The 144,179-nt window shown below is 42.4% G+C and overlaps 2 protein-coding genes and 1 long non-coding RNA gene across 5 annotated transcripts; 2 read left to right on the forward strand and 1 right to left on the reverse strand.

Moving 5' to 3' along the window:
- Positions 1-17,400: 17,400 nt before the first annotated feature.
- Positions 17,401-57,515, forward strand: tnfaip8l3 (tumor necrosis factor, alpha-induced protein 8-like 3). Of its 2 annotated transcripts, XM_076993707.1 has the most exons (3): positions 17,548-20,355; positions 24,707-24,810; positions 55,635-57,515. In XM_076993707.1, exons 2-3 carry the CDS (start codon positions 24,783-24,785, stop codon positions 56,195-56,197), a joined length of 591 nt encoding a protein of 196 aa, XP_076849822.1. In that variant the 5' UTR covers positions 17,548-20,355; positions 24,707-24,782; the 3' UTR covers positions 56,198-57,515. The 2 variants fall into 2 exon arrangements, with proteins under 2 accessions (XP_076849821.1, XP_076849822.1); XM_076993706.1 differs by lacking the exon at positions 24,707-24,810 and having other exon boundaries at positions 17,401-20,355; positions 55,635-57,509.
- Positions 57,516-61,002: 3,487 nt separating this feature from the next.
- On the reverse strand, positions 61,003-71,528 carry acadl (acyl-CoA dehydrogenase long chain). 2 transcript variants are annotated; one of them, XM_076993709.1, is made up of 11 exons: positions 71,370-71,528; positions 67,932-68,102; positions 67,605-67,742; positions 65,900-66,064; positions 65,450-65,516; positions 65,025-65,189; positions 63,250-63,351; positions 62,989-63,102; positions 62,540-62,667; positions 61,877-61,963; positions 61,003-61,386 (listed from the first exon to the last, which is right to left on the reverse strand). In XM_076993709.1, the coding sequence occupies exons 1-11, from the start codon at positions 71,456-71,458 to the stop codon at positions 61,293-61,295; spliced, it is 1,320 nt and encodes a 439-aa protein (XP_076849824.1). In that variant the 5' UTR covers positions 71,459-71,528; the 3' UTR covers positions 61,003-61,292. The 2 variants fall into 2 exon arrangements, with proteins under 2 accessions (XP_076849824.1, XP_076849825.1); XM_076993710.1 differs by lacking the exon at positions 61,003-61,386 and adding an exon at positions 62,246-62,273.
- LOC143498544 (uncharacterized) lies at positions 68,299-78,848 on the forward strand. The gene is made up of 3 exons (XR_013125963.1): positions 68,299-68,812; positions 69,887-69,960; positions 78,659-78,848. It is a non-coding gene; the product is annotated as an uncharacterized LOC143498544 (long non-coding RNA).
- The last annotated feature ends 65,331 nt before the right edge of the window (positions 78,849-144,179 follow it).

The raw sequence follows: 144,179 nt of genomic DNA on the forward strand, positions 1-144,179 counted from the left end.
TTTGTAGATCGCCGACAGAAACTGTGGTCGGAGGCAAATCGGCAATCACTCGGAGCTCGCTCAGTCGTGTAGTGTGAACTGCTGAAAGACGCTCGCCGAGCCGTCGCCGAGTGGTCGCCAACTCATCGCAGACGACTGGCAGATATCTAGCATGTTTAATATCTAGCCCAGTCGGTGACTGAGAGTCAGCAGCAGCGTCTAGCTACAGCCAATGGGAATCGCGGCACCGCTGAAGATATCTCTGAAGAATGTAAAAAACTTTCAAGAATGCTTTCAAAACAGTAACCCAGCAAACACATAAAATCCTCACCTTTCTTACAACTTTACTACAACGCTGTGTTTAAGTTATTGTGACAGCACTGGAGAAATAGTGCAATTGATTATATCTATGTTCACTGCAACGGAGAGATGAAATAATTCTGGCAACTTGGGACTATGGAGTGTTTAAACGGTAAAAAAATCATAATAACGAAAATGTGGAGTACATGTACATTGTTTTTTTTCTTCTACGTGGTATAGGTCTTCATGGGTTCGAATCCCACTTCTGAGATCCTTTTGGGGCAGTCAAGGTCCTGTGGTAGGGAACTGGTCTTGTGACTGGAGGGTCGTGGGTTCAATTCTCAGGCCTGAGGCCATGACTGAGGTGCCCTTGAGCAAGGCACCTAACCTCAACTGCTCCCCGGGCGCCGGGCTAGGGCTGCCAACCGCTCTGGGCATGTGTGTGCCACTGCCCCCTAGTAATCACTAGTGTGTGTTTGTGTGTGTGTTCTAATTGCACAGATGGGTAAATGCGGAGGACAAATTTCGATTGCGGTGAAAAATCACAATTGACAAATATGGCACAATTCACATTAGTGTCCTGTTCCGTGTCCGCTGTCCCTGTCACTTGCCGTACCCTGTTTTGTCCTAGTCAGTTCCCTTGTCCTGTTTACCCTTGTGCGCCCCAGAGTGGCATGCGTAGAGGGGGGGTACTGTCATGTAGGGCTACGCATCCTTCTCTAACTGTCCTTTCGGGTTCCTGCTCCTCGTGTCTGTGTTGTTCCTTGTTCGTTGATCCCGCCACCCAGACTGTTGCATGCCCAGAGTGAAGTATGGTTTGTGCTGCCATATCATGGCATTCCCTTGGCCCAATACTTGTGCTAGATGGGCGCGTCACTGCCAAGGATTACCAAACCATTCTGGAGGACCATGTGCATCCAATGGTTCACACATTGTATCCTGAAGGTGGTGCTGTTTATCAGGATGACAATGCACCATTACACACAGCAAGACTAGTGAAAGATTAGTTTGATGAACATGAAAGTGGACGTTGAACATCTCCCATGGCCTGCACAGTCACCAGATCTAAATATTATTGAGCCACTTTGGAGTGTTTTGGAGGAGCGAGTCAGAAAATGTTTTCCTCCACCAGCATCACAAAGTGACCTGGCCACTATCCTGCTAGAAGAATGGCTTAAAATCACTATGACCACCAGTGTTGCGAATAATGCCGTTAAAAATAAAGCTGTTAGGTAACGGCGTCATTTTGTCAGTAACGGGATAATATAATTAATTACTTTTCCTGTTGTTACAACGCCGTTGACGTTACTGGTCATTAAAAGCGGTGCGTTACTATATATTAATATACTAACAGTAATGTGAGCGGACGGCTGCTCAGGCTAGTGAGAAATAACAGATCTCGATAGGTCACAGTTCTCTGTGTGACACCTGTTTAACTTAACAAGTCAGTAAGCGATTGGCTGAGGTGGCATTATGGTAGCCAGTCAGAGCCAGTGTTTTTACACGCGTGCCGAAGCACACCAGTGACACACCAAACGGAGAAGAACCAGAAATGGCGAGTCAGGAGCAGGTCGAAGAAAAATGAGCATTTTCACAACATTATTTAAGAAAATACTTGAAGTTCCTGAATGTCTACCAGACTGGGTATTTGATTTAGTTAATTAATAATAGAGGTTTTATTGTTAAGTTTACTTCTGTTGTGAACAAACCAGTTGTCTCAGGTTGAGAGAATTTAATTTAATTTGATAGATGTAAATGCACTTTATATAGTGTTACTTTTATTTATTTATTTATTTATTTACAAAGATTTGGGATTTTAAAGGATTTTATCCTGCACTGGTCTGTTGATGTGCAATAAATTTCAAAAGTTAAACACCTTTCTGATCTACTCATTTCAACTGACTGAAAATTGCTTTTTCAAAAAATCCTTATTCATTGGCATATAACTTGTTTTTTTATTGTAATGCAAATAGTTACTTTCCCTGGTAACGAGTTACTTTTGTTATAGAGTAATTCAGTTACTAACTCAGTTACTTTTTTGAACAAGTAGTGAGTAACTATAATTACCTTTTTAAAGTAACATTCCTAACACTGATGACCACTGTGCAGGATTTGTATATGTCATTCCCAAGACAAACTACAGCTGTTTTGGCCCCAAAAAGAGGCCCTACACCATACTAATAAATGATTGTGGTCTAAAACCAGGTGTTACAGTTTCATTGTCAAACCCCTGTAGATGTTGCCATATGGGAAAGGCTTTTCATCTAATATTTGTGTGTAGAGTTTGAATGCAAAAATAGTTTGGTTTTGTCAAGAGTTTGACAAATTTTGGTGTGTGTTAAATGTGTTAAGTTTTGACAAAAGGAGACATACTTTCAGAAATTGGGTCTTAATATCTGCAAAAAACTGTAATTCCAAACAATATTGACTACTTATTTCATACGGTCATAAAATATTGTAATGACCATGATAGTTCCTGGGCAGTGTTGTGGCAACTTCATAATGTGTGCAGCTAGAACTAAGGTGTTCAACATTTCCCTACAACCCTGCCTGCGTCATCATCTTTCTCAACACAGAGCACAACACACTCATTCTCCATCACAAGAGATAGACCAGATCCGTCCAGGTTTGTTTCCACCGATGGGGGAGCATGACAGGGGTGGATGTGATGCTCCCCTGCTGGTTGGTCAGAGAAGACATTGGCTGTGATGTCAATGAGTTCTTGTAGCCAGACCCAAATACAAGACAAGATGGGCCTTAATTTTGTATGTTGAAGTTATAAGACTTGTTTTGGCTTTTGTAACTGTGTACTACATCTATAAGGGAGTACTTTTACACACTGAACAGGTCCTAGTATTTTCTGTTTGTTCCATCAGTCTGTATTAAAGGCTGTTCATGTGATATTTATACAGATGAAATACAAATTTGATTAAATGTTTGCTTTTTCCAAAAGTGTGAGACATGTTGCATGTGTGTGGTGAGAGAAAAGATGCTTCTTTCAGATCTCACCCCTTTGTCTCTTGGAGATTATTTATCGTCTGCTGTCTATCAACCCCTGCTCTGGCAACCATCAGAATCCCTGAGAAGTGTTGATGGTTGCCCGCCTTTGCATGCCCAGCACCTCTGTCCTTTGTTTGTATATCCTTTGAAGTCTTAACCCTAAGGTGACGACTATCAACTACCCAACCCAATGTAGATTGCCCAAGTGCCCTCACCTTCATCCCACAGTAACCCCTCCTTAAACTTCTCTTCCTCCTCACCATCATCCCCCATTTACCTACCTTAAACTCCTCATCTTCCTTCTCCTTCCTCCTCCCACATTCAACAATGTATATAAGGTTTTCCACCTTATGTTACATGCTCTGTGTGTCAATAAACTTGTCAACACTGAAGCCGTCCAGTATCCTGACTCCTGAATCTGATTCCTGAAGGCCGAATTTCTAACAGTGGCCTTGGCTGCTGTGTGTTAATTTTGACAAAATAATACATAGTTTCAGAAATTGGGTCGCAACTGCAAAAAACTGTAATACTGACTTTGTATTGGCATGGCCGTGGGTGTTGAGCTGATACAAAAATATCAGGTACTGTAGTCTTAGTGGGGTTTTTGAATTGTCCGTACTGGATTGTCAATGTCGGTAACATTACTGGGTACATGTTCCATCTGGCATGGTATGGTACAGCACATCATGGAGTGCTACAGTATAGTATAATATAGTACTGTATAGTATGGTAAGGTATGCTATTGTTATGTTATGGTATGGTACAGAAGGGTATGATAGGGTATGTATGGTATAAAAAATATCCAGTCTACATTGGAAACTTAGTGCTAATGAGTTCCTGGAGCATGATATCACAAACTGGACATGGCAACAGGTTTTTTGAATAAAGTGATGGGCAAGCTTACTCATACACAAACAGATCATTTGTCTTAAAAGTCGAGAGTAAAAAAGGATGTGTTTCTCTTCATTCCACTCATTGCTTTCATCCTTTCAAAGTTAATTATCCTTGTCCATATTTTTCATGAGTTTCATGTGAAAATTCATGAATTTGTTCTCAATTTGTGTCTTGTTCCATTCCATCAGGTACTGTGGTGTGTGATAGCGAAAGAGAGAAGATCCTTCATTCTTTACTTTATGAACTGCAGCCAATGATGAGATCAGACTACACAGCTCCTAAAAATTCCCTCTGATGCTTGAAAGGCCTCACAGAGCGTCAGCTACACTGTGCTAACATTAGCTCGGCGTAGTTCCTTTAACAACAGGACAGACAAGCCACTAGTATAGCATACGTCTCTGCCAGATTCAAGGATGTACAGTTTCTAGATTTATCTGGTAAGCTGCTCATCCTGTGACTTGAGAAACCTAAAAAATACATCCTGTCATTTTATTCTTACAGACAGGCAATATCTGGATAGCTGGGTTTGAAACGATGTGCAAAATCATTAGTGCCAGAGACAAACTAAACAGAGCACAGCAAGAGCAGAGAATGTTATACTGTGAAACACAACAAATACAGTACACAACACTTGCAGGTAGAGAGATAAGTACATTATTCATCCCAGAAAACTAAAAACTAAACAGATTTTTTTGTTACTGCTAGTAGAAACACTGCATGTGCACAACAGAGCAAGTCTGGGCCCTCCGGTTGTGTTTCTGTTGTGCAGTCCTGGATTAATAGGCAACCACTGAGCTATGTGGGTGTGACGCACCAGGATGTGGTCAATTCTGCCACAGAACCACAGACTTGTATGCCTCCTTAACATTTACATGCAGGATCACAGAGCCACAGACTCGTATGCCTCCATAACATTTACGGTACAAGCAGGATCACAGAACCACAGACTCCTATGCCTCCTTAACATTTACAGGCAACATGTGCAGCATCCTGTTTTCTAGTGTTATATTCCACTTGTGATTATCTAACCATCAGTGGCGGACTTAGCAATTTGGGGGCTCAAGGCGAATTTAGCTAGGGGGCCCATCAACATTAATATGCGAGAAATAAGTTAAGCCAGGTTCACACTACACGATTTTCGGATGGTTTTTCAGTCGCCGACTGTTTTTGTAGATTGCCGACAGAAACTGTGGTCGGAAGCAAATCGGGGATCACTCAGCGCTCGCTCAGTCGTGTAGTGTGAACTGCTGAAAGACGCTCGCCGAGCCGTCGCCGAGTGGTCGCCAACTCATCGCAGACGCTCGGCAGATATCTAGCATGTTTAATATGTAGCCCAGTCGGCGACTGTGAGTCAACAGTAGCGTCTAGCTTCATACAACTTTACTACAACACTGTGTTTAAGTTATTGTGACAGCACTGGAGAAATAGTGCGATTGACTATATCTATGTTCACTGCAACTGAGAAATGAAATAATTCTGGCAACTTGGGACTATGGAGTGTTTACACGGTAAAAATAATAATAATAATAATAACAACGAAAATGGGGAGTACATGTACATTGTTTTTTTTCTTCTACGTGGTGTTGCTGGTTCTCGCGAGAGTTTCGTTTTCGTGTTCTCGTGTTTTTGGATGGCAGCAAGATGAGTCGGCGATTCCCCAGTCGTTTAATTCGTGAGCCCGCATCGCCGATCAGTCATGTAGTGTGAAAGCCACAACAGCTGAAAGACTCGCGATTACAGCACAACCAGTCGTGTAGTGCGAACGGCACAAAAACCTGACGACTGAAAAGTCGTGTAGTGTGAACCTGGCTTTAGCTAGACAAGAGGGCCCTACAGTGGGAGGGGCCCAAGGCAATTGCCTAGCAACGCCTCTATGCAAAGACCGCCTCTGCTAACCATGTTATGTGTTCAAGCATATTGTGGTGCCCAGCCACAACAACAGTTTCTGAAAACACCTGGGGTATGAAATACTGTTATTTAACAGCCAGGAGTTCAACATACCGGAGCTTTTACATTTAACCTTGTGACCTAACCTTGCTAACCCATGTTTTAAGACCTACGTGCTCCAGTGTGACCATCTATTACTCACATGATCCAAGGTGAAAGCCGCCCTTTCTCTTAAGCAGTGCTGCCCTCATAGTCACGTCTCATTATGTCGTGTAAGAGGGAGTAATGTTTGGGGGGGTTCTGACTGAGTTCATATTCTCTTTATAACTGCTTGGCTCTTTGTGCTACTCTCTCTTTACCAAGACGACAGCAATTAACTTCCATTAACAGATGGTAATTAAGGAATGATTTCTTATTTAAGCACCCTCACACTCTCTTTTACACAAGGGCACAATTAAAGATATTCATGCACATGCACACGTACACACACACATGTACACACATACAGTACACACTCGTATACACACATACTCACCTGCACTCCAACTGAACCTTAGATTGTTTGCCTTTTTATTTTACATATCTCTGTGGCAGACATGATATGATGTTTGAATGTACACAACTGCTCTAATTATAAGGTATGTTAGGAGTTAGGACATGATACGCTTTGTGACAACATGTGTTGTGAAAAGCGCTATACAAATAAACTTTGATTGATTGATTGATTGATACGATCTGATTTGACTGCATGTCTTATGCTGTTCTGTTCCCCATGCAAATTCATATTCAGAAGCAACCATGACATGGGGCTACAGGCTGAGTGTGGGGGCAGAGGCCAGGCCTCCATGGCTCCAGCGGGACCACAGGGTACAATCACAGAGGCAAACTGAGAGACACAGTGCTGACCAGAGATTGGACTCGCTCACTGAATGCAGGGAACTCTAATGGAAGAGAACATTATTGTCATGACAGTAGTATTCAGGACACAGGAGTATTCAGCACACAGATCTCAAGCACCATAATGATGTGATAATGTAATACTCAGCATCTGATCTTTGAAAATTAAAAGGCTTTGGCATTGTAAGAATCTGGTTGAATAAATGAATAAAGCATTACTTTATAAAAACAAAAAAATTGTATACACATTAACTGAAGATATATTACAATACAGGATCTGAATAAATTCAGAATACATCAGTTACATTTTGATATTAAGAATTCAAAAGGTATTATTGTGATATATGCTTTAGATTAAGGTTGGGCCTTTGATTAAGGAAGAGTTGCTTTTTGACATAATTTTACATTTATCACTGAAATTTCTGTTTTTTTTTATTAATTAATTAATTTTTAATTTATGTATTTATTTATAGGTAAACCTATATAGCACCTTTCTCAAACTCAACTATACTTTACTGTCAGCACTCAGCATTTAGATTCAATCAACACAGACACACCAGTGGAAATGCCAGCCAGTCCTGTGCAGTGTACTCACAGCTTGAAACCACAGCCTGATGGGAGACTGTGTCAGCCGTAGGAGAGGACTACACCCAGGACAGAGCATCAACCATCACTGGGCATGCACATTCACACATACTCACTCCAGGACAAAAGTGAAAATGATTTCAACATAAGAACATTAAAAATTTTTCCTGCAAGTACAAGCTGAATTCAGTATAAGGTCAAGCTAGTAACCAAAAAGACATTTATTTCTGTGGTCATCTTTAGCATGAGTGTCAGTCAATTGGAAGGCACTTTAACACACTTAGTAAATAAACAAGTGCGATTCAACCAATGTGACTGTCTTAGCTGTATTAACATGGCAGATTGACTCATTAAAAGACAACGAACAGAGGTGATCATGCAAGTTCATGACCATCTGTAGATTGAGATGTGATAGATGACCGCACACAAATGTGCATTCACACCCATATACATGCACAAACACACTCATATACACATATTCACCCTCTGGATGTGCAAAGCCATCTGCTGCCATACTGACCTGCTGTGTCCTATTAGAGAGCCAGACAGACACAAACATGAACACAAATAGACAAATGACAAGAAAGAAAGAAAGAAAGAAAGATTTTTGGTGACTTTATCTGTCATTGTTAACAGATTAATAACTCCTCTCAAGGACTGGGAGATTATTTTTGTCAGCTATAGCACCAACACTGATATTCTTAAATGATCTTAGATTTAGTTTTATGTTTTTACTAGGGGTGGGCATAGATTAATTTTTTTTAATCTAGATTAATCTCACTGAAATCTTGAAATTAATCTAGATTAATCTCACTGAAATCTTGAAATTAATCTAGATTAATCTGTATTAAAATGGCTCATATGCGTGCTACCCAAGTAATGACTAAAAGTCAGTTTGAGATAGGGTTTCTTAATACAGAGGTTGCATTAGACCAGGGGCTCATCTCCTGTTTCCAAAATGCATCAATGACTGCTTGAGAAAGCTGTTCTACTTTGATACTTGAAGAAAAAAAACATGCTCAATAAAATGTAGGCTACTTGTGTTCAATGGTTTATTCAGTTAAACATGAATTTGTAAGCCTACATACTGTACAAATCCGTGTATCATTCGTTCATTTGATATTCAACTGAAAATCAAAATCGGAAAATCAAAAAACTATTCATTATTTTGTTTTTCGTTTTGAAAATGAAAACAAAAAAACAAACCAGGCTTGTATTCTTCAGTTTTTTATTTGATGATCCAAACAAAAATAGCTAAATTAAAAATCGGATTCGGAGCCGAACTTGATTTAGATTTTTTAACTTGACCCATTTGTGTGCCCCGGAAGTTACTGATATGTTTATTCTTCGTGGGCTTCGTTTGTGCGGGAGTGCACTGCAGTGTTACTTGTTCTACTCTGATTGTAGCCTAGACATTGGAACATGGTCTATATTGGTATAGACAACATGACCGGACTGGAACCACATACTAGTTTAATTAAATATTTATTTGAAGGTGGTCAGACGCATGCAGAGATTTCGTGCACGTTGCAGCAAATGGGTATCCAGTGATGATAGTGGTCCGGTGTTAATATTTGTCGTGTTTTGTAGTGCTCGTTTACTTTAGTCTCTGCCGTGTTTTCTGTGCCTTGTATTACTTCAGCATTCATTTATATAAACGTGTTTTCCTTTCATAATCGCTGTGGTCCTTTATATTCCTTCGTGAGTGTTTCTGTGAAGTGCGTTCTCGGTATGCCTCTTAAGTCGCGCACTCTCTGTGTGGGCGCGGTTCACTTAGAGGTAGGGTGACCAGACGTCCTCTTTTTCCCGGACATGTCCTACTTTTGAGACCTAAAAAATGTCCGGGGGGGGGGGGGATTTCAAAATCGTCCGGGATTTTGTTCGACTGCCTCAAACAGAATACATGTACAGTGCAAAAGTGTTTACAAGCGAAAGCACGTGTGTCCGCCGGTTCTACGGCGATGAAACGAAAGTGTACGTTTACGGAGGAGTTAAAGAGAAAAAACGTTCGACACACACACCATCCACCTAAATCATTCACCGATACACCGATGACCCCCACCCAGCACAAAAGGTGTCCTCCTTTTCAGAAACCCAACTCTGGTCACCCTACTTAGAGGAGACTAGCTCCGTTAAAGTATGTGCCAGCCCTTTATCGCGATTGTGTCCAACCCACCACGTTACACAGATATTGGTATATTATTTATTTCAGTAATTCCATTCAAAAGGTGAAACTTGTATATTATACTCATTCGTTGCATGCAGACTGATATATTTAAGAAAATTTGAATATTGTGAAAAGGTTCAATATTGAAGACAATATTAAATAGCTAATGAACTAAAACTGGTCTCTCAGTCTAGTTCTGTATGCTACACAGTCATGGGGAAGAAAAACAAGTAGTTATATATTAAGTGCATCCTAAACAACAACCTACAACTCTTACATGGGTATTTACAGGTGCTGTTCATAAAATAAGAATATTATGAAAAGCTATTGAAATAATTAGATAAAAACTCACCACCACTATTAGGTAAGGGGTAGAAATACCCATATCTGAGTTGTAGGTTGCTGGTCATCATGGGCTTAATGTAATACAACTTGTTTGGTGCTGTTCTGATGGACCGTTTAAAAGCTATTGAAATTAGAAGATAAAAACTCACCACCACTATTAGGTAAGAGGTGGAAATACCCATATCTGACTTATAGGTTGTTGCTTAGGATTGCACTTAATAAGAGCTTGTTTTATGATCTTATGATGCACCGTTTAAAAGCTATTGACATAATTAGACAAAAACTGACCACCACAAATTGGTGCAAGGTAGAAATACCCATATAAATGTGCCATATTTTGTCAATTGTGATTTTTTTTCACCGCGATCGAAATTTGTCCTCCACTTTTTACCCATCTGTGCAGTTAGAACACACACACACATACACACACACTAGTGATTACTAGGGGGCTGTGGTGCTCTCGTGCCCAGAGCAGTGGGCAGCCCGGCGCCCGGGGAGCAGTTGGGGTTAGGTCAGGGGCGCAGATGGCACTGGGGACATGTCCCCTCCAGATTTATATTGACCCCATCCGAAATCTAGCATCTACAATATATATATATTGTACAGCTTGGTCCCCCTCACTTCAGAATTTCCATCTGCGCCCCTGGGTTAGGTGCCTTGCTCAAGGGCACCTCAGTCATGGCCTCAAGCCTGGGAATCAAACCCACGACCCTCCGGTCACAAGACCAGTTCCCTACAATCAGGCCATGACTGTCCATTGTATTACAAGTTGTTTTAGACAAAGTGCATCCTAAATAACAACTATATAAAAGTTGCAGATTGTTATTTAGGATGCACTTTGTGTAAAACAACTTGTTTGGTGGTCTTATGATGGACCATTGAAAAGATATTGAAATTATTGAATAAAAAAATATTCTGGGGCCTTTACTACCGCCACTTGCGTCCGTGTTAACCGTGTTAATGTAAATTGTAGACGGTGCCTTAGACGTTGTAGCGGTCACAATAGTACATTTTAAATAAAATGTTTGTCTACAACTTAAAATATGTATATTCCTGGCGTAAACAAAGTTGTAGGTATTTATTTTGTTTGCCAGAAATGAGAATTTGCACATTTTGGCACTTATTATTGAAGAAAGAATTCCGAATATGCGAACGTGAAACCAACTTTACCACAGTCAAACGAAGACCACGAAGAATAAACAACTTCCGGGGCACACAAATGGGTCGAGTTAAAAAATCAAGTTCGGCTCCAAATCCGATTTTTTATTTAGTTATTTTTGTTTGGATCATCAAATAAAAAACTGAAAAATACAAGCCTGGTTTGTTTTTTGTTTTTATATTCAAAACGAAAAGCAAAATAATTAATAGTTTTTTGATTTTCCGATTTTGATTTTCAGTTGAATATCAAATGAACGAATGATACACAGATTTGTACATTAAAAGGGGTTGATAACATGTTTATTCAGCTAAACATGATATTTGAAATGTAAGCCAACATTTAGTACATTTAACCTCACGAACGTAATTTGTAAGGGACTTTTTCAAAAGCCGGTTTTGGTCCTCTGCAGTTTTAATGGTTAAAAAGAAATATTTAAATAGCGACGAATCTAGCGCTAGGACCATGCAGAAAACGACCGCTCCGAGCTCCGCTCCGGTAACATTTTACGTTCTTAAAAATGAATTTTCCATGAAGCAAACCTGGCGACTTTGTGGCTGCATCCATGTAAACACACGTACAATTTGTAATTCACAGGTTTGAAAACTCGTTTTCGCCCCTACTGTGCAATTTGGTTAGGAATACAGCCGAGCTAAACTATCAAGTTGAAAGTCTTCATAGTTTGCTTACCCATTTTGACCCAGTTCCCAACCCAACTTTAAGAATAGATTAACAGCGATAATTTTTATATCGCCCGATAAGAGTATCAAATTAACGAACGCCATTAACGGCCCACCACTAGTTTTTACTTAATTGACTGTGCACCAGCATTTCTCTTAATCTCTTTTTATATCTATTTTATTTTCATTTATTCAGCAACTCTAAACAATTTTTTTCTGTTTTTGTATTTTCTTATCTGTGAAGCAATTTGAGTGAATGGTCCTTGTGACATTTGGGGTGGCGCGAAGGACGAGACACAGGATCCTTGGCTGCGACAGATGTCACTTTTATTATCACAGGGATATTGCGCAATAGCGCACGAGGAACACGTAACAGTCACACAACGTGTAAACTTAGACAACGACGAGCACAAGACACTGCGCGAACGCACATTAAATAGACAGACCACATCAACCCCACGTGATGACGAGACAAGCCACAGGTGAGACAGATAATTACAAGACACACTCGCACCCACGGAGATACACTGACACAGACTAATAAACGCAGACAACGTTAACACATGCCCCAAAGGAAGGGTTCGGGGACAGTAACGTGACAGACGCCCCCACCAAGGGCACTATCCGTCCCGGGGTGCCAACAGGACCGAGTACCCCGAACCCACGTCGATGGGCGGATCCGAAGCGCCCGGTCCTGCGTCTGGGAGATGACCGCCCTCGGTGGAGAGTCCGCCACGAACAGCCTAGAACACCCTCCCTGGGAAGACGGGGGAAAACACGTTAGACACATTTAACGGGACGGACACAAACACACAAACAGGAACACTTACACACAGAGGAACAAACAGGAAAAAGGGGTTCGGTACACATATGGGCAGACTCACGAACACTGGGACAGACACACATGACACAGGCGCCAGGCTGCGCGCCAGAAGGAGGGCGATCAGGGGAGAGAGAGCGGGAGCCGCGGGAGCTGCAGGCGCTGCGGTGGGCGGTGCTCCTCCTGCCCTTGCTGCAAACCCTCCACCGGGCGCAGCGCGGCTGGCGGACACGCCAGGTGCAGCGCGGTTGGCTGACGCGCCATGTGCAGCATGGCTGGTCCCACCCCTCGGTGGGCCGTACGGGAATCCCTCTTCGCCCGGGGATCTCCCTCCGGACCTGGCAGTGGGAGTGGCTTCCTCTGCTTCCATCTCCTCCTCACTGCCACGGCTTCAGCTCATGGGCTGCCCCGAGCTGCCACCCCGGGAACAGTCCCGCTCTCTGGACACCTCCTCCTCTTCACCGTCCCGACGGACGGAGGAGCCCTCTTCCTCGGGGTATGCGGACCACTCCGACGGAGGGTACTCCTCCTCATCGTACTCCTCCCCGCCTTCCTCCACAGTGGTAAAGGGACCTACGGGCGGAGGGATGTAGTCCTCTTCCTCGGACTCCTCCTCCTCTTCCCCGTAGTCCACCGTGGAGGCGTTGTATAACGACGGAGGGTAGGCCTCCTCTTCTCCCTCTTCTCCCTCACCGTAGTATACGGTGGGGGTGGAACAAACTGAGGGAGCCTGGTCTTTCTCTTCCTCCTCGCCCTCTGATTCCTCCCCCTCGAACTCGCTCTCAGGGGTCTTCTCCGTGGAGCAGAGTTCGAGGGAGCCTACCCTCAGGGGCGAGAGGTCTCTGGTGGGAGAGGGGTGACGCTCCTTCCAAAACCGCACGGAAATAGTCCGCCAACTCCTCAGTCTTGGCTTCCCGAGCCCGAAGCAGCATAACTGCACATAACGGGTCCTGTATGGAATCAGATTTGTGCCAAAATTATCAAACAAAACTTCTTAAATAGCAAACAAAATCAAGAACTCACGAGAGAAATAATGTTACTGAAGTGATAAAAATGTCAGCTCAAAAGCAAAATTCATTATCAAAAGTGTAAATGACCACTGGTTTAAAGTATTGCAGAAATAATTGTTTTGCAAATATTATGTGCCTGTTACGTTTCTGACGGGCAGGCATGACGCAATTGCAGATATCAGGGGTTTTAATGAATAGAGTAACAGACACTACACGCAATAAAGGCAGAAGGAGCTAGGCTAGACGAAGGGGAGAGGACAACAACTACACGGGTTAGCAAACTATAGAAAACAATAATGCTGAAACCAGAACAGACCGAGAACTATATAAACATATATAATGGGAAGTGCAAAGCGAGGGGAGAGATGACGCTGGGATAACACAATAGCATAGACTACCAAGTAAACAGACAATGATATAGAAACTACAAGAGACACCCAAGACGAGGAACATACACAAAGTATACATAAGCACTGAACAGGAGGAGGGGGAACAAGATCAACATGCGAAGACTAGAACCTAACAGAGAGGGTTACAAGGCAAAGGCATAAACAGAAAAAGCACAGCCGAGGAACAACGAGGAACTCACATACAGGGAATGACCGACAACGGAGAACAACACTAGGGGGTTTTTATACACAGAGACAAGACGGTGAAACAAGACTCAGGTGTGCAAGACTAACGACGAGGGCGTGACAGACAGACGGAGGGACGAATGGGAGCGGGAGCTAGGCGGGACCAGGGAGGAGGGAGGGGCTGGACGTGACATAACCCCCCCTCAAGGCGTGCAACTCCGGGGCACGCCAACCAGGGAGGGCCGGACAGACGCTGGGGACAGGGACACCACGACACAGAGGGAGACGAGCGGGTAAGACCGGGGCTGGGACAACAGACATGGGGCAGGACGGATACAACAGCCCGGACTCAGGACGTACGGGAGGACCAGGGCAAGGAACGGGCGGTGATGTGGGAACGGGGCCAGACGGGATAGAACGGGGAGCTGGCACAGGGGGCGGAGCTAAGGGGCTGGACAAAAACTGGGTCAAGGGAACAGGACTGGACACTCGGGAAGGTTGGGACACAGAGGCAAACAGACGGAGGACGACGGAGACAGGGACGGGAACAAAATGGGTGACGATTTGGGGAACAGAGACAGGAACAGGGACATGGAGGACACCACCAAGGACGGACACAGGGACGGGCACGCGGACGTGGACAGACACGCACATAGGAACGGGGACCAACAGGAAGCCAGGGAGGGGACAGGGCAAAAAAGGGAACACAGGTGAGTGTAAAACAGGGTTAACAGGAGGGTCAGCGTCCGGACAGTTCAGCAAGTAACCAGCTCCAGGCCCACAGGCGGGCGAGGCAGTCTCTGTGGGGGCTGGCGTGGGCTGAGGAGGGTACTGGGGATCCGGCGGAGTGCCCAGGGGAGCCGAGGAAGGGTCCAGGGGTACCGGCAGGTCCGGCTGAGGAACAGCGGAGGCCGGGGAGGCCGGCGGAGGGGACGCAGGGACCGGTCGACAGGCAGCGGGAACAGGCGGGGCCCGCTGACGGGCAGCGGGAGCAGGCGGGGCCCGCTGACGGGCAGCGGGAGCAGGCGGGGTCCGCTGGCGGGGAGCGGGAACAGGCGGGGCCCGCTGGCGGGGAGCGGGAACGGGCGACCGACGTCATCGGAGGGCGGCGTCGCCGTGAAGTCGTCCTCGGAGGGCAAGGTCGCCGGACCGACGTCATCGGCGGGCGTGTCCACCGGGCCGACGTCATCGGAGGGCGTGTCCACCGGGCCGACGTCATCGGAGGGCGTGACCACCGAGCCGACGTCATCGGGGGGCGTGACCACCGAGCTGACGTCATCGGGGGGCGTGTTCCCCGGAGCAATGTCATCGGGAGGCGGGGCCGCTGCACTGATGTAGCCACTACACCCCCCCAAAAAATTCTTGGGGAGCCGGGCCGCCGTGTAGACATCATCCGAGGGCGCGATCACCGGAATGCCGTCATCGGGGGGAGTGGTTGTGGCGTGGATGTCATCGGGGGGTGTGGTCTTCTTGGGTCTGTTACCGATCCACAAGTCAGCGGTTATTCCTCGTTGAGGCTGAGGAGTAGACTCGTAAACACCCCCACCAAACCTTTCACACAGCGAACGACGAAACCCTGCCACAGTCCAGGCGTCCGTCGCCCGGTGTTTTAGAATAATGTCAGCCCACTCCCGGGCTCTTCCCCTCAACAGAGACCGCAAAAACATCACTAGTATGGTCTCAGGTGGTTTAGGAACGATGAGGTGTCGCAGGTACGCTTCACTCTGAAGAAGGAAGAGTCTGACCAATCCGTTCTCGCCGTCGTATTCCTCGGGGCAAGGACATAGAGAAGGCAGTGCCACAGGCTTACCCTCAGCGTCCTTAGCCAGTAAGGCTTGGATAGAGTCCAGTTGCTCTGTGAAGGCGTCCCTATCAAACGGTTGGATAGGAACAACCAATGTCTTAGCACTCTGCTGCGTCACATCTTTAAGGTCGGTCATTCTGTTACGTTTCTGACGGGCAGGCATGACGCAATTGCAGATATCAGGGGTTTTAATGAATAGAGTAACAGACACTACACGCAATAAAGGCAGAAGGAGCTAGGCTAGACGAAGGGGAGAGGACAACAACTACACGGGTTAGCAAACTATAGAAAACAATAATGCTGAAACCAGAACAGACCGAGAACTATATAAACATATATAATGGGAAGTGCAAAGCGAGGGGAGAGATGACGCTGGGATAACACAATAGCATAGACTACCAAGTAAACAGACAATGATATAGAAACTACAAGAGACACCCAAGACGAGGAACATACACAAAGTATACATAAGCACTGAACAGGAGGAGGGGGAACAAGATCAACATGCGAAGACTAGAACCTAACAGAGAGGGTTACAAGGCAAAGGCATAAACAGAAAAAGCACAGCCGAGGAACAACGAGGAACTCACATACAGGGAATGACCGACAACGGAGAACAACACTAGGGGGTTTTTATACACAGAGACAAGACGGTGAAACAAGACTCAGGTGTGCAAGACTAACGACGAGGGCGTGACAGACAGACGGAGGGACGAATGGGAGCGGGAGCTAGGCGGGACCAGGGAGGAGGGAGGGGCTGGACGTGACAGTGCCCTTGCTTGCGATTCTCTTTGCTTGTTTCTCACTGACCAGATGTTTGCTCTCGTTGTCACGTTTGCGCTGCTAGCTGTCTCCTTTGCGCTGCCTGACTTTTTGTTTGCGATTCTGACACAAAGATCTCGCGTGGGCAGGGTTTTCTAGGGGTGCGTTCTCATTGGCTAATGGGAAACTCGGTGACCCAGAAGAAGTTGTTTAGCACAGCAGGCCTGAAAACTCCTGTACGGACATATGAGGACAACTCACAAAATATTTATTAGTGTGTAAGTATTGATCTGTGTTCGTTGTATCTGCTGTACCAGACATATTGTTTTGTTAAGTTTGAATTATATGTAAGATATGCTCTGTGTTCGCTTTAAAATAATGACCTAACTAGACATCTATCATGATTGCTAGCTAGCTAATTATCATGATTGCTATCTATCTATCTATCTATCTATCTATCTATCTATCTATCTATCTATCTATCTATCTATCGTGATTGCTAGTCTATCTATAACGATTCCTTGCTTGCTTACAAGTTAGCTATTTATCATGATTGCTTGCTAGCTGGCGCACTGTTATTGACCAAGTGAACGAGTGAATAGACACGCTTGCACACAGACGTGTCATCTCTGGGTAGATATGCAAATGCATGCAACAACAGTTTTTGTTGTTCTCTCTGTAGAGCAGTTGTGACATCTGAGGAGGGCCTGAGCCAAGATGCAGTCCCAGGTAGGTCAATTATGGTCTGTTTTAAAGGATTAGGATAAATCCATTACATCTGTTTTGGCATACAATGAGAAACTTGGCTTATCTTTGGCTTATGTATTTCTACATACTACTTATACACGTACTTTTAGATCCCAGTGCCATTCTTAATTATGTCAGTTTACCTTAACTATGACTATGTTGTTATAAAAAACAGAGAAGAGTATATATGAGAGAATGCCAGTCCTTTTTGTATTATTCATTTTATTGGATTTTAACAGGAGTATTCTACATTAAATTGGAACAGGCATAGTAAATGTATTAAATACTGCACAATAAAATTATCAACAGTGCAGTATGTTGTAGGAAAATATTTTATAACTATGAAACCAACATTTAGTAATAACCATTTAATAACCATTTAGAGAGGTTAACAGTCTTTTTAGATTCTATAAAAGCCTCCACCACATTTGATTGCTGTTGCTATGTTTTCTTTAAATTCACAGTATTGCACAAAGTGTGCAGTAGGAAATGTGATTGTGTGTGTAAATGCACTAACAAGTGGATAACAAATTGTGTGGCTTGGCATGCGTTCTATGCAAGTGTGATCAAAGTGCACTACAATCTTAAAGTTCTCTCTTTCTGAAAGTAGTAGGTGCCTGTGTCACTGCCCAGTTAGCCACTGCAGCACTTGTGGTACAGAAAGTGGATCTTCATCTTCAATGGTTCCATCTAGACAAATAAAAAACGAGAATGTCATAATAGCTGAGCAGAAATACGAAATTAATTTAAGACCTGGTTTTGGGCCTGCCAAATTCCAAGATACTGTGCACTCATTTAAAATGATTAAATTGGCATAAATAAAAAAATCACTTGACACCAGGTACTAGCAGAAGCTGGTCCTAAACTAGATTTTTTAAAGCAGGATAGTAATGTAAGTTCTCTCATCTAATACTGAAATAAGATTGATGCCTTCTACCCATCATTGGGCAGAAGGCAAAATACACCCTGGAATGGCCGCCAATCCATTACAGGGCGGACAGTCACACAGACATATTCACACACTCACAACTAGGGGCAATTTCATTCTCCAATTCACCTGAACATACCATGTTTGGACTGTGGGAGGAAACCCACACAGAGAGCACATACACGCTCCACACAGAAAGACCTGGATCACCCCAGCCAGGAATGCAATACGAGTATAATCATTCTTTAAAGACATTGTAATTAAATGGATCAAATGATGTACAGTGGAATATCATACATACAACAGATTGTATATGGTTTTGAACATGTTTAATTACCTCAAAACATGATGAATGTATTTTAACTATAACAGTGGATAGATAGATAGATAGATTTTTTTGTGACTTACTGCTGCCGTAAGTATTGTGGCCAATACTGCTGCCGCTTTATCTGCATAAAAATTATGTGTCTCACGCTACACCTCATTTAGGGGGGACCTCAAGGGTGGGCCAAAGATGTGACATGGACACTGCCCCCCCCTGCTCCCCCGTAGAACTGCCACTGATGATGCTACGATCAGATGTTAGCTTTACAGATACTGTACTCACACTCACAACTCTTAATTCAGAAAACGCCATTGTATGCTTTACTGTGTCGGAATCCTTGGGTAAGTCTTAACAAAACTGTACGAGTTCGCTTCATCTGTGTTCTTTCTTAGATACTCTAGAACAATGCAGGCAGGAATCTCTATAATAGACTAAAACTCAGCAATCTCTAGAACAGACTTTCTAAACCCTGACTAATATGTGTATATGCTTCTTAGCAACCTTTTCTAAAAGGTTAAACACTGAGGATTTAAATTAGTCAATAATTCTATGGGCTACTTGTGTTCACTTTATTATGTAAAGGAGATTATTGAATATGTCAACAAAGTGCACTTTTGGCCATACTGTGTCTTTCCTAGTATGTAGCATGTAGAGTGTAGTATTCAGAGGTGTCTAGCAGTATGCAGTATGTTTGTGAACTCACTCTAATTATCCAAAAAGAAAGAACTGGCCCTTTGACTGGAGCCATGATAGCCAGCAAGGAGAGGAGCTTTGGCCTAGGATAGTGTTAGAGGACTGGCAAACTGGTGACATGGTCAAAGAAGAGGAAGGACGACAAGCACACTGCTGGCTTGGTAGAGACACACACACATACACACACACACACACACAAACATACACACACACACAAGTGCGCTCACACACACAAACACACGCACACCCACACATACTGTTAGGTTAGTGGAAAGACACACACATGCATGCACTCCCATGGTTTGTTAGAAATACAAGAGGTTTTCCTCTCCCTGTGTTTTCATAAGCATGAGGAACTCTGAGCCAGAAAGGGAGCCAGAAAGAGAGAGAGAGAGAGAGAGAGAGAGAGAAGAAAGAGCAGGAGGGGGGATAGGGAGGGGAATAGAGAGGCAGAGAGAGGGAATGAAAAGAGAGAGAGAGAGTCAGCAAAGACGACAAGAGACCGGCAGCCTGACTGAGAAGAGAAGAAAGAGAGAGAGTGTGTGAGAGCAAGAGAGAGAGAGAGGGAGAGAGCGACTTAGCAAATAGCTAACGCTCTCGATGTCAGCTTCATTCTACCCACGGACAACTGCTGTGCTCCAGCCAGAGAGGAGAGTTTTCACACGAGAAAGACAAGAAGAGCCACGACTCTGTTGAGAAGAGAAGAGAAGAGAAGAGAAGAGAAGAGAAGAGAAGAGAAGAGAGGTTCGTGAGCAATGGATTCGGATTCTGGGGAGCTAAGTGAAGGAGAGCTTTCACCAGGTAAGAGAAGGAATTTTGTTTCTTTCCTTCTTTCCTTTCTCAATTATTTTCTTCTCCATATATCCAAATCCTGCTTATACAGTGTTTTGTGTGGACTCTCTACCCTCGTTATCACATTCTGCTCGCCATCCACCCGCTCCCTCTATACATGTAATGTAACCCTGCGTTGGTTTGGGGTGTAGGAAAGGGGGCTTTGGAGGGGTTGGGGGGAATAACACTTCAGCCTCTGCCTGCACTTGGTCACTTTAAAAAAACAAACACACTCATACACACGCATACATGGCACTGGCTTCTCTGCAGGATAGAATGCCTGTATACTTTCCACATCTAAACCCCTCTGTGAGAGAGAGAAAAAGAAGAGAGAGAGGGAGAGAAGAAGGAAGCAGGCTGAGAGAGAGAGAGGAAGAGAGAGACTGAAAGAGAGAGGGACAGAGACAGTGACAGAGAAGAAGAGAGAGTATGATAGAAGCACATGCACTTTTAATCATCCCTCCTATCTACTCCTAACCAGTTGCATATTTGAAATATTACTACTTAAATAGAACAACTTAAATAGAAAAGAGCCCCAAGGAATTTACTCTAAAATATATATTTGATATATAAAATAATTTGCATTTTCCACATTTTTCTGGTTATGCTTTTCTAGTATACAAGTTCTTTCATTTTGCTCATGCAGAAAATCTGTAAATCTGTGTTCATATATGTGTAAGTGGATTGTGACAAGAGACAAAGGGACTGCATCTGAAATAGTGGTAGTGACAGAAGGAGAAACACCTTCACTCTGGTACAAGTACACAAGTATAGCGGCCATATAGAAGTGTTAATACACACACACATTTGGAGGCACAGGGAGGATACGTGAAGTCCACACAGGCAGCAGAGCCATGTCACAGCAGCTGGGAGGCGGAGCCACTAACCCTGCACTAACCCCTCCCCCTTCCTGAGCCACATGGACCAGTGACTGTAAGAAGAAATTTAGCCTCCTTCATGTGGAGACATTAACATTGACAAAAATAGCTTTTAAAAACACATGCACATACACAAGACTGTTTTACTGCCAATATTTAAATACTTTAAAACGGTTTTAGAATAAGCGACTTCAGCTTGTTTGTTTGCACTCCCAGTCACTGAACGGAAACGACACCTGAAAGAACATGATCAATTATGTCTAAACAATTTTCAACCAGTTTAAAAGTGGTCAGAGTGGAAGCCAGATGCTACTGCATCTGTACTACACTCTAAACCAATACACACACACACACCAGTACACACAACATACATTACAGACACACCCTAACACACTCTCTTTTGCCCCCCCCCCCCCCCCCCCCCACACACACACACACACACACACACACATGTCATGATAAGTTACCATAAGTCGGCCCAAAGTGGCAGCAGGGAGGGCTGAAGGCGAAGCATGTGTGTGTAGTTGTGGTGTGTGTGTAGTTCCATCAGATCAAGAGAACATTCCAGTTAAACGCCTTTGAAGTGAGTGGTTCTGCCCTCTGGTGAAGAATGATAAATATCACTCAAACACATCACTCACTGACACACACACACACACAAAAAAAAACATGAATCTTCTTCCTCCTTTATATGTCTCCAAGGTCCTCAGTTGTGTTGTTTCCCTTTAAAGAAATCATGTGGACTCACGCCACCTTGACCCTTTAAAGAGTCATAACTGTGTAGCCTGTGGTTTTAAACAGAGATTGTGTTTCTACAAGCTCAGAGCTGGCAAGAGAGCTCACCAGTATCTCTCTGGCTGTCTGACACACCTGGGACACACTGTATCAAATTTTGTACTTCATAGAACTGCCCTCTGAGACACACACGCACATGCGAGGACATACACACACCCACACATGCTCTTCCCTCCAGGGGCGCGAGTGGCGTGCTGAAGGTGAGCGACCATGGCAGATCTCACGCTGCTCTCATTAGCTCCACTGCTCTGCATTTGGCTTCCAGAGAGAGAGAGGGGGGGGGGGGGATGGAGACAGAGAGGAAGGGAGATAGAGGGAGGGAGAGAGAGAGGGAGAGAGGGAGGGAGTGTGAGGGAGAGAGAGAGTCTTACTCTTTGCCAGGACTCTTGACTGGAAACGACAAGTCAGGAGTAATGGAGTGAGGTACTTTTCTCCCTCTTACAGTCTTGGGAGTGTATGTGTGTGTGTGGGGGGGGGGGGGGGGGGGGGTGCAATAATGTTTAGGTGAGACTGTTCATTTCCTAAACATCAAGAACAAACTAAATGATGGGATTGTTTTTGCTGAGTGATGGAAAGATTTTTGAGCCACGCTTTAGAAAGTGGCAGAAAACAGCAGTCATAGAAACTTATTTTTCCTGGACTGCTCTCTCAATCTGTCTCTCTAAGTTTTGAGGTGTAACCACAGTCATTTCCCTCTCTCCTTAGGGCAGTGGGAGTTAATATAAGTTATACTATGCTACATCTCCAGACTGCCATGTCTGCAGTATTTGAAATACAGTTTGATTGTGTCACTGGTGTAAATGTGGCATTCACAATATCATAGTAATAAATAGGACATGATTAAGTTTATCCTGAGAGAATGCTATTTACAGTTCTGTTTGTTATTTGAAATAATTTACCATCTAACGTACAGGGAGAATTATGATTACCTCTAGTTTCTTATGTACACTAACCCAAACATGCATATTGTCAGCTGAGCTTACTTATGGGACACACAAAGCAGGTGGCCAATGAATATGTTATTATTAGAGATCCAGACCAGCTGAGCTTCAGCAGACACACACACCCACAATTTTCTCAATTATACGTTTCCACTTTGAATCCAGAATTGATATGCTGTCAGTTCGTCGAGTTCTGTATATGGGATTTTTAACTATGAAAGTATCCATTTAGTGCTGTGTTTGAATCACTGAGTCACTACTGAGACAGAAGGCAGCCAGTAACATATACAAACACATAGAGAGAGAGAGAGAGAGAGAGAGAGAGTAGTTATGGAAGAGTTGGCAGATATCTCAGAACTAAAGCCTGGAGAGGAAGACTCAGGCACCCACACTGAGATGCTGGATATGTTCTCTTCCTCCTTCTTTGTGTGTGAGGGCCTGGGGGGTGTGCTTGTGAAGTGTAATGGTACGAGCAGTCATATAATGTGTGTGTTTAGGTGTGTGTTGGTTTGTGTTGATGTACAACATGCAGATAACACCTCGATTTGCAGTGGGGTTATAGGTACACAGGAGAGAGACACAGGAGCGAGACAAAGGAGCAAGACACAGGAGCAAGACATAGGAGCAAGACACAAGAGGGAGACGCAAGAACAAGGAGTGAGAAGCAGGAGTGAGACACAGGAGTGAGATGCAGGAGTGTGACGCAGGAGCGAGACACCATTCACACTATCTAAGCCAAATGCAGAATCAGACAGCAAAATGCATAACAATAATCACAGTCAGATCACTGTTCACTACACCAGCAAATCCAAGCACTTTGGCTGCCTTTGGCAGGGACCAAAGCACACTCTTTGCTCAGTACAACACACTATGTGCTCAGAGTACAGCACACTACATGCTCAGAGTACAGCACACTAATCACCAGCAAAATGTAAAAATCGCACATGTAAACCCCCAGGGACCATAAACCCCCAGGAATCTTGGACTAAACCCCATTTTTGTGTTTCCCCTAGTTTAACACAATCAATTAATCTCAGCAGCTCACTATCAAGTCCTTCATGTGCTGGTGTGTGGAGCAATGGGGGGAAAACAGAGTCAGGCACAGAGCCCCGGGACTGACCATCAGATCTTGCAGTCAGGGATCAGACATCTTACATGAGGCTCATACAGTGCAGAACAGCATCCAGGACCAAAAGGTTTGATCCAGTGATGATATGCCATGCTGGAACAACTGCTTTAAATAATATAATTTCCTTTATAAATATCAAAATGGCTTTAAAGAAACACAGATACAAAGAGCATGCTCCCCAGTGGTGTATGATCTGCTTGCTCAACACATGTAGGACCCGTGAGTGGTTTCCATCCTTGAGACCCACAATATTGCTCCTCAGAGGACCCAACATAATCCTACAGCCATTCTTCTCTCTGAGAAGAAAAACTTGAGTAATCACACCTGTATTCTTTGCCTTCGACTTTGAATTCCTTTTATTTCCAAACTGTAAAGGCAAAGTTGACACAGGTAATAATAAAAGTCAGTCACAGTCCCTCTTTTACAGAAGATGGACTCTGACCTTACACTAGATCACTATATCACACCAATGCCACCCTCTCTCTCTCCTTCTGTCTATGTCTGTCTCTCTTTCTTTCCGTCTGTCTGTCTGTCTGTCTCTCTCTCTCTCTCTCTCTCTCTCTATCTGTGTCCTATAGATTCAGTTGGAAAAAGTGAGATGTGCAGTGGTGTTATGCCAGACTGGAGTAAGGGGTCTTTCTCAGCTCACCGCGGATGACTGAAACTGAATCCCTATTATTAGGTATTATTAGTTTCGCTCAGAAATAAAGTATGTTTGATGCAGCACTAGAGACCTGGATCCAAACACATATAGTGGAACTTCATAAAGTAACTATCCTAATTCACATCTATATTCTCACTGGAACAGAAGTGGCCATTAGCGCAACACAAGGCTCAATTGTTTGGGTTCAAAGTCATATTTTTTTAATGTGTTTAGTATATGGGCTGTGATTACAGACAGAGGGGGGGGGGGGGGGGGGGGGGGGTGGAGGCCAAGGCATGAACAGCTAGAGACCAGGAAACTATGTGCCACCCATTCTGTCCATGTATGTGTATGTGTTACAATGGCTTTATGACTAACAGCGGCTAGTGCCCCTGCTATGTGTCTGTCTCTCTCTTTCTTTCTCTATCTGTCTCTCTTTCTTCCTCTCTTTTATGCCTCCCTCCATCTATTTACCAGTAGAAATAAAGCAGAGTTTTTCCCCATCTCTCCCTGGCCTGTCAGAGGTCAGATTGAGCAATGTTGTTTAGCATGTTGTTTGATCTGCGCCATCAGCGTAGACATGTGGGCACCTGCAGTGAGTTGTAAGATGAGTGAGATGGTGAGATGTGCACAATGGTTGTTACAGTAGGAGTGCTCAAACCGTGTGAAGGTGGGGTCCTGTGGACGGTCCCATGCCGCCCAGAACCCCTGCTCTCCATCCCCCTGCACCCGCTCTCCCTGCTCCCACTCCCCCTACTTCTACTCCCACTCCCTCTGCTCCTCGTCCCCCTAATCCCACTCCCCCTGCTCCCACTCCCTCTGCTCCTACTTCCCCTGCTCCTACTCCCACTCCCCCTGCTCCCACTCCCCCTGCTCCCACTCCCTCTGCTCCTCATCCCCCTAATCCCACTCCCCCTGCTCCCACTCTTCCTCCTCATCCTCCTCCTCCTTCTCCCACGTCTCTCTTCAGGGGCTAAAGAAGAATCTCTACTTTAATTTATGGGCCATAAATAATGTTTTGGAGACTGGTATGGAGAACACAAGCACTTTATGATGCCAAAATATGCATCATATTTCAATAAATATTTCAATATTTTGAAATTTATATATATATATATATATATATATATATATATATATATATATATATATATAATATATATATACATATATATATATATATATATATATATATATAATTATTTATTAAATAATTATAAATTATTATATATTAAATAATTATATTATTTAATTATTATTATATTGTATTGTCATGCCATTTGTAAAAATACACTAAGTAAATTGATTCAATATTTGATTCATTACTGTAACGCTTGGGTGTGGGAAGCAGACACCAAGACGATTACGGTGAACGATGAACATTTATTAACAAAGACACGAGTAAGCTCGGTGCGGAGCGCAAGCAGCACAGTCACACTCACACTGACACCTGGCTTTAGACAAAGACGAGCACTAGACACCGCGCGAACGCACAATAAATAGGTGAGTTACACAGACCCACGTGACCTCGAGACAAGGCACAGGTGTAACAAACGAACACGCTCACAAACAACCCACACCCACGGAAGTACATACATGGACATAACGACACGCAGACGACGTAACGGCACGCCCACAGGGAAGGGTCCGGAGCTGTCACCGTGACAGAACCCTCCGCCAGGGGCTCGCTACTCCCGGAGCGTCCCGCGCAGCTGGAATGCCCCGAACCAACACAAACGGGCAGGTCCGGAACCGCCGGGATCACGAGCCTCCGAGAGCAGTCGCCCCCGACGGCGGGAACCGCCGCGACCAGCTCTAGTACACCCTCCCTGGGAAGACAGGGGAGAAAACATTAAACAATGGCACGTTCACAAACACGCACACTGGAACATGAAACACAAGAGGCACAAATGGGAAAAGGAAATTAGGGAGATACAAGGGGATAGACAAAAACATAGGAACACAGACACTCATTCCCGGAGCCAGGCTTCCCGCCTGAGGCAACGCCGGTAGCGGCGCGAAGGCTCCGGGGGCTGGAGACGCTGCAGGTGGCGGTACTCCTCCCGCCTGTTCCGCCCGCTCACCGCCAGGTGCCGCACGGCTGTCAGACGCGCTGGGTGAAGCGCGACTGGTCGACTGCTTGGAGGCAGTCCCTCTGGCGGACGCGCGAGGCGTAGTGCGACTGTCCGACCGCTTGGGGACCCTCCTTTGGTCGGACGCGCGGGGTGCAGCGCAACTGGTCGACCGCCTGGGGGCAGCACACCTGGTGGACGCGCGAGGTGCAGCGCGATTTGTAGCCCGCTTGGAGGCAGCGCGACCGGCGGGTCTCACGGCGACCTTCCTCCCGGGTCCGTGACTCCCTCCTCCGGGAGAGCCGGAGGGGCTTGCTGCCCGATAGGCCTGCCGGCGCTCCCTCTCCGGGAACCCCCCGTAGGAAGCCCCTCCGTTGCCAGGCCAGCCCCCTCTGGCACCGGTATCGGGGGTGGTGTCCATTTCCGGCTCCTCCTCCTCGGCCACGCTCCAGTCCATGGACCGAGCGGGGGTCTCGCATCTGGAGTGGTCCATGGGCTCCTCCCCGCAGGAATCCCCACTCACGGACGTGAGCGAACTGGCAGATCCGCTCCCTCCTCCTTTGTATACCGTCAGGAGCGAACTCACCGACCGAAGACTCTCCCCCTCACTCTCCTCGCTCTGCTCGTCGGTTCCCAACGGGGCTGGGTGCAGCGCCGAAGGGGGACTGACGTCCTCCCTCTCCTCGCCGTAGTCTGACGGTGGAGGACTGACGTCTTCCTCCCCGTAGTAGACCGTGCTTTTTGAGCACACTGACGGGGAATACTCCTCCTCCTCGTAGTCTGTCCCCTCCGCCTCGCCTTCAGACGGTGGGAGACTGCCCCCCTCCTCCCCGTAATACACAGTGCTCCTAGAGCAAACTGAGGGGGGATACTCTTCCTCCTCCGAGCCGTCTTCCTCGGACTCGTCCTCGGGAGGATTGGCACGTACCATCCCCGCCTGGACGACCAGCGGGTCCTCCATGCCCTCTCTGGTTTTTGCCCTGGGTGGCGGCTCTAGGGACGCGGTCGGGTGCTGGTCCTCCCATATACGCACCGCGGACTGATGGAGCTGTTCGGCCATCTCTGCGTCTTCCGTACTCCGAGCGGCGCAGAGTATGTAAGCGCAGATGGGGCTCTGCATCATCTCCTGCTCGGAGACAGGGGCTTCGGGATGTCGGACTGTAGAAGAGCCGTGGTGACGTCGGCTCCTTCTCCTACCTTTAGGCGCCCTGGTGGCGTATCCAGGCATTCCTTCTTTTATAAGGCTCGTCTTTCTGTAACGCTTGGGTGTGGGAAGCAGACACCAAGACGATTACGGTGAACGATGAACATTTATTAACAAAGACACGAGTAAGCTCGGTGCGGAGCGCAAGCAGCACAGTCACACTCACACTGACACCTGGCTTTAGACAAAGACGAGCACTAGACACCGCGCGAACGCACAATAAATAGGTGAGTTACACAGACCCACGTGACCTCGAGACAAGGCACAGGTGTAACAAACGAACACGCTCACAAACAACCCACACCCACGGAAGTACATACATGGACATAACGACACGCAGACGACGTAACGGCACGCCCACAGGGAAGGGTCCGGAGCTGTCACCGTGACAATTACCTTCTTTTAAGCATTTTACAGATTTTTGTTGTCTCCAAGTCACCATTGTCTTATTAAGGAATAATTAGTGCTCTGGATATTAATACAGTTCATCACCCATCCACCCAGACTGGCAGTCCAGCTGTGAGGGTGAAAGCCGGTCAGGGCTTGACCCCGGCTCTTTGACCAACAGTCCTTACTGTGAGTGAGGTTCTTGACTCTGTGCCCCAATTCAGAGTCAAGTGCTTATCATCAAAATCTTTTAGAACTCATATAGTGACATCCATCTCTCCATACACAAACATACACAGAGCAGACATGTCCTTGGTTAGATATGAGCCACTATCAGAATATAAAGGAGAAGGGAATCACAGATCTCCTGTCACAGGTCTCTAGACCTGTTCCTCTGAGAGAGGGGGCAATGCTGTCTATGTGCACCTGTTCATCCCTATCTTACTGAACACACCATTTTGAAGGCAGTTGGGTTTCCTGTCCTGCTTCTTTGATCCACAAAGACCCCAAAGAATCATGAGTGCCCTCAGAACCCCAGACAATCTTAAGCACTCCCAGAAAGCCTGTAGTTTAGCCAGAGAGACACATTAAACTAATGCTACAGCAAGTTCTGACACTGCATCAGGGACATCTAGAAAACACTCTCACAGTTCACCAGAGCTGAGTGTGACAGGAAAAACAAAAGGAGACATTTGAACCGATAGACACACAGCCAATGAACTAAGTTGATATAACAGCACATGACACTCAGGAGTCTCATGAGCTGTTACGTTGGTAATGGCCAGGGGCAGACATGTTGAAGTGTTAGAGCATTATTCATGCTTTATGTCATCTCCACAGGCTGGAGTACATGTATTCATTGTCCTTGTTTTACTGCAGTCTTTAAAAACAGACCAAAAGCCAACAAAACAGAATGGCAACGTCTTATATGACCTGTAGAGGGGAGGACAGTTGCCATGATTACAAGCTCAGCAAAGGATTTATTGATGAAGACCTCATAATGTTCTCTCTACTTTCATGTGAAGCATAAAGGTCTTCTCAGTGAATCTGATGGACCAGGGGAGAAAACACAGAAAATGCCTTTCATTTTGCACTCATCACGCACACGCTCACACACACACAAAGCACGACAGGATATGATTTCCCTTGACGTGTTAACAGATCAGTGCCAAGCCCCCACAAACAGTGACTGTGTACGTGTGTGGGCGATAGATTTAGGCCACTTGTTGATGGAGAAACAATCTGACAGTGAATCCATCCAACGTCTAGAAAAACAGCAAGTCACCCACCCCCAGGAGGGTGTTTCTGGAGTGGTGTGCTGGTGTTTGAAGTTCTGTACTCCATCTTTATTCTCTGTGATGTGCCCTTGTCTCTGACCAAGAGATGCGCGAAATCCTAAAACAACACAAAAGTTTTTTTTTTTCCCACACAGCTTAGCATGACCTAAAGATTTCTTCAAGTCTTGCTCAATCTCTTTCCCTCATTTTGTACCAAAGAAAAAGGCAAGACAACATGTAACATTTAATAATTTAGTCCCTGATTGGAGCTTTCAAAGTCTGAGGAAATCATTCACCCACATACAAACTGGTTAATGCATAAATGTGTAACTGTAAATAAGTAATCAAGGTTTTAGCCTGACTCTAACGTCTGTATTCTGGTAAGCTATTTATGCCCACATTATCTAGAGTAATAAGTCTGATTAATCTTTAGCACCTGAGCTCCTCGGAACTGTAGGCACTTGGACAGAGAGAATGAAATAGAGAGAAAAAATATTTCAACAACAGTGTAGAATATGTAGCTTCATTGAAGCTTACCATCATTATGATTCTGCTGAGCATAAAATGAATCATGGACTTAAAATTCCATATCCAGCACTGCATAAAACAAAATCAAAGAAACACTTTTTTTCCCCTGCGAGTTGTTAGCTTTTGGACTACAGCATAAAAAACTGAAACAGTTAAAGTCTGCAGTAGAATTACAGCAGAGGAGTTTAGAATAAACTCTCCACAAAGGAACTTCAAAGGACCAGTGACAAGCAGTGAGCTGATCTGAATCAAAAGCTGCACTTCAAACCAATCTGACACTGAACCTCTCAGCAGAGCTTTGAACCTAGAGAACATGGACACATGACAGCAGGTTTTTATGAACAGTGTTGAAGATGAACTCTGTAGGACAATAGAGCTGCAAGATCTGAGCTGGAACTGAACTCTGCACTGCCTGGTCAACCCTAGATTTGTCTGGAATTACTCTCCAATAATAAACACAGAGGTCATGACTCAGACCAACCTTTGCCCTCTGAATGAGCAACACTCTTTGCTTTAACACAGGAATGGCCTGCTCAGGCTACACCAATGACTGTTGATTAGTGAATATATTTGTTGTTTTCTGATTTAAAGTCCTAATAAGAGGGTTTGTGGAGTAAAAGTATATGTAAATATACATCCATTAAATAGATCTACCATGAGAATATTATAGATCAAAGTCAGGACCTGAATGCTAATGACCTAAGTTTTAATCGTATACAGTTCAGAGTCATTTGGCTGCATTACGACTTTTACAGTAGGAGTTAAAACTTGGATTCCAGCTATGGGTGCCAGGGGCGGACTGGGGAGAAAAAGTGGCCCGGGAGTTCCTGACAGACTGGCCCACTATATTATATAGAATAATCTGTGTGTGTGTGTGTGTGTATATATATATATATTAGGGATGGGGAGATTCACCGATTCACATCGGTGATTCGGCACACATGTCTGCGATTCGACTGCACCGGAAGATTCAACGTGCATCGGGTTTAATTTGCGGGTGAATTTACGGTGCATCGACTCTAGCCTTTTTGCATCGGCAAATACCATGGTTAAATCGGGTGTTTTGTTTTCCAGTATCTATTCCTTATTCTAACGTATTTACAGAGCCAACATACTTTTTATTTTTATTGATTTCTTTTTTTTCGAGGCAACATAAACGCACCATCGTGTCCTCAGGTACTGACGCAAACACGCAGATGTTCACAACAAAGATGGAGGGAAACGAGAGCATTAGCAATGACAAATATATTTAATGCACCAAAAAAGACACACAAATCAAACGTGTGGCAATATTTCGAGTTTTTTAAGCGAGGTGGTCAACTTGACAAGACGCACGCAATCTGCAAACAATGCCGTGGGGCTATCAAATACGTTAGTAGCACAATGAACTTGGCGACACACATGAAAAGACGGCACGGTGTGGACATCTCTGCAGCTACCCCCTCGTAAGTCTAGCATACAGAAGTGTTGCAGATCATAATTTTTACTATGTTAATACAGTACTTTTAAAACTGTTCATCTTATGTTTTATACGTTTTGTATAAATATAGATGGAGAAAATAACTGAATAATTCACTTGAATAAATTAATGCTCTGTCTGAATATACTGATATATGCATTTTTTTATATTATGTATTGGTTTTGCTCCATTGAAAACAACCAGGGGTGAGTTTCCTGAAACGTTTTTAGCGCTAAGTACTTCGTAACCTCGTATGAAACATATGAGGTTAAGAAGTACTTAGCGCTACGAACGTTTCGGGAAACCCACCCCAGATGCATACATGCCTTAAATTGTTAGAGAGTAAAGTAGAATTGTGCTATTGAGTTAGGAAAACTGATGGGTTAGGCCAATACATCCTCAAACCTCAACTAACTGTATCGAATGATCACTTATCAAACCGAATCCTCATATAATAAGTCATATCGTTATCAAATCATTTTGAATTGCATCATATCGTGAACAGGAGTGATTTGTATCGCATCGTATCGACAAGGGGTTTCAGAGTATCGCAGTTATATCGTTTCGGTGACAGTGTATCGAGATGTGTATCGAATCTACCTTAGTGGTGAAGTGGTGAAGATTAATTTTTTAAATCTAGATTAATCTCACTGAAATCTTGAAATTAATCTAGATTAATCTAGATCAGGGGTCTCCAACCTTTTTGGAACTGGGAGCTACTTCTTGGATACCAGTTATTGTGGAGGGCTACCGGGGGGGGGGGGGGCACAGACAACCGCGGACAATATATAATAGTAGCAAAAACATAAACGATGCAGCGCTTTGGTGCATGGCGCTATAGTGAGCTATTTTTAAAACAAGCACGCGGGCGACTCATGACGTGGGTGACCCCTGGTTTATTCAATATTGACGGCAGCCTAACTTTTTGATTAACAGCTAATTGAGCAATAGAACACGAGAGGGAGTGTGTTATCGTGAATATATGTGCCGTTACTTGACAACGCGTCCGCGGAGTGATACAGAGAATGAGAATACCGTGCTGTTATCACACATATCTGCAGGGTTAGAACACTTCTCAACCAGTCGGATTGTGAACTAACTGTTGTATAATTGGCGAATAATGATTTAGTGTTAGAAGGGGAGGGACAACTGTGAATTTTGATTGGACATAAATTTAAGTAGATTTCTCGATGGGACGAATTAGGTTTACAAATTTATATGTAATTCATTGGCCCTTTGGTGAGCTACTCGGAAAGGGGTGGCGAGCTACTGGTAGCTTGTGAGCGACGTGTTGGAGACCCCTGATCTAGATTAATCTATATTAAAATGGCTCATATGCGTGCTACCCAAGTAATGACTAAAAGTCAGTTTTTGAGATAGGGTTTCTTAATACAGAGGGTGCATTAGACCAGGGGCTTATCTCCTGTTTCCAAAATGCATGACTGCTTGAGGAAGCTGTTCTACTTTGATACTTGAAGAAAAAAAAAACATGCTCAATAAAATGTAGGCTATTCGTGTTCAACAGTTTATTCAGTTAAACATGAATTTGTAAGCCTACATACTGTACATTAAATAATAACAATAACATGTTTATTCAGCTAAACATGATATTTGAAATGTAAGCCAACATTTAGTACATTTAACCTCACGGACATAATTTTCAAAAGTCAGTTTTGGTCCTCTGTAGTTTTAACGGTTAAAAAGAAATATTTAAATAGCGACGAATCTAGCGCTAGGACCATGCAGAAAACGACCGCTCCGAGCTCCGCTCCGGTAACATTTTACGTTCCTAAAAATGAATTTTCCATGAAGCAAACCTACGGAGCCCCTAAAGGATCTAGGTAGAAAAAAAATATTTTGAAAGCTAAATTGTTCCCTCAACTTAACAATTAATTCCCTCAATTTAATAAATCGTTGCCTCAATTTAACAATTCATTCCCTCAATTTAACAATTCATTCCCTCAATTTAACAAATCGTTAATTGACATTGGGCAGACCATCCGGTTCATCCGAAATTAGCTGCAAGGGCCTGGAGCACTCCATGGGTATAGGTGGATGCATAGTAAGTGCATAGAGCAAGGTGTCAGAGTTCATAAAGAGGATGTGGGTCTAATCTTGTCCACCCTGGATCCTGATGGAACACATAGCCGCAGAGCAAGGCGTCTGAACAGGAGAGCTTATTATGCAAAGGGTTCAAATTACATATGGCATGTGGATTCATACGATAAACTTAAACCGTTTGGTATTTGTATTAATGGTGCAATCGATGGATATTCACGAAAATTAATATGGAAGAGAATGCTGGAATAGCCATCTGATCCGTCCCTCAAGGAATGAAAATGTTCCCCACGGGCGGCCTAATGTAATGTACACAGTTCCAGAACTGTATGGATCTGAAGACTACTTATGTCATGTGTCAGAACAGGAAATCATCAACTGTGAGACAGACTGTTTACATCGCAGTGACATCGCTTGTGATGAGGATGTTTACAGTCTGTGTACCTACATAATGGCAGAGTACAATTGAACTGTTCCTGAAGATCTCTACATGGGTATTAATTTATACCTTACACTTAAGGAAAAAATTGGCATAATTTTTAATCTATGAAAAATTACAAACAGTACAAAAGTAGTACAACCCAACTTTATTCATGTCTTTTTTGCTCCTGTAAAATCTTGTAGACATCTTGTATAACAAGAAATCAATTCTGGAAACAAAGAGACCATTTTTTTTGTTATAATTGTCACATTATCTTCACAGGTTTACAATTAAAACAAACATAAAATACAAGCAAGGTACTTTAAGCATTAGCAAGGTACTTTAAGCCCAAAGATGAACCTGTCCAATAGGAAAAGACTAGCTAGACATCCAGGTGTCTGTGTTGTGTGACTAATTTAACAGTGCTACTGTATATGAAATACTCCTGTGGTGTTCTGTTTACAACCAAACCAAAATGCTGATATTAATGAGATGATATTAAAAAGACTTTTATTTATAATATTTATTTAGATATGAATGCCTTATGATGCACTAACCATAGATGTTATGACTCTTGTCTTTAAACGCAGAATATTTACTCTTGGCTTCCATGTCAATTTGTATTCATATCAGTACACAACTTTTATAAGCTAGTTACATTAATTTGAACAACACCATGTAAACAAAGCAATGACTGATATGGCCTACTTGTAAGATACTGAAGTAGGCACAGCGTTACTTTTTCACTGATGAAATTCTGGACGCTCGCTTGTTCAATGTGACGACTTCGAATGAACTCGATGAAGCTGTTAAATGAGTAGTAATCCATCTCGAGTGCCTATAGCCTACATTATAGACAACAAATTAATAAAATGTTAGCTAACTTTGCTAATGTTTTCTCAATTTTCTAGCTAGTCAGCTAGCAAGCAACCACTGTAGTGTACTTTGGAGGTTAACTTATTACCGACGGAACCATGATAGTAAATGAGAGTTTGTGCAGAGTTCTCACTACATGAGCCTGACTACTGATAGCATACACACATAAAGCATTATTAGTTCATTATGGTAACAACATACCAGTCTGTACGAGAGCTGTAGGAGAGATATTCAAAATTCAAAATATTTTTTTTCTACCTAGATCCTTTAGGGGCTCCGTACAAACCTGGCAACTTCATGGCTGCATCCATATAAAAACACATACGATTTGTAATTCACAGGTTTAAAAACTCGTTCTCGCCCCTACTGTGCAATTTGGTTAGGAATACAGCCAAGCTAAACTATCAAGTTGAAAGTCATCATAGTTTGCTTACCCATTTTGACCCAGTTCCCAACCCAACTTTAAGAATAGATTAATGGCGATAATTTTTATATCGCCCGATAAGAGTATAAAATTAACGACCGTTAACGGCCCACCACTAATATATAGCTGTGACACAGCTGCTGTATGTTTTCATAGTCCGGCCCAGAGTTTCTGGGACAAGTTGTTTTTTTTTTCTGATCTCCACTGCATGCCGTCAGCCCGCATCAGCTGGCTGGCATGCTCGATCATGTGTTTACAGGCCCAGTCTGCGGCAGCGCGCTAAGCAGGTTTGCCTGACTGCAGCGGGGGAGAGGTAATAGGCACCGTTAAGGCTGGATTATACTGTCGCAAGTGACTGTAGCACACGACTCCGCACACCTCGCGCTGGAATACTTTAGCCAGAATTCCAGCACTTTTCAAACCTGAAACGCAATGCAACATTAAAATTCGTAAATGCTCCTTCCCCTGTTTTTGAGGGGTGTTTCTTTATACTACCACTGCAAAGAACATTGCAAAGAATGAGGTTCGCGTGAGGTGTGCGCGAAAGTATATCCAGCCTTTAAACTGGATGCTACAGCGTGACTATGGGCCGGGGCCGCAGTGCGCGGCAATGGCTCCTCCACGGGCTGAGTTAAACCACCGGCGGCCAGCAGCCCACTAACCCATTGGCCCACCGGGGAAATTTCCAGTAGTAATGTATGCCAGTCTGCCCCTGATGGGTGCCCCATTAGCAGAACTCCTTTTTCAGTAGGGATAGGGCTTCTCTGCCCCAACAAGTGAATATAGACATAGCTGGAGGGGATAGGGATGGGAGGTGTGGAGTGGTCAAGAGATGTTGTTTTGTCTTTTAAATAAGAATATTTTATAACACAAATGTACCCACACACAGGCACATGCATAGAATCCAAAGTTATGTTTCAGTGGAGTGGACCTGATTACCAAGGGCCGGAGTAGGAAGAGGGACCTATTTTGCTCATGTACCTCATTTACTGGCATTTGTAGGGGCCCACTGACATTGAGAGTGTACAGGGCCCAGTGTCTCATGTTGAAGTGAGTCAAGTGACTCATGTTGAAGTTCTTGTTCTTGAAGTCATTAAGCTGCCTTGAACTTTGTTTACGTGTATAGGCACCAGAAGAGTTGTCAAGCTAAAACACTCATGCATGATGCATGACGCTGCATGATAAAGCTGATGATTAAAATGTCAGACTTGTGGATACCGGGAATATGATCAGAGATGAAGCTCACTAACTAATTATGCAGAAACAGTAAGATTTTTTATTCGTTGTTTAATTATGTTACATCTCAAGTTAATGGGAGCTGAGACCAGACCTTCATTTCTCTGACGTGGTAATGTGTCAATCTAATTGATGACATATGTCTAGGGGTTTCTCATTAGGTTAGTAGGTTAGCAATAAATTAATGCCACAGAGCAACGTCACAGAGCGTCCGGCCTTAATAGACCAGAGGAGTGGCTATTGTCCCAATTAATAAATAGCATAATATTTCGATAACATTAATGCATGTAAACAACAACAAAAACGAATTTGTTTCCCCTGCGTGCCACTGCTGTAGTGGGGCATTATTTGGCTCTCACAAGCACATGATTTTTGGAATGCTCCAGAAACCATGATAAATAAAAAAAGAGTCACATATAGAATTCCATTATCCCATGGTTCACTGGCCCAATTGCTCCCCAGGGTAAGTGCAAACTGTGTGCCTATGTGTGTGTGCATGTCTGCAGATGTTCTGCTAATGGATAAATGCTTTAGCGGTGATGGTTTAACTCCAATGTAAGCATTTAGAGTGGTTTGAGAAATCTTACATAAACACACTCAGCTTCTTAACTGTATGCAATAGTTCTGGGATCACTGAGCTGAGACAACACTCAGTGGAAATCCAGTGACAACCATTAGTTCAGTGGTTTATCCTTAGAAATAGGTTAATGACAGACCTTCAATAAGTATGTGTTAAGGTTCACAATCTGCTATATTTTCAACTTTTGGAAACAATACAGATAATTGGAATATATGTAGAGGACTAAAAGTTAAAGTTATTCTACCAGCTTGACACGAAATGTTAATGATGCTGTAGGCTACTCTGTTGTGATCAGGTTTCAAACACACATTCTAAAACTGTTCAGTTTCACACTGCTGATTAGATTAGCACTGACGTTGACCAACACCCTTGAGACATACCACTTCACACTGCTCAGGGACCATACCCCTAATGATGCCCAGCTACCACACACACGTTCTGTTATGCAAACTGTAAAACACACATGGTCAAGTGCCCCCCCCCCACTCGATCTGACTCTCACTCACTTCTTCACACACACGCCTCAGGATAGTGAATGTCACATTTCTAGACTGGCCTGTCAGGACCATTTGTGATGAATGTCTATACAACGCGATGCCCCGGTGCCATTTCCGTCCTCATCCTTCTCCCCCTCCTCTCTCCATCTTCACCACACTCTCTCCTCAATCTCTCTGTACTAGCCATTTTTGGTCCATCCATCCCCAACTCACCTCCCTTCTCACATTATGAATGACAAAATTGACATTCATTTACTGAGTCTTTGTGTGTGGTCCCATGGGGCTGCACCCCAGCAGCTAATAACACAGCAGTGTCCATCCCATTCTGCACTAGTGCCTTTCATATAGGTGACACATGGCCCTCCAAATACACCTCAGCTCAAGGGAGTGTGTGAGCATGCTGTCTAGCCTTTTCTGATGACTCTTCTTGGTCAATAATGAATTGTGATTCTCTCTGAAACATCCACTCGGTGAGCGATTGAGTAAGAACTGTATTAGTTTCATCAGCCCATATGAGCTCTCACACCAGGCCTGATACACATGCAGTGGAAAGGGAGAAAGTATTAGCAGAAAGAAAAAGACCCCAGCTAGCAGATTTGGGGATGTTTGCAGTAATCATATCCTTAACCAATCATGTTCTTAACCATGCATGTGTGTGTGCATGTATGCTAACATCACAAACACACACAAACTTCTCCCTTAATGAACTGAGGAAGTACAAATAAGCACAGATAGAATGGGATCTGTGTCTGTGTAAAGTAGTAGCAGAGAGACAGAAAAGAAGGAGACAGTAAAGAGGGAGAATGGAAAGAGGGAAAGAATAAAAGAGGAAGGGAGTGAGTGAGTGAGCGAGTGAGTGTGTTTGAGACGGAATGAGAGAATGACAGAACGAAAGACAGAATGACAGATTTTTTTCTTACTTAAGTCCAGATGGAGATGCTCCACTGGGCTTTGGCTAAGCACCGAACTCAGCAGAGTCAAGCAGGAATGCAACGAAGGCTCTTTTTGCTCCATCTGTAACCACGTAAGGCTGCCATCAATCCAGCAGCAGAACAGGCCTGTGCAGAGGTGGTGCTGTATTTAGCACACATTCTCTTCACCATGACAGAAGAGTTTGGTTTGGCTCTATACAGAGAAGGATGCAGAAAATTGCATTTATCGGAAATCAGATTTTATGAGCAGTTTGCACAAATTACAGACATGACTGCGTCCATCTTAGCCAATTGCTCTCCCTCTCACTCCTTTTTCTCTTGTCTCATACACTCTCAGTCCTCGCTCTCTCTCTTACTCCACTCTTTCTATCATTTGTCTGTCTCCCACTGCCTCTTCTTCCTCTCTGCTCTCTTTCTCTCAACTTTCTCATTGCAAGGCTCAGGGAGGGGAGCCCATTCTCCTCTGGCCGACACCGGTCACCACATGTTCTCCTCAATATTCTTTACTACAGTTATTTAAGACACTAAGGTACGCATCAATCCACCCACCCACATGGTCAGACCTCTTATAATCTCCTTTCACAGTCTCTCTCTCTTTCTCTCCCATTTACACACTCATATGCACATGCACACACACGCACCTCCACTGGTGTGTAGAGGTTAATAGCAAGTGACTCTCTAACATTTATGCTGAATATGTGAAGGCCACATGGCAGTCATAAAGAAATCCTAAAGGTGATATGCTTAAAGGAGCCAAAGTCTGAGAAAACCACACCCTACTGATCGTTTGGCCAAGGGGTGGGGCGTATCCATTAGTTAGATCTTAGCAACAGTGATAGTGTCATAATCATGCATGAACACTTACACACACCCAAAGGCCAATAAGCAGGTCAAGGTTGGAGTATGAGAGCAGCAAACCCAAAATGCCATCAGGGAAAAGAGTATCACAGTGAACACACACACCTTTGCATACCTTAAGGTAGCCACCTCTCTCATACACACTTATACACACAGCCTGCCTCTCTCTCTCTCTCTCACAAAAAAATATAATCTACATACACAGGTAAATGTGGGAGAGGGATAATCAAGATGAAGCTCCTTCCAAAGATTTTCTGGATAAATGCATTCTAAAGGTCACAGAATGTCTCCAAAGTCAAGGACAAGCAAATGGTGACAGCATTTTACATGACTTTTCAGACCTTTCTGGGAAACAAGGGTGTATGTGTGCATATCGCATTGGCCTTTACTACCAAGTACAATAGCAGACCAGACAGACTTGCAAATGTGTTTGCCAAAGTAAAATGTGGTATGTAGTGTTACATCAGCTTATTTGCCTTCACGATAATATCAAAACAAAGGTCACTATGTGATGGGTTATATAAACCATCTCTCCATGTACAGTATGTATATATTACATCATCTCGCCATGTGTAGTGTAAATATAACAACATCTCTCCATGTGTAGTGTGCAGTGATGGCTAAGTTACCTTGAGAAAGTAATCCGATTACTGATTACTGATTACTCCTTTTAAAAGTAACTTAGTTACGTTACATATTACTTGATTTTAAAAGTAACTACGTTAGATTATAAGTTACTTTAGTAGTTACATTCAGCAGCAAAATAAATTTTTCCAATACTCACTTTATTGGAAGTGCATTTTTAATAGTAACAATGTATTGAAGCAGGTTCGGTAACCGAGGCGGAAACTGCTTAATCCAAAAATCCCGAGGAGGGAAACTTTATTGATAACGCAACCCTGGCGCGCGCAGGCTCCGCCCCCCAGTGTCACTTAAAGGGCGAGACTCGCCGTGAGGACAGTATCTCCTGACATTACGTTTGTGTAGCTACGCGGCAGAGCCGGAGTGGCTAATCGGGAGATTCGGGAGGATTCCCGATGGGCCGGTTCATGTTAATCTCTAGTTTGGGCCGATTGGGAGGGAAAATAATTTTGGGCCGGATTTGGGCATAAAACTCCCGGGCTGAAAAAGTGTCCCACTCCGGCCCTGCTGCGCGGTATTATTTGTAAATTTATTTGTAAACGTAATACAAGCGAACTGGGGTGGGTTTCCCGAAACGTTCGTAGCGCCAAGTACTTCGTAACCTCGTATGAAGCTACGAACGTTTCGGGAAACCCACCCCAGTTCAGTCAGACAGCTTGTGAAACGAAATACCATTACAATTTCAAGCATTTTAAAGTAGGCGACGTTAGTCAAAATTCCAGCACTTTTCAAACGTGGAACACAAAGCAACATTAAAATTCATCAGGTAAATGTTCCTTCCCCTGTTTTTGAGGGGTGTTTCTTTATACTACCACATATCGTTTCGGGAGGACTGCAAAGAATGCCTTGTAAAACGTGCTCGCGCTCTCACAGGGTCACGCGCAGCGTGCGGAGTCGAGCGCTACGGTCAGACGCAAAAGTACAACTGAGCCAAGAAGAAAGCAAAAATATATATTTTACTAGGGAAAATATAAATAGTAACGCACAGTTATTTGGATAAGTAACTTTAATCTGATTACTGGACTAGAAATAGTAGCGCGTTATATTACTCGTTACCGAAAAAAGTGGTAAGATTAGAGTAACGCGTTACTAAGTAACGCGTTACCGACATCACTGGTAGTGTGTATATATAACAACATCCCTCTATGTGTAGACTGTACATATCAAAATTTCATAGTGCTTTTTACTATGCTTTTTACAAAAGTTGTTGTCACAAAGCAGCTTTACAAATGTCCAAGTCCAAGCCCCCAGTGAAGCAAGCCAAGGAAAAACTCCCTAAGAGCATGAGGAAGAAACCTTGAGAGGAACCAAGACTCAGTGGGGGAACCCATGCTCCTCTGGCTGACGCCAGTCAATCAATCAATCAATCAAATTTTATTTATATAGCGCTTTTTACAACAGTTGTTGTCACAAAGCAGCTTTACAAGTGCCAAGTCCTAGCCCCCAATGAGCAAGCCAAGGTCGACAGTGGCAAGGAAAAACTCCCTAGTTTTTTTTTTTTTTTGCATGAGGAAGAAACCTTGAGAGGAACCAAGACTCAGGGGGAGAACCCATCCTCCTCTGGCCGACACCGGTCAGTCACCATGACAATAGTAATTAAAGAGATACATGAAGTGATGAGAATGATGAATAGTTCTCATGTTTGTATTTATTTATATACGTGTTCTCTATGTAATTCTTATTCTTAAGAGTCCTAGACTTCTTAATGGTCAGTAAGAGTAGTCTAGGGCTGTGGAGATATAGTCGTAGCAGGGGAGAATTTGGGGTGGTGAGAGGGGCCAGGGCAATGGCTTGATCCTTCATCCATAGCTGGTTATGCAGGAGGTGGCAGGACCAGGGTGGATAGCAGGATAGGCTCGTCTCTCCTTGTCTCTGTATTTCTCGGGTAGGAGGGCAGCCATTTGGAAAAAGAAAAGAGAGACTATTAGCTCTGTATGGGATATTATGTGGGACAGAGAAAATTTCTGGAGTGTGGCAGCAACTCTGGCATTAAATTCTTACAGCCTAGCTAAAAGAACAGAATCAGAAAGTAACACAGACTTGGAAGCATCCTGAGACGTTGGCATCCACCCACTATACCATCAACAAACTTGAGTGATTGCATGTAGTGCCAGGATGACAGCACCAGCACCCCAGTTTACCATAAAACCCTTTGACCATGAACCCCTGGATCTGTAACCTTTATCTAAGGGGCCACATTAATTACCAAATGCTAAACTTAATAAGTTTTCAACCTGTTTCTAACTGTGTCAGAGTCCCGGACACATTCTGCAATGTCAGTCCATAGTTGGGGGGCCTTATAAGAAAAAAGCTCTTGCTCCTGCTTATTAATTGTTGGAACTAATAAGAGGCCAGCACCCTTTGATCTTACTGGACGTGGGGGTTCATAATAGGAGATAGTTACTGGAGGTAGTCAGGAGCAAGCCTGTGCAGTGCTTTATAGGTCAACAAAAGAATTTTAAAATACATAAATGTAGAAAAGCTATCCTAGTAGTATTATCTATGTATTTATCAAATGATAGGTCAGAGTCGAGTATGACGCAGAAATGTTTGGCTACTTTTCCTAATTCCCAATTCCTGGATTTGTTATCAGGTTTGGCTGATATGGAAAGTTGGGTGTCATCTGCATAGCAGTGAAAGTTGACACCTATTCCCAATGTATAATGTAAATAATAGTGTGTAGTAGGGGTGACCTGCAATAGTCATTGATTCGACTGTAGTCGACTATACTCCCTTGTCGACTATGAACGTCATAGTGGAATGTACCATTCTAACTGCATGGGGGTGCCCAAGGATGCTGCTAAAAATTAGTTGTTACATGAAATGTCTTTTTTTTCGTTATATATAGCCTTTTGTCAAATAAAACCATCCTAATTTCTGTTAATAAATATTATAAAATGATGTGTGTGCATTAACAATAGGCATCTTCCTTAGTTACTACACATTAATAAATCACACCCTGCAGTTTCACAATCCAAATGAGCGGAGCTGAACACGCTACAGGATAGTTAGCATCTGCCGAGTTTATAGTGGCTACTAAAAAAACTTCAAAAGTATTTTGAAAAAGATAAAGATGAATCAAACAAAGTAAAGTGCAAGTTATGTCATCAACGTCTTTCATTTCGCACAACCACAACCAACATGGCATAGGGCCTACCATTTAAAACGCGTAAGCCGTTTGTCGTTTCGGTCGTGTCGTCTCATCGTGGTGCATCTCAACAAGTAGGCCTATAATCATTTTTTATTGTTGTTAGCTTTTTAAACCCCGTTACTTGAACCTTTCCTTATAATTTTTTTGCTGCTGTATGGCATTTTTTTTATATTTTCAGGCAGGCATATTTTATTGAAAATATTTTTGACATTTTGCACAGTGACTGTCTGACAGTTCGATATGCGCACTGCACACTGACGGTGACTTTTTTTTTGTTAATGTCAGGGTTGCCAACTTTTGACGTTCGCTTGGAGTGAGATTTTAACCTGGAGGAGGTGGCGAACGTAAGTTGTTGAGCGGGGGGTGGCGAACGTAAAATGGACACAAATTAAGTATTATATCGCGATCTATCGGTCGCCGGTGGTTGGCGCCAGAGCAAACTAATAACTCATTGAATCATAGATATGGATCTGAAGTAAATAAACTGGATTTTTTTTGGCATGAGATATCGGAAGTGTGGCGTGAGAGCGTGTGAAAACGGTCAAATGCGTGTGTCTCGCGCTCAATGCGTGAGAGTTGGCAACCCTGTAGTCTAATGTTCTCTAACGTTTCATAAAAAAATAAATAAGTAAATAAATAAAAGCTGAATAAAGCCAACCTACCATGTTTACTCATTTATCTGAGTGTTTTAGGTTTTTACTTTGAAGTGGAAAAAAGTCCTGAATGAGAACGGGATCCCGTTTAAGGTGCTCTAGATTAAAAAAAAAAACCCGATTCGACTATTAGTCGACTAAAGGGAAAATCTGATGAATCCGATTCGACTATGAAAATCCTTAGTTGAATACACCTCTAGTGTGTAATGTAAAACATCTCTCCATGTGTAGGGTGTTTATATAACACACAGCATGTAGTGAGAGAGAAGACTCAAAGAGAGCAAGACTTTCTGAAGCATGAAAGCATTCATGGAAATCACTTAGGGTTTATCTTGCGGGTTACTATATAGCAGAATGCTAAATCTGTGTCAAATGATCAACTGTTCAGAAAAAAGTTAGAGAACTTATATTAGTTCCAGGTCCCTGTTGACAGCAGGTACTATGTCACAGCTAGGGAGGTGGACTTGTGCTACACTGCACCTTTCATGTGTTCTGTTGCCATGACTACTAAAAATCCCGCAGGCACTCCGAATCTTCTTCACTTTACCTCACTGGAGATCTGTCAGTCATCAGCAGCCATGCACAACGGCAGTGGGATTTACTAGACATGCTCAACATTACAACAAATTATATTGTGTTTGGGTGGTGGGGTTGCATTGACATGAGTCGTTTTACAGTGGCATGTGCTGGCTATATGATGAGCCATTGTGCCACTTAAAACCAATTGTTGGATAGTCATTTTCTCCTGAAGTATAGGTTGTTGGGAATCTAGAAGTAAGCTTTGCCTTTCAGGAACAATGGAAGAGTGCATCTACAAGACTGAAGAATAAAGCTACATCAGCACTCTCAGATGAAGGAGGAGGGTTGAAGGTAGAATAGCAGTTCCTGCTAACTGCTACTCTTATGCTAACATTTAACAACATGGCAAAAAACTGATTTATGTAATTTACCTAACAATAATTTATACAAAGCATTAAAGTCATGAAGTTATTTTGAAAATTGACTGCCTATTTCAAAGGCAATAGAAATTGTTCATTTGTTCAGAGTTCATTTATAGTTCTAACGTATTTAGAGTGTTTTTTACTCACTTTTTTTCTCTTCCACAACGTTATTCCTTTACAGCTTCATAAACATATTATGCAAATTAGGTGATGATGTCATTTAGTACTTTTAGTACAGCCAATAGCTACTTTCCTTACTGAGGAGTTGGCAACACTCGTCTTAGTGTTGCCAAGTGTACGATAATTATCGTAATTGTACGATAGTTTTGCCCTCTGTATTAGAGGTCTGCACTCCCGCGGTAATCCCGCGGGTCCCGCGGGACCCGACAGAATATCTTGCGGCGCGGGACAGAATTGAATTGTTATTGGCGGGAGCGGGAGTTGAATTAGTCCAGGCGATGCGGGAGCGGGACCACATATACATGTAGAAAAATCCCGCAAATTAATAGTCTAGAAAATTATAATAATAACAACGCAATGATTTCCATGCATAAGGAACGGGACGAAAACAACTAATCATTCAGTACGTAAGCAATAAACTAATTCAAAATATTGGCTAAGCAACTGATCACGTGAACATGAAGTGTGCGTCATTTTGTCATTTTGATACAGAAATGGCAGAGACTGTAGACCAGGGGTCGGCAACCTTTGAGACATGGAGTGCCAACTTTAACATGTCCAGTCAATGAGTGTGCCACTATGGCGGCGAGTTTAAATTGTTGACCGAGGAGGGGAGGGTGTAAATCGACACAAAGTATTATATCGCGATCGATCGCCAAGTTTAAACGCCTCCGCCGTTCGCGCGAGGTGTGCGTGCGGAGTCGCGCGCTACGGTCACTCGCGAAAGTATAATCCATTAATATAATAATTTATATTAAAATATATATTTTTGCTGATGCTGGTCCAGCGTGTCGCGTGCCAGTGACTATGCCTCGATGTGCCAATGGTGGCACGCGTGCCATAGGTTGCCGACCCCTGCTGTAGATGGTCAACCAGTTTCAGCTGTGGAAAATTCTATTAAAACAGGCGAATACACCACAATTAAGCCAACTACAGGAAAGTCTGATGTATGGAAGTCATATTCCATTGTAATTAATGGAGATGGAAATCGGCTTGTTGTGATACATGTCAGAAAGTGTTGGTGTACGTCACCTAACGGGATGTGTTTGGACTGTGATAAGAAATGGGACAGCGCGATCAATCGCTATATTGCTGTTTTAATAAATACATAAGAAAATTTCAAGTACTAAATCTAATTAATTCAATTCATATTAGGATTGCGGGCGGGGGCGACAGAAATGTGTATGTGGTGGGCGGGTGCGGGATTAAAACAAGCGATTTTTTGGCCGGTGCGGGCGGGAGCGGGATTAAAACAAGCAGGTGCGGGCGGGAGCGGGATTAAAACAAGCGATTTTTTGGCGGGCGGGAGCGGGTCTAAAACAAGCGGGAGCGGGCGGGAGCGGGATTAAAAAAGCAGTCCCGCGCAGACCTCTACTCTGTATGATGTACGATCAATAATCCCAAAAAAGGCCAAATATACGATAATTTGACTATTCTGTGAATGTGTGTTTGTAATCAACATTTTGTGAACATTGAAGGCATGTGTTTCTGGAAACAGAAATACCAGCCAATCGTGCTTTTCTTAATGTGAGCTACGAGTGCCATGTATGTGTTTGCCTCAGAACAACGGTCACGATTGGCTGTACGGTCATGATGACGGGTGTACGATAATTTTACTCAAAATTAAATAATTTTGCTCTCACTGTAATTCTAACTTTTAGTACATTATACCTCTAGGAGTGTTTTTGTTTGGTTTTGCCTATTGTTTCAAACTGGATGCTTGGACTAACAATCAACATATGCAACTTGCACTACTCTTTAACACTGAGATGCAATACTTTTTTAGAAATCAGGTTCAAATGTATAACATTGTTTGCATCCCTCAGTGCACAAAATTCAAGCTCTAAACCAAGAACACTGTGGGTCTGTCCGTGCTCGAGCTTCCCTCTAAACATCTAGAGGTCCAGTGCGGTGGAACATGAACACATTTTTAAGTGCCTTGCAGCTGTAGAATTAGTCTCTGTTTGAGTCTGGGGGATCTGATGGCTGTGTGATTCTGGCCTTAAGTCTGCTGTTGAAATTCAACATGATTGGCCAAATCAAATCAAATCAAATGTATTTGTATAGCGCTTTTCACAACACATGTTGTCACAAAGCGCTTTACAGGATTTACAAGGTTAACAATACTATGGGTCCAAATCCCTAATGAGTTTAGAATATGTTTGTATGAAACTGCAAGCTAGTTTAGAATATAAAACCAAAGCATGACTACAAAGTCTTCAATTTCTGCTTGAGCTGGCAAATACCAAGAAGTCACTCTTTTACCAGTCTCATATAGAACTAGACCTACATGTTGATTAGGTGTGTTACATAAATTACTGTAATCACAAATGAGTCATATAGGCTAAATCAAAACTATTCAAATCTTTACACCATTTTATATTCTCTGTGACTTTGTGGCTTTCAATAGAATAATGCAGAAAGAAATATTGAGTAGTGAAGGTCCTTGCAATTCAAATGACAAATCTAATGATTATTTATTCACGTTGAAGTATTTTCGATAGGAGATCCAATTAGTGTTTGATGTACCACAAACAGAGGTGTAATTAATGTGTAAAAGGCTGTATACCATTATGCCCTCCTCATAAAAGGTCATCATCTCTCTCACATACACACACACATGCTTACACACTTACAAATATCCCAAATGTACAGTATGCTGGAGACATTTGCAGCTATAAAAAGTAGTGGCATTTGCAATAAAAATAAATTTAATTTATATATAAAATACATTTACATGAATTTGGCTAATAGCTTCCTCAGAATAAAAATTTACTTAACTTTAAAATAAACACTTAAGTGTTAATACAGTAATCTGATAGCGTTTACTATGAATCCAGTTTCTATACATCTGAAAAACTTGGTGTACTCCTGACAGCCTAGTAAAAAATTGCTCATAATTTCCATGTAAACCCTTAAATACAACTGCCTTCTGTCACTTTCAGCTTTTAGACACTGTGCTATGAACTACAACTCCCAGAATTCCCACCACCACCTCTGCTTCAGTCAGTTTTTGCAAAGTATTGCTGCTGATTTTTCTAAGTGTACTGAGCAAGGTTTTTCCCCCATCATTGTTTTGCCCATTGTTACATACCCTTTTTGCTCTTTTGCCTGTTCCTTTGATTTTGTCTGTTTAGTGTCTCTGGTTTTGACGTTGAACTGTTTTCGTTATGCCCTCCTAGTAATAACCATTCTCCCATTGTTCTCTGGTTCTGACCATTATTGTTTGAGTATTGTGTATGATTTTGGATCTTCCTACTGAATTAGATAAAACGCCTCCAACTTACCACCAGCGTCTGATCTGTCTGGGAACATTTTCACAATCAGAGCACTTGTGCTCAGTCTGCTCTTCTTCATTTGCTCCATGCTGAGCATCAGTCTCATGGTGGGAGCTGTACCTTTTGGCTGAAGACATTTTAAACTGCAGCCACTGAAAAGTTTGAAAATAGCTGAACAGCTGGGGTTTTCACAATAATAACTAGAGGGAGTGTAACCTTTTTCTGGCCTTCCGGTGTTCTAGTGGGCTACATAAAGTGTGCACTTGGCTGGTTCCACTTTGTAAAAAACCAAGTAGGCCACTCACATAAGATGATGACAGAACTTCTGGGAGCATTTTGTTGTGACACTAAGAATATCCTACAAGAAAAATATCTTTCTCTGTTTAAGAACTGTGGCAACTATGATGTACAGGTATGTTACTCTGTCTTTGTTTTAGCATATGCAGTAGACATCTGTCATCCTGTTTTTGTCTCCAGACTGTGTTCTTGCCAACTCTGCAAAATTGATTCCATATTTGTTCTTGGACATCATGCAACAGCGGACTTTCTTACAGTTTTATTGTTATGATAACTAAACTAAATAAGGATCCTCACATACAAATAAAGTTTTGTTTAGATTATATCTAAACAGACTCATCGGAATTCTGCATTTAGCGTATGTATGAAGTGTGAATTGGAAATTTAGTAGTAATAGTAATTTTGTATTTTAGTGTTTGGTATTTTGTTATTATGTCAAATGTGCATTATGTGCAGGTTCTTCACATGCAGAATAAGCACAAGCATAGACTATAAGGAAATTCTGATTCTCTGCAGTTTGATTCAGTGTGGTTTACAAGATTAGACTGAACCAGGTAAGTGACCGAACATGACTCCAAGGCTGTCATTATTTCCCTACTTAACCAGTTATAATCCATATGCTCAAACACACCTGATATGTATAAACAAGAGTTGAGGTCTTTATCAAAGTTACCGTGTCATTATTGCGCAACACTAGAGGCACACCAGAGATATGATTTGCTCTTTATGACATGGCGCATTATCCTGCTGGAAGTAGCCATCAGAAGATGGGTACACTGTGGTCATAAAGGGATGGACATGGTCAGCAAAAATACTCAGGTAGGCTGTGGCATTGACACGATACGTAATATGTACTAATGGGCCCAAAGTGTGACAGAAAAACATCCCCCACACCATTGCACCACTACCATCAGCCTGAACTGTTGATACAAGGCAGGATGGATCCATGCTTTCATGTTGTTGACGGCAATTTTTGACCCTACCATCCGAATGTCGTAGCAGAAATTGAGACATAACAGACCAGGCAATGTTTTTCCAATATTCTATTGCCCAATTTTGGTGAGCCAGTGCGAATTGTAGCCTCAGTTTCCTGTTCTTAGCTGACAGGAGTGGCACCCACCTCAAGGTTCAATGTGTTGTGCGTTTGGAGATGTTCTTCTGCATGCCTCGATGTAATGACTGGTTGAGTTACTGTTGCCGTTCTATCAGCTTGAACCAGTCTGGTCATTCTCTTCTGACCTCTGGCATCAACAAGGCATTTGTGATCACAGAACTGCTGATCTCTTTTTCGGACCATTCTCTGTAAACCCTAGAGATGGTTGTGCGTGAACATCCCAGTAGATCAGCAGTTTCTGAAATACTCAGACCAGCCATTCTGGAACCAACATCCATGCCATGTTCAAATCACCTTTCATCCCCATTCTGATTTTCAGTTTGAACTGCAGCAGATCATCTTGGCATAAATGCATTGTGTTGCTGCCATGTGATTGCCTAATTCGATATAGCTGTTGGACAGTTGTACCTAATAAAGTGGCCAGTGAGTTTATGTCACCATTGGGGTAACATACTGTATATTTATTTCCTCAGTGGTCAGATGTTGTTGGCTCCTACATGGTCCATAAATGTGACTAGTACATTCCCTCCTTCTGTGTCTATGATTAATCCAGAGTAAAAATCTTTGTATTTTACAATACATGAGTTTCCAATTACCTCTAGATGATCTGGATTGCATTTCTGACTGAGAATATAATGGTGCATTTGGCTTCTTGAAACCGAACTCCGGTGTGTTGTAACAAATGAGGTAAAGTACCTTCTCAATAGCACAGAGGTATCATAAATCACAGTATTTCTGTGGGCTTGCTCTTACACCTTGATGGATGCACATTCTGGATGGAACAGATGGAATGTTGACTGCAATGTTTATGGTGGCTCTAAAAATGCTGTTGTCAGCACCAGCCCACATACACATCCACCACTCTACTCCATCCCACCACACAGCCCATATACTACACCACACTCTACCCACCCTACCACACAGCCCACATACTACACCACACTCTACCCACCCTACCACACAGCCCACATACTACACCACACTCTACCCACCCTACCACACAACCCACATACTACACCACACTCTACCCACCCTACCACACAGCCCACATACTACACCACACTCTATCCACCCCACCACACAGCCCACATACTACACTACACTTTACCCACCCCACACATTACCCCACCCCACAACCCATACAACCCAACCTCTGTACAGACACACATCACATCACCCCACCACACAACCCACATGCATGGAACACATGATAATGCCTGATAATGAGAGCGACCAAAATGCAGCCTGAACATCTTTGAACTATATTTGGATGTGTAGTTCTCATGTGTGGGTGTCCATGTGTAGTGTAGCTTTCACATGACAAGATACAGAGCTCTGTGCAGAAAGAGAACTGTGGATTCATGTTATCATATAATGTTCAATTATTTTTTCTCTTTGCAAAAATGCAGTTCAGTGAGATTCTCAACAGTCATTTCCACTTCCTTCTTCAGTGTGAATATTTTGTTCATCTTCTGTGATCGACTGCATTACAGAGACTCCTATTTTGTTGATTGGAAAAGTTCTCAATTAGCATTCTTTGCATTCTCCATATGTGCAGTCTTAAGTACTGCATCACACGGCAGATCTGCAGTAAGGCCTACTAAGTTGATGCTCATTATAAAATAGATCTGGAAAACATTCCTGCAGAAGATTGACATATGTTTGGCTTTTGCTATATGATATGCTTTTGCCCATTATCAGCTTTGTAATAAACTGCTTCTCTTTCCTATAGAAATTTTGCCCCACTTATTTTCTGCCCAGCCCACTTTTTTAACAAGACCCAATACAGGACAGAAAGAAGAACAAAAAAACAAAGCTCATCTTCACACATCATTCTTAAGCTAGAGATATACTTGCTGTTAACTACACGTTCGCGTACGCATCATGGCTGCTTCGCGTATCCTGCGTCGGTTTGGCGCGTAGGTCTTGCACGTCCTCCAAAAGTTAACGCGACGCGTACACGAGGTGCAATACACACAAAACCGCTAGAGGCAGTGTAGCCGCTAACCAGCATCAAAATGGACACAACGATATCCAACGACACAAACTCGCCATTCTCACAACGTCTTTGATTTAATGGCCTTACATACCACCTACGAAGGGATCGCTGTCGTCGTTTTTTCTGCCGTGACCGTAAAATTACCCAAAGGCTAATCTCCTCGAGTGTTGCCATGTTTGCATTGTTAAAATACCGACGCCCTTTCTACGTTCTGCCCTCTAGTGGAAGCCTCCAGTTTCACGCGTTGCACATAGGCTAGTATGTTCTCAGTAACATTCACAATGCAGCCGGTTGTCTACGCAAACGAAGTATGTTTCTAACATTTAAAGTCACAGTGTGATTAATGGTAAGGGATGACGAGATGGTGGAAAGTGGTCATGTATAAACTATCATTCTGACATTGAATACCTGCCTGAGCTGGTGTTAACTGTTTGGTCTGGTGTAGTAGCACTGAAGGGTGCTGTGGCTGCCTTCATACAACACTATTGTTCAGCAGCTCTTCATTTTCTCATTTGGTTTCTGCTCTCATTCTCTCTCTCACTATCTCTCCATCTCTCTCAAGATCTTATTTTCCCCTTTCAACATGTCTTCTGTCTGTTTCTCCATCTCATTCTTCATTTAATGCTACCTTCTTACATGGTCAGCATACAGTGGGGGAAAAAAGTATTTAGTTAGTCACCAATTGTGCAAGTTCTCCAACTTAAAAATATGAGAGGCCTGTAATTGACATCATAGGTAGACCTCAACTATGAGAGACAAAATGAGAAAAAAAAATCAGAAAATCACATTGTCTGATTTTTAAAGAATTTATTTGCAAATTATGGTGGAAAATAGGTTTTTGGTCAATAACAAAAGTTCATCTCAATACTTTGTTATATATCCTTTGTTGGCAATGACAGAGGTCAAACGTTTTCTGTAAGTCTTCACAAGGTTGGCACACACTGTTGCTGGTATATTTGCCCATTCCTCCATGCAGATCTCCTCTAGAGCAGTGATGTTTTGGGGCTGTCGGCGAGCAACACGGACTTTCAACTCCCTCCAAAGGTTTTCTATGAGGTTGAGATCGGGAGACTGGCTAGGCCACTCCAGGACCTTGAAATGCTTCTTACGAATCCACTCCTTTGTTGCCCTGGGAGTGTGCTTGAGATCATTGGCATGCTGAAACACCCAGCTACGTTTCATCTTCAATGCTATTGCTGATGGAAGGAGGTTTGCACTCAAAATCTCACAATACATGGCCCCCTTCATCCGTTGATGTACACGGATCAGTCGTCCTGGTCTCTTTGCAGAGAAATAGCCGCAAAGCAATATGTTGCCACCCCCATGCTTCACAGTAGGTATGGTGTTCTTTGGATGCAACTCAACATTCACTCTCCTCCAAACACGATTGAAATTGTGTTTGTACCATATGACATTTTCTCAATACTCTTCTGGAACATCTAAATGCTCTCTAGCAAACTTCAGATGGGCCCGGATATATAGTGGCTTAAGCAAGGTTACATGTCTGTCACTGCAGGATCTTAGTCCTTGGTGGCGTAGTGTGTTACTGACAGTAGCCTTTGTAATGTTAGTCCCAGCTTTCTGTCATTCACTAGGTCCCCTCATGTGGTTCTGGGATTTTTGCTCACCGTTCTTGTGATCATTTTGACCCCACGGGCTGAGATCTTGCATGAAGCCCCTGATCGAGGGAGATTATCAGTGGTCTTGTAGGTCTTCCATTTTCTAATTATTGCTCCCACATCCCCAAGATGTTTGCCAATTGCAGATTCAGTCTTCCCAGCCTGGTGCAGGTCTACAATTTAGTTTCTGGTGTCCGTCGACAGCTCTTTGATCTTCATCATAGTGGAGTTTGGAGTCTGACTGTTTGACGTTGTGGGCAGGTGTCTCTCATGCTGATAAGTTCAAACAGGTGCCATTAATACAGGTAATGAGTGGAGGACAGAGGAGCCTCTTAAAGAAGAATTTGTGATAGCCAGAAATCTTGCTTGTTTGTGACCAAATACATATTTTCCACCATAATTTGCAAATAAATTCTTTAAAAATCAGACAGTCATTTTCAGATTTTTTTTTCTCATTTTGTCTCTCATAGTTGAGATCTACCTATGATGTCAATTACAGGCCTCTCTCATCTTTTTAAGTGGAAGAACTCAATTGCTGACTGATTAAAAACTTTTTTTCCCCCCTGTAACTGCCATGTTTGGTCTCTGCCATGGTGACAGGAGCCATACCACTGAAATGAGATTTTCTTTACTCATTTACAGTTCTTGATTTATTTAAACAGAATAGATTTCTGAATTCATGTTCTTAAATTAATGTAGATAAAATTATGCTTTTTGTGTGCTGGCCATGTCTACAATTCAAGCATGTGAGCTCTTACAAAAGAATAGTCACATAGCTAACAATTATCTTTTTAAATATGCAATAGCTATCTATGTGGCTACGGATACATTGAGGTCAAACATACAGTATAATCATACAAGATTTTAATTACAATTTCATGCATGTTTGAAATTCGAATATTTTATTATTTTCTACATGATTTAAGTGCAGGAGGTTTTACAGGTTCTGTTTGTCTCCATATGTCAAGTGTACAAGCATCAGCTAACATTTTGTATACTATCACTACCTAAGGTGTTACATTTTATGTTTAAATGTTTTAGGTATTTGCTCATTTTAATATAAAACTAATTGTCCATAAGTTATATCCATACACATGACCTTTACTGGATTAGTGACTTTTAAAAGGTTTTCATAAAATGAAATTATGTATTGACAGGAACACGGTACATAGAAATAGATTTTGTAGCTGTCTCTGTAGTTGTCTATGTGCAAACTATGTATTACTCATTCAAATGTCAAAAACACACAGCATGTGCCAGTGTAAATTTAACTTCTCACTGTGGTCTTCCATTTGCAAAACTGCCAATATGCTCAAGCTTTCTTAAACAACTATTTATCTTTTTTTTCTTACTTTTGAGCACGAATAAATACTGAATAAGACATGCAAGGTTCATAAGCTCTCCAAAGGTAACAGCTGAATTTTAGAAAATAGACTTCTGGCTTTTCAATATATAAATATATTGAATAAAATATATTTTTATAAAAATATATTTTAAATATAAATCAGTGTAGTCATATTTAGCGGTCACTCAGGTGGCAAAAATGTCACTTCTTCTGACAGTTTGTGCAAAGCATCATGGGCATGCGTGCCCAGTGGGTACCCTCCCCTGCTGTAGGGAGGATGTCAGGGCGGGATAGGTAACAGACCAAACAGCTAGTGGGATGTTTCAGTACGAACATTTCCCAGTGCTTTCTAAACAAGCATCCCCTCCCCACCAGACAAACCTGCACAAACACAAGCACACACACGCAGACACAAACACAAGCACATTCTACTAATTCAACTAATTCTGAAAGTCAAAAAAGATTTACATGTACCAACACTGCAAAAACATTTAATCATTTATAGTGGCAGGATTCAATGATTTTAAGTGCATCGGTTCAAATGCCTACTTGGCACAAGATCTGAGCCGTGTATTTTAGTCTCTGAAGCAACTGGAGCTTGTCACAGAACGACAGTCTCGATAAACAAACTTGCTTGCTCCTTAGCCACAGATATATGGAGTTTGGCAGAAATACCAGCTTAGTTCATTGCTTTTGAATAATAGATGTGTATGAACAAATATTACTGGAGTGACTGAACAAGCAAAGTTTCTCATTATAAATCTCTCCATTAACTTTAGAGCCACTGCGAAAGGAAAGATGGGTCATTCATACACACTCTATCTCTCTCTCTCAGGGCCAGAGACCTTCAACTCCAAGAATTTGGCTCTTCAAGCCCAGAAGAAGATCCTGAGCAAGATGGCCACAATGGCAGTAGCCAACCTTCTGACGGATGACACCAGCAGCGAGATCCTGGACGAGCTGTACAAGGCCAGCCGTGAGTACACCAAGAGCAAGAAGGAGGCACACAAGATCATCAAGGACGTCATCAAGATTGCGCTAAAGATTGGCATCCTCTACCGCAACCACCAGTTCAGCCCAGAGGAGCTCGACACAGTCGAGCGCTTCAAGAAGAAGATGAACCAGGCAGCCATGACGGTGGTCAGCTTCTACGAGGTGGAGTACACGTTTGACTGTGGCATCCTGTCTGAGCTGCTGTTGGAGTGTAGGGACCTTCTCCATGAGCTGGTGGAGCACCACCTGACCACGCGCTCACACGGCCGCATCGACCATGTCTTCAACCACTTTGCTGACGTGGAGTTTCTTACCGAGCTTTACGGTTCCAGCGAAGACTATAGACTTTACCTGAGGAAGATCTGCGATGGGATCAACAAATTTCTGGATGAGGGGGTGCTTTAGCCAGCTCCTCCTCCCCCTCCCTCACTTTCTCTCCATCCTCCTTACCTGCTTGCCATCTACACACTCCTTTTCTACCAAGTCACCATGGTAATGGACTCTGTATTACAAAGATTTTTTTTTCACTTCTTTCCCCAGTGTGAGACAGAATATCACAATGCCTTGATGTGGTTGTTTCCAAACCTCTGTATGCGTGTGCCTATGTGTAAAATCGTAGGGGCTTCTGTGTTCATCATGTGCCCTGTACGATGTTTCCTGCCAGTCCTTCAACAGGAGCACAGCAATGCAAAACTGGCTACAGTGGCGTTTGGTGTGTGCATTTGTGTTATTGCTTGTGTGCACGCAAACAGGTGTGAGCACTGAAAAAAATTAAACATTTGATTTGAAAAGCCCATCCTGCACTACTGTTCCACACACTTTGAGAGCTCACAGCCAATATGACGAACACCTTGGCTGAACAAAGCGCAAACCAAAAATAAATAACAAAAGCAACAATAATCAGGGTTCCAGACAGGTGTGAAGTATATTTTGGGAGCATTAGTGTTCTACTGCTGGACATGTAACTCTAACACACACACATAGCCCTTTTTACTGGGGAATTCACAAATACTGCTCCACACAAACACGCTCACCTGGAGCATGTGTGGATGTCAAGTGTGTGTGTGTGTGAGCATCAAACGTCTTTAGAACCTCCTGACCAGGGTCTACCTGTAAGCTGCTCTCTAATTAAACATTCCGTTTGAACTCACATTAGTGTCTTTTAGTTGTTAAGACATTGTTTTGATTATACTAGTTAGCCAGTTAGGTCACTGCCTGTGACCTACAGAGCTAGCTCCGTTATGGGCAAAATGATTAGCAAGTGACGTTACAAACTGGTCTCTGCCCAGAGCTAGCTGCAATGTCCCAGTTAGGTTTCCTAGGTAACACTGCTGTCTCATTAACAAAACAGCTATGCTGGGAAGATCCAGCAAGTCCAACATTGTCCAGCAAACAAAAACCACTCTAGTGCTCCCAGCTGTCTCTCTGGAGTGCTGGAAAAAAGAAGACTGCCCTCTGCTTTTGGCTTTAGGAGATCCTAGTCAACCTTCATGTGCCTAGGTTCATGTGTACCCAATGGGTCCTGATAAGTATTACCACATTAGAAACGTTCTTCCACTGTTCCATTTGATACCCACAATCACTGATAGAGCTGTTTCACTGTAAAACTTAACACTGTTAAGTTTCATTAAAAGCCTTGTTTAAAAAGACATGCATTCCTTCTCAAATTGTGTGTCCTGAATTTAGACCAAATTACTAATGTTGAGTCAGGACAGTTCAAAGTTCAAATGGGTGTTTTTACAAGTGTTTTGAGCTAGATAGCTCTGGTTTAATGATGTATGTTTCTTGTCAAAGAGCAAAAAGAGGAACAGTTTTAAACACACACACACACACACACACACACACACACATACACATACACATACACATACACACACACACACATACATACACACACACACACACACACACACACACACACACACACACACACACACACACACACACACACACACACACACACACACACACACACACACAGGATAAGAGCACAGACAAAATAAGACAAATATCTGATTTGAAGTGACCAAAGTAATCTTGATCTAATCTAGACTCAGGTGAATGTGAAGTCTGGAATTCTTCTGGTGTAGAGTGACATTTTACAGAATTTGCTTATGAGAGAAAGTTTAAAGCATCTCAAGCTATTGCATCACAGTGCCCAACTACTTGTGCCATAGACCTGGACTGATGTATAAACCCCTATACCAAATCTAGAATGCTCTAGTTAAGCTAACTGAATACTGCATGTTCCAAAAACTGAATGCTCAAACTTGGTGGGCCCTAGCAAGGCTTAAGATTCTAGATTTAAAGTAAACAGAGTGCTTGAATTGGCGGCTGTGGAAGAAATACTACTGCAGCTGTGGGCAGTTCAGCATAACTCTGTTCAAAAGTTTTCCTGTTTAACATCATGTCTATAATTTGCATAGGCTAGAAGAGGATGTTTGAATACATATTAATAGTATGGGCAAACACATGCCAGAGCAGGGTGCGGTAGGAGAGGGGAGACAGCGAGAAAGGGCCGATATGGATCTCATTGAATTCCTCTTGTAATGTTTAGTAGTGTTCGTAACTCCTCCCAGTCCCTGTCAACCACCAACTAACACTACATATCTCATACAGACACACAGAGAACCACCACATTGATGTGAGTCAAAAGAGACAACATATCCGCCTATCAGAATTATACACCACACACCAACATTAGAAAAATCACAAACACAGAAATGACTAACTCCAAACCACCTGTCAGCATGAGACACACCTATATGGTCAGAGATTTTGTCCCAGGTCTTGTTTCTGTGGCTGTGGATGAAGGATAAACCCAGTCCTGGTTCCTCTCAAGATTTCTTCCTCATGCTCTTAGGGAGTTTTTCCTTGCCACTGTCGCCCTTGGCTTGCTCACTGGGGGCTTGGACTCGGACACTTGTAAAGCTGCTTTGTGACAAAACTGTTGTAAAAAGCACTATATAAATACATTTTGATTGATTGATAATTCAAGGGAATATTGGGTCCTGTAATCTATTACCATATATGGCAGTGTTTATGTGGTTTTGTTGTTGTTGGCCCACCTCCATCCCCCATCTTTGGAGGACAACTTTGTTTTTATGTACAGATCAAATTATAACAATTCTGTATAATATAGTGCAATAGTGATAACAATAATTGGGGTTAGGTGGACCATGATATAGAAAAGAGGGGAAAAGAAAAGAGGGGGAGAGAAAATAAATAGGGAAAAGACAGAATGGCAGGGGAAAAAAAACACAACCAGCTCAAATGCCCACTGCAAAGAAGAGCAGAAAGTGTACCCAAGACATATAGCACAAATGACTGTGATGTATGTGTATGTGTAAGTGTGTGTTTATGTGCAACATAAAAGTGCAACATAGGATAAATGTACGGAATGTACTTACCAGCAAGGGTAGAAAGCTGCGACAACATTCCCCAAGAGGCCAGAGGTAGGCAGAGAAAGACCCGGAAATCCCACCCGCCCACGACCCCTCCAGGTGCAGTGGAGTCCCAGTGACTCCCACATGCCCGTCCCAGCGGGAGGGAGAGGGAGACCCCGGACAGCGCCCCCCCAACCAAGGAGTGCAGGTCCAGGGGAACCAGAGGAAACAGAGCCCCCCCCCCAGGATGCCCGCCCCACCATGGGCCAGCAGCAAGGCCCCAGCGCCACTCGCCCCCGAGAGCCACTCACAACCTGGCAGGGCCCCCCTCCCACCGAGGAGCCCCGAGCCACCCCGGACCACAACCGCCCAGGGGAGCGGGCCAACTGCCACGCCGGAGCACCAAGCCGGGCACCGAAACCCCAAGGCGCCCCCCTGAAGGCACCCCTTCTGTAGGGGAGCAGTAACCACAGGGGAGCAGCCGGGAGAGGACCGGGCACGACTAGCCCCCAACCCAGAACCGGCTGTCCTCACACATACATTCAACCACATATATACATTCACCCCCATATATACACCCCTACATGCAAACACACAACCCCTTATATACACCTTTATCATGTATACACCTACACACATCCATATACGCATACATACACAGCCACACACACACCCAAACTCACCCTCATATATAGACCCTCACACATATACACATACACACATGTACATCCATCCCTACATACATTCCCACACACATTCACCCACACCCATATACACTCTTATGGACATATATACACCCCCCAATGAGGCACCATGCTTCATTGCCCCCATGCTCGAGGCAGGGAGAGGTCGGCCCGGGGAGACCGGCGGGACTCCCCACTCCGCCACCGCATCCAAGCCCAGACCCCCACCACAGAGAGCAGCCGGTCTGGACTTCCACATTCACCTAACACATATTCACATATTTTTGGTGTTAGTATCTGTGTTTGTGTGTATTGCAGGTATTACTAGGGCTGTGACGATAACCTCATTATCGCAACACTGCGGTTATGTAATGCCTACCGCGGTGTTGTGCTCATTATCGCCATTTATTTATTTATTTATCTATAAAATGAATCGTTTCCATTGTGAAAAAACATTGAAAAAACATTTCCATTGCGATTGCTATGTACACGAGAGGAACCGTCCATTAAATAAATGGGGGTTGGGGAATGGGGGGTGTGCGCTGGATTTTTTTGTGCGATTACCGTAATTTCCGGACTATAAGCCACTACTTTTTTCCCCACGATTTTAACCATGCGGTTTATAATGGGATGCAGCTTTTCAGTAGATGTTTCTTCACCCGTCAGAGGGCGGAGCAGAAAGTTAATCAGGTGGTAGGACAAAGATGTAAATAAAAGAAGAAAGTGCTCAATTTCATTTAGCACATCCAAGTAACAGGCACCACGGAGATTTTTTTTCAAACAAACATGTGTTGAGCACACGCATAAAGACGCTACAGATGATATTCGAGAGTTACATTGATTATAACTTAGTTCATTGACATATACTGCTGTAATACTGCAAAGTCGTGGTCAGAGGTGAACTTCGGCATAGCCAGTGTGTATTTTATTTAAAATAATTAACACTTTTAATTGTGTTAATTAACACAATTAACACGTAGGTAATGTGCCGTTTGCTGTGATGGATAATTAAAGTCTAGTTCTTATTTATGCATAGAAACGTAAATCGACAATATAATCAGTAGCGTCTTTATGCGGATCCATACCAAAAAATCCATACCGTCACAGCCCTAGGTACAAAACACTCAAAAGTGAGAAACAGTCTGCATGCTTTTTTTTATTGAAGTAGAGGGGTGTCATTTTTACAACAAAATATATTCATTATCTGCAGACTCTTTCAAATGTGTATGAAATTATTTGCATAAATTTTAGGAAAGCCCACTAATATATGCAATCTTTAAAATATTTTTCAAATAAATGTTAACCATGGGGTAAAGCCTATCAAGTTCCTTAAACTACCACTTCATGATTCTCACCAAATGTCCCATATCTTTAGTGTCTGTATGTGAGGTCAGATCTGAAACCTCCTGCGTTTAGTCTCCACCTTCCTGTCTACTTTTGTCCAGTGATGGTGCGTGCGATCAGCTCCTTCATCACCTCATTGGAGCCACCATAGATGGGCTGCACGCGTGCGTCCACAAATGCCCTGTGCAGGAGAAACATTAATTTTCAGCTGGACGCATTTGTGCAAACCACGGCAGGGCCCGGGTGGTTCACACAGGCACAATCCTTTGCTTGTGAAAGCAGTGACAGCTGACAGTCAGGCACTGCAAGGACTGGAAACATTAGATCATTAAATGAGTTCTGAACTTGAGCAGAGATTCAATTTCTCAGCCATTGTAAGTAAACCCGGAGTGGGAGGAAAAATAAAGGTTGCATGTAGGTATGCAAGTAAGCAAAGAGGTGCACCATGCAAGCCTACACTAGTAGAAAACTCATCAGCACTTAGCCTGGCTTGGCGAATGCTGCCCCCTGTTGGCAGTGCATGCACACTGAGAAGGTAAACGCATGTGCTTGGAGGTGAATGCCTAAGGAAATTTAGGAAAGTGAAGATCGAGGGACAATGACAGATTTCAAGGCTGTAATCTCTGAATTCATGAAAGCTAGAATGTAAATAATCAAAGTATGTGACTCACTTGGCGATTGGGTATTCCCACATGTAGCCCCACCCTCCATGCAGCTGTAGGCACTGTGTGGCCACCTTGTTCTGCAGCTCTGAGGCCCTGAAGAGAGGAGAGGTAAGGAGAGAGGAAGAGAAGTAAGCAGAGGTAAGAGAAGGCCCAGGCAGAAGGTTGTACAGACAAATGATTAATGCTAAATCAGAAAATGTCTATTTTTGTAGTGCATAAATGTCTATTGCAAACTATATATTTTCGCTTGAAGCTTGTGTAAAGTAAATGTAAAAACTTGTAAAAGTCAACGTTTTTAGCACATCAAAATTTATGATTTGTATGTATTTTTGTATTGCAATGGAGGAAAAAGTATAAAATAATAAAGCCTATTACCTCAAGGAATCAGTCACCTCCGAAAAGCCTTTGCAAAAAAATTGTTATAAGAGGTCAAGCTAAAAAATTATTACAACTGAAGTGTCAAAACATATATTTAGTATATTTAGAAACAAAAAGAAATGCAAAAAAAAGCAACCTGCTATAGGAGCTATAAAAGAGTTAAAGTAAAATACACATGTAAAGATTAAATACTAAACAAAATTTAAAAATGAAAATAAATGAAAGGGCAATGTGCCACACAGCTACAGTGTAGAGGAAACCAAGTGAGAGGCTCTGAAGCAGGAAGCTCACCAATACTTCGCCATGGATGCCGTGCTGGAGTCCAGTTTCCCCATGCTGTGCAGCTGGAGACAGTTATCAACGAAGGATCGACCAACACAAATCTCCGTCTTCAGCTCAGCCAGTCTGTGTTGAACTGTCTGCACAAAGAAGAAGAGGGAGAGAGAGGGAAGGGAGAGGGAGAGAGTTCAAACTACACATGTTCATACTGAACTGAAAATACATTAGTATAATTTCACATAAGGTTTTAAAATAATGGCAAAAAAAATGGACACGATTGGCCTGCACTCATACCAGCTACACAGCAGAGTGCTGTAAATATTCAGGGTGATCCAGTGTGGTTGTCCCTCCCAGAGTGGACTGTGTCTCTTTAATTATGCCAGCCTAGCTCAAGCTCCTTATACAGCCTTTCTGACTGCAGTTTTATTAGGGTTCTGAGGTTAGATTCAGAACCTTCTCACCTGCAGGTCAGCAATGGTTTTGCCGAATGCCTTCCTCTGCAGTACATAGTTCCGTGTCTCATCGAACATAAACTCAGAGCTGGCCAGGGCCATGACAGCAATAATCAACCGCTCCTAATGAGAGAGAGAGGGAGAGGCAGGAATGAGGGTAACAGGAACAAGTTGACAGATGGGGAGTAGTTGTAGGAGGGGTAAATATAGGGAAAGAGAAGGCAACAGAAACTGACTGGTTTCTCCACCTGTGGTAACTCTGCTTTCTACCTGAGGAAGCTCCTTCATGAGACAGTAGAAGCCTTTGTTAAGATCCCCCAGTACAGCCTCAGCCGGCAGGCGCACGTCCTCAAAAAACAGCTCTGCTGTGTCCTGTGGATTAACACAAGAGAGGCAAATCAGCTTACAAACACACACGGGAAGACCAGCCTACGAAAGCACACACGAGGAGACCAGCCTACAAAAGCACAACCGGGAAGACCAGCCTACAAAAGCACATACGGGGAGACCAGCCTACAATCACAGTGGAAAAACAGCCTACAAGCCTGCAATTAATGCCAAGTGGCTGCTCAGTTAACAGAACATATTCAATCATGTGATCTGTTTGAGGTCTTCCAATCAGGTTTTAGGAGGAATCACAGCACTGAAACTGCTCTTGTTAGGGTTGTCAATGACTTGCTGATGTCAGCTGACCAAGGACTGCTGAATCTTCTTGTACTGTTGGACCTTACTGCAGCCTTTGATACGGTGTCTCATAGCCTTTTACTAACTCGGCTCAATAACATGGTTGGTGTAACTGGTACTGCATTAGCTTGGTTTCAATCCTATCTTTCTGGTAGGCAGCAGTTTGTTTCAATGGGAAGTTTTCGATCTGACACATGCTCCTTGTCACATGGTGTCCCCCAGGGCTCTGTTCTCGGGCCCCTGCTCTTTATTTTGTATATCCTTCCTCTTGGTGACATCATGGGCTGCAGTTTCACTGTTTTGCTGATGATGTCCAGATATATATTTGTTCAAAACCAACCCACAGCTTGCCACCTGGTGCCTTGCTGAAATGCTTAACTGATGTGAGGGCTTGGATGATTGAGAACTTCCTGAGCTTAAATAATAACAAATCTGAAGCCATCATAATTGCTTCTCCTGCTACTGTCAGGAGGCTTAGTAATGCTACTGTCTGTATCCCTGGTTTTGTTGTGTCTACCTCAACACTAGTGAGAAATCTGAGTAATCTTTGATTCTACATTATCGTTTGACTCACATATCAACAACACATGTAGGACAGCTTTCTACCATCTCAAAAATATCTCTAGGATTCGCCCTCTCCTCTCTCTCACTGCCGCCGAGACTATAGTCCATGCATTTGTTACTTCCAGACTTGACTACTGCAATGCTCTCTTGTGTGGCCTCCATGCTCAGGCTTTGAGCAGGTTGCAATATGTGCAGAATTCTGCTGCTACGGTACTGACCCATACAAGATCTTGGGAGCATATTACTCCAGTTACCTTGGTGTAAAATGGACACAGCGAGAAAAAAAAGACAGATTTAAAGTGTGCAGAAACAGTCTAAATAGTCGTTTGAACTAACCTTGTGAAAACCAGGACATTAAATTATAATTTTTTTGCCAGGACCGAATATTAAAAAGAAGGAAAACCGGGACAAACCGGGACAGCCCGGGAAAACCGGGACAGCAACGTGAAAACCGGGACAGTCCCAAGAAAACCGGGACAGGTGGCAACCCTAGGTACACTACAGGTAAGAATACAACCAATCACACCACCAAAGATGTTCAAAAGTTGTGAAATGCAAAAGTCACAACTCTTTTGGCTAGAGTCCATGTCAAGTCTCAAGTCAAAAACCTAGAAAAGCTAAGGGAAAGGAGATGGAAAATAACAATGTACATTTTTACATACATACAAAGTCCAAAAATCAGTACTAGTGCATGTTTAGACTGGGTGTTCAAATACGTTGCTACTGTGCCGTATGCATAACTGTGCCAGGTGTGTGTGTGTGTGTGTGTGTGTGTGTGTGTGTGTGTGTGTGTATACCTGAGCTTTAAGGCCGATCTTGTCGAGCTTACGTCCCTTGTGGAAGCCCTTGGTGCCGTTCTCCACCAGGAACAGACTGAGACCATGTGCTGCAGATTTAGCTTCACGGTTCGTTACAGCCACCACCACCACCAGGTCACTCATCCAGCCATTGCTGATAAACACCTGAGAGAGACACAGGCCTATTAGAGTAATTTAGAAAGAGTGAGAGCTAGAGGTAGAAAGTCAGAAAGAGCTAGAGCTACAGAGAAAAAGAGAGAGTGAAAAGAGTGAAAAATAGAGTGAGACCTACAGAGAGAGAGAGTGAGCAAAGGAGGGAGCTTTACATCATTTGTACATTTTACAGAACAACATATATTACATAGCAGGAATATATAAATATAAGTAGGAGTTGTCAAACATTTTTCATTATATACATGCAGAACCTTATTTCCATTCAGAATCCAGTCACTGCCGTCCTTCCGAGCATAAGTCTTGACTCCCTGAAGATCACTTAAAGGCACAAAAGCAATAAATTACTACTGGTACCAAACACATGTGGATGGCAGTACTACAGTACACTTTCCAGCTATCACGTCTGTCATATTAAAAATAAAATCAAAGCAGCATTATAATAACAGCCATGGAGCCCTCATACTCAACTCCGGCTGTTGAATCCAAACCTGGTGTGGGTTTTTGTAATTATTGAACAATTACTTCACTGCATCAGCAAACCTGACTCATATATAAAGACATGTAGGCAAATCTGCAGGAACCAGAATTTGAGGAGCAGGGATTGAATATTAGGCTTGTAGAGTGAATTATTTCAGTTTCCATGTCCTCCTGGAACAAAGGGAGTGGTTTTTCTGACACCTGCTGACTGGGTGGAGGCTCACCTGCCTGCGCCTGGCTCTGTCATGGCAATAGCACCGATGCATTTGCCAGCAGCCATCTGGGAGATGTAGCGCTTCACCTGCTCCGGGGTGCCGTAGTGGGAGATGTAGGGCATTACAATCTCAGAGTGCAGACAGAACCCAGGGCCAGAGCAGTTAGAGTACATTCTAGAATGACACACACACACACACACACACACACACACACACACACACACACACACACACACACACACACACACACACACACACACACACACACACACGCACACCAGTGCTTTTATATACAGAGAGTGATGTGCAATAAGTACAATATTACAATACAATACAAAGTGGAGAGCTAACGCAATAATAAACTACTAGTGTAAGGTAAGATAAATTCCACTGATGATCATAATAAAGTTGATTACACAGATGCCTTGATCAATAACACATAACTAGAAGAGCATTTGGCAGATGTGTCCATAGAGGGAAAGAGTTTGTCAAACACCTGCACAGGATTCCTTCCCAAAGGACACGTTTAACAATATAAATTCAAACGGGTTCACCTTCCCCTGGGGTTTTATAGTAGATCTTATCCTCAAGCTTGCAGCAAATAACTGCAGATAAACCAACAAGCCTGCTGCTATATCAGTTTCATTATTCTGATGTTCTTAAAATGCAATAGGGGTGCAATAAATCATTCATTTTCCAAATAACAAGCAGTGATGCTGTGGAAGATTTGAAATTATTGGACAAAGCAACATGGCTGCATTTGTAAGATTAACATCATTGCAAATTTGTAAGATTAAGATCATTGCAAATAGTCCATGTATGGAACATTCTATAGCATATACTCACTTACATGTACACTGCATTCTAGAATCCTTATAATAATAATAATCATTAATCATATAAGAGATATTCTTGTATAAATAACCTGTAAAAAAAACTGCAACACAGTTTGTGTTACCATCCTCGGTCCCAGGTGTTTGGACACGATCCAGGAAGGGCTGATGTGACTGATGTGATATGATTTTCAATCCAACCAAACAGGAGAACAACTGATATGACTGATCAAATATCTAAGTCCTGAAATCAACTGGAATCCATTGTGATCCTTTTAATTTGGAAAAACACCCATCCACACCAGCCCTTTAAGGATGGAGCTCTCCACCCTGATCCAACACAACACATCAAGCTGAACTTGGTGGTAGACAAGATCCATCAGTGATGTGATGTGTGTGAAAATATGATATGATATTTATGATAAACTGATTGTGGGGATTATATCAAGACCTACACCCATGCCAGTACAATGTCAGTGTAAGAAAACTGACAGTAATGAATGTGTGAGAATAGGTGTTTGAGACTGCCAATTTGCACAGGCCAACTGCACGTTACAGTCTATAATTGTATCTGGGAGACAGCTATACCAAATGGCCATTGACCAGAGAGTTTGGTCATGAGGTAAGTGTCACCAATAAACTGACTCATGTGTGTGAACTAAGCAAAAACACACAGGTATCAACACACAGGTAAAATACAGGTGTCAACATGATGGTGAAAGAGAGACAAAAAGAAACACCCACAGACAGCCGAGAGACTTCTAAGAGATAGATGAAAGTACCAACTAAGACACACGCAAGGTGTGGAGACAGGCAAGACGAGATAGATTTGATAGAGAGACCAGTGAACTGCAGAGACAGAGGGACAGCCAACTACTCACTGCTCCTCCCACACGATGGCAGCAGAGAGCAGATCTCCTCCAACTCCCCCATGCTCAGCAGGAGTATAGACACCCAGTAGCCCCTGTGAGCCCGCCTTCTCCCACACTTCTCGGCTTACCTCGCCTGCTTTCTCCCACCTACACACAATTAAAAAATTACAAATAGCTGCTGATATATGACAGATGTACTAGGTTTGTTTGAACAGTTCATTCCTACATGCGGTACATGCGGTTCATAATACTCAATTGAATAAACTTACAAGGTAAGAAAATCTGGGTAAGCCTATGAGCAAGGTCAAAGCGGAATGAGAAACCCATCATACTTACTCAGCATGGTAGGGCACCACTTCCTCGTTAAAGAATCGTCTTACATTCTGTCTGAAAAGGTCGTGCTCCTCAGAGAAAATACGTCGTGTTCCAATGTCCATCAATGATTTGGCCATGGAGGTCTCCGGACGAAAGGCTGAAGCCTCGCCCTGAGACTGTGTGTGCTGCGTTCTGGGAAATGGAGTCAAAGAGAATACCGTGATTAATACAGAGGTATACTGCTCTTCGCAAAAAAGTGTTACATACAATACATATTTAAATGCATATGCTGGAATGACATTTAACTCCAGAGTACAGGTTTAGGAAAGTGCTCAGCCTGCTTTATGTCCTGAGAGATAGGTATGAGAATTACACCAAATTACAAAATTTCTTGACACCTGCTATTGAGATAAAGGTTTAATAGGGTTAACTTACCTAACATTACTAAGTCAGACTTTGTAATCATTTATTTGCTTTCACAAATTGTTCCTTGTAGAACATAGCAACAGAAAATAGGACACATGACTTGTTATTCAGTTACATCGTAATATATGACTGCAGCTGTAGGGTGGATTTTTGCACAACCTGGACCATCTCACCCCCGCACACAGTCTCGCAGTGGAAGGGTTGCCTATTACCGCTAGGAATGCAAGGACATGGACAAAGGGAACTGAACAGGCTGTGCAGGATGTCTTGAAGCAGGCAGACTGGGACACACTCTATGAGTCACATGGGGAGGTCCATGATGAACCAAGCCACTGTCTCCCAGACTACACTAACTTTTGAGTGAAGAAAGTAGATTCTCCTTTGCAACAGTTGTTCTGCTTCCTTGTTCTGCAGAACACGATGGACCTGATGGACCCACTGAAAAAGAATCAAAGGGTCTTCAAGCAAGAGGAAAGGTGGGTATAGGGACAAGCTGGGGTAGAGACTGCAACAAAAACGATGTGGAGGAGTTCTAGAGGGGAATAAATTTACAGACGGGAACCTAGCTCCCCTTTCACGCTGACGCATTTGACATGAGCAAGCTGAGCAAGCCAATTTGAGAGCCACGTAGGACTCAAAACGTGGGACTCTGTTTAAATCGCTTTGTATTCAGCTACACAGATAACACTGTCTGCTTGCTAATAGCTGATGGTGAAGCCTGACAGAATGATATGCCAGAATGCTGGAGTGCTACACCAGCCATCTCTGTGTGCTCCTACAGTACCTGTTTGCCTTTCCCTGAGACTACAGGAAGGTTTTAAATGAAAGAACATACTACTTTAACGGTTGAGCAGAACGTAATGCATTGAAATCTAGTGCATACTACTTAAGTATGCCATTTCGGATTGAGCCAGTATCCTCTTCCTTTCATTGCAGCAAGATTGTTCTATGTATTGCTGGTGGTGCTGCCACCTGCTGGTTTGACATGGTGCCTATATTTGATTTAAGAATAGAAACATATAGGTCTTAAACCTTCACTTATTTATTTATCCTAAATGGGTCTCAAGGCTGGGACTCACACAGCTTCCACAGGATGCTGCAGGTATTGCGTATGACCAACATGTGAGTGGAACACAGGCCCCTTGGGAATGTATCTATACAGCAGACTAGACAGACAGTGATACACTGCAGTAAAGGCCAGTGCTGGCTTCCCTTTCTAGACGCTCAGGTGCTTAAGCGTGAGCACCAAACTTCTGGGGTGATTTGTCTAGAGTGGCTCTACAATGCTATGATATGGGTCATTGATACTGGTTTTCCTGAGATTTTTTATTAGTTTACAGTGGCCAGAATTATGTACTATGCTGTGATCTTGATCAGATCGGATCGGATTTACTGTGGTAATTTTATTAATTAAGTGGTCTGCCAAAAAAAAAAACCCTTGTAATTATCTGTTGATCCTAGCTCAAAATCATTTTAGAAGTATGTAGTTCGGACCAATTCATGTCGACTCCGTGAATGTCATGAATTAAGAGGGGTGCATTTATCTGCAGGTGGTCTCCCAAAAAGGCATGGGATGCGTGAGACTTGAGAGCCCTGGACAAGGACAGCATTCACATACAACACAGTATGTGTGGGACATTACTCCATCAATGCCTTAAATGCAGCTGTTGTTGATGCTGGTTATCAAGCAAACCTACATTCTTTACTAAATTCTTTAGTGTCACCGCTTTGCAAAATCAGTTTAAAATCATTTTGGTAGTCACAGCGCTTAAAGTATCGTTTTTATGCACGTAGTAAAAGTAACGTAACATTGTGCACAACGTAAACTATGATTGCACCGGAAAATTTCGCTCTTTTTCTGTAACTCAGCGATTTCTATCACCGTTAACTGAAATGTCCTTTTCTCTTGTTATTTTTAGCGATATAGAAGCGGGTTGTATCTGTTTTAGAAAGAACTCAGGGTTCATACACTTTTTTGACAATCAATTTCCATGACTTTTCCATGACTTTTCCATGACTTTGAGGCAAATTTTAATGACTATACATTCTCTAAACATATGTGTAGACATGAAAAATAAGAAATAATCCAGGCCAAAATTCCACAGTATATCATACATTAATGACAAGCCACGTGGTTTAATTGAAAAAATAAACATTTACCGTATTTTCAATATCAATATAAACCGGAGTTACGACCTACTTTTTTTTTTATTTCGCGCGTGCACGGAGGAGCAGTGGCAGCACAGTGGAGTGTTGTGTACGATAAGCTGAGGCAGCACAGGCTCCACTGCAGCCCATCTCGGCAACACGATAGCTCTTTCTCGCGTTGTACGCACGAGGACGTCGTTAGTTTTTTTTCTATACTGTGTTTACGATCAAAACGTATCTAAATCTTTTCAGTCTCTAACCCCATCGTTAACCGTGCACATTTTGCACGCCCCGTGTCCTTGTCTTTCACAAGCCATAGCTTGTATTTGTCCAACTGAAGCAGTCATTGTTTAATCGGCATTTACCAGCATTACGCTGATTTACATCAAAGTACAATCTACAGCTCCGCTTGGAGTCCGACGCTAACGCAGTGAACTAATGTGTGAAGTTACGTTAGCGGTCCGCACAATGAAAAAAAATGGCTATATTATATTTATTAATTTTTTCTTCCGGTTATCAGAACAACATACATTTATTGTGTCAAGCAAATTTCCATGACTTTTCCAAAACATTTGAGTATTTTTTATTTTTCCAAAACTTATCCAGGCCTGGAAATTGCTATTTTCAAATTCCATAACTTTTCCAGGTTTTTCATGACCGTACGAACCCTGAGAACTGCACGCGTTCCTGAGAAGGGTACGCATCTCACGGTGGGGTGCTGAATTCGGTGCAACACAGAGGTTATACACTGGAACATGACATTGTGCAATTACTGCGGACGTTCGGGACGCGGAGAAGCCACATGTATCACAGGGGTCGGCAACCTAGTGTACGTGTCTTTTCAAACGCTTCAGAAAATAGCTTTTGAGAATATCTTAACGTTACCTTCTGCATGAAGCAGCTGCCGTACGGTTTCCCAGCAGAAATATATGTGTTCGGGACATAATATTTTTCACTAGTTTGGATGTAAACATGATGTACACGGTGACTTGCAACAGGACACTTCAAAATATTTTGTTTTTTTCACATAAAAATACCGAAGACCCGGAACACGTCAGCGCTCTATAGAGACGGGTTGTGTGTCAAAATAAGAGCTCCACCTTTGACTCGCTTGATCGTTCATGTAATCATTAATTTAACGCAATTTAAACGCAAAAAGCATTAGTCACACATGAAACCCGCAAAATATTGCTTTTAAACAAATTGACTCAGCATATCATGAGCATCTGGACAGTCATTAACAGACATTAACTCATACCTGTCAAGTTTTGTATTAAAAAATACGGGACATTTTGAGAAGGGTAATGCTGCAGGCCGGAGCCCCGGTGGGCGTGGGTAAAGGGCGGAGCATGTGTCAATCATTTTCGAATGCAGCCAATCAGATAATAGACTTTTGTTGTCAATCAATTTTTATTAAGCCAATTATCAGCCAGAGTTAGCTGTCAATCATTTTTTACTGCAGCCAATCATCTTAACAGATCTGCCAAAAGAAGGCGGAACCTGCACGGAGAATCTCTTTAAAGAGAAGTATATGCCGCTCTTACACAAGTAGCTGAATAAAAACATTAGAAGAGTCATGACTTTAGACATTTTTAAATCAAAGTTTAAAATACTTCTCACTTATTTTTCTGGAACGGCACTTTAATGTTTTTTTCCTTTATTGCACGTATTGCATCATTTGTACATCATATATATACGTGACGAGTGTAAATTGTTAGCGGAGGGGAGGTGTAAATGGACACAAATTAAGTATTATATCGCGATCGATCGCCAAGTATAAGCGCCTCCGCCGAGCAGAGCGTTGAGGAGCGATTTCGATTGGAGGATCGTGCTCTATTTTTTATTATTAATTTTTTGCTGATGCTGGTCCAGCGTGTCGCGTGCCACTGATTATGCCTCGGCGTGCCAACGGTGGCCGGCGAGCCATAGGTTGCCGACCCCTGCTGTAGAGCCTTTGAATATTAAAACCATTGTCGAAATTAAGCTCAGCAAGTAAAGTAAAAGAAGGACGCGATCACACAGTCTCAGTGAAAATGTAGGAGTTAATGAATAAAGTGCACCAACGCAAAACCCGTGACATAATCCAAATAAAGTTTGAAGACTAGTATTGTTTTGATATAATCAAATGACGATGGAGTGTTGGAGTTATCGGACAGAGTTGATCAAATCAGAGTTAATCCAACTCAATGACTCCCGCAAAGATGTAATTAAACTCTGCCCACGAATTTCTCTTGGCGAAAGATGTACACGGTGAGCATACGATATCTAGGTAGCCCTCCATAATTATGACGATTAAAAGCAATGCCTGATTATATAAAAAAATACTGGTCTTCAAACTTTATTGGGATTATGTCACGGGTTTTGCGTTGGTGCACTTTATTCATTAACTCCTACATTTTCAATGAGACTGTGTGATCGCGTCCTTTTACTTGCGCTCCATTGCTGGTCACATCTGAACTTAATTTCTACAATGGTTTTAATATTCAAAGGCTCTACAGCAGGGGTCGGCAACCTATGGCACGCGGGCCACCGTTGGCACGCCGAGGCATAATCAGTGACACGCGACACGCTGGACCAGCATCAGTAAAAAAATTAATAATAAAAAATAGAGCACGATCCTCCAATCAAAATCGCTCCTCAACGCTCAGCTCGGCAGAGGCGTTTATACTTGGCGATCGATCGCGATATAATACTTAATTTGTGTCCATTTACACCCCCCCTCCGCTAACAATTTACACTCGTCACGTATATATATGATGTACAAATGATGCAATACGTGCAATAAAGGAAAAAAACATTAAAGTGCCGTTCCAGAAAAATAAGTGAGAAGTATTTTAAACTTGGATTTAAAAATGTCTAAAGTCATAGCTCTTCTAATGTTTTTATTCAGCTACTTTTGTGTAAGAGCGGCATATACTTCTGTTTAAAGAGATTCTCCGTGCAGTTTCCGCCTTCTTTTGGCAGATCTGTTAAGATGATTGGCTGCAGTAAAAAATGATTGACAGCTAACTCTGGCTGATAATTGGCTTAATAAAAATTGATTGACAACAAAAGTCTATTATCTGATTGGCTGCATTCGAAAATGATTGACACATGCTCCGCCCTTTACCCACGCCCACCGGGGCTCCGGCCTGCAGCATTACATATATGGACATTTCCCGTATATGACGTCATCGCCTAATTTGCATAATCAGTTATTTGCATATAGCTGCAATCGAGGCTGTAGGAGAAACGAAAACATCTTTGGAGTGGCAAAAAGTGAAGAAAAAACACCCCAAATATGTTTTGAACTACAAATGAATTTAAAAAATTAATTTTCTAGTGGTATTTCTAGCTACAAATGGGGACATCTCGCGTTTGTGCTTGGCAGATTGTTTGTGCTGACGGACATCGTTCCTTCCCCCATGAGAGGCACTAAAATCACAGCTACATATCTTACAGAATGAGTAGCTATGCCCCTTCATGCTCCACTTTAGGAAAGTAAATTCCCTGTCCCATTCGTCAAGGTACTTACACGTATGCTTAGCTTTTTTGGCAGGACTGCCTTCTCTCGTTAAATCCATCTCTGATTTGTTGTTCCAGGTTTGCTCCCACTGTCGACACTAAACCCGCGAGTTTGATTTTTTTATTTTTTTAATTATTTTTTTTAAGCATTCATGTGTCGCTCCAAACAGAATTCTGTCACTAGCCTCGCGAGAACTGTCATCTGCAATAGTCTGGGTGGCAGTTCTCGCGAGGCTAGTGACAGAATTCTGTTTGGAGCAGCACATGAATGCTTTAAAAAAATAAAAATTGAAAACTGAAAATACGGGACAAATACGGGAAAATAAAAATACGGGACGACGCCGGGACAGAGCGGTAAAATACGGGACTGTCCCGGCCAAAACGGGACACTTGACAGGTATGCATTAACTTTTGATATGAATTTCGTACTATCATAATGTAACCTGGGCAGATTGAAAATAAATATATTTCAAACCCAATTTGGTGGAGAAATTTTTACTTTGTGGGTCTGGGTAACAATATATTACCCTAAGCTCAGAATTAGATTTCTGGCCAAGAACGTGCTCCAAATACACATTAAAGCCCCCCGCACACAGCGAGCAACTAGCTGAGCAAACGCGTGCCCGTTTGCTCAGCTAGTTGCTCGCCATGTGCGGACGCTTGAGACAAGATTCTCTGCCTCTTATGCCTGTGAGACATTTATCTAGTGTTTGATATTTTCTGGCACGCGTGCCCGAAATCTCACCGTGTGCGCTCGCCTGAGCAATATGGCTCAACATTACGTCACCAGCCAATTGGAAGCTCGCTTGGAGTCACATGACACTTCGCCGTTAACGGCCACCACTAATCAAAAGTAAAGAAGTTCAGAACAAAAAAGTAAAAGAACAAATAATAAATAACAACCATGAAATGTATGATAGTTAATATGGCTTATTACATCGAATTTGGCGATAGAACAAGAAAATAATAATTTAATCAATTCGGTGTTGTGAAACATGGGTTTATGAAACACATAGCAGCATTTGATTGAGACACCATATCCTGACGACACCGAATTAGGGTTGCCTCTTAGGTCTGACAAAAAACTGTGACACAGGGTGGGGGGTGTAAAATGACACATACTGACACAGGGTGGGGGGTGTAAAATGGACACAGCGAGAAAAGACAGATTTAAAGTGTGCAGAAACAGTCTAAATAGTCGTTTGAAGTAACCTAGTGAAAACCGGGACATTCAATGAATTTTTTTTTGCCGGGACAGGTGGCAACCCTACACCGAATTGATAAAATTATTATTATTTTATTCTATCGCCAAATTCGATGTAATAAGTCATGTTAACTATCTTATGTCTCATGGTTGTTGTCTCATGTTATATCTCATTTATTATCTGTTCAACTTCTTTCTTTACTTTTGATTAGTGGTGGGCCATTAACGGCGTTAACGCGGATAACGCCGTTAACGGCCCACCACTACTTTGATGTATATTTGATATATATATATTTTTGCATGTAGCTGTATTCTATACAGTTAACTACTTACCAGGGGCTATGCTCTTCTTCAACTCGACTTGGATTTAACAAAAAACAAAAAAACAACATAGAGATTGTATAAATGTATTTATTAGAAAAAAAGTAATAGAGAAAAAATTTATTTTACAGTTGAATGGGTAAAGAACAAGTTACGGCAGCTCCGCAACTTGTTCTTCTTTTGGTCTACGCTACCGTTAGTACCACGTGACACTGAAGTGTCATGTCAAGAGCTTCCAATTGGCTGGTGACACAAAGTTGCTGAGCCTAATTGCTCAGCCGAGCGCACACGGTGAGATTTCGGGCACGCGTGCCAGAAAATATCAAACACGTTAAATGTCTCACAGGCACAAGAGGCAGAGAATCTTGTCTCAAGCGTCTGCACATGGCGAGCAACTAGCTGAGCAGCTAGTTGCTCACTGTGTGCAGGGGGTTAAAGATCACAGTTAATTAAATCTTTAATGAATATGCATCTTGTTGCAACAAACAATTATTAAAATAAGGGTAAGGCACTAGCTTAAACAAAAAAATGTATACATTAATAAAATATATATTTTTTAGGTTTTTCTTTCTTTCATTTGTCTCTGGCATCAAACTTAGCTGCATTTAAATCAACTTACCTGAAACTAAGGAATTATTCACAAACAAAGTTTTGGTCTCACTGACATTACAGAAAACACATGAATGCATGCAATGGCTAATGAAACAAATCGCCATTGCTAATGTTAACTTTTGCAGCTATCAAGATGAGTAAGTACTAAGTTATCACTCTGTTTACACTAGTTTTAGCAGGTAACTAGCAATTTAGCTCAGGGGAACCTCAGTCATGGCCTCAGGTCTGGGAATCGAACCCACGACCCTCCGGTCACAAGACCAGTTCCCTAACTACTAGGCCATGACTGCCCTGTCTTCATCATTGTCACACTCAGCCACAAGATGCTTCCAGTGCTCGTGCATCGCGGTTGTGCTGCCATGGAAGGCCAGTTCTGCCTTGCAGATATTGCACTGCACGCATTTCGGAACCCAACTACGGAACTCAAAAGTGTGGGATTTTAAGAACAGTGTGGGATCACGTTTGAGTTCTGTAGCCAGGTAGCCTTGATACCAGAGCCTGTCTGTATAACATCCTGGGATGTCGTCTACTGCCTACACCGGTTTCCACTACTGCGCATGTGTGTCAAGGACAAAAAGGCAGACGCAGCAGTGGAGACTGCCACAGCAGTTTGGAGAGAAAAAAGACAAAAAACAAACAAACAAAACCTGACGCATCGACTATTAAATTAGTCGTCGACAATTTTTATAGTCGACATAATCGTGACTAGTCGACTAATCATGGCAGCCCTACTCATAGCAGCTAGCAGCTTAGCTGGAAAAAGTTTTTGATAATTTGCAAGTATACCAGAACATATGCAAAGCTGAAAACAATACGCAACCCTATGATAAATACCTAAATACAAGTCATAGAAAATATGTTGTTGTCACGTCCAACCCCTCCCTCCTCCCTGGTCCCGCCTAGCTTACCCATTCCCATGGTTTCTCCCTCTGTCTGCCACACCCGTCCTCATTGTTCCCACCTGCTTCTCGTTTCACCGTCATGTTGTCTGTGTATTTAAATCCTTCCGTTCTACACTCCTGTGTCGGTCATTGTTTATAAGATCAGATAAGATAAGATAGCCTTTTATTATCCCACATGGGGAAATTGTGGTGTTACAGCAGCTTAGAAAACATACAAAAAAGAGGTAGAAAAATTACTTCGCAAGTTTGAACATATATTAAAGGTAAAGAAAAATATGTAAAGAAAAAAAAATTATGAAAATATGTAAAACAGTCATTTATACATGACTGGTATCCTAACTTCTGTTCTTGTTTTTAGTTACGTTTCTAGTTATCATTGGTAGTGTATGTATTGTGTATGTTGTTTTCCCTGTCATTCATGATTGTCTGTTGTTTACTCCCTGGTTATCCGTTTAGGGTTAGTCATTCATGGTTTGGTGTTTGTACCCGCTGACCCTTTAGTTGTTGCTCCCTTGGTGTTATGTTTCTACCAGTAATGTTTACATGGCTTTATGGATTAGCATGTTCTCGTGTGTATTATCGTTTCCTAGTCATCTTACTTACCCGTTTGTCTGTATCTTCCCCTCTGTGTTTAGCTTAGTCCTGTTCTGCCTTTTGTTTAGTGGTTTAGTGCAAACTAGGCAATGAAATCTTTCCATTTAGCAATGGTACAAATTGTTTGATTAATTCAGTCCAAAGATACAGGTTGTATGTACAAAGTGGTCAAAAAGGTTCCGTTTATCTAAAATGTTTGGGTTTCGAACGGGAAATCATTATATTTATATCCAAGAGACCTAATGTATTTGGGTCCATATAAAATGTGGGTAGCCTCGTTTTAGCTTTGGCTAACACTAGGAAACATACTCATGGAAACACACTTGGCAAATACTAGTCCCCCTCCAATTAATTATAATGCTTGTAGCCTAATACCTTAAGCCTAGCCTAATAACAGATACATTAGATGATTTATTTCTTAAATGCAGTTTATTGTATACAGGGTAATACAGCTGATAAATGTGTAGCCTATATGCCTCTTTAATAAGAATAGTAATAATATTCTACATTTTGACACATAGCTGCCACAGTGAAGAACCCAGCCCTACCAGCTCCAGCGGAAGCAGAGGCCGAAAAATGCCTTAAAGACTGCCTCCGCCTGGCACCAGCAAGACGCTAATCTTTAATTTGTTAATTACACGTTTGTTGCATTCTTTATTCTATTGTTGATTTTCTGTTAAATAAACATGTGAAAGGAAAATCCCTTTCACTTAATTGTTTTGGGGTAATAATATTAATATTAATAATAATATTAATTAATGACAAAATAATATAGCATAATTTTTCCAGTGTAGATTTCTGTTTGAGTCTTTAGGCTTCTTAATGCCTCATATGATCTCGTTGCTTATGTATTTCATAGTGTTACGGTGGGTCAGCCCAGACGCCACCAGAGGGCGCGTGCACACACACCTCCTACCACACACACGCCCACTGTAGCGCTGCGCACGCCCTCTCACTCCCGGTCACTCCCTCACTCCCAATCGCCCGAGTACTGACACCTGTCGTTAATCAGACTCGGGCTCTTTATATTCTCACAGGTCGCGCTGTCCAGTGCTGCGCATTCTACCTGCACCCCTCGCCTCGCTTCGTGGGAGAGACTGCCGCACCACTGTTCCTGCCCGACGTCGTCTACAGCCTTACCTAACTTCAGTTATACTGTTGTTTCTATACTGCCAAGTGGCCTGAGTTTTTTGGTTTCATTATGGAGAATAAACCTTTCGATACTCAGCCTCTGCCTCCTGCTGCCTCCATCCCCGCGTCACACATAGGAGGAAGAACAATATAAAATCTAGCTTTAAATGTAATTTTAATTTAAGAAGGTTTGATTCTAAATGCCACGTTCAGGTGCTGCATTTTAGCTATACTGAACGTCATTTTGGCATCCATTAAAATACGTACTGCAGATGAATAAACGTGTTAATCGTGCGCATGTTTTTATTAAACTTGTCAAGATTTATTAATTCGTTCACACGATTAACAATTCGTTCTCACGTTTTCATTCATTCCTCTGCAAACACTTCTGGCCTAAGCGCATACAATACAGATACAAGGAGAGAGGCAGTAACAGTTCCCTGAAACTGTATATACTTTGATTGTTTAGATTTATGCCACAATGAATGGAGATACGCTTATTAGGTCTTATTTTGATTTGCTTATGCATGAGGACATTGGTGTTGACACATATGTTTATTTAAGTGACAAAGTGAAGTCCGGCGTGAAAGTGCAAGCACACTAAACATGTAGCTCACTCAAGCACGAACTTTAGACAAAGACGAGCACGAGACATTGTGTGAACGCACATTAAATAGGTGAATAATACATTCCCCCGTGATGACGAGACAAGGCACAGGTGAGACTAGGGCTGCAAATCTTTGGGAATCCCACAATTCGATTCAGAATCGATTCTTGGGATCACAATTAGATTTTTTTCCCGATTATTTCAAATCCCAATGATTCAATTCAAAAACGATTATTTTCCAATTCAAAAACGATTCTCAATTCAAAACGAGCTACTCCGGTCTGCTGACAGGAAAGCAGAGTACATTTACAAAGATATTATAATTGTAAAGGTTTTATCAACATATGGCAATAATGTAAACACACAAAGGTAAATCCAAGACAACATGTCTGAGGCTGACACTCAGAACACTACATTAAACTAATAAAACTGTAGTAAAATAAATAAAATAAAACTGTAGTAAAAAACAGAACTGTCCACTACTCAAAAATGTAATTATACAAAAATACTGCTCTTTCTGTAAAAAAAACAAATTGCTTCATACAATAATTAGGCTTAAGCCCTATCCGGACGGGATTAGTTTCTCAGGGGGTCCTGGGGTAATTTTCTCTTTTACGGGGGGTCCTCTGTGATTTTAATCCCGTCCGGAACGAGCATGTCCGTGTTTTTCTCAGACGTCCTCAGAGAAAATTACAGGCGGAATTACCTACTGTTTTTCGCTGTACTCCGTGGTCGTCTGGTAATTTTAGTCCCGTCCGGATCCACATGTCTGAGTTTATACATGCAGACATCACCTCGCGTTTAATAAAACAGCTATATGTCCACTGCCACGCACCGTAGTTACACGTTGGGCGCGCGTTTTCACGGAGATCCACGTAAAGACAGCGGTGAGCGAAAATGGATTTACTGGATTTTTTAATGGATTTATTTTATTTTATTTAACGGATTTATTTAGCTATTTACATTCATTAGCGATTTTTTATAATGTGTTTTCTGTATTGGTTTAACAAAATAGCTTAACTTAAACGGAGATCTTAAATGCTGAACTGAACAGTAGTAAAGTTAAAAGTTAAAAAGGAATCATCAGAGTTGGCAGTGTGACATTATTAAACATGCTATCACGTGACAAGGCGATGTCATGTGACCGAGAAAGCCAAAAACTCACGGGTCCTCCTGTTTTTTCAATTGCTGTCCGGATGCAAGAGTTTTATCACTGAGTACAAGGGTGAAATATTTTTCACAGACGTCCCCCTGAAAAACTAATCCCGTCCGGATAGGGCTTAGGCTAGCTGCCTATTTCTGAGAACATGCCACTGCCAGAAACAAAATTACTCTTTTTTCCTTAACAAATCACAAAAATTAAAAAAATATAAAAGTGCTTCCAAAAATAAGTGCAGTTACATTAATAAATTGGGTAGGTTTACGTTAGCTACCAGAACTTCCACTTCACAGATGAAAAAAATATATATATACCGTATTTTCTAAAACCCGCATTTATCTACTGAACTGAATACATTTAACTGAACTGATTAGTGTCCGAACGGTGCCTGTAGCATTTTACTTCATTTCATTTCAAAATCGATTCTGAATCATTCAATGTTAAAAACGCAATTCGAGAGCTCGAATCGATTTTTTTCCTGCACCCCTAGATGAGACTAACGAACACGCTCACTAACGACCCACACCCACGGAACTACAAACATAGACATAACTACACGCAACAACGTAATGACACGCCCACAAGGAGGGGTCCGGAGCTGTCACCGTGACAGAATTAATAAATCGTGACCACGAGTTTAATAAAAACATGCGCACTGTTAAAATAAAACGTGACATAATTACTTGGTGTTGTGGAGTTAATTCAACAAAACACAGAAAAAGGGAGCTGCCTACTTGATCCCTGTGGAAGGCTTGCTAGATAGTAATTTCTTAGATCCTTATCATGAATTAAAAGTGAGTGGCCTGAATCCTATGTGAATTTCTAATGGTTTGGCACAGGACATTTGACATCTTGTGTATAATTACATTTGAATTTTTAACATGCTTTTAGAGTGTCTGATTGCAATTGCTGCTATACCAAGTAAATTGTGTAGAATGGCCACTAGATGCTGCCACAATCCTTTAATTTGAGCCTTCACAGAGTGCACATGTTGCATGGCATTCATTCATAATCATTATTGCACATGAAAAGAAAATTCCATAAAATATTTGAACATTGCTTTTAATTAAGACAATTGTGGTTGTTTGCAGAGGTTGTTTTGCAATTCATGGGTACATACAGTTTAATGGATAAAACAAAGTAGTACATTAGTACTAGGGTTGCAACGGTATGAGATTTTCACGGTATGATAACCGTCTCAGAAAATACCGCGGTATCACGGTTATCACGGTATCACAGTTAGTTTGTATATTATTAAAAGATACACTGACCCTTAAAGAAATTACAACAAGTTATTTTTGTTCAATTAACTATTTATTGTAGAAACCTGGAACTATTGTATACAAAATGTGTCCTTTAAAAAAATAAGCTGTACACATGTTTATATAAATACTGCAAAATTAGAGAAACCTAAATCATGGATTTCAGTACAATTATTTAAGTTTAAATTATTTAATATCTGATAAACTCAGCCTGGGTCAGTGTCTGATCAACAACTGTTGTAAACGTCCGTTGTACTGCCAAGTTAGAATATAACCAGATACTGCAGAAAGAGAGGATTTATTTCTGACATGACCCTCACAATAGAGATTTCTATTTTAAGGCTTTCACACCGAGTCTGGTTTTAACATATCAAAAACAGGTACGTTAGAATTTGAACGCATGTAAATTAATAGCGTCTTTCACATCCAGTGAAAGCAAGGACCATAAAAAGCTAGGTTTATACTTTCACTAGTGACCGTAGCACGCGACTCCGCACAGTTCTTTTGTCTTACGTTAACAAATACGAGCCTCTTGTAATTCCAGGACGAAACATGAGAGAACGTGAAGACGTTAAGATTGGGCGTTTTGGAAATAAACAACCATTAAATAATGTGATGAAAAAGCGAATTATTTCGAGTATATGTATAAATATTTAACTTAATTAAGTTTAAGGTGCTGGGAAATATTGAAACGGACCTTTAAAGTGACGTACAAGTGTTTTAATTCCACCTTTTAAACGTGTATGAATCCTGCAAACATGACTTTGTTCATTGCGCTGAGGCGCAGCGCGCGCAAAGTTACAAAATTCGAGAGGTGCACGACCTCGCGAATCGACAGCGCGCGAGACCCTCGCGCACGGGCGGAGCCACCGCGATTACGTCATTTTCGCCACTGATTTTAGTTTAGCTTTTTTTTTTTGTAAAAAAATGTGTTAAGTCTGATGCACTTTCTGCCATTCTCACTGCTGTGTGCTGAGTAGCTGAACCGGAGCGGAGTTGCGCATGCGCGGGTCAGTTTCTCCGCTGGCTTGCTTTTTACCGGTAATAAGCAAACGCACACGGTATGATAACCGTGCATTTTAATACCGTGGTATACCGTGAAACCGGTTACCGCTGCAACCCTAATTAGTACTGCATTTATTGTTAATAAATTCATTTTTAAAACCATTTCAAAACTCGTGTTTTCATGTGATAATAGTGTTTTATCTCTGAAAAAGCCCAGTGACATTTTCCAAGACCAGGGGGACACACATCACAACACCCCATAACCAGATTAAATAATCAAAATCTCTCACAGCTAATACAGCTTCAACCTACAGTCAGCACAAAGAGCCAAGCTGCATTGTGGGAAATTAGGCAAACAGACTGCAAATAAAAGTTGCCATAGTGCCCCTCAGACACTATAGGAGTGGGGCTCTGTGTGATCTGCCAGGACCTCTCATCACCCCCATACCACTGGCTGTCACCCCTGTGGGGGCAGCAGCCCCGTTGCCACAATTTGTTCTCTTAACACTTCACTTGGCACATGGCAGGTCTTTATTTTAATTCTCTCTTTTTTATCCTTTTGACAGAAGCAGCTTTTCACCTGCTCTCACACTCCACACTAGATCCGCGAGGGGTCATGAGGATCCTCAGTCATTACGGTTTAAGTTGTTCAGTAAATATTTAGCAGCTCGACATGCTTAGGGAGGCTTAGGAATTAGGTTTGCCTGTTATATAACTGTACAAAATAGGTTACCATACATTTGACCTGTGGTGTAGGTTTCATTCCAGCTTTGAGGGGGGATGCAGCTCACACCACCCAAACTAACAGTAGTGTGAGCAGGAATTATTGGACAGGACACTTTTTTCCTGTCTTTAATATTTATTTAGGCCTTTGACTCAACACATTCCATTCATTATTTCTGAAAAAAATGTTTCTTCTTTGTGTAAAAATCAAGAAACAATATGGGCAGATTAGGCAAATATTGTCCCGATAAGCAGATCAGGCAGATTTGGTCCTGATAAACAGTGTGACGGGCAGGGGTGAGCAACTAAAAGGAAGCGATCACGCCAAGTCTGAGGGAAAAAGGATGGTTTAATAGAAAGTGTGCAAACCTAAAACCCGTGCAATATCTCCAAATTAAGGATATAATGACCAGCGGTCAACTGGTACAAAGACAAGACATATATAGGCAAACAAACGACCCTCAGGTGAGACGGATCACGGGCTCCGCCCACCTGAGGGACGCACATGACGTCACCAAACAACAACAGCCGCTGTGGACGGAGGCGGCCGGTAGGGGGCCGCCTCACCGTGACAAACAGATTATGCAGATCTCCTAATAAGCATGGTCCTGATAAGCATGACAAAATTATATTTTATCTTTTTATTTTAAACCCTTTTAAGATAATGTCTATTAAGAATGAACATATAACATAAACTGAGATGGAAAAGTCTGTGTCCCCTTTAATATTCCATTAAGGTTTTCGTATAGGTAGCATACAGAATAACATATTACAGAAATATAGAGGTGCAGTGATAGCTTAGAATGTACACATGCATAATGTGCATAAACTGCTCATCACCTCAAAGCTCAAGGAGCATTTGGTTCTGCACTAGGGATCTTGGTTCTGCACCAGGGTTCTGGGTTCTGCATCAAATGTAATGTGAATTTTCATAGGAGGAGGCAAACATTCTCCAAATTATTATTAAGGTTATGCATGCAAATTCTAGCAAGCATACATATTCAGAGAAGATGAAAATAAAAATAAAAAGAAATTAAGCATTAAAGTAAAATTGGAGTTCTATGTCTTATCTTTTTCATTGTATTACTAATATTTTGTTATAGTACAGTAGCTTTCCTGAACTATATTGGGTAAAAAAAGAAGCTGCTTCAGAGTTTACTAATTTGTGCAAGTGCTCACTAGCCACTGAGACAGCAGTGACCCATTGCTTTATTTTAATCAGGATCACCTATTCACTTAAACTTATTCCAATTTCAAGCTCTCACATCACACTTTCATTTCTGTTGTACTGTGATCAATGTCATGCAAAGCTGAAAACCCCCAAATCCCCACACCCTGAAAGAAGGAGGAAGACACTAGACTTGATTCAGACTTCAAAGACTAGACTTTTTGGAGCCACTTCATTTTTCAAACAAAGAAAATTATGTTTGGTCAGCATTGCCAGGATGCAAATGAAAATTTCTGCTTTTCCAGTTTTGGAGGCTAGCTCTTTTATTAAAATCGTGATTTGGATCATTTATTTTGTAACAAGTCAAAGTTGATTTTGTACACATGAAACTTAGAATTCTAAACTTGCAGGGTAAAAGGGCAACCCAACAATTTACATTAAACTGGGGTTCATTACATGTGATCTTCTCCATAACTTATGGTTGCTAAATGTTGCTAAAATGACCATCTTGAGTGAGGCTTAAATTCATCTTAGAGTTTTGTTTATTTCTTTATTATTTATTTGTTCATTGATCCTAAGTGGACTTGCTAATTTTTCCTTAAAATGATAGATGATCATATGAACTATGAACATAGTTTAACAAGGAAGACCTGCTATTACAGACAACAGGAACGTGAGATTTCACCGAAGTCATGCTGATCCACTTTGTTGGAAATGGGATAATTAAAAATAATTTAGAAAATGTTTACACATGCCTCAAAAATTTGTGGTGTTTAGTTTTGTATTGTCTGAAATATGTAATGATAGTGGTTTTGCTCTATTACTACAGAAATATAACTGAATGAATTTCTCAAAATATTTGAAGACATTTGGCCTTGAGACAAACTGCTGTGGCCTAATGCTATAAATAATTTAATATTTTATTTCAAGAAGTCCTTACTTCTTGTAGTCAAAGTCACGGTCCCAGCCTTCATTATCATATCCCACTGGTGTGGTTGACAATTCAAAAACATGAATGGGATTACACCTTTTTTTGTCCTTGTCAATCACAGGCAGTGTGTGCTTGTCTTTGGGCCACAGAGGGGACTACAGGGAGAGAGTGTCAGATGGCATTAAAGTCCTGCAGGCAGAGCTAAAAGCTAACTTTTTACCATAACAAAAACCAAGCAATGCATTATTAAACTTGAAGATCAGGCACAATTTGAGTAAAGATTTTGAATGTTGATTGGTGGGTTAGAGCGCGGAGAGAGGAGAAGCCACCATTCACACTTATCAGCATGAATAAACCATTATCACAAAGATCAGCAGTGTCCTCCAAAATCAGCTATTGCCTGACAGATGTGGGGAAGTCCAGCTGTGGACGAACTGTCCCCCAACCCTCCAGAAACTCATACATTCCTTTGGTCATGCACACACACACACACACACACACACACACACACACACACACACACACACACACACACACACACACACACACACACACACACACAAGTGCAGTTATGTCTCTTTCATTGTACAAATGCAGAAACACCCCCAGCCTCACATGCAGGGTCCAGGTGGTCCAAAGCCCTGTGTCCAGTCTGCAGACACTCAGCAGCGTTCTTCTCACTCGATTGCCAGTAATTGGCAGGAACAGAGGGTGAGCTGAGGGGAGAGTGCGTCTCCCAGGAGCTGCCTGTCAGAGTTTTTCTGTAGCTGCTTTCTCTGCGACCTTGGTGGGTTTTTACCCAGGCTGTCCTTGGATCACACACTGGGAAGAAAAATTAGAGTTCAAGTTAGAGGATCATCCTCTGCTGTATTTTCCTTGTTTCCATTTGTTTGTGAGAGAAAGACTGAATGGGACAGGTGGGTTTATATCACTTGCATTAAAAACAACAATATCAATAATTTATCACAGCTTCAACTTAGAATTTTCTGTTTAATTTGTCTTAATACTTTACATTTGATCTTGAAATATATTTATCAATACAAGCATGGAGCCAAATGTTTTCTATGTATTCAATAGGGGTGACCTGCAATAGTCGCTGATTCGACTATAGTCGACTATACCCCCTAGTCGACTATGAACGTCATAGTCGAATGTACCATTCTAACTGCATGGGGGGTGCCCAAGGATGCTGCTAAGCATTAGTTGTTACATGAAATGTCTTTGTTTTCGTTATATATATAGCCTTTTGTCAAATAAAATCATCCTAATTTCTGTTAATAGATATTTTTAAATGATGTTTGCGCATTAACAATAGGCATCTTCCTTACTACACATTAATAAATCACACCCTGCAGTTGCACAATCCAAACGAGCGAAGATGAACACGCTACAGTATCAGCATCTGCCGAGATTAAAATGGCTACTAAAAACTTCAAAAGTATTTTGAAAAAGATAAAGATGAATCAAACAAAGTAAAGTGCAAGTTAAGTTAAGTCAAAAAAAAAAAAAAACAGTTCAGCCGTTTGTCGTCTCGTCGCGGTGTGTCTCGGCAAGTAGTCCTATAAACATTTTTTGTTGTTTGCTTTTAAACCCCGTTACTTGAACCTTTCCTTATACTTTTTTGCTGTTGTGTGGCAATTTTTTTATATTTTCAGGCAGGCATATTTTATTTAAAATATTTTTGACATTTTGCAGTGCCTGTCTGACAGTTCGATATGCGCAATGCGCACTGACGGTTAATGTTCTCTAACGTTTCATAAAAAATAAATAAGTAAATAAATAAAAGCTGAATAAAGCCAACCTACCCTGTTTATTCATTTATCTGAGTGTTTTAGGTTTTTACTTTGAAGAGGAAAAAAGTCCTGAATGAGAACGGGATCCCGTTTAAGGTGCTCTAAGTAAAAAATAAATAAATAAACCCGATTTGACTATTAGTCGACTAAAGGGAAAAGCTGACGAATCAGATTCGACTATGAAAATCCTTAGTTGAATACACCCCTAGTATTCAATAGCATAGTTCAAGACACAATTTGATGAGACCAGAGGTGGTGCTGAATGATGTTGTCTATTCTTCTTCCTGGTGCATGTAGACTTGCTATTGGCACTATGTCTCTCAGCTCCAAAGAAAATTCTGGCTGGACAGAAACCCCTGACAGAGGGCTTTAGAAAAGTTTGTGGGAAAGTGGGAAACGTAGGAGTTTCAGGTGTTGAACCAAAGGAGCCTTAAAAGGATGCAGTTGAAATGTTGGATTGGTGAAGACTGGACGCAAGTGTGAATATGTATGCAGTTTATTAAGGGACTAAGTAAAATTGGGCAGAACATAAACAAATCAAAGACAGACTGAATTAAATGATAGACAGTAACCAAATAACACTAATTAAAAGTACAGAAACATTAAGCATGAACAGGGATCAAGAAACATAATCACAAAGCAAGCGTACCTACACTAACTAACAAACCTGAGAGTCCAAACACAGGGATTAAATACATTGACTAAACGAGGGGGAGGGGGGAGGACAATTGGCAAGGGTGGGGCAGACAGGGAACACATGGGAAAACCAAGACAGAACCACATGGTAAAACAAAACAAGGAAATGACAAACAAGACTGACTAAACTTGACAGCTGGGGGAGGAGCCAGATATGCCAGCAATAACCAGAAGTATTCAAGACAAAGAGAGATGGTTTCTATCACTATGAGTGGCACCTGTGAAGAGACAAGCAAGGGTTGCTACAATTTATCATTTATGGTTACAGATAGGGTTGTAAAAAAATAGGCTTGTTTTTATTCACTGAGAATAATTGTAGCAGAGCATAGGCTTAGCATTTATCAATAAATCTCTCTGAGAGCTAGGGACTCATGTCCTCTGTCATTTGAACAATTAAACACTCAAAGCAAAACATTCAAACCAACATGAGTTGCATGGTGGTGTACAAAAAGCAGTCCCAGAAGTTTATATCCCTAATCAGAAGGAAGCTAAACAAGACAAATAATAGTGAAAATTCAAAGATTATCAAGTAAGGATTAAGTCTGACAAAAGTGAGAATGGTCTTCCAGTACATAAACTGGTCTAACCTACTGAACCTGGACAATAACGACTCTAGCTAACTAGAGAAGAAAGCTAGTAGAATCAGTAGACAAAACAACGCCCTGCACACTGACTCTTTGACCCACTACTGTCTCGCATGCAATATAGGCCTGATCAGATCGCACACAAGCAGTCTAAAAAAAACATGTTTATCCACAGAGATCTGATCTCCAACCCTTAAAACTCTGAAGCTTGCTTTCAAAGTTAAAAATGAACTAGTTCCTACCTGAAAACACATACTCACACTGCGCAACATCCTCCTTCCTTTCATGGCAAAAGTATGGCTTGACTTGAACCACCACCCCTCAAAACACAGGGAAGACAAGCTTCAAGACTGTATTGTGCTCAGGTGGTAAAATCAATTTCACCTGGCTGTCCAGAGTCCCACTTCTGCAGATTGCATTTAAATGTTCTCTAATCCTGTAATCAGTAATAATCTAAAGGTGCCCTAGAATGCATTTATTCAGCATTTTTTAAAGTCTTCACTAATAGAAAGTTTGTGACTTTTTTCTGGCCAAAAATGCCTATATTATAGGCATATATATATACACAGAATCAAAGGACAAAATCAATTGCTAACTAATTGTGAGGTGAACCATGACCATTCAACCACGAAGCATCCAACTGTGTCTGCCTGTATGGGAGGATATTTCAGCTATCAATCAAAATTGATTAGCAGATTGACTAGTCACTAGATGCATCATACATGTATACTGCACATTTATATGATAACACAAGCTATGTGTGCTGGGGGGGGCATATCCCAGAAGGACAATGAACTGAACCTCAACCAGGATAAGCTCTCATAGCATGGCTACATAGCTTAGCTACTTACAGAATAGACTCACATAGTGTGGCTACATAGCTTAGCTACTTACAGGTTGCAGTTGTCTTGTGATCCCTATAAAGTTGGAACTGCTCTTTGTAACGTAGCTCGCGCTACGGAGCGAGGAGGCAGACACAAACGCTGAGGAGAGCGAGATTTAATAAAGGGAATACCAAACTCAGGGTCAAGGAGGAAAGCATTGGTCAGATCAGTGAGGGAGTCCCAACACAAAACACGGAGAGACATGACCGAATGAAACTTGAACTAAAACACGGGTACAGGAACAACCAGGTACATGAAACACAAGTACTCACAACAGCGTGAACAAAGTACAAAGCACAAACCGACTGAATTAGACAAAACCACGGATGACTAGACTGGGGAATAACGGGACTTATATATATATAGAACTGAAACAAGGAACAGGTGATAACAATGACACGGGGGCGTGGTAACAAACGAGGAATCACGGAGACAACGAGCAGGGCGGGATAAACAGGCAGGGAACACAGACATGAGGGAACCCAGAGTGACAGCTAGGAGAGGGGGCGTAGCCATACGTGACAGTACCCCCCCTCAAAGCGTGCCACTCCGGGGCACGCAAGGGCAGACAGGACAGGGAAACGGACTAGGACTGGACAGGGAACCACGGTCCACGGCAAGGGACAAGGACAGCAGACACAGGACGGACCAGAGGGACAGGACACAGGACCTGGGGCATGGCAGGGACAAAGACAGGAGATGTGGAGACTGGCCTAGAGCTGGACTGGGACACGGCATGACATGGGACACAGGGAGACCGGACAGGGCCAGGGCGAGGTACAGGAGCAGGGCTGGACAGGACAGGACTGGGGACAGACACGGGAGTGGGGCCAGGGGACAGGGCAGAGGCGTACACTGAGGCAAACACGGCTTGGACAACGGAGACTGGGACAGGAACGAAGTGGGTCGTGACTTGGGGAACAGACACGGGAATCGGGACAGAGAGGACACCACCGGAAACAGACACAGTGACAGGTACATGTACACGAACAGATACAACCACGGGGACAGGAACCAATACAAAACCAGGGACAGGACACGGGAGCAAGGGGAACATGGGCGTAGAGGCAGGTACACAGGGCGGAACAGGCAACACATTGAGTCCAAGCCCACACGTGGGCAGCACAGTCTCTTGGGGGACAGGCTTGGCTGACAGGCGGGCAGCGGGAACAGGAGCCGGCAGACAGGCAGCGGGGACAGGAGCCGGAAGACAGGCAGCGGGAACAGGAGCCGGCAGACAGGCAGCGGGAACAGGCAGCGTCCGCTGGCGGGCAGCGGGAACGGGAGCCGGCGTGGACGACCTCTCCTGGGTCGCGGGGACGGGAACCGGCGTGGACTGCCGACGGGCAGTGGGGACAGGAACCGGCGTGGATGACCTCTCCTGGGTCGCGGGGACAGGAACCGGCGTGGACGACCTCTCCTGGGTCGCGGGGACAGGAACCGGCGTGGACGACCTCTCCTGGGTCGCGGGGACAGGCTGCTGATGTGGCGAGACGCCCTCGGGAGGCGGGTCCGCCGTACTGACGTCCTCGGGAGGCGGGTCCGCCATACTGACGTCCTCAGGGGGCAGAGCCGCCATACTGACGTCCTCGGGGGGCGGAGCCGCCATACCGACGTCCTCCCGGGTCTGAGCCGGCCACTCTTGCCGTGAGTGGCTAGTACTTCCCCCCAAAAAATTCTTTGGGAGCCTTTGGGGAGTGGCTTCCGGGATCAGCGGAGGGAGGTCCTCATCACTGGGGTCCTGGGCGAGCCTGGAAGAACACACAGACACAGATGCCTCTCGGTTGCTCTCCCTGCGACGGTTCCGCCTCCCTCGAGGCGTCGGGGGCTCACAGTAGTCATGGAGAGCCAACCGAGGGTTAAGCCAACGCTCGTCTGTGCGCTCATTCCGTCTGCCCGTGACTTGCACTACAGGTTGTTCCTCCCTATAGTGTTCGTCAAGCCGGGCAGACACGTAGCGCTCGACAGGAGACAACAACAACAACTCCAACAACTCGTTACAGCGACTAAACTCACCGGAGTCTCGCTCCCTCGCTGTGTCCTGGTAAGATCCGTGGTTATGTAACGTAGCTCGCGCTACGGAGCGAGGAGGCGGACACAAATTTAATAAAGGGAATACCAAACTCAGGGTCAAGGAGGAAAGCATTGGTCAGATCAGTGAGGGAGTCCCAACACAAAACATGGAGAGACATGACCGAATGAAACTTGAACTAAAACACGGGTAGGACATGTAAACAAACGAAACAACCAGGTACATGAAACACAGAGCGACTGGGCAGCGAACGAGAAGTACTCACAACAGCGTGAACAAAGTACAAAGCACAAACCGACTGAATTAGACAAAACCACGGATGACTAGACTGGGGAATAACAGGACTTATATACATAGAACTGAAACAAGGAACAGGTGATAACAATGACACTGGACAACAAGCAGGGCGGGATAAACAGGCAGGGAACACAGACACGAGGGAACCCAGAGTGACAGCTAGGAGAGGGGGCGTAGCCATACGTGACACTCTTTTTTTGGCACAGAGCGAATCCTTCATATTGTCTAAGGTTTGAAAAACTGCCTGGAGTGAAATGTGCAGAGCAAACTACCACCTTGTCCAGGGTCTTTAATATGAAATATTTATATACATTAATATATGTCTTAAATATTATGTTACTCAAGGCCATTGTTTTGCTCTTCACAATGCCTGCATAACTGTTGATGTTTTGGAAGTGCAAATCCACGTTAATATTGCCTGAGGTAGAACCTGGATAAGTGTATGCAAATTTTAGGGGCATAAATATTAATCAGATAAGACTGTCAAGGTGACAACAGAATTTGAAGTTCCTGGTATGTCAGTCCCATGTACCAAATGTCAACACGGTTTTCCATTCTAAGGCACCTTCATTAACAATGCTACTGGAGGATTAAATTGTGGGTACTAAGAGATTCTACATGTAAGGATTGCCGAAGTTCTAAAAAAAGAAAACAAAGCATGTTAATGGGGAACATTCTACAGGTATAAGGGTAGTATTTGGAATAATATATCACAAAGACATCAAGAGGGCTGCAACCATGTTGTGACCTTGACAGTTCTAAGCTAAACCAATTGTATATGGATTTTGACTGATGAAAGGTCACCTTGCCATAAACTATACAAGCTTCTAACACTCTTAATGGAATATAAAATGGTTGGTCTAGTAAATTACAAATATAGTTTCTGCTTGCCTTATAGAGATTTGTGGCTGGTTAATGTGACTATATTATTATCTATTACAGAGTGAGCAGTCAGAGTTGAGCTTCCTGCTGCAGCTACAGATAATGGACTCTCATTTTACTTTATTATTTAAGTTCCTTTATTATTTAACATTGTAAGAAAATGTCTTAATGTGAGGTCAAGTATTAATTTCACATGTATTGGATTTCACCTGAAGTGACAATTAACAACTGCTTTTGCAGTAACATTTAATTTGAAATTCAACTGCAATAATATTTTAAGACTATTAAAAATGATTGGCTCCATGGCTTTTTTGGTATCTGAGGAAAACATTTTTTCTGGAGCAAAAGAGGTTGCTTCTGAGTTTTAGCCACCACTAAAAGCAGTGTAAGGGCCTAATAACTACGTCTCCATAGAGATCCAAACGCACAAAGCAGCCTGAAACATTACTAGAAATAGTGCAGTCCAGCTGACCCCTGACTTTTGACTTGCTGTTGCCTGACAGGATCAATACAGGCAGCTGAATGGAGCTTTGTGGCAAAATGGCTGCAACCCTTCAGCCTGGGCGTTTTGAAGGAGTAAATAGACCTGTGGCACCAACATGAATAGAGGCTCCATTTCAGACCTTCTACAGGCACAGCTTTAAAAATCTAGTTTTCACTCAATTCCTTTTTGTTGATCTTTTATTTTTTTTCTGAACTTGGTGACTTCAGCTTTCTCTGCATTTTTATCCAGGCTGTTGTGGGTGTGGGGGGTACAGGCAGGCTTAAGGTCAGAGAGCATAGGGACCTGCTTTTTGAAGAGCTGAGATTGAGGCAAGACCATGGGAGAGGGTTAAACGCGCATGCATGTGCTCATGCACTTAAACACATTCACACACAGCACAAGCTCAAAAATACCCACTACACTAGAAACTGCACTATGATGACACGTGTCTGGTGGATCATTCCTATACTGAAATAACTGCATGACAAACGTTTACTCCAGAAATGTCTGTGTATTTCTCATGTCCGAGAGTACTGCCATCCTGCATAATTCCAATGCATCTCTCTTAGCTAAATGCATGGATCATACTTACCATGTTTTGTATTACACATTATTTATTTCATTATATATCAGTAAAAAAATCATAAATATTTCAATTATCAAGGGCTACAAAATAATCATATTAAATATTAAATATTATATAACAAGTTAAATGTACAGTAATTTAATTAAAAAGTTTTACATAATTTCAATATTATGTAAATTTTATATAATATTACTCTCACATTGAAACTTTGACCAGGAAAAAATTACAGATTTCATGTAAATCATTATTTGTATTGTTTTGGTTTAGAAAGGGTGTAGATATTGGTTTATTAGGTGAACCAATTTACATGTACACATAAAAAACACCATTTCTTGTTGCTTATATGTGCTTTATTTGTGTGCAATACATTTAACGGGGTTCTAGTATAATGGTGTCTTTAGGTTCTCTGATCTCCCAGTCAAGATGATACAGGTACATTTGTCAGACTGAGAAACCTAAGACAACCTTTTTACTCAGTAGAATAACCATGTAGGTGTATCTTGTGAGAAAAAAAAGTGCCTGTGAAAAGGAATTCAAAATCACTTAATAACGATTTCAATATTTTAATAATATAGTACACATGTCCTTATAGGGATGTGAGTGCAGTGTATGAGCCTCATGGTGTATCTGTCAAAGTGTATTTGATGGATTCAGTCATATCCTGCTGGGCTTGGTTTGAGCACAGCAGAGCACTGAGCTGACGCAAAGAAGGAAATTACATTGAATCTGCTGATTTATGACTACAGAAGCATCTTCATTCACCATTTCACACTAAAACTGGTTGTAAATAGAGCTGCCATGATTAGTCGACTAGTCACGATTATGTCGACTATAAAAATAGTCGACGACGGGTTTGTTTGTTTTTTACTTTTTTCTCTCCAAACTGCTGCGGCAGTCTCCACTGCTGCGTCTGCCTTTCTGTCCTTGACACAGTTGTGAATAAAAGTAATTTCACTACTTCATTGTGTTTCTTGATTTTTAAATATACAATGCAAGCCTTTCTATTAAAGTCGTTTAATTAAACACTAAAACTATAGATTTTAGAACAGTAATTGATATACAAACAGAATTTTTCAACTGAAAGAAAAGACTGTTCAGGAAAGAATAAAAATAATAATAAATTTTATTTATTATTTTGGTTATATACTGTACATTGTTAGATTTATAAAATATCTACAAAATGTAATTAATATAAATATTTCTAATAATATGCCACCAGATATGCCACTACCAAATGTGCAAGTATTTTTTTGCAGTCATGCATTGTTAAATGGCTGCAGTTGTGGTCATTGATCATAACGACAATACATTGTATAGATATTTATTGGTGAATAAGGTACAATAGTTGGATGGTCTGCACTAAAAAGGCTAAGGACTATGGTACACCCAGGTAACCTGTAACGGTGACAAAAGGATGGGGCAGAGCTGTCAAATGGTCTTTACTGACATGGCAGCAAAGTGATATGACATGATATGGCATGGCATTGATATGACATGACAGACCCAATCAGGAAAGAACTTCTGATTCCTGCCAACTGCATCAATCCAAAAGTCAGTCTCTCTGTCAGAATGACTTATAACTTAGCAACCTTAAAAAAAACATTTCCAGTGTTGAAGCTGAGAGAGTGGCAGTGTGCAGTGTGACACTACGGAAATATAATTAGAACTGGAAGGTGCAGAAGGAAGGAAGCTGCTGGGCTGCTGTAACTAAACTAAATGCCCCAGTCAGTTAGTAATGCATCATATGGCCATTTAACAATTACCACTGAATCTGGGTGCCGAAAACACACAACACTGATATCCACTGATGTCTTAGTGGAATCACACCACGGTGTCTGGCTGCTAATATGATCTGGGTGAAAGTCTGTGTCACATTTCAGCATGTCTAATGCTAATGTAATATGCACTAAGTCATACCATCTACACCCGCTTCCCACTTTACAGAGAGGCTGTGATGTGCTTCATATCAGATTAATAGCCTTTGGTTAAGATATCAGGACACAACCAGCAGCCTCAAACAACAAATAAAAGCATTTAGGCGATGAAAGTGGATAAAGGCGAAACCCATCCACGCTTGTATTGGCACAATGCTCCATAACAAGTCACACATACAAACACAAACCACTTTGTTCTAGTTAAATGCCAGAATACAAACAGGTAAAGTGATCTGTAACACTGCATGTGTTAATTAAAGTCCCTCACTCCGGCTTCCTCACACCCCGGCCTCCAATCCCCCATCAGAAGTGATTGTGTCCAGGCAGCGGCGTACCCTCCCCCACCCTGCTGCTCTGGCTCCTAATGGATTTTTATCAGGCTAAAGTATCAGAGCTGCTTTGACAAGTCCCATAGCTGCTCTAGAATTCCTTTTGAAATGCCTTTCTTTAGTGGTCTCTCAGAAGGAGCCTGCGGCTATGGCCTTCGGAGATCACAATGTTATTAATATAAACATGTCAAAACGCATGCTGAAATTCAAAACAGAGGTGCCAAAATGTCAAGGTGTCAAACCACTGAAATATAAATTATGCTTTAATATTCTAAACCACAGAACCTAATTTGTGATCGTGCAAAATACAGTTGTATAAAAATGCAGAATATTTAACACAGATCTGTTTAGTGAATCACTAAGAAAATTCTCTGATGTCTCTGAGTGTAGCCTCCCTTTCAAGTATAGGTTTAAACTGTTCATGGTATTGCTCCTGGAGCTCATGACAAAGCAACAAAATATCCATGACTTTTAAAACTTTTTTACAGATATACACATTGAATAGAATGGCATATTTGCTCTGATCACAGGACTTAAATGTGAAGAAGAATGCTGTATGTGCTGAGAGAGTATTAGGGAGTTCAGAGTTATACGAATACAGTCAAATGGTGATAGTGCTATATCAGCACACTCTCACATGGTCTGATTGCATGGCATGAAAAGCATTCATGTACTTGTCATGCTGGATAAAGGTTAACACATGGCCTGATAATGTGATCCATCTGTGACGGCAGTGAGAGGTGCTGTGGAGGCACCGTTACCTGATGGGATATGTCACCTCTTCTGCCTGGCTGCTCTCAGCCTGCTGTTTGGACCGATTCCAGGCACCGGCACATCACTATGCATCTGTTACTACACACAGCCCTAAGCCGCACTGCAGCTGAAGCTAAATGCGCGCAACACACACACACACACACACACACACACACACACACACACACACACACACACACACACACACCTCTCACAAAGACACTCTGATGCACACGGCCTTCTGCCCATACACATCCACACACATATTTTACTCTTTGAATGCTTGTGCCATACAGCCTGAAGACACTGACATGTCTGTCGTGATTTACCTGCCAACTGGTAACAGCAGGGAAGGGGTGTGTACCTGAGAAGGTAAAAAGCGCCTTGAAAAGTTCCTTTTAAATATATAACATTTAAGTTTATGATATGCAAGATTTGTACAACCAGGTAAACATCCTTTACTCTGTACTATATACTATCTATAGGGAGTTTTTCCTCGCCACTGTCGCCTTTGGCTTGCTCATTAGGATTCTGGACCCATAGTATTGTTAACCTTGTAAACCCTGTAAAGCTGCTTTGCGACAACTTGAGTTGTTAAAAGCGCTATACAAATAAACTTTGATTGATTGATTGATTGATACTATCTATACTATACACTATTTACTCTGTACTATATAGCCTATTATCTAACTGTGTATACTCTGAAATATTCAGTACTCCACACTAGCACATAAACTGCTCATTAGTCTTAGGCAATGTCATTCGCTGACAGCTGGTTCCAGAGCCATCTAAGATTATCTAATTTACACTACTACCATATTCAGCATTCCTATTTCCAAAGGAAGATTTTTTGCTGTGGCATTGGATGCTGCCTGACCACAGTCTTTTTTAGCACATCATCCTACCTCAACATCAGGAGACAGAACTCTTCATATGATGTAGATGTAATTAGATTTGGATTGTCAAACATAAATAAAAGGAGGATTGGACATAAATTTTCTACTTTATATACCTTTTTTTTTTACTGCTAAACACTTAATTCTTAAACTTTTAAACTTAAACAGTCCATTTATTCTTAACCTACTTAGTACAAGTGCATTCATTAACAGGATGCTTTTATTGAAAAAAAATTACTCATCTGATCTGGTTACTCATGTTAGTATGTTTAATGCTATTCAAGTTACTTCATATGTTAACTGGTTTGTGAATATTTATGCAAATAAAATTTATTTTGACCCGCTAGCCAGTTACACACCCAGAAGTTTTTCATAGGGGTGTCCAATTGGGGTCACTGAAAATTGTGGGGTAGCCAATGCCGAAAGGCAGACTGCTCTCGCACAGTTCCCTGTGCAGCACCAGGGCAGTTAGGTGTATTAGGAGTGTGAAACAATGACCGCAGCTGGCTGCTTGTTAATGTCTTTTACGTGATCTATTGTAAAAAAATGTACATTATTGAGTTAAATGGACTTTATATGATATATCACACAGAAACATTACATAGCATTATTATGCATACGTGAGACCCACTTGGAGGGGTGGTGGGGGTGGTCAGCGATTGCATAAAGGTGACCATGGAAATGGAAGTAAGAGGGTTGTGTTGGTAACTTATGTACAATGAAAAATACACAAGAAATAGTGGTGGTGGGAGAGAGAGCAGGAGGAAGAAACTGTCTCAACCATATCTTGAGAATATGAGGTAGCTGAAAGTGTGCAGACCCACTTGTTGACATAACTTCTTTAAAAATGAAAATAGGTGCAATAACTGGTTCCAATTTTACTATTTGAGTGGTTGCACCATATGCTCAATAATGGAGGATTTCTGACATTACATTCAGCATTCCCTATAGTAATGCAGCTGAATTGTTTCCTCATGTCCCATCGGGAGGTATGTTACTAATTAGACTGTGACACTTCTGCATATGAAGGAGTTAATCAATTAATAATTAATACAATCTTAAACAGCATATACAATATATTATACATTTATTAGTGCAGTGTAAAAACACAGTTAGTTTTAGAAATTAATATATGTGTGCCTGGCACTTTGATTAGATTATTAAGATTATACTTTATTTAAAATAATCAGATCATTGTTGGTTTTGAAGCTTCTACTTAGCATTTCATTTCCTTACAACACATGAGGATTTGTGAAGGTGTGAACAGTCTTAAGAAATGCAGTGGAGTATTTTAAAGCAGAGATAGTTTTTATGTAAGCAATTGAGAAAAATTGCTAATGCACAAATACATAATTTAATTACTACACATTTTTTTAAAGTCCAAAACACAACAAATATGACAACAAAGATGATTTTTTTAGACAATCATTTGATTCATTTGCATTGCATAGAAACACAGACACACACATTTAACAATTCAAACACTAGTTGAACAACAAAAACTGTGTTGCAAAACACAAAACATAATAATGAAATATTCTTTAGAAAAGAAGAAAAAAAAACGTAAAAACAGTGGTGGCTCGTTGGTAAGGAGCGCCGGGGCACCACTCCCATCAAATTATCCAGAGAATAAATGCTACTTAGACATGTAAACTGATGTAAATTAGTTTTTTTAAAAGTAAATTTTATTATAATAAAATTATATCTTTTAAATTTCTGACACTGCATATATATTGTGTACTTCCTCTGTGTGGGGCGCCAGACTAATAGGTGTCAGGTCTTTAAACTTTTGACAAGCACGTGATCTGGAGAGGCTCTTTAATTGGTTGCCTTAAAGTTTGCACACTACTTTTATCAGTAGCCTATCAGTACAGTTTCTCCTCCTATGTGATTGGATTATACTCAATGATTTCCATTATCATTCTGACAGCTCATTAGCTGACCAAGAGGACAGGGAAGATTTTTTTCATTTTTCATTTAATTTCAAGTTGGCACTTAATTTCTTCCAAGGAAGGAAAATTCACTTTTATCCTTACAAACAAACCCTTTCACCAGGCGTCCTGTGGAAGAAAAATAAAGGAAAAAGGTGCATGGAGCAAACAGACAAAATCTCAGGGTTTGTACGGGTGTTTGAAATCCTTGAAAATGCATTAATTTTAATGTTGCATTTTCCAGATGAAAAAAATCTGTTGGAATTTTGGCTAAATGTCACGTCCAGCCCCTCCCTCCTCCCTGGTCCCGCCTAGCCTCCCCGTTCCCATTTGTTCCTCCTTCTGTCTGTCACGCCCTCGTCGTTAGTGCACACACCTGAGTCTCGTTTCACCTTCTTGTTTTCTGTGTATATATCCCCGTGGTGTTTCACTCCCGTGTCGGTCATTCCCTGTAAGTAAGTCCCTCGCTTCTCCTCTGTTTTGCTACTGGATCTGTTCTTTTCATGACTCGTGTTCTCCCTCTTGGTTTCGCTCCTAGTCTCCGCTTGTTGGTTATGTTTCCCCGTGTCTAGCGCTTGTGTTTTCATTGTGTATGTTCCCCGTCATTGGTAGAGTCTTGGTGGTTTGTTATCTCGTTGTCTGTTTAGTTTATGCTGTTGTGTTGCTTCTACTTAGTTGCCCCTGTACTCATTGCTTCTCTTGTGTTCTCCCCGTAATATGTATATGGTTTGTTAGTTTGTTATCATGCGTTAACGTTTCCCAGTTGTTTAGCTTACCTGTTTGGTTTTGTCTTCTCCCTAGTGTTTGGCGTAGCTCCTCTTTACCTTCTGTATTGTAGTCTCGTAGTTGTTACACTCTTTTCAATAAATCTCTCTAAATCTGCGCTTGCATCACTCCTGCTGTTCCACATCGTTACACTAATTGAAATTGACTGTATTTGGTTTCGCAACATAGCTATCTGACTTGTTTTACGTTACAAATATATATGCTAGCAGGGTTGGCAACTCTTACGCATTGAGCGTAAGACACACGCATTTTACCGTTTTCACACGCTCTCACGCCACACTTCCTATATCTCACGCCGAAAAAATAATCCAGTTTATTTACCTCTGATCCACATCTATGATACTAGTTCGCTCTGGCGCCAACCACCGGCGATCGACAGATCACGATATAATACTTAATTTGTGTCCATTTTACGTTCGCTACGTTCCCCCCCCCCCCCCCCCCCCCCCGCCCCAACTCCTCCAGGTTAAAATCTCACTCCAAGCGAACGTCAAAAGTTGGCAACCCTGCGCTAGTGATGTCGTTCGCGAACGATCCAGCTCTAAGAGCCGGCTCTTTGAAGTGAACAATGGGAGCCGTTTTATGATCCTATTTGGGAGCCGCTTTTTCCTTCAGTATTGCGCTTGTGCTCTGCAAGTGCCAGTTTTTTCCAACATCGTTTTTATTTGTCCTTCGGTGCCTCGTTGTCTCTCCCCCTCCTTGCGCGTATTGCTCTGCTTCTGCCAGTGGTAGAGAGCGGAGAGTTTATTTCCTCAGTCGGTGCCTAAGCTAAGTTTATATTTGGCGCATTGCGACCAGCGCGAGTGTCTGTGTGCCGAAAATGACGCAATCGAGGTGGCTCCGCCCCCGTGCGAAGCGAGGTCGTGAAGAAGGGTAAAGCCTGGTTTATTCACGCTATTTTCCATGACAACGCTGGGCAGGGCCATCTTGGTTGACTTTGTGTTAGAACTTCCGGTGCTACGGATACGCTGATACCGATTACAAGCAAAATGACAACAAACACAAAATGACTAGCATAATATGTTCAGTTAGAGCAGAGGTGGCCAACCTGTCAGAGACGAAGAGGGGTGGCGAGTGTAAATTATTAGCGGGGGATATAAAATGGACACAAATTAAGTTAAAAAAACGAACACAAACTTCGATATAAACATAAGGTGTGATGTGCTTCAGGACTTTGTCACGTTTGGAGCACTACGGGCTCTGTTATGTACGCAACTGTTGTTTTCTAGGTGAAAAGTGGATCAACTCCGTTATCAACACTTGTTACAACGCCACTGACCTGTGCTCACCTTTAGGAAGAAGAGAACAGACAGCGGCAGTAGTTTTGAAGCTCCCTCAGTCGTGTGCGGTGCCTTTGCTGCACCTCGTATGTGGTTTATTCCAAACGTGTGACAGAAGAACCGCGTCTCACCAACGAGACTCAAAGCACAATCACAATATCACAGATACTTCATGCCGCTAGTCTCCCGTTTTCCACTACGCAGGTTTTAAAAGTATTAGCGGCTCGCTAGGCTTGTAAACAAACCGCGCACCACGAAGGTGTAGCAGTGTGTCGCCCTCAGAGCTGATGAGGTAACCGGGCCACGACACACACCGTTAGTGCAGGTGAGAGCGGACCGGCTGGGGAGACCTATGAAACCAGGCAAAGATGGGTCTCCCCAGCCGGTCCACTCTCACCTGCACTAACGGTGTGTGTCATGGCCCGGTTGGCCACTCCTGAGTTAGAGGGTGTCACAATAATTGGAAGAAGAGGAAAACTTGGCTTGACCAACAGTGTTACGAACACAGCTCGAAAAGATCTGAGTGGGGCACCTTATAACTTATATCCACCGCCTTCCAAAGAAGAGGACTGAAGGAGCTAAATTTAAAACATCCACCCAAACGTCCATACGTCTGCTCTTATCATTTTGTGGAGGGGAAACCAACACCAGATCATCCTTATCCCGAGAAATGGCTCGGTTATGAAGCTCCGATTAAGCAAACGCGTCGGGTGCTTGTGAGGCTATCAGATAAGTAACTAGATTATAATCAGTGGCCACATCTTTTCCTTGCATTCATTTTGTAATTTTAAGTAATTAAGTAAAGAAGTAAATAGACAAGAATGCCTATTTTATGAAAAAAATCATTAAAATGTAGTAGTGTACACTAATGCGAAAATAGCTGACCGGAAGTTCTAACACAAAGGCGGAAGAAACACACACTTGAAAGTGGGCGTGGCGAAATACGGTGAATACTTTCGCGAGCGACCGTAGCGCGCGGCTCCGCCCACTTCGCGCGACCGGTGTAGGCGTTTATACTTTCGCGAGCGTTGCTGCAGTGTTCTCCGAAACGATAGGTGGCGATAGGTGGCAGTGGAGAATAAAAAACCCATGCAAAACCGGTGAAAGAACATTTTTACCTGACCAGAGACCGTATATATACACATCAGGCATCAAACGTAATTATGGCTTTGCAGTGTTGTCCGAAACGATACGTTAACAAATACGAGCCTCTTGTAATTCCAGGACGAAACATGAGGGAACGTGAAGACGTTAGACGTCTGGGCGTTTTGAAAATAAACAACCATTAAATAATGTGATAAAAGCGAATTATTTCGATTCATTTCGAGTATATGTATAAATATTTAACTTAATTAAGTTTAACATGCTGGGAAATATTGAAATGGACCTTTAAAGTGACGTACAAGTGCTTTAATTCCACCTTGTAAAGGTGTATGAACCCAGCAAACATGACTTTGTCCATCACGCTGAAGCGCGGCGCGCGCGCGCGAAGTTACAAAATTCGAGAGGTGCCCTCGCGCACGGGCGGAGCCACAGCGATTACGTCATTTTCGCCGCGCGGACCCTCGCGCGTCAAGTATAAACCAGGCTTAATGCTGCAGGCCGGAGCCCCGGTGGGCGTGGGTAAAGGGCGGAGCATGTCAATCATTTTCGACTGCAGCCAATCAGATACTACACTTTTGTTGTCAATCAATTTTTATTAAGCCAATTATCAGCCAGAGTTAGCTGTCAATCATTTTTTACTGCAGCCAATCATCTTAACAGATCTGCCAAACAAAGGCGGAAACTGCACGGAGAAGCTCTAAACAGAAGTATATGCCAAAGATGTTTTGTTTGTGTGTGACACAGCACATTTTTGCTGAGCCGAAAGGATAAAGCTTGAAGTCCTATCGGCATCACTTGCTTGTCGAAAGGCATCTTGGATAGAAGCACCAGACATCACCTTGACCTCAGAAAGAAGAGCATCATATGGTTCCTTGAGCAATCTTTGACCAACTCCAGCCCCAACAAAAGGCACACGGCTCAAGGTATCTGCAACCACGTTTTGTGGTCCTGGCACATACTTGATTTCGAAGTTGTAACTTGCTAGTTTAGCTACCCAGCGTTGCTCACAGCAGTCAAGCTTGCGTTTGGTCATTATGTGAGCAAGCGGGTTATCATCAGTCCAAACTGAAAAGACGTGGCCCTTAAGCCAGTGACTAAATTTTTCACAAATTGACCACTTCAAGGCCAGAAATTCCAGCCGATGTGCAGGATAATTACGCTGGGATTGTGTGAGTGACCGACTCGCAAAGGCAATAGGTCTGGCCCTCGTTTCTCCCTCTTGGACTTGTGACAATACAGCGCCAATTCCATCAAGAGAAGCGTCAGTGGACAGTATGAAAGGACGGTTGAAGTTGGGATGAGCTAGAACGACAGAGTCAACCAGTTCACTTTTGAGTCTCTCGAAGGCTTGCTGTTGTGCGGAGGACCAATCACTAGTTGTCAGCTTCCTGTTCTGGGGTTTCTGTGAAGACTTCCTGCCAGTTCTTCCCTTCCTTTTATGACCCTTCAGTAGATCAAAAAGTGGCTTGGCAGTAGCTGGGGATAAAGTGCTGGTAATAATTTACCATCCCCAGAAAGGACCTGATTCATTTTTGTGAAGGTATTTGTCCATCTGGCTCCATCAGGTCAGCAGTACACATCTTAGAGATGCTTTCTACTTTACATGGGTCAGTGGATACCCCTGTCTCATCGACAATGTGACCAAGAAACTTCACTGAATGGCGCAAGAAGTGGCACTTTCTCTGCGCAAGTTTGAGATTGTGGACACGTAGCCTACTGAAGACCATGCTTAGGCGCTTCAGTGCAGTCTTCTCATCAGGCCCAAATACAATGAGATCGTCTAAATAGCACAGCAAGCTCAAAAAGTTCTGGTCACCAAAAATGCTGGCCATCATACGCATAAAACTACCAGGACTGTTACAGAGTCCTTGAGGCAGCCGCGTGTACTCGAATAGGCCCATAGGGGTGGTAAATGCCGTGTACTTACGGTCATCCTCATGCAAGGGCATATTATAAAACCCAGACGTGAGGTCCATGGTGCTAAAAAGTGAATTGCCTCCGAGAGCTGCTAGGCAATCAGCCTGATGAGGAAGAGGATGAGCGTCCTTCAGTGTCCTTCTGTTCAGCCATCGAAAATCAGTGCATATACGTAAATTTCCGTCTTTCTTCCAAACAAGCACCAACGGAGAAGCATACTCACTCGTAGATTTCCTAATAATTTCTTTTTCTTCCATCTCAGACAGAACTTTGCGCAGTTGCTGATACTGACTTGGGGGCACTCTCCTGAATGGTCTGGGATCAGAAAGATGAATACGATGGACAAAGCCCTTAGCTTCACCGCAATCAAGGTGGTTACGTGAAAAGACATCTTCATACTGAACAATTAAATCTGCTAACTCCTGTTTGCATTCCTCTGATGCGTCACATGAAGCAATGTCTAACTCATTCAGACCAATCGATTTCAGTTTCTCTTCAACGGAGGACATATTGTTTGCATTATCAGACACTGTTAGGGGACAGCTGACCAATGCAGGTGAACTTGTGTTGGCATCCTCCAAATCCTCAACTGCTATGCATGGGAACAAGTCAGCTAATTTGGCATTGCGTCTCAGTGTTAGAGGGCTGCCCGTGGTGTTTATTAGTTTCAGTGGCACCCACCTGTCTCCCCATAAGGAAATAACAAGTCTAGCCACCATGACACCTCTAGGAGCAGAATGAGACGTGGATGGCTCCGTTATGACGGCACTGCCAGGGGAAACTTTAACAGTTTTTGCAAGTTTGCCCCAAACTAGGTACTCATGACCAGGTTCCAAGCATACAGCTGAACTGCACCTAACTGTCCCAATTTTGTCAGGTACCATATCTCCTCTCCATCTTGTAATGCCTGCTAGCATGGATAAAAACTCTTCGGACTCTGAGCTGCCCACCGTAGGGGTTGAGAGGGCCTTCCAAAATGTCTCACATTGTTTAGACTGATGGAGGATGTGCTTGATGACATTTGTGCCAAGTATTATCTCGTCGTGCTGTCCTGGGACCACTAAAGTAGGTACAGACATTTTAAAGCCATACACTTCCATGACTAAGTTAAGAGCGGATGTTGGCTTAACTTGACGTCCCCCACAACCCACAAGCACGACATCTGTGGTGAACTTACAGTGGTCATCAACCACACCAGCAGTCTTTAGCTTCAGCTCAGCAGCTTCACTGATGGTACAAGCCATTGATCCACTGTCCAACATGGCATTCAACATTACTGCACTGTTAACTTTCACAGTAGTGTAAAATAGGCTATCACTTCTTCCAACGATATGTGTTTTGATAGATGACAACTGTAGTATCATCATAGTGAGTTTTGACTGAGTCATAGGTTTTCTCAGAATCAGACTGATTCACAATAACTTGGGAGTTGCAGAAGTGACCTGTACTGCCTCCCTCCAAATACAGGTCAGTCAGTTTCCCTCAGGCGTTGGCTGCACTGAGGAACGATTCGGACAATTCTGCTTTGTATGTCCAGGAGAGAAACAGGCAAAACATAGCCGATCTGACATACAATGTGTGACCGTAGTGTGCTTGTTGTCACTGCAGACCCGACAGACACTTCCTCTGAAACTTCGCTGAGGCCTTGAGTTGTGCTTGGGAATAGGAACATCACGTTGGACCTTTTCCATTAGCTTTTCAAGCATCTCCACCATACGTGACAAGACTTGACCATCAGATTTTTGTGTGTTTTGCGCTACAGTTGACAAAGGTGAAAAATGAGAGGTGTGACATGGCTGACAAAGAGCAGGGGTAGAACGGAGATCAGACTGGCATAACACTTGGCTGGTAGCTAAACAAGTGGATGAACAGGGACTGTAGCATTGCTGACTCTGACCAAGGAAAGGGATGCACTTGATTACTTGCTGGAGAGGAAGATGAGAATGACATGGGAGATAGGTCTTGCTTAGGTTGACGTGTGTTGAGCTCCGTACTGAGCACAGCAGTGGCATGGCTGTTTAGATGCTGTCTGGTACTTCCAGAGATCCTATGCTCTCTCTGATAATCGTTAACCCTACCTTGTACACAGCCCCGGTTCTGGACTGCTTTGCTTGGGGGGGCAGTAAAACATAATGAGGGGGCATGTTGATAGTCATGTTTATGAAGCCAGAAATATATTCAAGGCTTGATTTGTGCATGAATGATGACTATTGATACTGGCTTAAAGTGATGTATTAGGTAAAGAAATAAAAATGCACATTTTCGAACTTAAAACTTAAAACACAATGATTAAAAAATACATGTTGATTATGTAAATGGAGAACAAAGATTATCTAATTGTATTTCATTTCAATACTGCCATTACTAATAGAACAACTCTATTTCTTGAAAGGCTGACAAATGTACCTATACACAGACTGAGAATATTCAAACATGGAAATAGGAATGAGTGAGAATATTTATATTACTGGGAAATTAAAATATAAAGAAAACAAAAGAATACAAATTCTGTTATAAAAGGGAGTATTCGTCACATTTCTATTTTGAAAAAGAAAAAAATATGAAAGTACATAAAATAAGAAATCTATCTACTGCACTTTAATGGTAAAAAATCTGGTAAAGTATTGAAGTTTTTATTGATGTTATGAAACGTACTGGTACAATGCGGTATTTATGCACAGTATAACAATACTGGCTGTGATGGCGAGGAATCGTTTAAACCAGGGATGTCAAAGTCAAAAACACAGAGGGCCAAAAAAACAAATTTGCTACAAGCCGAGGGCCGGACTGGTTCAATGTTTATTAAAACATATTGAAATGATTGCACATAGCCTATTGAACCAAGACCTAACACAGTGTATATTATTTAATGTTTAAATGAATAAAGCACTATTTTCTTATGGATCTGTCAGTAATTTCAAGTGAAAACATTTTTCAACAGGCAAACAGATAAAAGCAAACTTCCTTCAAAGAAAAATCACATGAAGACACACAGAAGACACACAGGTTTACCTTTTACCTCCGTGAACATGTACTCTGCCTCCCACCTGGCTTGAAACCCGTTCTCAGTGTCCACCTTACGTTTAGTCATTTTTGAGAAGGGGGATAGCTGAACGTTGATGTCTGCTCTGACTGCTGATTGAGGTTTATACTTTCGCGAGTGACCATAGTGCGCGACTCCGAATTTTAATGTTGCTTTGTGTTGCAGGTTTGAAAAGTGCTGCAATTTAGGCTAAAGTACTTGAAAATGTTTTAAATTGTAACTACTTCGTTTCACAACAAATATCTGTCTGACTGAACAGTTCTCTTGTATTACCTTAACAAATACGAGCCTCTTGTAATTCCAGGACGAAACATGAGAGAACGTGAAGACGTTAAGATTGGGGAAAATAAACAACCATTAAATAATGTGAATAAAAAGCGAATTATTTCGAATCATTTCGAGTATATGTATAAATATTTAACATATTTAAGTTTAACGTGCTGGAAAATATTGAAATGGACCTTTAAAGTGACGTACAAGTGCTTGAATTCCACCTTATACAGGTGTATGAACCCTGCAGACATGACTTTGTTCATTGCGCTGGCGGAGCCACTGCGATTACGTCATTTTTGCCGCGCGGACCCTGGCGACGCTTCGCGCTGCAGTGACTTCGCGGGCTACCGTTGCATTGTGGGGAATGTAGTGTTTGTGCGTACAAAACACCATCGGGCGGCTGTGGCCTGCGGGCCGGTTCTAATAGTAATTCAATATCATCCAGGGGGCCATAGATAATCAATTCGCGGGCCGGATCTGGCTCGCAGGCTTTGACTTTGACATATGTGGTTTAAACCATGAGCCGCGACGGCTTGCACGGGGGAAAGAGCAGCCTCGCGCGCTGTCGTGCACCTCTCGAATTTTGTAACTTCGCGCGCGCCTCAGCGCAATGAACAAAGTCATGTTTGCAGGGTTCATACACCTTTATAAGGTGGAATTAAAGCACTTGTACCTCACTTTAAAGGTCCAGTTCAATATTTCTCAGCACGTTAAACTTAATTAAGTTAAATATTTATACATATACTCAAAATAATTCGCTTTTTTAATCACACTTTCAAAACGCCCAATCTTAACGTCTTCACGTTCTCTCATGTTTCGTCCTGGAATTACAAGAGGCTCGTATTTGTTAACCTAAGACAAGAGAACTGTTCATTCAGACAGATATTTGTTGTGAAACGAAGTAGTTACAATTTCAACATTTTCAAGTACTTTAGCCTAAATTCCAGCACTTTTCAAATCTGAAAAAGCAACATTAAAATTCGTCAGGTAAATGTTCATTCCCCTGTTTTTTATTACCACATATCGTTTCGGACAACACTGCGCGGCAAGTATTTAAACGCTTCCGCCGTTCGCGCAGGTTTAGGAGAACCAAGTTAGCCTAACCGCTAACGGCTAATAAAATAATTTAAGCAACACCTATGTAAGAGGTGAGTAACATTAAAGCAACGAAAAACCACAGTTAAGCAAATATTACCATGTGGAAGTCAGTTTAAACTCAGAAGAGTGTTTACCAGTATACCTGTCTTTCACTCACACTAACAGAACATATACTGCCGAACTGAACCGTTTGGGGCGGTCTGCCGATTTTTATATGACTCAAAGAGCCAATCAGGAATAAGCAAGGAAATATCTTCACGCTGTAAAGCAAAATGCATTTTTGTGATTGGTTCAGAGATTATAAAAAAAGCCGTTGCTTGCATTGTGCTTGGGGGGGCAAAGCCACAATTTGGGGGGGCAATGCCCCCCTCTGCCCCCCCCTAGCGCCGGCCCTGCTTGTACATCTTTAGCACTCCATTCATGAATGGGTTTACATCTAAATATGCTGGCCAGGTCAGGGTCGGAGCAATGCTTCACATACATCCGAGCCACTTCCTCACCTATATTCTCCATCCACCTGCCCTGTCGTTTCAGGCCATCATCTGCAAGGTCGGCTGCCTTGTTTAATCTAATCCAATAGTCTATTGGACTCTCTCTGTGATTTGGCAGAGTGGCATAAAAGTCAGCAAGAGGGAGGCAAGATGACGTTTTGCTGAAATACTGGAGTAAGACTGTGTAAATCAGCTCTGGGTGCTGCTTAACATCAAGAGTGGGATCGCTTCGCAGACTAATCTTGACAATATCTTTAGCCTTTCCTGCCAACCTGCTAATTATTTCATCTGCCTGTTCAGAAGTGGGGCATTTTTGCTTTTTCATGTAAGCTCTAGTTTTGTCAATCCATTCCTGGATGCAACACTTGTCTGAAGTATCTCCTCGAAATGTGTCACATTCTGACTTCAGGTGTACTGTCACTTGTGGCATGTCTAGCCTAGGTTGATCTGTCTGTGAATAACTGTGTGAGCTGTTTTGAGGCTGATTGCTTGTGTTAACTACACCAGCTGACATCAGTGTAGCAACTATTGACTCACCAATCTGTGAACCTAACTGCCACTACCAGGTGTAGAAGTATAAGGACCCTCTCTCATGGACCTTCCAACTGGAGTACTACCTGAGATATGACCTCTCCCTGTACCCCTACCACTTTCAGTAAATGACCAAGAATGTCCAACCCTCCCTTTTACGCTCTCACTGGTAACATCACCCTCATAGTGATCATTAAACCACCCACCCCTTCCTTTATGTTCCATTGAGTAACCTAAGTTTGACATGTCAGTGTTGGCACTGTGTTCAGACTGTTCAGCCATGGTGAGAAGAAAAATAAAAAAAAAAATAAAATAAAATAAAATAAAATAAATAAATAAATAAATAAATTGAAAATAATAAATCACAAATTCAGTAGAAACACTGTAAAAATACCTAAACAACTCTAACTACACATTACCTTAAATGTAATCATGTGTATGCTCAGTCCGTGTAAAATGGTGAACGAGTGTGCTTGAGTGTAGAGTAGAAGTAGACATGATCACGGTGGTGAACTTGATACTTGCAGCAACAGTCACAGCGGTCAGCGTTGGGCCGACCAAGATTATCCCAGGAGTCACGGCACCAATGTAACGGACTCAAATGTAACAGATTCACAGCGCCAGTGTGGTAGATCCGTTAGCGGTTTCGGCTCTTGAATTTCACCTCTCACCAGTGGAACAGGAATTTACACGCCCACACATTCACCCATTTTTCCATCTTTTATTTGGTGTGGTATAACGCAGCACTGGAAGACAATAAGAAAATGAGTTTTCTTATATTGAAGTGACTACTGCAGTTAACGCCAAGCCGCAACATAGAAATCTCAGACTGTTGCTAAGGAACCTACACGGCAACAGCATATTAAACTGGCTACAATAGAGTTACATATATACACATATACACTCATACATACATACACATACAATAGCTTTTACGAATATAAAATACTAAAATACTTATAATAAGTTGTCTCTGCATTACAAATAGTATATTGTACCACAAACAAAAATACACACTGAAACGGATGGACATGAACACATTTCACAAGCAACAATAGAGAATAACCGAACTTTAACAGATTAATATTAAAGATATCAACGAAACACATACCTGGAAGACAATAAGAAAATGAGTTTTCTTATATTGAAGTGACTACTGCAGTTAATGCCAAGCTGGGTAAATAAATAAAAATATCTCATTAATAAAAAATAAAAGGATTAGTTCATGCACTGCTAGCACGGCGGCAGAAAAACTCATACTAGTTTCACCTGACTTTAATAGAAGAAATAAGTCCATAAACTTTTAACAATTACCTAAAACAATTGATTCTCCACAAAAAATAGTTTTAAATATATTTTATAATTAAATAAAGAGCAGTATTTTTAACTTAAAATGTGCTTTTAACTACTATTTATTGATGAAACACGGAGCTCAGAACCTACCCGCAACATAGAAATCTCAGACTGTTGCTAAGGAACGGTAGCTCAGAAAAATCAAACGTAGCGTAACTGCAGTTCACCACTTAACACTAGGGGCGCTAAAACTCCATTTAATTTAATGAAATTCATCAAAACAAAAATAGTATTTTCTTATTCTGTTACACAATGAACAAAAAGTTATGTATGCCGGGTTATACACCTTTACAAGGTGGAATTCAAGCACTTGTACATCACTTTTCAATATTGAAAAAGGCCATTTTTAATATTTCCCAGCACCTTAAACCTAAATATTTATACATATACTCGAAATTATTCACTTTTATCACATCGATTCAGACAGCTATTTATTGTGAAACAAAATAGTTACATTTTCAAGTACTTTATCACTTTTCAAACCTGGAACACAATACAACATTAAAGGGAACCCCGGCTGATAACATATGTAAGCCTTAATATCGTGTAATTACTCTAAATTAAGACACGTTGTAAAAAATCACAAAGTAGCAAATTTATTAGATTTTCTGTAAAATCCCGCTGCACATAGGTCGCCATTTTTTATACTTGCTGACGGTAGTGACGTCAAAAGGTTGCAGTGACTGGCCGTAACTTTTGTCTTACCGGTATTTCTACGCTGATAATGTGTAATAGCGAGCTCTTATTGAAGACTGACGTTGCATATAAGGTCAAAGGGCTTTCTTTTATACATGTCTAGTAGTGACTAAATTCCAATAGTAAGACTGAGTGACAGGCTAATATGTTGTGATTCACATTTAATTAACCCTAATCTTTTTGGCCGCTGCATCTGATGTAAACGTCATGTGTGTTTGAGTTGCGTTATCCGTCTTGGATGGAGAACACTGTACACCTACGGACTCTTCCACTATCTGTAATTGATTCGTATCTAGCAGATCGTCAGATTTATCAATGACCGCTAATGCTGTACCTTCAAGTTCAGGATCCGCAAACGAGGGAGAAACGGTAAACTTTACATTCTTTTTATAGTCTTTTCAAAGGCTTATATATTATATTACATGATATAATATTACATTACTATATTAAACTTTGAAAGGTTTAAACGTTAGCGGTAAATGTTGTTGCCGGGACGTGAACATAAACATCCAGCGCATGTTTATGTTCACGTTTCTTTGTGCAGTTCTCGCTCCACATTCTGGGGCTTTTGGACTTTCTGTGTGTGAAAACTGGACACTGCATTGTGTTTTAGTCTATGTTTAAAACCAACAGCATCCGTCAACTCTCTCACCAGTTGGGCTCTACTGAATGACTCAAACGCATCGGGACTGAAGTGAGCAGAGCCGCGGGTCTTTTGGTAGCTGTGTTCGTCCACACGCTGCTTCCCAGATTTTTCTCCTCTTATCTTTGGGGAAAACTGAAGACTAATATCAGTCTTCCCACTGCCTTTCGACTGGAAATAACATCCAACGGCAACACAGTGTGGCATGGTTTTCTTTAAGGTAGCTCAGCTAACTAACATTAACTCCTTCCAACTGCAGTCAAGTTTAGCGCGCTGCAACCATTTGACGTCATCTACCCAGCAGGCATTGCGCGTCAGAAAACATGGCTGCGCCCATATGTCAAATATTTCGAATAAAAGCGTTGATTTGTAAATAAATCTGCTGCTTTTGTGTTTTTATATATATATATATATATATTTTTTTTTTTACAACAACATGTCTTAATAATTTAGATTAATTACAGCATATTAAGGCTTACAAGTGTTACCAGCCGGGGTTCCCTTTATTTTTGTCAGCTAAATGTTCCTTCTGTTTTTGAGGGGTGTTTCTTTATACTACCACATATCGTTTTGGACAACACTGCAAAGAATGTCTCCACTGCCCGCATGTCAAGCGTGTGCTCCACCCATCTGACCAATCACACGCAGCTTTCAGTTAATAATGTGGTGGGAAAACACAGTTATCTCCACTTTTTTTGTGGAAACGGCAGGCAATTAGCCAAGCTGTATTGCGTTCTATTTTGGTGCTATTTTGTGATAATTTAATAATTGGTTATAATAAAGTTTTATTTATAAAGCTTTGTTATGCAGCATTTTTACTCATCACAAGTGCTTAACAATGTCAATAATGAAACAAAATGTTATAAAATTAGGTTTAAGCTATTTAATTAATTAATTAATAATGTAAAAAATATATATGGGGAGCCATTTGGGAGCTGAAAAGAGCTGGCTCTCCACAGTAAGGAGAGCCATTAGAGCCATATCTCAAAATGGAGCTGAAAATCCCATCACTAATATACGCGCCTCTGGTAGTTCCAGCGGGAAACTTGAGAGAAGACATTACTATGTGCGTTTTGAAAATAAACTACCATTAAATAAAATATATGCTAGCTTGGTAGCTAAGCTAGCTACTGTAGCAAATCCTAACCAAATTAATTATATATTAATAAGCCAACAAGCTCATTGTCACGTCCAACCCCTCCCTCCTCCCTGGTCCCGCCTAGCTTCCCCGTTCCATGGTTTCTCCCTCTGTCTGCCACGCCCCTTTCCTCATTGTTCCCACCTGAGTCTCCTTTCACCGTCATGTCAGTATATTTAAACCCTTCTGTTCTACACTCCTGTGTCGGTCATTGTTTGTACGTGAGTCCCCCATTACTTCTCTGTATTACTTCATGATTTTTTTAATCCATTACGCATTACGCATACTCACTCTTTATTTAGCTTCGAGTCCTCGTTGTTTGTTTGTTTCGCTCCCTTTAGTATTCAGGTTTTCGTTGTGTGGTTCCCCATCGTTAATGGTTGTCGGTTGTTTTGTTCTCTCGTTAGGCTACCCGTTTAGTTTTTCTTTCATAGTTAGGTGTTTGTACCCCGTTACCCCTGTAGTCGTTGCTCCCGTTGTTATATTCTCCCCGTAACGTTTAAGTGGCTTGTTGGGTTATGTGCTCATGTGTATTATCGATTCCTGGTTGTCTTGCTTACCCGTTTGTCTGTATCTTCCCCTCTGTGTTTAGCATAGTCTCGTTCTGCCTATTGTGTTGTAGTCTAGTGTTTTATTACTCCCTTTTTAATAAATACTCCGAAATCTGCATTTGCATCACTCCCGTTCTGAAACATTACACTCAATACACTTATTCTTCTGCTATTACCAAACACGGTATAATCTGTGTTGCCTTTTTTTGTTTTGATTTTTCAATTTGTTTGCGCCCCCCTCAAAATGTTTAGCACCAGTTGACACTGCTTAAAAATAAAATACTGAAGCATAATATAATAAACTAATTTTCAACATGTGTAAATCTTATCTATTTAGAAAATTTTGCTTTATGCAAAAATGATTTCTGACATTTGAAGACTGGTGCACTACTGTAATACATAAATCTGCATAGGAGTAATAATAATATAATTAATAATATAATCTAATTACAGTTACACACTACTCTTAAAATGTGAGTTAGGTTGGGTGGTGTGAGCTGCATCCCCCCTCAAAGCTGAAATGAAACCTTCACCACAGGTCAAATGTATGGTAACCTATTTTGTACAGTTATATAACAGACAAACCTAATTCCTAAACCTCCATGAGCATGTCTAGCTGCTAAATATTTACTGAACAACTTAAAGTGTAATGACTGAGAATCCTTGTGACCCCTCATGGATCTGGTGTGGAGTGTGAGAGCAGGTGAAAAGCTGACCCTACCCAGGTGAAATTAAACATACACCACTGTAATCGAGACAAGGAGAACCGAGAGTATAATTGATCATTTTTGTTGTGCCTCACCTTAACTCATCCTTAGCCTTGGTTCAGTTTTGATCAGTGATGCTTTTCTGAAAATTAAGCAGGTGAAGTCACTATGAGAACTCGGTAAACAAATTCACATACATTAATTAATTGCACCAGGAATACAAATGGTATGGAAGACAAATCACCCCCAGTTGGCTCTGATACACACCCTGCAGATATGGAACTTGCAGAGAAAGAGAAAATCTCATTTGTGAAATATTTGTAACACCTCTTTAACAGACCAGTATGCTGTTTCAGTATCTTCAACTGGTATGATGTAGTTTGGCTATTGGTTATGTTCAAACAGGGAAATGAGGATTAGACTGGACACTCTGGTGCACTTCCCAAATCATGTTATAGCTTGAAAAATGATCACATAAAATTTTGAAATTATTCCCCATGCAGGGATGCACTTCAAAAGTGACATCAAAATGCTTTGATACAAAACATATTTTTCAAGTAGATAATATTTGATTGAAGTGCCTTTAGCATTCATGTAAACAACACCGCAGTGGCCGAAGCAGCGTGATTCGGCTCTTTGATCTGTGTGTTTAGCCTTTGATCTGCCCGTGAGAGTGAAAAATATATTTTCCAGGGAGGGTGCAGACCCTCACTGGAGTGACCCTGTGAGCAGCATGAAAGCACCATTTCTAACTCCTGTTGGAATTTAGAAAATAAGAGGGAAATTAGATAAATGTGTTTACTACAAAGCTAAATAGATTTTACAATACTACCATGTGAAAATAAAGTACAAGTAGATCAGATATTTATTCATTGGATGACCTTGAACAGCAGTGTGCTGGACCTGGGCAGATCATTAGCATGACAGTGCTGGAGCATGTCACTGCTACATACTTCTCACAGTCACTACCACGTGCTAGCCATTCATTCACAACCCCCTGCTCACTGCAGCAGGACCTTCTAGGTACAGAGAATGTGCTGCGCTACTGGCTTGCCTACAGGCTGAGTGTTTGCCAGTCCCAATATTGTTTTTGTTCCAGCCCCAGCTGTAATTCCACTGGTGAACACAGCCCTAAGGGGGAAGCACGCACACCGGCACAAGCATGCACAATCCACACCCACTCACATCCACCCACACCCGCAAAGATGCTCATGTGTCCTTGTGCATGCAGAAACACATACATACCAAAAGCCTCTGTTGCCTAGCACTTTGTCTCCTCTCCCTCTAGGTGTAACGGGAAGCCCAGCACAACAAGGCCTTGTTTAAGTGATCCTGTAAATAAGGGACTCATACTTCACAACATAAAAACTACTAAATGCAGAATTCACAGGCCCTCTTTCTCTCACACACATACTCAAATATTAGAAATATGGATATGAAGATCAAACTTGAAAGATCAACCCCCCCCCCCCCCCATCTTTAGAGGACAACTTTGTTTTTATATACGGATCAAATGATAACAATTCTGTATAATACAGTACAATAGTGATAACAATAATTGGGGTTGGTTAGGTGGACTATATAGGAGAAGATAGAAAAGGGGGGGGGGGGGGGAGTAAAAAGGGAAAAAACAGAAGGTCAGAAAAAAAAACAGTTCAAATGACCACTGTAATGGTTCACCAACTGCTGCTACTAAAAGAAGAGCAAAAAGTATACCTAATGACAAGTGATGTATGTGTATGTAAATGTGCCATATTTACTTACACACACACACACTAGTGATTACTAGGGGACTGTGGATCACACATGCCCAGAGCGGTGGGCAGCCCTAGCCTGGTGCCGGGGGAGCAGTTGGGGATGTGTGATTGTGTGTGTTTATGTAAGTGCAACATAGGATAAATGTACGGAATGCACTTACTAGCAAGGGTAGAAAGTTGCGACAACAATCCCCCAGAGGCAGGCAGAGAAAGCCCAGGGAATCCCACCCGCCCGCGGCCCCTCCAGGAGCAGTGGAGTCCCAGGGCCACACTTCCCAGTGATCCACGCATGCACGCCCCAGCGGCTGGGAGAGGGACACCCCGGACAGCACCCTCCCAACCACGGAACGCAGGCTCAGGGGCACCCGAGGAAACCGCACCACCCCCCAGGATGCCCCCCCCCCCCCCCACCACGGGCCAGCAGCAAGGCCCCAGTGCCACATGCCCCTGAGAGCCACCCATCACCCGGCAGGGCCCCCCTCTCGCCGAGAAGCCCCGAGCTATCCCGGACCACAACCGCCCAGGGGAGTGGGCCAACCGCCACGCCGGAGCACCAGACCGGGCCCCAAAACCCCAAGGCACGCACCCTCTGGAGGGGAGAAGTAACCACAGGGGAGCAGCCAGGAGAGGACTGGGCACAACAGGCCCCAGACTCAGTACCAGCCGTCCTCAACATGCACTCAACCTCAACCTTAATGTAGTGTTTTAATCTGATTTGGAAATTAATGTAGTATTTTAAGATAAATTTGATCGACATGGTAATCTTTGGAGTAAATGTTAAAATATTGATTTCAAATTTAACAATAGTTAAATACACATCTTACACCTCATTCACGCTGAAAGTTTATTCATAAACATGAAAAAGCTTTTGGGGTCTTAGTAAGGAAATGTTTTTTTTTATTTCAACTTATGAAAAAAAGTTCTAATGAAATTCTAATAAAAATAAAATGAAAAGGCACAAACATTTGAGTGTCCTATTATAAATCACCAGTGTCTGCCTTTACAGGATATGCAGTATACTTTGTCAACTACCTAATTTCATTAGTTACAAAGAACATATCCATAGCTTTTAAATTTGTATTTTGAATATACATAAGAAACTTGTACTTGTCCTTGCACTCACTTCCTGCTGACGCTGCAGTGGAGTGTTTTTCTAATTTGTGATTGTGAATAATTTCTTAACTGTTTGCCTTCCTAGACCTTTTTCACAGGTAGTTTTACCACAGTCGAGACAAGCAGTTGTCTGTTACTGCAACAGACTAGTTTTGTGTTGTTTGCAAACGATTTCTTTGAATGAAGGAATCATTTCAGTGAACGTACTGAATCGAATCACTTCCTCAGCTGATTCGTTCCTTTCTCAGTTCAGTAGTTGAACTCAGCAGTGACCCTGCAGGGTGGCTGGGGAACTGCTGTGTGGTCTGTGAATCACTGAATCACCTGCGAATCTGGTGGTGGAGACTCATTGTGATGAGGGAACTCTGCTTGCTCAGTGATTCGTTCACTGAACTGAGGGTTCCTGTTCACTCACTGATTCGATCACTGAACGTACTGCCACAGTGATTCACGTTTGCACTGCCACTCACTCACATGGACTCAAGCCATAAACAAACACACACCTCCCCCTTGTTACATTAAATGTCATGTAACAAGTACTGTATCAAACAAATAGCAATAGAAATAAATGTAAGTAAGTGATTAAAGTTGTAGGTTAGTTCATGCTTATTTTTTGGATGATGTTATTTGTAATGTGATTTATATTTCCTATAATAACGTTTAGTTGCATACTTTAATATTTTTTTATTTACAAATTTTTTATAACACTCTCATCTGCTGGTCCCGGAAGATCAAGATGGGTTAACAGAATCCCTATCTTAACACATTTTTGTTTATGGGCAGTCATGGCCTGGCGGTTAGGGAGCTGGTCTTGTGACCGGAGGGTCGTGGGTTCGATTCCCAGACAGGCCATGACTGAGATGCCCTTGAGCAAGGCACCTAACCCCAACTGCTCCCCGGGCGCCACGGCTAGGGCTGCCCACCGCTCTGGGCACGTGTGATCCACAGCCCCCTAGTAACCACTAGTGTGTGTGTGTGTGTGTGTGTGTGTGTGTGTGTGTGTGTGTGTGTGTGTGTGTGTTCTGACTGCACAGATGGGTTAAAAGCGGAGGACAAATTTCGATTGGGGTGTAAAAATCACAATTGACAAAATATGGCACATTTCATCTCATTTTTTTTGTCAGTTGTCCTATATTCAATGATTAAATGAGTCAAGTGACATTCACAGTGAAAGAGGCAGCACTGCAAGTGCTAACAATCATAGTAAAGATATTAAGTACTAAGGAAGAAAAGAATTAAAAAGCTTATAGTATAGTAAACACAATGTTCACTTGTGGGTCAGAATTTTTTTCTTGTTGGTGGTTGGTCATTGATGATAACATATTAAACCTTTCTTGATAAAAGTAAAGTAACAAATTCAGGTTCCTGTGGATGTATTCACAGTATTGTATTTGGTTTTCTATATTGATTTTTCACTTTTGCTTGAAGCCATCTGACACCACACTTGAGCCATGCTCCCATGGCAGCCTGAAGCTCTCTGCATGTCCCAAGCTGCCCCCTGCCAGGTATACCAGGCACAGGAGCACTTTCATGAAGATAGACCTCTCTAAGGGCAAACTCAGAAGGACACACAAATACAGATACACTTGCACACAGCCTTCCATTCTACCTATCCTTAAGCATGCATCTACACAAATAAAACACTATCTATCTGGTCTTGCGAGACCAGCGTACTGAGTTCACCTCAGTAACTCTGAACAGTGTGATGTGTTAGGTTGTGAGCAGGGTTCATTTGTATGTGTTGAGTGTTTTAGGTATTGTTTCAGTACTGTGTTTTCACCGTTTTGATGCTGAAACACAAGCAGAGAATTGGCTGCCCTTAGATTGCCCAGTCAGCTGCACTCACAGCTGGAAAATTTAATATATTGAATTCAGATCATATACAAGGCAAGCCAGCATGGTTTCATGTCTATATTCATTAAGCTGCCTCATAAACAATGTGCAGAAATCCAGGGACACAGCATGACGTCATTAGATTTGCTAAACACAAAGGGAAGTCTTGCAAATTAAAAAAAGCTCCTTGAGATGGTCATCTTCATCAAGAAATTACCCTTGTACTGAAAACATACTGAAATGGGGTGACAACAGGATGGTTCTTCAGTCACTGCTTTCAGCTGCTTCACATTACCATTGAACTGGTTCTCTTGATTAATTACATAAATAAATCTATTTATTTGCAAAGTGGCTTTATTTGCAAAAGCAGGACACACACTGGTGTGAAGACAACGTACACTGTGGTCTAGCAGTTCCTCAAACAGAAAGACAGAAAGAGGGAATATTAAAAACCTACCACTGCACATATGAATATTTATGTGCCAATGTTCATTGTCTTACAAGATATACCTCCCTATGGTCTTTACATTTGGACCCTGCGCTTGACTGAATGTTGAGACATACAGCTCTTATTGTATACTATTAAATACTGTCTCAACTCCTGTTAACTCAATTACTAATTACTAACTCTAATGCTAACCTTTTATTCAGACGGGATTCAGATGACTTCAGAGGTGTGGGATCCAAGTGCATGTAAGTGCTAGCTCCTCCAGCAGTGATTCATGCATTGGGAAAAATATCTGCTTTACCTATGATAGTTGGACTGTTAAATGTCACAAATCAGGGGAATTATTACATTTAATTAATGTAAATTAATTGGAGGAACTTCAGTCAAAAAAATATTTTTGGAATTGATAAATTCATTTAAAACCTAATTAAATTAATTACAATTTAAAATTTAAATGAATTAAAACTAACTTCAAAACCCTTATTAGATCAGTATTTCATTTCCAGAAGTTTTTTTATTATTATTATTTCATTTTAATCACACTTTATAGCTTGCTTGTGCAACTATTTCTGTTCCCTTCTTTCCTTGTAACCTAATTGTCACATATGGCTCCTCCCTCCGCCCTTGTCTCGTGTCATTCGGTCTAACCCCTCCTTGTTTTCGTTTGCATGGTATACCCATGATATTCCGTTCTGTGTTTTACTCCTCCGTCATTACCTGCTCCAGCTGTGTCTCGTTTATGTTTGCAGTCCCTGTGTGTTTAGTTTGCTCTAACCCAGCCTTCATTGTCGCTCATCGTCAGTAAGTCCCTCGGTTGGTTTTCCTAGATTCCTGGTTCTCTGTCCGTGTCGTTGTCTTTGTTTATTTAAGTTTGCCTTTGTCTTTGCTCTGTTCCCATTCGTTTCACTTCCCTATTCGGTTCTTGGTTCGTTGTAGTATTATCTGCCTTGTGTTTACTGTCAGGTTTCCATAGTGTCTAGTTATATCCCTTGTTACGTTACTAGTTTATTAGATGTGTTGTCTGCCCTGCAGTTACAGTCCCATTACCGTTGGTTAATTCTTCTGTTTTGTACCGTTTAATGTTGTGAGTTCTTTGATTAGTGGTATTTCTCCGTGTTTGTCTTTTTTTACCTATCTGCAATTGCATCATGCTTGGACAAGTTAATATCTGACAGAACGACCGACCTAAAAAAATTATGCAACCGTTGGATCTCGCCGAGTTAGTCGGTTTAGCCACTGATTTCCTGGCGTTACCCGAATGCACCACTATAAAAAGATGGCAGAAAAGATTAGCAGCACACGGAGTAGCCGATGCCCTGGATTGGCTTTATGAAAGGGACACTTCCAAACTTGGTAAAGCTAGCATCAGCAGTATAACTGCTAATGAATGCTATGGCCTTAGTCCAGATGTATAGTAAAGGCCCACAGTGGACTATTTCCAGCTCTCCCATATCCTATGAATTGGTAGATCATACCGTCTCCACGATGTCAGTTACAAGTCCCCTCAGTTCCTCCTCTCTGCCCCAAGCCCTGACCTCTGAAATGTAACAAAGGAATTTTTTGGGGGTGGCTGTAAGAACCAACACAAAACCACAGGACCCAACAGACTGACTCTTTCAGCTGAATAGGAAAGAAAAGGGGCCTGAGGGCCGATACCTCGAAAGCTAGGCAGTCTCCTAATTTTCCTGCCAACTCTGTTGCTATACTGGCTCCTGCGCCTTCCTGTACCTCATCTACAGCATCGCTCATGGTTGTCTCCCCGAATACCACAACATCACTCCTGAGCTCCTCTTCACTGACCTCGACACCCCTGGGTACTGCATTGCAGGATTAGGAGTGGCCTGCGAGCGTAACTGAGGCCCAGGAGGGGCCTGCGAACTCAGCCAAGGCCCAGGAGTGGACTACGAGTACAACCTAGAACGATGAGAGGCCTGTTCCCGCGACCTGGAGGGGTTCACCGCCGGCTCTCGCAACCCAGAGGGGGTCACTGCCCACTCCAGCGACCCAGAAAGCGTCACCGCCTGCTCCAGCAACTCAGATGGGGTCACCACCTGCCCCAGTGGTCCAGAAAGTGTCAACACCTGCTCCATTGATCCAGATGGGGTCACTGCATGTCCCCGTGACCCTGAGAGAATCATGTGCGTGTCCCGCAGCCCTGAGTAAGTCGTCACTGGCATTGGCCACCACACCCAGCAGGATCACCCAGGCCTCCACGCCACCTCTCGATGACGTCGACTCTGTGACCCCACCTCCCGATGACGTCAACTCAAAAGAATAAGTGCAGCCCAATATTTAGTGTTTTTTTAATTTAGAATTTTGGAAACATTGCATATGAATTTGACGAATGTCAGCATGATTGTAGAATTGAGTACACGTAACTGTCGTATTTTCTGGACTATAGAGCGTACCTCAATATAAGCTGCACCTACCAAGTTTTTTTTTAATGGAAAATGTTGTATAAGCCGCACAGGGCTATAAGCCGCATATATCTTCTGAACTGAATACAGTGAGTCCCTGCTTAACGACAGGTCTGGTTAACGATGGACCGGAGTTACGACCAACTTTTTTAAATTTTGCGCGGTGCATGGAGGAGCAGTGGCAGTACAGTGGAGTGTTTTGGAGTGTTGTGTACGATAAGCTGAGGCAGCGCAGCCTCCACCGCAGCCCATCTCGGAAATGCGATCGCTCTTTCTCACGCTGTACGCACGCATGAGAAAATTATTAGTTTTGTCTATACTGTATTTACGATCAAAGCGTATCTAAATCTAGGGTGACGCTTAATGAAAACTGCTTTACGGCAGATTTTCAGTCTCTAACCCCATCGTTAAGTGAGGATTTATGTCTAATTATCTTGTTAGGACAAAACTAGAGTGCCCAATGAAGTTAGTCACTGTAACTCCCTAATATCATCTGTAGCATCTTTATGCATGTGCAAACGAGGAGACTCGGAATTTGGCACAACACATGTTGGTTTGAAAAAAATTCTCCATCGTGCCTGCTGCTTGCATGTGCTAAATTAAATTGAGCACTTTCTTCTTTGATTTACAATTTTGACCTACCACCTGATTCACTTTCTGCTCCACCCCCTGACGGGTGAAGAAACATCTACAGAAAAGCCGCACCTCAGTATAAGCCACAAATTGTGGGGAAAAAAGTAGCGGCTTATAGTCCGGAAAATACAATAAATATTTTAAGACTTTTTGGAGTACCACGTGACTAAGGATGTTGGCGCGAAGAAGAAATATTTTGGATCACATCTAGGGGAAGGACTGCTTAGGACTTCACAATGACTGATCATGTTTGTGTTTACAGTTACTTACTGTTACTTACAAGTTTTTGAGATTGAACATTTGATATGTAATGTTAAATATGTTCTCATGTAACATCCTAATTTAAACATAAAAAATATCCTAACTAAAAGCATTTTTGTCATACAAAAAGCGGACTGAACGGTATTTTTGATGCTTCGTCTCAAAGTTTGAGACTGCCATCATTGTGCAGGCTAGTGAAAAATAAAAGGAGAACAGAGGTTAATTGGGCAGATTAAACAAGAGTGTTTCTGCACACAGTTCATTTGTGAGTTAATTCAGTTGGAGTTGCTGTTAGTGGATATACTGATTAATAATTAATTATGAAATGGAGCACCATCCTGAAAGCTCAGGAACCAAGATTTTGATAACAGGAACAGGGTGGTATATTGTTGAATCAGTCTTATTACTGAAGGGTGAATAGTGAATCTGCACAGTGACCTAATACCTCAGACCAAAATATGTATTTACTACCACGATCAAATTAATGAATAAATGCTCAAATTTATTGAATGTTTAATATCAAAATTATAAACATTACATGTGGAATGATTTGGCTCAAAAGAGCAGCTAATCCTAGTAAGTAAGTTTGCTAGTATAACTCAAAAGGAAAGCCATAAAACAAGTGATTATTATATAACTATGAATGGACCAGGTAGCTAAAGTAAACCTTCCCTAAACAAAGTAGGACCGAGGGGAAAGTTAGGACTATAGGAGGAAATCAGAAAGAGCACAGAACCCCCAGACTGAGGCTAATGAAGAGCACTAGCTATACCAAACATTATGGAGAGAGAATTCTACAGAAACAAACAATTCAAGGCTGGCACCCGAAGCAACATGTTTTAACAGCTTACTTGGAGGTTGAAAGGGAAACCCGTCCGTGGGCGGTCAACTGTTGAAATTTTCAAAGGTGGACTGGAATCTCCGCACTGTCTTCAAGCACAGATCTTGGCCTTGCAGTTGGCGCTTACACGACCTGGGGACCTTTCTCAAGTTCAGTTCTCAGACATTCACTGAGCCAGCCTAGTTCAGGCTGCTCCAAACTTCCTTGGTTAGTGAAGTCTGTGCAGGATGTCACTGCGGTGGCTCACAGGTGCTCAGTCGAACTTTTGTCTGCGTTTGTTATCTTGACATTGACTACACTGAATGTTAAACTAAAATCAATATCTGCTGGCCAAGCAATTTAACTGAGTGAAATGAAAGTAAAATAACTTGCTAAATTTTTTCAAGGCTAGATGAATGAGAGAAAATTTGGCTAAAACGACATAAAACAACATAGTTCTGAGTACTTCTTTTATCCCGAGAGGCTAAATGGATCTTTCGTGGTGGCTGGAACCGGTAACGATGTTTTGGTTTTGGTCCAACTCTTTCTTGGAGGCTGGGACTGGTAGTGATCCTCTGGCTTTGGTCCGTCTCAACTCCGGAGGCTAGGACCGGTAGCGATGTTGTAACTTCGGTTTGACTCAACTCCATTAATTCTGAATGTGGAGCATTACTTTTAGGGGTGTGATTGTAGCAAACTTATTGGTCAGTTACACTGCTGACTATTGGAACTTAGTTAATGAACCTCTGTCGCAAAAAGGGGTTTTTCTTAAGAGAAAGTGAGAGAGGATAACGACAGATAACGACAAGTTGACTAGGCAGAAGACAGTAACAGATGACAAAGAAACTATTTTTCACTGAATAAATCCCTAGTTGTTTGATTTCTTGTCATTCGAAATCCTGAGCCATCTTTCACTTATACATTAGATGATAAATGGCACATAATGCATAGACAGACATAAATATGAAAGTAACACACTGAAGTACATGGATATGCATACATTTGAAATAACACAGCACATATTAATACCCGGGTATGCCTAGATCTAAGTCATCATATCACACATTAATTAATATATGGTTATGCCTAAATCTACAAAACCCAGCACACACTAATATCTGTTCATGCATAAGTAACAGCACATGCATATGAGCATATGATCCACCATAATACATGGGAGATATCAATGATTGTACACTGAACGTTTCAAGGACAGGAGCCCTTCTTAAGGGGAGCCCTTCGCTGAGTATGCACAAGAGATTTGCACCCTCGCAGCAGGGAGTGGGTGGAATGAGGCTGCACTCCTTATTACCTTTTGCAGTAGACTGAGAACAGAAGTTGTGTGCAAGATGACAAGCAAAGATGATGGGCTCACGTTGGATGAACTCGTAGCACTCACTCTGCGGATTGACACTCTTCTCCGTGAGCGGAGACCCCAGTGATAGGCTCAGGTAGAGGCGCCCTAGCCTTTCCACTCCTCCTGAGGATTCAAGAGAACTACTGAGGACACAGGATGAAGGAGTGTCCCCGTGTACCACGGAGGTAAGCTAGCAAGAGGCTCCTTTACACACCTTGTCCCTCAATGGTTAGTTCACCAAGTCAGGTCGGCATTCACAGGTCTTTTACTATTCCCACTATCATGTCATTTGGCTCACACTCTGCTCTCTTCTCAGCGTTAATCGACTCCAGAGCAGAAGGCAGTCTCATCAGTGCCCAGTTAATGAAGGACTGGGAGATCCCACAAATTCCACTCTCTAAGTCGTTTCGTATCAGTTTTGGATGGCGCACTGGTAGGAGGGGGTTCTGTTGCCCACCAAACCATGTCAATAAAAATTCAGATTAGTGCACTGCACTCTGAGGTCATGTCTTTTTTTGTTGTAAAGGCTATCGAGTATAAGCAGCTAAGAACTAATAAACTAAGAAGAGGTTTATTAATGGGACTAACACATCTAAGAAGACTACAGAGAGTATACTGATAAATCAACATTAACCAAGAACACCAACTATGTGATGGGCAGGGAGTGCGAAATAAAATGGAAGCGATCACGCCAAGTCTCAGGGAAAATGGATGGTTTGATAGAAAAGTGCGCAAACCAAAAACATGTGACATTATACAAATGAAGTATATAATGCCCAGCGGTCAACTGGTACAAACCTGTTGGTGCTTCTTGATCTTAGTGCAGCTTTCGACACAATAGATCATAGGATCTTGCTAAAATGGTTAGAACGCTGGATTGGAATCTCAGGCACAGTCCTTTCATGGTTTACTTACTTATCTAATCGCTATCAGTTTGTAGAGCTCAATAATATTCCATCCAGACATACAAAAGTGAAATATGGGGTCCCGCAAGGCTCCATTTTAGGACCACTATTATTTACATTATATATGCTACTATTGGGCACAGTTATAAACAAACATGGTGTCAATTTTCACTGCTATGCAGATGACACTCAACTTTTACATATCAGCCAAACTCAGTTTAGGAAAAATTGAGGCCTGTGTAAGAGAATGCTGGATGTCTCTAAACTTCCTCCAACTTAATAAGGACAAAACAGAAGTTCTCCTCCTGGGCCCTAAGGCCACAAGACAGAAAATTCCAGATCTAATGCTTAATCTCACAGACTACCCCATTACACCTGGCACAATAGCCCCAAAAATCCGACCTATATGACCTATTATTTGATAAATACATAGATAATACTACTAGGATAGCTTTTCTACATCTCCGCAACTTTGCCAAGTTAAGAAATGCATTATCACAGGATGAACAGGATGATGCAGAAAAATTGGTGCACGCCTGTGTTAGCTCCAGATTAGACTACTGTAACTCATTACTGTCAGGATGCTCAAATAGCAATTTAAATAAACTTCAAATAGTTCAAAATGCCTTTTATATTATAAAAGCTATTATTGACAGAGCACACTCAAAAAGACAAGGAGAGGAAAAAACAAATTCATATGCTGCTAAACAACTTTATTCTGATCAAATATCCAGAAAAATAAACAAATATTGAGACAGAATGAAATAATGAGTGGTTGAATTCTGAATGTCTATTCCGGATTTCTTGAAGAGGCATGTCTATTCTGGGTTTCGTGAAGTGCGACTCTGGAACAGAAAGAGAAGAGATTATTGGAGATTATAATAAGAGATAAGATATTATAGTGTGTATGTGTGCCTCTTGTGCTCGCAGTGTTTTTGAACTTTCCTTTCCATGATGTCGACAGGTGTAAGTGCCTCTTGTGCTCACGGGGTATTTGAACCTTCTGGTCCATGATGGCGATGCCACACTGAAGAACAATTCAAAGTACACCTTACATTTTGAATAAAGACAAAAACCACATACCACCATATATACTTATCGACGTACCTTCATGTAGTTGTAACCAACAGTTGCTACACAGCCAGGGACCCTCTTTCCTACATTTGCAGCAGGTGTACTTGCCGCATGCAACACGCGTTGATGCTGTGGTTGCAGTTGCAGTGTGACTGCACCTGACACTGGGTCTTCTTTCCAGGAGCAGGCGAAGGATGTGGCGATTTCTTCAATTCCTTTTCCTGTAGATAACGATGACGGAAGTTCCCCAGCAAGAGCACATAGAAAAACTCTCCTGCTCTCTGTGGACCCCGTGCATGCCGTGTACAAAACATGTGCGTTCATCGCTGCCAGGTCAAGTAGGTTGTAGAACACTGCAACTGGCCACTGGCGTGTTCCTGCGCGCACTGTGTATGCATGCACCTTCTGGTTCATGATGTCAACGGCGCAGAGCAAAGAACAATTACAAAGAAGTACATGTTATATTTTGAATGAATTCATTCATGTATGCTAAATTGATTTAGCAATGCCAACACACAAACCTTCATCCGGTTGTAGTCTGTCACGGTGTTTGGCTTCTTTTTTCTGTCGTCGGCAATCCTCACATGCGTGTGCATAGTGCTGAGAACGCAGACGGCTTTATTGGCCTTGGGGGCATACACCGTCAGTAGCGCATCGTGTGACCTGTACACCTCCGTTGACAACTTTTCACGTTCCTTTGTGTTTTTGAATTTCCCATCGAATCTTATTTATCGTTCCAAGCAGAGTTGTGTTGCATTCCAGCAGCTTGTTAGCCAGTGACAGAGATGTGAAGAAATTGCCCAGGTATGGCTTCATGAGTTTCATCACCACATTCTTGGACACTCTTTCACTCTTGGGACGATCGGGGTCCTTTCCCAGATATGGAATGGCATTGCACATGTACTTGGTCTTCAAGTCAGAAGCAACCCAAAACTTTATTCCAAATTTGTCCGGCTTTGATGCAATGTACTGTGTGAACGGGCAGTGAACCTTGGTAGGGAACAGCTGCTTGTCGACTGTAAGATCTTGACCGGGGGTGTAACACAGGTTGCAGTTCTTTACAAATCGCTGTCAGATGTCCGAGATCGCAGCAAAATTTGTCACTCTTCACATGCTCCGCACGGGAGTCCTTGTCATTCTCTTCCTGAAGAGCTCAGAGGCATTTCATCCCTGCATAGTTTTAAGAACAGTCTCAAAACATTCCTGTTTAGATCTGCTTTTAGTTAGGAAATTCTCAATCTTATTTACTTTATTACATTATGTTGTCTATTATTTTCTAAATCCAATTATCTTAATAGTTTTATCTTATTTACTTTACTTCTTATTATCTTATTTACTTGACCTTTTTTACTTTTTGTTATTTTTATCTTTAATTTCTTTTAACATTTTCCTTTTGTCTTTTTGTCTTATCTCCTTTTAATGTTTATTTTATTTATACTGTAAAGCACTTTGAGTTGCATGTATGTATGAAAGGTGCTATACAAATAAAGATTATTATGATTATTATTATCAAACTGCAAGTACCGCATAATTTCCTGGTAGCGGTCCCGTGGCATTGTGTCCTTGACTGTAGGCACAGCGAACATTGCTAACCAACACTCCGTCATCGCTCCAATAGGACAGAGGACTGCTCATAGAAAAAGGATTGCTACGAACGCCATCAATTCACTGACCGAAAAACTCCAGGTGGGGTCTGTTCTGCGGGCTTCATGGACTGTGCAGTCAGTGATGAGTCTCAGCATCTCCATGTTGAGCAAACACAGAAAACTCTGCAGTCTACTTGTGATCCTACGCTGTATGAGTAAAAGTAAATAAATGACGCAAGGTTAATTACCCATACGAAATATCAGTCAAACACAAGCATAAACACTGCAAAAAATATTAAGTTACGATACCTTTGCATGCTCTTTAGGCCCAGCCGGCTCAACGAATGTTGAATTAGGCAAACGGCTGACACAAGAGCGTGTGATGTCAACCTTCTCCCAAACAGTTCTGGCTTTTGCCCGTATGCTTGGTGCAGGTGTGGTGTCAGCCTGTGTTGCATCGCTTGGGGCAGGTGTGGTGTCAGCCTGTGTACAATGCCTCTTTCGTGGAGGGCTCTGCTTTACCTCATTCGATGAAAAGTTTGTGTCTTCATCCGATGAATCGCTGGTAAAACTACAGGAAGAAAGTTCCTCTCCCCCATCGGACTCACAGCAGTCCACGTTTGTAAGGATAGTCGCAAGTTCTTTAGCAGTGTACCTCCTCTGGCATGCCATAGTGTTTTCCGTCTTCTCCACACAGGATAGTAAGGAAAATGTAAGTCACCTGCATTTGTGTTTCTGCTTTTATCATGACTGAAGAACACACCCACAGCACCTCACACAAATGTAAATCTGGGCTGCTTCATACATAACGCCGATACCACGCTAATGACATGCATACACGGGAACAATATGGACCCATGATAATGGTTCAATGATGTAAATGTGTGGTGTTTCTGCTTCTATCATGACTGAAGAACACACCCACAGACAGCGGCTCATACTAACTGAACATACCCCTAACTGAAAAGAAAAATCTATCTATCTATCTATCTATCTATCTATCTCAAGCGCACGTAGCAACAGACGTAGAGACGACTGTTTCTCTAATGAGTCTCGCCAAACAATAAAAATTAATAAATAAAATTGTTTGAATTTTGCTCTTTGTATATTTGCTTTATTATACTATATAATAATTGTTGTAATCGAACACTTTCTGTTTCTGCGTTTGAATCCAACAACAGCTTGATGCTAATGTTATATTGGAAATCCCATAGGATTGCTAGCGGAAATTAGCATTATGATCGTGGTGCTATCAGATAGAATATACCCAATAAAGGCAATGAGAGGATCAAACATACATGTGCTATACTTTATTTACTTATATATAACACAAATTTAGCAGTATATAATATATTTACAGAGGATATTAGTAGCAGCAGACTGCAGTAGACTGCTCCCAGATAGCAAACTTATTCTGGCCCAGATCTGGCCCACATTGCCCATTTTCATCTGGACCACTTGCCACATTGATGGACGGCCCTTGGGCGGACCACTCCCGGTTGCCAGATTTGGGCCACATAAGCACCAGATTAGGGCCACATGTCAGCCAAAAGAGAAGCACACATTTGGACCAAATGTGGGCCAGATGTGGGCCACAAGCTGACTACAAGGTGTGGGCCATGTCTGGAACGGATCTGCACCAGACTCATTACAGACAATAAAACTATTCTGAAAGCACAAAATGAACGCAAACACTGGAATTAGTGCAAAAGAATTTAATTTATCTAACACTCAAAACAACCTCCTCCTCCTTCCATATTACTGTCCAGTACAAAAACATTGGATTGATTCACATAACAGTATTTGACAACATTCAAAACTACTCTCCTGCTTGTTCTGTTCATTATATTTAATATAAACAGTGAAATAGCACATTGTGTATATTTTTTAGTATTAAAAAACTAGTTATGAAAAACTTTTTTCTTTTTACTTTTACATGAAAACAACCAAGCAGAGTTACATCCAACCACAAAGTTACAATTTTGGTGTGAATCATCTCCTGCCGTAGCTTCCTCCCTCCTTCTCTGTTCATTGCTAAATGTAGCCATCCTTTAATGTAGAATTATGTGGCAGAGTGAGATTGTTGGGGCAATCTCACTAATTCCCTCCTAATTGTAAATTGCAGTGGAGCTGTGCGAGTCGCGTGGCAGGTTTATCCTGGCGTTATAAATAGCGGGGGTGTGGTTACTGGGGCAGACTCCCTTCTGTCATCCCGCTTCTCCAGCACCTTTAGTGGTGCCAAGTTATTGTTGTTGGGCCTGGCTTCTTTTGGTGGACCAGCTTAATTCCGTGCACTTTTTCTTTTGTTTGTCTACTTATTGGTCCTCTCATTGTCGGGGTTTTGTTTAATTATTTGATTGTTTGTGCCGGGCAGGAGCTGCAGGCCGGACAGAGGCAGATGTCCCAGGTGGTGGAATCTCGTGCACGGGTTTGGTAGGGAGTGAAGAGTATTGAGTGTGAAGTGTGGTCACGGTGAGCGTACAGTATAGAGGTGATCCGCTAGCTCCCATCTTAATTACCAAGGCCGCAGCCCTGTTCCCTCTTGTTTTACTTGTCATTGTGAGTCTGTGCAAATTATATATTTTTATACAATCCATAAAGAGTGATCAAATTATATTTTTATATTAAAGAAATTATTGGAACTACCTCTCTGGTCCAGTGGTCTTGAACTTGTGTCCTTTTCTTTAATGGTCTTAGTTGGTGCTGAGGCTTTCATTTGCCCCAGTATAATTCCTTGGGGTGAAATTCCCCTAGGTGGCGTAGTCGTGCATCTTCTTTTTGGGTTTTGTTAGTTCTGCTCGCCACAATTACTTGAATAATAATTTTCTTCTTAATGTAGAAATTACTCAATTTCTTGATTTGTGGCCAGTCTGGTAAGCCGATTTCTTCTAACAGCTCCTTTGCTTATCACCATTTCTAATCAAATTGGAAACATGATACTAAAAATGCACTACTGAGCTCAAAATGTATATTTAAATCTACTTATTTAAATTAGCTGTTGCCTTTTATCCTTTTTAAAATGAAAAATGCTAACCATGCAAGATAAACCTATTTACACTCATGCTGAAGTTACACACTTCCTTTATTACAGCTGACACAAACATTTAATGTGAGAAATTATAGAGAATATTAGTAGCAGCAGACTGCAGTAGACTGCCTTGCTCTGTGAATTAACATAATAAAGGGTGATATTTGGTCTTGCTAATTGCTAGTAAAACAGAGGGGAAGGAGGTGTGATGTACTGAGAATCTTGAAATTTCAGGAGCTCTAGTGTTAAGCGAGATAATGTTGACAGAATGACCAGTAAATTCTTTCAACATCCACTTCCTGCATGATTCATTTTAGAGGACATACCACAAAAATTTGTGAGAAGGTAATTATTTATATCTCAAGAATTTGACCAAACTCTTCATTGTCTGGGGACAAAAAGACAGGGACTGATCTCTACATCACCCAAGTCCAATGTTAGTTTTGTTGATGCCATTGCAGCATTACAGAAACAAATTGTCACGTCCAGCCCCTCCCTCCTCCCTGGTCCCGCCTAGCTTCTCCGTTCCATGGTTTCTCCCTCTGTCTGCCACGCCCCTATCCTCATTGTTCCCACCCGCGTCTCGTTTCACCGTCATGTAGTCAGTATATTTAAACCCTTCCGTTCTACACTCCTGGATATCAGCTTCAAGATGGCAGCACGTGCACACACTGCGGCTTCTCTCTCTCCCAGTAGTACAGCATTTTTGTGTTATTTGTGCTGCATATCGCAGTGTGTTTGTACGTCTTCGTCACGCCTAAACATCCCAAACCGCAGCTGGGAGTTTCTGCTCGATGTTGGGAAATCTTTTTTTTTTGGACACAAATAACAACTCAAAGATGAACTCAAAGAGGAGCTACGAGTCTGCGGCCTGCTCAGGAAGCCGGCATCATCACCGACCCCCACCCCTTCATCTTGCCCAGTGCGGAAGCGCCACAAGCAGAGTGAAAGGAAGCAGAAGCGGGGTAAGCGCGGAGGTATCCGAGCTAGGCTACGGCTAGCCCGTACAAACCGGCCATTCCATCCATGGTTCTGGCAAATGTATGCTCTCTAGAAAATAAAATGGACTACATACACCTACTCAGATCAACACAGAAAAGTGTGAAAGACTGTTGTGTTTTTGTGCTTACGGAAACATGGCTAAATGACAACGTTCCGGACCACGCTATCCAGCTCGAGCAGCTAACATGCTACCGAGCCGACAGAGCTTTCGCTGAAGCAGGCAAGACCCGTGGCGGCGGGCTCTGTGTTTACATTAAGGATGACTGGTGCCGCGATGCTGCTGTGGTTTATAGACACTGCTCACCTTTAGTGTAGTTCATGGTTATTAAAAGCCGACCATGATGTAAACCACATAAATTGTACTGGGTTACTGGTCGTAGGTATAGTGTTTGCCCCAGTCCACTAGATGGTGCTGTGCCGCGCATAAATTACGTCATCGCAACTTGAAAGAAGACTTGAGAATGGCATCTTTTTTTTAGTAGTTAATTGAGTTCCCACAAGTAGTATAAATATAAAGATTTGACAACATTTTGACATTTAACCATTTAATTTCAAATTTTTCCTTTGTTTAACCTATCTAAGAAGAAGTATTTGGTTGAATTGGTCTTAATCATTGAATCTCCGGTGAGTGTCTGTTTTACAATGCGAGTCAGTGCATTAGACATTGGTTAGCTTCTTGCTACTCTTGAGGTAAAACGAACTATTCTGATGGTCTAATTTTGTATTTTGTTATATGAAGAGTTAAAGAGAAAAAAAACCAGTCGGAGATATATTGAAACGGAATTTTATTATTTTAAAACCGTTGTTTAGTGTAGTTTTAAAACCGCCGTTTAGTGTAGTCTTAAAACTGCCATGTTACCTCAGAAAGAAAAAAAAACGCCATTCTGATCGCGTGCACCCTGCGTGTGCGCGTTTCCGTGATGTGGTACAGGAGCGCGTGCAAACAATGTTGAGCTACGAGGTTACTCTATAGGGTTAATGTTTTATGCTTAAAGCCATCGTGATGACATTTTGAATGTAATATAATATGGTACACATATAGTGAGTTGTTAATGGCTTACTGTTGATATGGTAATTGTCTAACTGTGAATGTATGTCTCACATGTGTTAACTAGCGTTATAAATGTCATTCAACTGAACTGTTACTATATTGCACAGTTGTTTAAGTGTTTGATTTACATTAGATAGAGAAACAATATTTGAAATAATATTTGAGCTTAAGTGTTAATACTTAAGATATGAAGTGAAACAATCTTGCATGGTATTAATGAGGCTGTCTTACACTGCCATGTGCAGATTGGTTTTTTTTTTTTGTTGTGATGCATCTTCTGCCACGATTGAGAGAGAGAGCGATACGGCGAGCCAGTGACCTTCCCAAGGATCGTGATCAGCGTGTGTGTGTGTGTGTCGACCTGTGACCTGGATGCACCCTACTCACATCAGCCTTGGACGACAGATAAGAATTCATATATACATCACTCACATACTACCCGGGTAGTGATTTTAAAGGCCTTGTTTTTTTTAATTCTTTTTTTTGTGCTTTGAATTACGCAAAGTGCGTATGAAGATCTTTTTTTTTTTTTTCCTATTTTTTTTGGGGGGGATTTAACATTGAGTTGAGCATTGAACTTTATTATATCTTTATATTATACCTTGTACATTGAGTAACTGACTGACCATACGTTCTGCTGACTGACTAAGAGTTATATATATTTTTTTTTACTGTGATTCTTGGCTTTTCTTTCTTCTTGTTGTTTACAATAAATATTACTGTTTACTTTTCTCATTTAAATTCTGGTCGTTGCCAATTCTCTCCCTATAGTCGAACCTAGCTCAATGACCCTAGTGATACAGTAAACCTGTATGCTCCTTACATCTCTTTTCGTGGCGAGCCAGCCAGGAGAGTTTTGAGCACGACCTCGACCATTAAATCAACATTTGTTTTAGTGTTTTCCACGCATTAAGTGGTCGTTACGTTGAAGAAAAAAAATTTATTTCGAGACATGGATTTCGAGCAGAAGTATGGTGTCAAACACGAGTGTTCCGTGGCCCTATTCGGTATTAATCACACTGATACTGATGCAGACGTCACTAAAACTTTCAAGAAATACGGTAAAGTAGCTAAAATAGTGAGATTACCAAGCGGAGTAGATGGTAAATGTTCCGCCATCGTTGAGTTTGAATCTGACGCTGCAAGAGCTTCTATCGAACCCCACTTACATTCTAGCATACAGAGTGTCACCGAAACCACTGTAACATGGTACATAAATAGTGTCGAAGCCCTCATGCTGACAGTTGATGACTCTAGCGACTCCAGCGACCTAGATGACAGTAGCGATGCTGACTCTGTCCATAGCTTCATTCCCCTCATAGCCAGATGTAGAAAGACCCCCATGCCTACGGAGCCTTACTTAGAGGCACCTAAGCAGACTAAGAAGAAACCCTGTGCTGTGGCTAAGCAGAGCGACGCGCCCCCTGCATTCGAGGAGCTGGACGAAAAGATGCTGAACCCGCCAGAGGTGAGACGTTTCGTCGTTGAACATGTGATAAAGGACAATACCCCCCAATTCCAGAACCAGTCCAAGTGGTTGCGCTCCTTCTCAGGCAAAGTGCCAAAACCACCAGGCGAAGCTGATTTTGAGACATGGCTGCTCCATGTGGAACTGATGTTCCATGACCAAACTTCCATCGAGGTGCAGCGAAGGAAAATTCTGGAAAGCTTGCTTCCCCCAGCGTCAGATGTTGTGAGGCAGCTAGGTTCATCTGCCCACCCTAGGGACTACAGTAGGCTTTTGGAGTCTGCGTATGGTATTGTTGAAGATGGTGAAGAGATTTTTGCCAAGTTTCTCAATACGAATCAAGACCCTGGAGAAAAAGCTTCCAGCTACCTGCAGAGGCTGCAAACTCTGCTGAGCACTGCTGTGAAAAGAGGCGGAGTCAAGGCGTCTGCTGTGAACCGCCACCTAATGAAGCAGTTTAAGCGTGGCTGCTGGGACCATGACCTCGTCCTGCAGCTGGAGCTGAAAGGTGAAAAGTCCCTCGATTTTGCTGACTTCCTGCTGCAATTACGAACTGAGGAAGACAAGAGAGCAACCAAGCTTGAGCGCATGAGCCGCCATTTGGGGCCACCCAAAACCAAAACCTTAATGAATACTCAGAGTGTGGTGAACACCGCCTGCGTCTCTGAATACAATGCCGATATACTACAAGCCTATGTACTGGAGACTGAGAATCTCAGGAAACAAGTTGCTGCGCTGCAAATGCAGCTTGACTCAAAGAAATGTAGAAAAGAAAAGAAACAAAGACCTGCAGTCCCCCAGTCTGCCCTGAATCGACCCACAATCCAAGCAGAGGCTCAAGTCCACGGAGCAATTTCTCAGGTTCCACCCAGGCCCCGGCCCAAGGCCTGGTTCTGTTTTCGATGTGGAGGTGATGGCCACATAGCCAAAGCTTGTGAGAATCCTTTGAACAAGGCTGCTGTCGACCTCAAGTACAAAGAATTGAAGGTGAAGCAGGACGAATGGGCGGCTAAGTATGGTCCTTATTTAAACTGAGCGCGGCTTCTGGAGGGGGGCATCCTGAAGCCATTGAAAGAGACACTAGTCCCGAGAAAAGGGGAAAAACACAATGTTGCTCCCTTACGCCCACAGAAAAGGAGCTCATGACTGGATTAGTCGGCTCAAGGTCCATGGTTAGTGTCGCCATCGGAGGAATCCAGCATGAGTGCCTAATTGATTCAGGTTCACAAGTGACCACGATCTCCCAGTCTTTTCACGATACCTACTTACCTTCTCATCCAGTTAGTCCCCTAGACAACATAATTGACGTGGAGGGAGCAGCAGGCCAGCGTGTGCCTTATACAGGTTACATTGAGGTTGACATAACATTTCCTGAAGCTTTTGTTGGTAGGCCCAAGACCGTATCCACCTTGGCCCTCATTGTCCCTGATTATAGTGTCATCTCTGTCCTCATTGGTACTAATGCTCTGGACCTTTTATATGAAGGCTTCAATGACAGAGCCATTGCACCTGTTCAAGAGACCTGTGCATATGCTGTTCTCGTCAGGCACCTTCGCAGTCTGTACAGGGGCAAGACCGCACACAATGATAGAGTGGGCGTTGTCAAGCTCCTGCACAAGAAAACTGTAGTCATCCCACCAGGTCAAAGAACAGTGCTAGACGGCTACACAAGAAACGTCAGTAGTTTTCCTGAGGCCCCCTTGCTCGTTGACTTCCCCTCTCGTTCACTACCAAGTGGGCTGACGTTTTGCTCTTATGTCATGTCAAGCCCCAGGAAGACATCCTTCAAAGTTCCTGTCTTGCTGAAGAACAAAACCACACATGACGTCACAGTGCCAGCACATTACACCTTAGCAAACCTCACAGCTCCGCTGTCTGTTTCTCCACTTACTTCCCTGAAGGGTGAAGGCCCAACCGGGTGCCCAGAGCCTGGATGCTCTGTGGCTGCTGAGAGCCCTGTTGCCTTGGACCTTGGCGATTCACCTCTCTCTGAAGAGTGGAAAGAAAGGATCAAGGAAAAACTGAATTCTATCCCTGAAGTTTTCGCAAGAGATGACCTTGACTACGGACATACAATAGCAGTCAAGCACAAAATCCGTCTTTCTGATCCAACACCCTTCAAGCAGAGGGTGAGGCCTATCCACCCGTCTGATTATGAGGCCGTCCGTCTCCACCTGAAGGAGCTGTACGATGCCGACATCATAAGAGAATCTGAAAGTCCGTTCGCATCACCGGTCGTCATCGTAAAGAAGAAGAGTGGTAAAATTCGATTATGCGTTGACTACAGGAAACTGAATTCGCAGACAATCAAAGATGCTTACGCCTTGCCGAACATCGAGGAAACCTTTGCAGCTCTAACAGGATCCAAATGGTTCTCTGTAATGGATTTAAAGTCGGGCTTCTATCAGGTGGAAATGGAGGAGGACGATAAACCCAAAACCGCCTTCGTCACGCCCATGGGATTCTGGGAATTTAATAGGATGCCGCAGGGGGTTACCAATGCTCCGAGCACCTTCCAGAGAGTCATGGAGAAATGCATGAGTTCCCTAAACTTGAAGGAAGTTCTTGTTTTCTTAGACGACCTTATTGTTTTCTCAGAAACCCTTGAACAGCACGAAGAGCGGCTTATGAGAGTCTTGCACCGTCTAAAAGAATTCGGGCTCAAGTTGTCACCTGAGAAATGTCATTTTTTCCGGAAATCCGTGAAATACTTGGGACACGTCGTCTCTGAGAGTGGAGTTGAAACTGACCCCGACAAGATTTCAGCACTCACAACTTGGCCCAGACCAAACAATATCAGAGAGCTCAAGTCTTTTCTCGGGTTCACTGGCTATTACAGAAGGTTCATCAAGGACTTCTCAAAAATAGCAAAGCCCCTCAACGATCTGACTGCCGGCTATATCCCTGTAAAGAAAATTAACAAAACTAAGTCTTTCTCAAATGCTGACCTCAAGTCACCTTTTGCTGAAAAGTGGACGTCTAAGTGTGAGGAAGCCTTTAATAACCTCATCGAGAACCTGACCACTGCTCCAATCCTTGGCTTTGCCAATTCAAGTTTACCCTACGTATTACACACTGATGCGAGCCTTCATGGTCTTGGGGCGGCTCTTTATCAACAACAAGATGGACAGATGAAGGTCATAGCCTACGCCAGTAGAGGACTGTCGAAATGCGAGCGAAGATACCCCACTCATAAGCTTGAGTTCCTTGCTCTGAAGTGGGCTGTAACCGACAAGTTGTCAGACTACCTCTATGGTGCAGTTTACTGTTGTTACCGACAACAACCCCTTGACATATGTACTGTCATCTGCCAAATTAGATGCCGCTGGACATCGGTGGCTTGCCGCCCTGTCCAATTTCAACTTCAACATCCAGTACCGGGCCGGCAAGAGAAACCAGGATGCAGACGGTCTGTCCAGACGCCCCCACGACTGTGAACAGGCAGATTTCAGTGCTGAGGCTGAAGACAACAGAGTGCAGCAATTCCTGACTAAGTTCATGAGGGAGGAGAGTGACGCCACCTTCCCTCAAGAAGCAGTCAAAGCTATTTGCCAGAGGCATAACCTAGAAAAGCCCTGCAATACAGAGGAAGAGAGTAACCATTTACCTGTAATTGTTGAGTCCCTCGCCATGGATGCGAACGCTATCCCGCCTGGGTTCACCCACTCTGATCTTCTTCCAGGGTCTTGCACCCTTCCCAGGATGTCACAGCTGGAATGGGCTGCTGAACAAAGGGCTGACCCGGCAATCAACAGGGTCATTGAAATTGTCAGTGCAGGAAAACGGCTTTCATACCGGGTGAGGCAGAAAGAGGATAGAGAAATCCAACTGATGCTACGAGTTCAGGATCAACTTGTCATTGACAATGCCGTCCTTTATCGTAAGAGAGTGAATAAGAGTGAACCCTTGTTCCAACTGGTCCTTCCCAAGAAGTACCGCGAAATTGCTCTTGGAAGTCTCCATGATCTAGTTGGACACATGGGATTTGAAAGGACAGTCGACCTCGTCCGCATGCGTTTCTATTGGCCGAGGATGACCATGGATGTTGATGCAAAGGTGAAGACTTGTGAGAGATGCGTTCGTCGCAAAGCAAAAGCTGAGAAGACGGCTCGTCTAGTGAACATCCGGACCAGCAGACCACTCGAACTAGTCTGCATGGACTACTTGTCCTTGGAGCCTGACGTCAGTGGAACGAAGAACATACTTGTCATCACTGACCATTTTACTAAGTACGCTGTTGCCGTACCAACCACTGACCAAAAGGCCAAGACAGTAGCCAAAATGTGGAACCATTTTTTTGTCCATTATGGTCTGCCCGAACGCCTCCATAGCGACCAAGGTCGCGACTTTGAATCTGCAGTAATCAAAGACCTCTGCCTCTTCCTTGGGATTAAAAAGACAAGAACTACTCCCTACCATCCGCGCGGTAACCCAGTTGAGCGGTTTAACCGTACACTTTTGGAGATGCTGGGTACCATTGAAGAGGAAAACAAAGTCAAGTGGCGCGACTATGTTCAACCTTTAGTACATGCGTACAATTGTACCAAAAATGACACAACAAGCTTTTCTCCTTACCAGCTAATGTTTGGGAGACAGCCAAGCCTACCTATTGATGTTGCATTTGGTCTTAACCCAGCCGGCCAGAGTAGTGTCACTCACACGGAGTATGTGAAGCGTCTCAAGGAAAACCTGCAAGAGAGCTACAAAATTGCAATTGAGCACAGTGAGAAAGTTGCCCTAAAAAACAAAGAAAGATATGACATGAAAGTAAGGGAAACTGTCCTAGAAGAAGGAGACCGTGTCCTGGTCAAGAACGTTGGATTGAAGGGAAAACACAAGATAGCGGATCGTTGGAGCCAAACCGTTTATAAAGTGTTGAAGCGCATCAACGATTCTCCTGTCTATGTCGTTGCCCCAGTCAACTCTGATGGTCCCGAGAGGATGTTACACCGTGACTTGCTCTTACCATGCGGTTTCCTGGTACCATCCATCGAAGTAGAAGTGACTCAGCATAAGCCAAAGAAAACAACAGCCCGAACTCAAAGTACTCAAAGTACAGCATGTGAGGAGGGAGAGCTGTTGAGAGATCCCTATGAAAGTGAGGAAGAACAAGTCATTAACTATGGTGTCCCTGATACTACTTACCCATCAATCACTATCGTGCACGAAATCCCTCAAATTAAAGCAACTCCCTCATTGGATCCCACACCGTCAAACCTCAGGCCTGAAGCTGAGGTGTTCCAGCCTGCTGCGTGTCCACAACAAGGCCCTGAGGTGGGTGAGTCTTCTGACTCCAGTGAAGACGAGCTGAAAGAGAGTGAATTGTCTGCTGATGTAGAAGAGGAGGAGGAAAAAACAAGCCTTGTGGAAGAGGAGAATGAGTCCAAAACAGTGCCTGAAACGGAAGGAAGAGTTGAGCAGGAATCTGTGGGAGACGGAAACCCTGATGAGTCATCCAGACATGAGTTTGGGGATTCCAGAGTGAATGATGTCCAAGGGAGAGAAGACACGGGAAACACAGAGGTGAGGCGATCGGCTAGACAGAGGGTAGAACCTGACCGACTGACGTACCAGACGTTAGGAAATCCCCTGACTTTAGTTATGCGGTCTTTATTTAAAGGACTCGACCAAGCTTTTACTAAAACTTTAGACTTAACTCCTGTGATTACTCGTACTTCCATAGACGTAGGTCACTTAGCTACGGTTTGATTCAGGAGTACATGCAGAGGCGCATGCACATTCAGGAGGGGAGGATGTAGCCCACATAAATTGTACTGGGTTACTGGTCGTAGGTATAGTGTTTGCCCCAGTCCACTAGATGGTGCTGTGCCGCGCATAAATTACGTCATCGCAACTTGAAAGAAGACTTGAGAATGGCATCTTTTTTTTAGTAGTTAATTGAGTTCCCACAAGTAGTATAAATATAAAGATTTGACAACATTTTGACATTTAACCATTTAATTTCAAATTTTTTCTTTGTTTAACCTATCCAAGAAGAAGTATTTGGTTGAATTGGTCTTAATCATTGAATCTCCGGTGAGTGTCTGTTTTACAATGCGAGTCAGTGCATTAGACATTGGTTAGCTTCTTGCTACTCTTGAGGTAAAACGAACTATTCTGATGGTCTAATTTTGTATTTTGTTATATGAAGAGTTAAAGAGAAAAAAAACCAGTCGTAGATATATTGAAACTGAATTTTATTATTTTAAAACCGTTGTTTAGTGTAGTTTTAAAACCGCCGTGTAGGAGCCGTGTCATATTTGCAGCTTTAATGGTTTGTTCTGAGTGTGCGCCCTCTATAGGTGAGCCGTTCCTATAAATTGGCGACTGAGATGCAGAGCCGGAGAGGGGCAGACCAGCAATACCATTGTTGACCTCAGCTGGTTCAGTTGGCACTCCAGTTCGCTTGTTGTGAGGCCTGCAGCCATTGGTTCATCATAGATCAATTATTTTAACATGGACAAGAGGAGCCACAAAAATTATGTCAGTAAGCAGTCGGTATAACCTCCTACATGAATTGCATGATGTGCAAGTGGTACTTCCCTTTTAGTGTAACCAGGAGATAATGATCATTCTTCTGCCTCAAGAAGCCGACACAACTTGGTAACGGGTCTTTCGAGGAATGATGTTTTGGTCTTTAGCTTAACGGACCGAATTAGCCCTTTGCCGTCAGGCTTGGTCTCCAAAACTCTTCCTAATGGCCAGGAACCCCGAGGAGCAGTGGGGTCCACTACTAGGACAACGTCTCCAACATTTAGGTTCTTCTTAACCATTCTCCATTTCTGCCTTTCTTGCAGTAAGACAAGATATTCTTTGGTCCATCTGTGCCAGAACAGGTCAGCCATATACTGGACCTGTTTCCAGCGACGTCTGGCATAGAGGTCGGACTTCGAGAAAGTCCCAGGAGGTAGAATCGGCATAGACTTAAGTAGGAGAATATGATTAGGGGTCAATGGTTCCAGATCATGTGGGTCTGAGGACACCGTAGAGAGGGGGCGGCTGTTAAGGATTGCCTCTACCTCGCAAAGCATGGTCTGGAAACCTTCATCATCAATAGATTGCTGACGGAGTGTAGAGTTCAGCACTTGCCGAACAGAGCGAATGAGCCTTTCCCAAACGCCGCCATGATGGGATGCAGCTGGTGGATTGAAGCTCCATTCGATCCCATCAGGAAGTAGGGACTCTCGGATCCTTTCCTCGTTTAATGACATCAGGGCCCGTTTTAGCTCCGCATGAGCTGCCACCAAGTTCGTCCCATTGTCGGACCTGATGTGCTTCACCTGGCCTCTCCTACACACAAATCTCCTCAGCGCATGAATACATGAGTCAGTATCCAATGAGTAAGCAACTTCCAGATGTATTGCTCTGCCAGACATACAGGTAAAAAGAACTCCATACCTTTTTACAGTGCTTCTTCCCCGCCTTACTTCAATCGGCCCAAAGTAGTCCATTCCCACATTAGTAAAGGGAGGGAGATCAGGCAGGATCCTCTCCAGAGGCAAGTCCGCCATCTTTTATTCACAAGCTCTGCCCTTCAGCCTTCGACATGTGACGCATCTCGACAGTACCTTTCTTGCAACAGAGTTGCCCTGTAAAATCCAATATCTTTCCCGCAGCTTTGAGAGCATGTGGTTTCTCCCACTATGACCGCTGCACTCATGAATGTGTTTTAACAGGAGAATTGAAATGTGGGACTCTGGGCAGAATACAAGGGTGCTTGGTTTCCACAGGCATTGCAGATTTATGCAGTCGGCCACCTACTCTCAAAATGCTGTCGTCCAGCACAGGATCCAGTCGGCAGAGATTGCTGTTCCTATACAGCCTACATGGGTTAGAACCCAGTGATGCAACTTCTGTGGGAAATGCCTGTCGTTGGACGTAGGCAACGACAGCCCGTTCTGCTTCCACAATGTCATTCGCTGTAAAGAGCTGACCACCAGTAGAACTCCTGAAGTCCTTAGACTTGATACCCGTAGCACCATGCGATGAGGTGAATCCTTTTCCTCCTTTCAACCTCATGGTCAAAACTCTTTTTAGTCTGAGATACCATGCCACTGCTTTTAGTAGTCTCATCCAATCGGAGAAGTACAGAATAAGCCGGTATGTGGGTGTTTCAGCTTTCACCAC

The sequence above is a fragment of the Brachyhypopomus gauderio genome, chromosome 2 (genome assembly GCF_052324685.1).
Source record: "Brachyhypopomus gauderio isolate BG-103 chromosome 2, BGAUD_0.2, whole genome shotgun sequence".
Taxonomy (NCBI): Eukaryota; Metazoa; Chordata; class Actinopteri; order Gymnotiformes; family Hypopomidae; genus Brachyhypopomus; species Brachyhypopomus gauderio.

Excerpts from the sequence above, each read along its gene's own strand:
- tnfaip8l3 (XM_076993706.1), top strand. The coding sequence starts at position 20,310 with ATGGATTCGGATTCTGGGGAGCTAAGTGAAGGAGAGCTTTCACCAG. Across the intron at positions 20,356-55,634 it reads TGAAGGAGAGCTTTCACCAG|GGCCAGAGACCTTCAACTCC; the intron begins GTAAGAGAAGGA and ends TCTCTCTCTCAG.
- acadl (XM_076993709.1), bottom strand. The coding sequence starts at position 71,458 with ATGTTTACATCCAAACTAGTGAAAAATATTATGTCCCGAACACATATA. Across the intron at positions 66,065-67,604 it reads GCCATCGTGTGGGAGGAGCA|AATGTACTCTAACTGCTCTG; the intron begins GTGAGTAGTTGG and ends GTGTCATTCTAG. Across the intron at positions 61,387-61,876 it reads TGGGAATACCCAATCGCCAA|GGCATTTGTGGACGCACGCG; the intron begins GTGAGTCACATA and ends TCTCCTGCACAG.